The sequence below is a fragment of the Thalassophryne amazonica genome, chromosome 7, assembly GCF_902500255.1.
Source record: "Thalassophryne amazonica chromosome 7, fThaAma1.1, whole genome shotgun sequence".
Taxonomy (NCBI): Eukaryota; Metazoa; Chordata; class Actinopteri; order Batrachoidiformes; family Batrachoididae; genus Thalassophryne; species Thalassophryne amazonica.
The window spans coordinates 74159707-74283707 of NC_047109.1; the positions used below are offsets into that span (position 1 = coordinate 74159707).

The window sequence follows — 124001 nt, forward strand, 5'->3', positions numbered from 1 at the left end:
ATGCAATTTTAATTTATTTATTGAAGGGAGGGGGGGTTGTTTAGAGTAGGGTTATGAAAAAGCTAGCTGAGGATTTTAAAAGCAAAATAAAAACTACTACAGCTGAAGGAAGGAAGATAAATTACAACAATCACTACTCCGTTCAGCAAAGTGGGTGGCCTTTCTTGGGTCTTGGAGAAACCAGAGCATATTAAAGTTTGAACTTCTCAAAGATGCTCATTTGGGATAATTATCTTAAATGAAAACTTAAAAAAATCATTTAAGGGAAAAAAAAAAAAAAAAGCATTCATGACAGCATTTTTTTGGGGTTAGGGGGTTACAAGGTGGTGTTTTGGTGAAATCAGAATCAAATAGGACTTGTGTCATCATTTCCCTGCATTAAACCAAGATACACTTTGCTCTGTAAAGGCCCAAGCAGGGGGTCACCCCTTTGAGTCTGGTCTGCTTGAGGTTTCTTCCTCAGAGGGAGTTTTCCCTTACCACTGCTGCTCTGGGGGTTAGTAAGGTTAGACCTTACTTGTGTGAAGCGCCTATAAATGAAAAAAAAAATTGAAATGAAAAGACTCCTGAACATTTTAGCCATGCTACGGTGCAGACGTTTAATATATTTTCACAAAATAAATAAATAAATAAATGTTTGACCGATTCATTGAAAATGAGACCGCAGCACAAATATCCCAGTCAATGTAGAAGCCAATGACTGACAACTTTGCTGAGGTAGTCAATTTCTGAGTGTTGCACTGGCATTTCTACCACCTGGAGCTGCCTCTGACCAATACTTTCCATGTGGGGAAAATCAGCATGTTTGGGATTAACATGTAAACCATGAACTATAATGACTATGTGCAAGGTCAGGGCGGGATATCCCCAACCTACTTTTTTAAAGGACTGACTTTCACCTCTCATCAGAGCTGAGGTTAATTGAGCAGAATGGAGTGACTGAGTGAGGAGGTGAATGGCAGGAAACCACAAAATATAACATGAAAAAAGAGACCATACAAATCATTTAAAGATTCAAAGCTACAAAATTTTCAGGAGAGTTTTGAGGAAAGCTGATCACTATAAAAATCAAGTGTTTTATTACAGAAGAATTATGAAATCAAACTTAAGCCAAAAATGTACTGTATAAAACATTCATTAATACAAGGCCATTTAGAGTTGGTTTTTGAGTACAGTGTCTGATTTACAGTGTTTTGCATAACCACTGGCAGTCATTTTTAGACACTCTCTCCAATTGTTAAGTTCTGTCCATAGAACCAAATAGAAGTAGAGGGCTGACTGGTCATGTGACTGTGCATCACCAAGGAGTCAGCACTGGCATCACCAAATGGGGAGACTTGCAGAGAGTCAGCACAAGGTTATTGACAAACTCTGTTTACAGATATACTACTTTATCTGGTGCTATGGTGTTTGCAATCCTGTGTGCTGGCATGGAAAAGACCTATATTGGCCTTGGGCAAGAACCATCGTAAATGGGGAGTCACTACCAAGTAGGGTGGCAAACTTAGCACTTATTATGCATGATAGCCATCCTAGGGCGATAGCTGTAAGGGGCCTTAGGTGTCAATTAGGATTATTCATCTGACCACAAACATTCCAAAAAGGTAGTAGTCTGAACTATCTGTGACTGAATCTTATGGAGTTATGGGGGTAGAAACAGTAAAAATGGTGACAAAGGTCAATTACAGTATGTACACAGGTCAGTCATTAAAGCTGCTTCAATTTTGGTACCATCTGTCATGCTTAGTTATCACATTATGAGGTAACGTCATAGAGTCCAATAAATGGACGTTGACTTTGTTTGACCATTACTTTGTAGAAGAGTCAACACGATTCAATTTATGAATTCTATTAGTTCAAATAGTAATTTGCATCACTTTTTACTAAAATTGGATAAACTAACTTTTGACTCCTGTACAAACTGAAATTTAACTGTGCCATCATTTTTTGCCTTTGTACTAAGTAGTATTAATTTACTTTCATTATTTTGCCAAGATAAATGTATGTACTACTGCATTGTTTGCAAGCACTTCTAGCCCCACTCAGTGAACTGCACCCCAATGTGGGACAGTTGCAGTACAAGCGCAGTAAAGACGGTCAGCCTTCTAGTTCTATCTGTCTCTATGGTTCTGTCAGACCAGCAGAAAATGACACGTATGTCACTTCAGAGAACCATGTACATTTGCACTGTGCTTAAACGTCTCACGAGTCTTGTTGCTAAACTCTAACACGCTCGACATGAGGCAGAGAAATTAAAACTAAACACTTTGGAGCCAATGAGTGACTCTCAAACCATGACTGATGAGTGCAATTCTGAGCAGCCAACATAGAAGTTTCTCAGATTCAATGTCTCTCTCATCTTCAAAACGAGAGAGAGAGAAAACAAACAGGAAATAAACTGATTGGCTCACAATTACCCATGTGGCACGATGGTCATTTCCTGTAAACAATTTTTCCAGCCATTTATAAAACACCCCTCCCATTCTAAACACAAAAATATACATAAATTTATTTCCTTACATGGGCATATATTACTAAAGGCCTTAAAATATTTTCCATTCTGCTCCTTGAAAGTTGCAGTGTCCCTTCAGTATGCAGCCATTTGACAGACCTGGGAGGAAACGAGGAAAACACTTCAAATATTAAATACATCATTTTATATGCATGCGGACTGTCGCATGTGGACAGAAAATAAATACAACAGTCATGCTTGCTTACCATGTGGGCTTATTACCACATTTTAATCTTGCTTTTTCTGGCTCCGTTCTTTCTTAGGCACCAGCATTTTTCGGAGGTATGGCAAGATTAAGTAGACTACAAGGAAGAACACATGACCACAAAAATAGACAGAAAAAGACACCTGAAAAACAAAAGGCAGAGAACAGTCCGATTTAGATAGCCATTTAAAGTGAAGTTTTAATATTACGAAAAACATAAATGCTCCATGATAGCAACCATTTTATTTCATGACCAGAACATCATTTGAACCTGGGAGTTACCTTGAGCCATTTGTCATAAGTAAAGAGGCAGAATGGCACGAGGGAATAGCCCATGAAGAGCCAGTGGATAAACTGCTGGATGACATAGATGAGAGGGTAGAGTGCACTGTTGGACAATTTGGTCAGCAAGGGACTGTCCCGAACTAAAGCATGGGTCTGTGACACAAACATATATATGCACAACTTCATTATGCTTGTAGCAGTATTACAGAAAAAAACACATAATAAACTGACACCAAATTATGAATATCAATTAATTGTTAATGCACGTAAGGTATGTTTAGTAAACAGTAATATACCACTTAATATCAACACAAAACTCAGTAAAGGTATAAAAATTTATAGTATATACTGTCAGGAGATTACATTTTTAAATCTATTTAATTGCAAGCTTTGCAATCTAAATTAAATCAAATTGTATGTATAGGCTTTTTTCTCTGCATAGAGCATAAAAAATAATTTCTTAAAAATGCAAAAACAATGAACAAAAAAAACAATCTCTTAATTAAAAACAGTTACATAAATATTTTAATGTACAAACATCAAATTTGAAAGCTATGAGCTTTTCAAAAATTCTGCATCAGGAACACAGAGCATGATTTATTGCTGTACCACCAAGGGCATTTTCATACATTTTTTAATCACCACATTTAAGGTGGTGTGTGTGTGTTAGCAATTTTTACTTTCCACATCAATTATTTTCTGATTTTGGCTGTAATCCTGGAACACTGAGAAAGAGTGTGTGTGTGGATTTGAGGGAGAGTGTGTCATGAATAATCTGAGGTGAACATCTTTTAAAGCACTCATAGAATTGTGGGACTTGAGAATTTGAACATTAAATATATCAAACATGAAAATGCAAAAAAAGGAAGATAAAAAGTAATCTGGCACAATATGGCCCCATTAATAAGTATCTTATTGGATCTACGTAAGATCATTTCATTTTCTAATCTGCCCGCCCCCCAAGAGGAATGTAGCAGTTTTATTAATGATCGCTAAAGTTGATCCAACATTTCAACGCTAAACCTCTGTTACTATTTCTGCACAAACTCTGCCCACATTAGTTATTTTTGTAAGGAGAGAGAGAAATATTTAAAATATGTTTCATTGCACATTCCACAAGCGTTTGTTTATATTAAGGCAAGCTCAAACTTGAGACTTTTTTAAAAACAAAAATGAAAGTGGGAATACACATGGGTGAGGGTGAGGGGCAAATTCACCCAAATGTTTATTTTGTGAAATAATTTTTGTTTCTGTGTGCAAAGTAAAATATTGTAAGCATCCAAAATAAAATCAAGATGTTTAAAAATGCTGTATTGAAAACTCCTTGCTCTTTTAAAAAAGAACACTTAGGGAAAATTTTGAAGAAAACATTTAAATTTCATAGCAGGGCTGATAATTTTGCCCTCATCTGTATGAAGTGGAGGTAAAAAGTGTGGATTAAACAACAAATTTTCTGTCCTGCTGCACATGCAAGTCAAACAAATTTTTTTTTTTTTTTTATAGAAAAACCTGATTTAACAACTGTGATAGAAACATCTAAAATGTGTTTATTAGTGTGTTAAGTAGCAGACTGAGATTTGTGCTTAAATGCCCATTGGGCCTAAATGACAGTCATAGATCCCTCAAATCTACAAAAACATTTGTGTGAAAATGTTTGACTCATGTTAGGACAGACCAAGAGAAAACAGAGGAATGCAATTTGTCAGCATGAAAACAATAGAAAAATATTTTTTGCCCACCCACCCCTACTAATTTGGTATCACATTCTGGGTGAAGACGACGAAGAAGAGGAGGAAAACGTTGCCACGAACAGCGGGAGAAGAAGAAAACTAGAAGGGTGGAAATGAGAGTGGGGACTTTGAATGTTGGTAGTATGACTGGTAAAGGGAGAGAGCTGGCTGATATGATGGAGAGGAGAAAGGTAGACATACTGTGTGTGCAAGAGACCAAGTGGAAGGGAAGTAAGAGCAGGAGCATCGGCGGTGGGTACAAGTTGTTGTATCATGGTGAGGACAGGAAGAGAAATGGTGTTGGGGTCATTTTAAAGGAAGAGTATGTTAAAAGTGTGTTGGAGGTTAAGCGAGTGTCTGACAGGGTGATGAGTGTGAAGTTGGAAATTGAAGGGGTGATGATGAATATCATCAGTGCATATGCCCCACAGGTTGGTTGTGAGATGAAGGAGAAAGAAGATTTCTGGAGTGTGTTAGATGAGGTGGTGGAGAGTGTGCCCAGGCATGAAAGATTGGTGATAGGAGCAGACTTCAATGGGCATGTTGGTGAAGGGAACAGAGGTGATGAGGAAGTAATGGGTAGATATGGTATCAAGGATAGGAATGGGGAAGGACAGATGGTAGTTGATTTTGCAAAAAGGATGGAAATGGCTGTGGTGAATACCTACTTTAAGAAAAGGGAGGAACACAGGGTAACATAAGAGTGGAGGAAGGTGCACACAGGTGGACTACATTCTTTATAGGAGATGCAAGCTAAAAGAAATCACAGACTGTAAGGTGGTAGCAGGAGAGAGTGTCACTAGACAGCACAGGATGGTTGTTTGTAGGATGACTTTAGAGGTAAAGAAGAAGAAGAGTGAGAGCTCAACAAAGGATCAGATGGTGGAAGCTGAAGGAGGAAGACTGTTGTGTGAAATTTAGCGAGCAGGTGAGAGAAGCACTGGTTGGAGGGGAAGCAATTTTGGACAACTGGAAAAGTACTGCAGATGTGGTGAGGGAGACAGCTAGGACAGTACTGGGTATGACATCTGGACAGTGGAAGGAAGACAAGGAGACTTGGTGGTGGAATGAAGAAGTCCAGGAAAGCATAAGGAGAAAGAGGTTGGAGAAAAAGTTTTGGGATAGTCGGAGAGATGAAGAAAGTAGACAGGAGTACAAGGAGATGCGGTGTAAGGCGAAAAGAGAAGTGGCAAAAGCAAAGGAAAAGGCATATTGCGAGCTGTACAAGAAGTTGAATAGTAAGGAAGGAGAAAAGGACTTGTACCGATTGGCCAGACAAAGGGACAGAGCTGGAAAGGATGTGCAGCAGGTTATGGTGGTAAAAGATGCACATGGTAATGTGCTGACAAGTGAGGAGTGTGTGCTGAGAAGGTGAAGGGAATATTTTGAAGAGTTGATGAATAAAGAAAATGAGCGAGAGAAAAGGCTGGATGATGTGGTGAGAGTAAATCAGGAAGTACAAGAGATTAGCAAGGAAGAAGTGAGGGCTGCTATGAAGAGGATGAAGAGTGGAAAGGCAGTCGGTCCAGATGACATTCCAGTGGAGGCATGGAAATGTCTAGGAGAGATGGCAGTAGAGTTTCTAACCAGATTGTTTAATAAAATCTTGGAAAGTGAGAGCATGCCTGAGGAGTGGAGACGAAGTGTGCTGGTTCCTATTTTCAAGAACAAGGGTGATGTGCAGAGCTGCTGCAGTAACTACAGAGGCATAAAGCTGATCAGCCACAGCATGAAGTTATGGGAAAGAGTAGCAGAAGCTAGGCTTAGAAAACAGGTGAAGATCTGTGAGCAGCAATATGGTTTCATGCCGAGAAAGAGCACTACAGATGCAATGTTTGCTCTGAGAATACTGTTGGAAAAGTACAGAGAAGGACAGAAAGAGTTACATTGTGTGTTTGTGGACTTAGAAAAAGCTTATAATAGGGTGCCAAGAGAAGAGTTGTGGTATTGTATGAGGAAGTCTGGAGTGGCAGAGAAGTATGTTAGGGTAGTGCAGGACATGTACAAGAATAGTGTGACAGCGGTGAGATGCGCAGTCGGAATGACAGACTCATTCAAGGTGGAGGTGGGATTATACCAAGGATCAGCTCTGAGTCCTTTCTTGTTTGCAGTGGTGATGGACAGGTTGACGGATGAGATCAGACAGGAGTCCCCATGGACTATGATGTTTGCAGATGACATTGTGATCTGTAGTGAGAGTAGAGAGCAAGTTGAGTCTAGTCTGGAGAGGTGGAGATATGCTTTGGAGAGAAGGGGAATGAAAGTCAGTAGAAGCAAGACTGAGTACATGTGTGTGAATGAGAGGGAGCCCAGTGGAATAGTGCAGTTACAAGGAGTAGAAGTGGTGAAAGTAGATGAGTTTAAATATTTGGGGTCAACTGTTCAAAGTAATGGAGAGTGTGGTAGAGAGGTGAAGAAGAGAGTGCAGGCAGGGTGGAGTGGGTGGAGAAAGGTGGCAGGATTGATTTTTGACCGAAGAATATCAGCAAGGGTGAAGGGGAAAGTTTACAAAACAGTAGTGAGACCAGCTATGTTGTATGGTTTAGAGACAGTGGCACACCAGGCAGGAGGAGAAGAGGGAGACCAAAGAGGAGGTTCATGGATATGCTGAGAGAGGACATGCAGGTGGTTGGTGTGACAGAGGAAGATACAGAGGACAGGGTGAGATGAAACGATTGATCTGCTGTGGCGACCCCTCACGGGAACAGCCGAAAGACAAAGAAGAAGATTCATTAACACAAATTTTATACAGAGCCATATCTCGGTTTATCCTGAAATATTGTTTTGTGGCGCGATTGCGTGTTACAAGTTTTAGTCAAATTTCCAGATAAATTCTATGTACTTTTCACTGGAAGTTGAATTAAGTGAATGCAGGTTCACAGATGACTATGCATTATGTACCTGTCGCTCTACAGTAATGATGAAGAACTCCATGGAGAAGCACATGATGTATCCAGAGTGAAGGCCATGCCAAATCGTCAGAAAGAACAGTGTGGTTATGTGAGAGAAGTTTTTATTGCCCAGAAACTTCAATCGCTTAAAAACATGCCTAGAAGAATAAGAAGGGGGGGGGGGGGGGGGGGAGTAAAAATTGCTTTGAGAATCAGCCATCACCACGAGCATGACAAACACCTAACTGGTGTTGCATAGCAACTACAGTTACATCGTCAGCTTCAACAGGTTTATATTCTCTACAATGGTACCCCACAATTCAACAGTTACAAGAAGTACAACTTTATATCTTAGATGGTGCACGTTATTTATTTTTCTTGTTGTTGCCCTGAGGCCAGTTCCCCCCTTACAAACACACTGCTGGGTGGTAGCAGGAGAACCACACAGTACAGTTCAGATGTGCAGAGTAAAAAACAGGAAAATTATGTTTGGGGATAGAATCACAACAGGGATTATATGAGACCTAAACAGGTCCTTGTCATTTGATTGGTGGATCGTACGTCACAGGACATTCGTTACTTGTCCCACTGTATGACATATAATGGACTGTGCATGTTGGTTCCATTTCCCATGGATTTTTGTCTAAATGTGTTTTGCTCTAGTTAGCGACTCCATAACCTTTTCGTAAAAATGCATCCATGATATGAGCAAGCCAAATACAGCACACCGTGAAACAGTTATAAGTTCATGCCGTGTTAGTGGGGGACATCTTTAGTGGCCGTAGAAACTCGTTCATGTGAAGAATTGGACAAATTCCTGCGATTATTTTTCGGTGGACTAAAGAAAGTAGAGGTGTACTTCAACACAGTCCGCTTTGGTCGTCAGTACGTAAAGTCGTAAAGCGAAGTGAAGGTACCTCGTGATTTAGCCTGTGAAAGAAATGCAAATTAATGATGGCTTTAGTAATTGTGTGAAACGCATCACTGTTGCCTCTCTGTCCATTGTGAATGTGAATAATCCTCCCAGCCTGTTTAATGAATCCATGCTGTTGGGTGTCAGTAATGTGTCAAGACATCAGCGACGTTGTATTTTATATGTAGTGTTCCTCTACTTAACATCTCAGTTTTACATCTGATATGTTTTCTTTATTTTTCTCGTTCACTTTAAGGAAGTAAAGATTGAAGCAGTGTAAGAAATTGCCAAAAGGAGAATGCAACGCATGATTAACAGCTAAATTATGCTGACCAAAGCGCACTGTGATGTTTGTCCCTCAGTTTCTGTTATTTGTATTTTTCCCCTCCTCCGCTACAAACATCATTTTATTTTACTCTCATCTGTACATTGTTCAAGAATAAATGTGTTCTGTTAACTGCTCATAGGTACTGGGACAAGCTGTGAATTTCTAACATTTTTAACAAAGAGGATGCCCAACAGTAGAATCTATGCAAAAATGACTGTTGTAAATGAGAAGAAAACAAAATGAAACTGGAACAGTCCAAAGCATCGGTGAATTTGACTTCAAAGAGTTTTCAGTGCTGCACAAGTGCTTAAGCCGGAACGCTTCTCAGAGATTTGGCAGAAATGTAGTATAGTGGTGGTTCCCAACTGTTTTTTGTTTTGTTTTTTCCCTTGTGCCCCCCCCCCCAAAAAAAAATGGGGCAGAATTCTACGTTGGGAACTACACTCTAAATAAATAAATGTTATATTTACTTAACCTACAGTAGTTATGTCAACCAGTTCCACAAAACATGGTTGTTCAAACAGGAAAGCAAATTGTTAAATGAATGGAATATTACAGGAACTCAGAAACAGAAAATACAAACAAATACAGTGATCCTTAATTTTCCTTTGACTTGCATTACACTGCAGATAGTATGAAGCCAACATTTCATATTTTGTGTGGTAAATTAAAGTTCATTTAATGTACAGTTACCAGTCAAACGTTTGGACAGTTGCCAAACTCATGACTGGTTGTGTACCTCCATTCCTATATTTAAGGCCTACAACTAGTGAGGGAAAACAGTGCAACTTCTGTCTGTTGCATCGCCAGTTATATAGCTTTTTGATGAAGTGGTATGAAATAGAATTTTCTTTAAAAGACTGAGAAATTTAAACTCTAACTTGCTATGTGATGCATGTGAAACCTAGATTTGATACGCTTTCCAGTCCTGGATTTCAATCCAACATGAAGCCGTGAACGGCAATGCAACAGCCAAATTTTTCACCATTCCCAGCTTCTCTACTGACACCTACAGAAGCCCATTGGTCCTTCAGAGTTGTCTGCATGTCTTGGTGGCTTTCCTTACAAGTCTCCTTCCAGCATGGTCACTCAAATTTTGAGAATTGGTTACTTGACACAGATTTATCATGCTGTTTAGATTTCTTAATGGTTGCTGTAATTGAAGTCAGACATATTCAGTGACTTGGAAATGTTCATGTAGTGGGGAGGTGATGGGCTTGAGACCAGAAGATCCTCGGTTCAAATCCCAGCCGGACTGGGAAATCACTAAGGGCCCTTGGGCAAGGTCCTTAATCCCCTAGTTGCTCCCGGTGTGTAGTGAGCGTCTTGTATGGCAGCACCCTGAAATTGGGGTGAATTTTAGGCATAATTGTAAAGTGCTTTGAGCGTCTGATGCAGATGGAAAAGCGCTATATAAATGGAGTCCATTTGGAGTCCATTAGTACCGCTCGCTAGGGTCAGTGGTGTCAGCAGTTTGCGCGCGGGGCAGAGTCAACTTCTGTGCGGACACATAGAGCCGTCTCTGCTCCACTGCTGTCAGCGTCCTGCACCAAAAAGAAAACTGTCGTGGAGACTTCGGACAGAGTCCTTGATCACCAGATGAGAGCCTGAGTGTTTTAGCTGTGCTCAACTGTTATATATCTCCTTAAAGGTACCCAGAAAATTCAGAAAAAGATCAAAGTCTCAAAGCAACAGTTTTATATGCTGACAAAGGAAGCAAACTCCGAGTCATCAAGAACACCGGAACAGCTTCGATTTACACCGGTTTGTGATCATCTTCAATACTGTGAAGAGGGCAACATTTCACCCCAAAGGGTGGTCTTTTCTAAATATAGCAAGTCTTACACCAATAAAAAACACTTGTAGATGATATCTTTTGGGAAGTATCGAGGTTTGGTGAGATCACTTTTCTGAAAAGTAGCCAGGTTTTGTGAGTTTAACTCTGGAAATTCACCATTCAGGACTTTGAAGCTGCAGGTCTATCATAATTGTCCACCGGTATGTTTGATTTAATTCAATTTTCCTAAAAAAAAAAAATTAAGTTCCTTACTTAAAATTTCACCCTTAATTTCAGTGTTGTCTCATGGCATTTTTTTATTCATTTATTTTTTTTTAAACCGCATACATGTTTCATACAACATATGTTTTCGCATACAACATTTGAATATATCAGGTCTGTTTTTCTAAATGCTATTTACTAGTCTGTGCAAAAAAGTATACGCTTATCCTTCTAAACATCTGTTAAATGATAACTGCCATAAACAACACAATCATCTTCAGGCATTTGCATATCATATTGTTTGGTGTTAGCACATTGCTTGTATTTGGTAAAAATTACACCACAAAAAAAAATTTGTGTATTTTTAAGTAAAATTATCAAACAAGAATCTATTTAGGCATCATACATATCAAATTGATCCAAGGATACAGCTACCATTCATAGAGCTCTGTGCTGACATTATAGTTGAGATTAAAAGTATATCGCCTTTGGGGTTTTTTTTTTTTAAGATTTGTCATAAAAATAATTTTCTTTGGCACCACTATAAATTTGATTTATTAGCCTTCAAATAGAGGATTCATAATATGGCACTGCCAATATGATCAAAATGTGCATTGTCTAGGAAAAATTGTCTACTTACACCAGCGACCCATACAGTCTATGATAGTGACCATAGTGATGTCTTAGATCATGTTGGGGCATCCCCAGACTTCTGCAAGGGATGCTGGGAAGCACACTGTGACAGCCAACCAAAGTAGAAATGCACGGTGATGTCAGGTGGCTGCTCTCTCAAACAAAACAATCAACATGGCGGAAAACGCTGTGAAACAGCTTATTTCTGTATAAATATATGTTCCTCATATATTTTGTAAAGGTTAGCGAGACATAAAATGTTATTCTAAATCTAAAAAAAAACAAACACTGTTTTTGAAACCAGATAACACATCTGAAGTGATTTACAAAACAGCTTACGGATATTAGCGTCCACGCCCCGTGTACACGCATCACGCAAGGTCAAAGCCATCTTCCGGTAATTTGAAAACCTCACGCACGCACGCACGCACACTTCCCCCTGCAGACGGCATTAAAAGGAAAAAAGAATTTGTTATGGAATTCCCTTCAGATAAACATGTTCTCTTCATTAAAATAATATGTAATTTTGCAACACATTTAAAAAAATACGCCAACATTATAATGCTTGGATTTGTGTAGAAACTAAATTGTCAGTTTTGTGAATTTTGAAAGGCCGTACATTTTAAATAAACAGTGTGTGCCATTTTCAGAAGAACGTTGAACAACAAAAACAATTACTATTTAGTAGTTTATAAAGTATTAAGGGAATCAAAAGAGGTAATCTAAGAGCAACTGTAAATTACGAAATCTGTTGAACAAGTCACAAAAAGGCATTATAAGTGCCTTTTCATTAGTGTGTGCAATCGTACATACACGGTAAAGTGATGGCATCCTTTCAGCACATTAAAAAAAAAAAAATACACCTACATTATAAATGACGAAATCTTGGTATTACTACCTGATAAGTGAAATTCACATAGCTACACCTTAGAAATTTTCATTACTAATTTCACTCCCCCTCCGCCTCTATGTTAAGAAGAGAGCTAAAGCAAGCTTAAGTAATGAAGTCAGTTAACTGAAATGGACCATGTAATAAACTGGGACAATGTAATAAACTGGATATCACCAATAAATTACTTTGGACACTGTTCTCTGATGTCATATTTTCGAAGAATTTCATGCATGGAGCTCCTGCCGAAGAACTGTGTCTGATCTATCCTTAGGAGGACTGTGCCTTCTCCGTAATTATTCTCCTGAGGTTGAATTAGTGCGAGAAGATAGTTATGTGGCAGTAGACTACTCAGCTTTAAGTGAAGCACTGCATACCTGGTAAATTAGTCTTCTACTCCATTTTTGAATTATCAGTTAAGTCAATATTTAGTTTTTACTGCATTTTCTTTCATATATGCCAAAGAGCGTTAAAGATGATACTAACCTGGCAGCCCAGGCATTGGTATTTATGTTGAAAGAAGCAATGGTTCCTCCAAATAGGGGCGTGGTTTCAAAGAGCCACACCTTCATATTAGCACAGGCATCCCATTGGTGTTTTCCATCCTGACCTACACCATTGTAGCCCAGTCCAGATAATATACAGACACCCTCCTGTAACACACAAAACGTGTTGGTTTGCCCATGTTAAAGATCCCACAACCAAGCTCAAGAATCACAGGCTACTGGCCTGGAACTAGTGCATGCACGCACAGGGCATTATGGGACATTAGGAAAGACTATTTATCTGTAATGGTTATCGGGATGGAGGGTTAAACTACATATAGTAGATTACAAAATGGAACTGCAGTCCCTAGGGAGTTTTATAGTTGGGGAAAATGCAATCTGATTACAGACCATTTGTAAAAATGGGGATTAGTTTCTGGATTAAAATTCACGTAACCTTTCTTTAACCAGGTTAGTCCCATTGAGATCGAGACCTCTTTTGCAAGGGAGACCTTGACAATTATAAAGTTTCCAATTCACCTAACCTGCATGTGTTTAAATGTGGGAGGAAACCAGAGCACCTGGAGGAAACCCATGCAAACACAGGGAGAACATGCAAACTCCACACAGAAAGGCCACAGGTGGGAATCCATCCCATGACCTTCTTCCTGTGAGGAACAGCGCTAACCACTAAGTCACCATGCATTTCTCCCTATCGCATATGAGAGTAGATGCAGAATGTATTGCATGGTCAACATCTGGTATCATTTCCCGACCTCCGGCAGCCAAGCGTCCGGTCCCATTCATATAGTGCCTTGCAATTCCGTTTTATTTTTACATGTGTCTATGATAAAACCATGCAAGTTTACAAGTTTTTGTATGATTATGACCAGGAAGGGTTAGAAAGGGAGCAACGTCAGGTTAGTGATCTCAATGGGACAGCCGAGGTGTGGAAACAGGACTCTGAAGCAGTTAACATTACTGCTAGCTGTTATAGGGATGTCTATGCTTACTGGCTTAGACTGTGGTTGGACAAATGAAAGAGTCAAGAAACACAAATATGACAAAAGCAATCAGATGTTTAATGACTGTCATGTGGAATTCGTAGAACTTAGAAATACGTTTATGAAGCCATGTGAAGCAAGAAACAGTGTCGGAACAGCAGCTCGGTATTCTCTACGGCTGGTGAGGGCCACCTGAGAAGTAAAATCAGCGGGATGCAGCTGTGTTGCAAGGGATATGTATTTATTAATTAGTTTTGTCCAGTGTGGTTTACACTAATTGGTTGTATTTTGTAAACACTGCATCAATTACAATGCAACCAGATGTACAGCTGACTATAAAGCTAACCAAAATAAAGCAATAATAATAATAATAATAATAAGGCCCTCTACAGTGGCTCAGAGGGGACTATATGCGGAAGGGAGAAATATCGCAATACCAGAGGTCTGGAATCTAGAGAATGAGTACTCCTTTCTTTGCAGCTGTTTCATAGTAAGTTACACATTTAAATCGTCACAGCATTTCATTATTCAGGTCTGGGACGACCTGATCAGGTAAGCTGATCAGGAAGCAGCTGGCACTTTAAACGTTTAAAGAAACAGCACTCCATTCATTCACAGCAGCATTTTCCACAGCCAGTCCACTCATCAGCATTCTGTACACAATGAAAAAGGTCCACCAAGATAAAAAATTAAAATTACTCTGTTTCTGACAGGCACCACACCATGCAGTACCAACCCGAACCACTGGGTGGAAACTGGGCTGTTGGCAGATGCTGGATAATAGTCAAGGTGTGACAGCTGCATTCATTTATTAGACGTATGCCAGCATGTGCCAGAGTTTTTAAAACTGTCTGCATACGCATGCTAAATCGTCAAGGTGTGACAGGGCCTTTAGATTTCTGTATAGGATGTTAGTGCATGGAAGCTTATTAGTTTATCACAGTGCAATTTAACTCTTCATTTGCTTTGAGGACATGATTCTACATTAACCATGTTAGATATCTTACAGAATACATTGTAATTAATATCAGTGTGACATTTCTTTTCTGTTGTCTATGTTCATTTGGCACTGAAATGATCTAAACATAACTAGATGACATTACTTTAGTTTCCTGATACTGGGATTACAGTCCATCCAGAAAGTATTCACAGCACTTCACTTTTTCCACATTTTGTTATGTTACAGCCTTATTCCAAAATGGAGTAAATTCATTTTTCCTTCAAAATTCTACTCACAACACCCCATAGTGACAACTTGAAATAAGTTTTTTTTTTTTCATTTTTGCAAATTTAAATTCATTCTAAATAAAAACTAAGAAATCTCATGTACATAGGTATTCACAGTCTTTGCTCAGTACTTTGTTAATGCACCTTTGGCAGCAATTACAGCCTCAGGTCTACTGGAATATGATGCCACAAGCTTGGCGCACCTATCTCTAGCCAGTTTTACCTACTTCTCTTTGCAGCACCACTCAAGCTCCATCAGGCTGGATGGGGAGGGTCGGTGCACATGCTCATTTTCAGACCTCTTCAGAGATGTTCAATCGGATTCAGGTCTGGGCTCTGGAAGGCCACTCACAGACATTCACAGAGTTTTCCTGAAGTCACTCATTTGATATCTTGGCTGTGCACTTAGGGTCACTGTCCTGCTTAAAGATGACCTGTCTCTCTAGTCTGAGTTCAAAAGTGGTCTGGAGCAGATTTTCATCCAGGATGTCTCTGTACATTGCTGCATTCATCTTTCCCTCAATCCTGACTAGTGTCCCAGTTCATGCCACCAAAAAACATCCCCACAGCATGGTGCCTGGTTTCCTCCAAACATGACGCCTGGCATTCACACTAAAGAGTTCAATCTTTGTCTCTTCAGACCAGAGAATTTTGTTTGTCATGGTCTGAGAGTCCTACGGGTGCCTTTTGGAAAACTCCAGGTGGGCTGCCATGTGCCTGTCTGGCCAATCTACCATTCAGGCCTTCGCAGTGGTATATCTGCAAGACGTCATCTCCACTTCTCTGCCGAGATATCGCTCTACCAAGGAGGTAACGATCTCAGCTGACTGTGTTGATTCACTGACAGGAATATCTATTGCTTGTGTGTGTTGGACAGCAGATATTCTGTTTCTTTTTTCGACGAGAGGTGGAGGTGGCATTCCCACCATACGTGTTGCTGGGTGCACACGCACCCACATCTAACTGTTTTTGTTCCTCGCCAGCAGTACCAGATCCGACAAGCGGAGGCAGTGGCCACCTGGGTGTTCGGGACTTGGCGGCTCCAGTATTCCCGGGGTTCGGTGGCGGAGGAAATCGTGTGGTTCCGGTTCTGCTTTGGACGGACGTCTCTTATCTTCGAGCCTGCCCACACGTCACCCTTGTAATTGACTGTCTGTTAAATTTCACATTCGCCGTGTTGGTTGTGCTTCTTCACAACAGTAAAGTGTTGTTATTTGACTTCCTTCATTGTCCGTTCATTTGCGCCCCTGTTGTGGGTCCGTGTTCCTACACTTTCACAACAGGATATCTCGGCCAGCGTCATGGACCCAGAGGGGCGTCAACCGGCTGTTGAACGGCCAATGGAAGAACCGGGCGCACAGGCGTCTGCAGGAGGAATGATCGGTGAGTTGCAGCGAATCCTCACCGCCTTTACGGCTCGGTTGGCTCTAATGACAGAGCAGAACGTCCTCCTTAACCGCAGGGTGGAGGCTCTCGCCGCTCAGGTGGAAGCGCGCCCTCAGGGCGCTGCTGCGGCTCTCCCTCCTGTCGATCCTGTGCGCAACGTTGACATTCCACAGGTCGTTCAACGACCCCTCCCACCTTCCCCTGAAGCATACATAAGCCCTCCAGAGCCGTACGGGGGTTGAGTGGAGACGTGCGCGGACTTTCTTATGCAGTGTTCGCTCGTCTTCGCACAACGTCCCGTCATGTACGCGACTGATGCTAGTAAGGTAGCTTATGTGATTAATCTGCTTCGCGGTGAGGCACGCGCTTGGGCTACAGCGCTCTGGGAGCAAAATTCACGGCTCCTTCAGACATATGATGGGTTTGTGAGGGAGTTCAGAACAGTGTTCGATCACCCAAATAGAGGAGAGACCGCTTCAGCCGTGCTGCTGTCAATGAGACAGGGGCGCCGGAGCGCAGCTGCTTATGCAGTCGACTTCCGCATCGCGACGGCGAGGTCCGGCTGGAATAGCACTGCCCTCCGTGCCGCCTTCGTAAACGGACTGTCGTTGGTCCTGAAGAAGCTCCTGGTGGCTAAGGACGAACCGCAGGATTTAGACGGGCTTATTGATCTGGTTACACGATTAGACAATCGGTTAGAAGAACGCCGTCGGGAACGAGACGAAGGGCGTGGCCGGGCACGCGCCGTCCCTCTCCCTTCCGGTTCCAACCGAGCTCCGCCCTCCCCACGCTCCACGGCCTCTACGCTCCGTGTGGTTACAGCTCCCCCTGCTGATGAAGCTATGGACACGAGCAGGCCCACATTTAAACCACCGGATAGACAGAGGAGGCTGGTCCGCGGAGCGTGCTTTGTTTGTGGCTCGATAGAGCATCAAGTGAGGGACTGCCCCGAGCGGTTAAACAACCAACGCCCGCCCCTAGAAACTGGGCTAGGGGTGGGCCAAGACATTCACGTGGGACACACCCATATTGCCACACGACTCCCGGTTACAATCCTTTATGAGGATTTAACCCTTCAGGCCCCAGCACTGGTGGACACGGGCTCAGAAGGGAATTTGCTAGACAGCAAATGGGCCAGGGAGGCAGGGCTCCCTCTGGTGGCACTTACTTCACCTGTGCAAGTACGGGCACTAGATGGCTCCCTACTCCCTTTAATCACACATAAGACACCTCCAGTAACTCTGGTGGTGTCAGGGAACCACCGGGAGGAGATCGAGTTTTTTGTGACTCCTGCCACCTCCCGCGTGATTCTAGGGTTCCCCTGGATGTTAAAACACAATCCCCGGATCGATTGGCCGTCCGGGGTAGTGGTTCAGTGGAGCGAGACCTGCCATCGGGTATGTTTAGGTTCCTCGGTTCCTCCCGGTTCCCAGGCTAAGGAGGAGGTCAGAGTCCCGCCCAATCTCGGGACAGTGCCGGTGGAGTACCATGACCTTGTGGACGTGTTCAGCAAGGATCTGGCGCTCACCCTTCCCCCGCACCGCCCGTACGATTGTGCCATGGATTTGGTTCCAGGCGTTGAGTTCCCGTCCAGCAGGCTGTACAACCTCTCACGACCTGAGCGCGAATCAATGGAGACCTACATCCGGGACTCTCTAGCTGCCGGGTTGATCTGGAATTCCACCTCCCCGATGGATGCAGGTTTCTTTTTTGTGGGGAAAAAGGATGGCGGACTACGTCCATGCATTGATTACAGGGGGCTCAACGAAATCACGGTTCGTAACCGATACCCATTGCCCTTGTTGGATTCAGTATTCACGCCCCTGCATGGAGCCCAAATGTTCACTAAGCTAGATCTTAGAAATGCGTATCACCTGGTTCGGATCCGGAAGGGAGACGAGTGGAAGACGGCATTTAACACCCCCTTAGGTCATTTTGAGTACCTGGTCATGCCGTTCGGTCTTACAAACGCCCCCGCGACGTTCCAAGCATTGGTTAATGATGTCTTGCGGGATTTCCTGCACCGATTCGTCTTCGTATATCTGGACGATATACTCATCTTTTCTCCGGATCCTGAGACTCATGTCCGGTATGTACGTCAGGTCCTGCAGCGGTTGTTGGAGAACCGGCTGTTTGTGAAGGGCGAGAAGTGCAAGTTCCACCGCACTTCTTTGTCCTTCCTGGGGTTTATCATCTCCCCTAACTCCGTCGCTCCTGATCCGGCCAAGGTCGCGGCGGTGAGAGACTGGCCCCAACCCACCAGCCGTAGGAAGCTGCAACAGTTCCTCGGCTTTGCTAATTTCTACAGGAGGTTCATTAAGGGCTACAGTCAGGTAGTTAGCCCCCTGACAGCCCTGACCTCACCAAAAGTCCCCTTCACCTGGTCGGATCGTTGCGATGCCGCGTTCAAGGAGTTGAAACGGCGCTTCTCGTCTGCACCCGTTCTGGTGCAGCCCGATCCTAGTCGCCAGTTAGTGGTTGAAGTGGACGCCTCGGACTCAGGGATAGGAGCTGTGCTTTCCCAGAGCGGGAAGACCGATAAGGTCCTTCACCCGTGTGCCTATTTTTCCCGCAGGTTGACCCCGGCCGAACGGAACTATGACGTCGGCAATCGAGAACTCCTTGCGGTGAAAGAGGCTCTTGAAGAGTGGAGACATCTGTTGGAGGGAACGTCCGTGCCATTCACGGTTTTCACTGACCACCGGAACCTGGAGTATATCAGGACCGCCAAGCGGCTGAACCCCAGGCAAGCCCGCTGGTCACTGTTCTTCGGCCGTTTTGACTTCCGGATCACCTACCGTCCCGGGACCAAAAACCAGAGATTGGATGCCTTGTCCCGGGTACATGAAGATGAAGTCAAAGCGGAGTTGTCGGATCCACCGGAACCCATCATCCCGGAGTCCACTATCGTGGCCACCCTCACCTGGGATGTAGAGAGAACCGTCCGGGAGGCCCTGGCACAAAGCCCGGACCCCGGAACTGGGCCGAAGAACAGACTCTACGTCCCACCAGAGGCTAGGGCTGCAGTCCTGGACTTCTGTCACGGCTCCAAGCTCTCCTGTCATCCAGGGGTGCGAAGAACCGTGGCAGTTGTCCGGCAGCGCTTCTGGTGGGCGTCCCTAGAGGCCGACGTCCGGGATTATATCCAGGCCTGCACCACCTGCGCCAGGGGCAAGGCTTCGGGACTGCTCCAGCCGCTGCCCGTGCCTCATCGCCCCTGGTCCCACATCGGCCTGGATTTTGTCACGGGCCTCCCGCCATCCCAGGGCAACACCACCATCCTCACGATAGTGGACCGATTCTCCAAGGCGGGCCACTTCGTGGCCCTCCCGAAGCTCCCGACGGCCCAGGAGACAGCGGACCTCCTGGTCCACCACGTCGTCCGGCTGCATGGGATTCCAACAGACATTGTCTCCGATCGCGGTCCCCAGTTCTCCTCGCAAGTCTGGAGGAGCTTCTGCCGGGAAATGGGGGCCACGGTGAGTCTCTCATCCGGGTATCATCCCCAGACCAACGGGCAAGCAGAACGGGCCAATCAGGAGGTGGAACAGGCCCTGCGTTGCGTGACGGCCGCGCACCCGGCGGCCTGGAGTACTCATTTGGCCTGGATCGAGTATGCCCATAACAGCCAGGTGTCGTCAGCCACCGGCCTCTCCCCTTTCGAGGTGTGTCTGGGGTACCAGCCTCCTTTGTTTCCGGTGGTTGAGGGAGAGGTCGGTGTACCCTCGGTCCAGGCCCACCTGCGGAAGTGCCGTCGGGTGTGGCGTGCCGCCCGTTCTGCTTTGCTGAGGGCCCGGATGAGGACGAAGGCCCATGCAGACCATCGGCGGACCCCGGCCCCTACGTATCGGCCAGGGCAGGAAGTGTGGTTGTCAACTAAGGACATTCCCCTCCAAGTGGTCTCCCCTAAATTGCAGGATCGGTATATCGGTCCGTTTAAGATCCTCAAGGTCATCAGTCCAGCCGAGGCTTCAGCTTCCGGCCTCACTGCGGATCCATCCCGTTTTCCATGTGTCCCGACTTAAGCCACATCACACTTCACCCCTCTGTACTCCGGGTCCAGCACCACCTCCTGCCCGGATCATCGATGGCGAGCCGGCTTGGACTGTGCGCCGGCTTTTGGATGTCCGAAGGATGGGCCGGGGCTTCCAGTTTTTGGTGGACTGGGAGGGGTACGGCCCCGAAGAACGCTCCTGGGTGAAGAGGAGCTTCATCCTGGACCCGGCCCTCCTGGCCGATTTCTACCGCCGCCACCCGGACAAGCCTGGTCGGGCGCCAGGAGGCGCCCGTTGAGGGGGGGGTCCTGTTGTGTGGGCCGCTGAAGAGGAGGTACTGCTGGCCCACCACCACCAGAGGGCACCCTGCCTGGAGTGCGGGCTCCAGGCACCAGAGGGCGCTGCCATCTCACAGGAGCAGCCGGGGTGACAGCTGTCACCTACGACAGCTGTTACCAATCATCTGATCCGCAGTGGTATATCTGCAAGACGTCATCTCCACTTCTCTGCCGAGATATCGCTCTACCAACGAGGTAACGATCTCAGCTGACTGTGTTGATTCACTGACAGGAATATCTATTGCTTGTGTGTGTTGGACAGCAGATATTCTGTTTCTTTTTTCGACGAGAGGTGGAGGTGGCATTCCCACCATACGTGTTGCTGGGTGCACACGCACCCACATCTAACTGTTTTTGTTCCTCGCCAGCAGTACCAGATCCGACAAGCGGAGGCAGTGGCCACCTGGGTGTTCGGGACTTGGCGGCTCCAGTATTCCCAGGGTTCGGTGGCGGAGGAAATCGTGTGGTTCCGGTTCTGCTTTGGACGGACGTCTCTTATCTTCGAGCCTGCCCACACGTCACCCTTGTAATTGACTGACTGTTAAATTTCACATTCGCCGTGTTGGTTGTGCTTCTTCACAACAGTAAAGTGTTGTTATTTGACTTTCTTCATTGTCCGTTCATTTGCGCCCCTGTTGTGGGTCCGTGTTCCTACACTTTCACAACACAGCCCTAGTGATCATGTTGTTGTTTTCCATTCGGCTGCTCCCGTTTTTTTTTTTGTTCGGGGTCGCCACAGCAGATACAGCCAGAACCGCATTGGTATTTGGCACAAGTTTTACACCGGATGGCCTTCCTGACGCAACTCCAGTGTAACCTGGAGAAACACATACAGCCGCTGGTGTTCTAAAGACATCTCTCATCCAAGTACTAACCAGGTCCCGCACTGCTTAGCTTCTGAGATCTGACAGGATCAGACTGACAGAGCAGATCGGCTGGTAGCCCTAATGATGATGTAATTTCATGTAAATGACACATGGTTTAAGAACTGGAAGAGCAAGCTGTCAGTTATGTCCCTTCAAGGCACAACTCCACTTAAACATTTTCAAACTTGTCAACCAACCACATACACACCTATCCATACATACTACTTACCGCTATGAGCCAACAGCTGACATATTTGTACAAACTGATTTTAGCCCAAAGCAAAATAAACACACAGCGATACCAGAAAGGGTGAGCCTGGGGGAGAAAAAAGTTTTACATTTTAGAAATTGAAAACATTATCCTAACCCTAAAAGTGTATTGTATTTAAATATATAATTAACAATAATGATCTGCAATCACTTGCTCATTCTCACCTCATACTCATCTGTTAAGTAGTAGCTGTCTGGGTAATAGGGACTAAATATTGTATATATCAGCAGGGACAGAAACCCCACAGCAAATCGCTTTACAGCTGGAATAACACTGTTGGAGATGAAAAAGAGATGAGAGTGAAAGCAGAAGGTAAAGGTATTAAGTGCATGGCCATGACACCACAGAGCACAACAGCCAGGAGGCTATGTTTACATATCCTACTCAAGACCACAAGTAGGTCTTGAGTAGGATTAGTCAAAAGCTAATAATTTTCCACACACAAAAAGAGAAACTGATGGGTCCGACATGGAACACAAACCATGTTATTTTGAAATGCCTCTGAATCAAGTAGCAGAGGCAGGAAATGTATTGTGTGTGTTTAACTCTTCACATGAGACTGCCAGTTAATGAAAACAATTGTTAAGACACTTAAAACACTATACAATTGTAGACTTTTGATGAGGTGTACCCGTGATTATGCGGACCTGGTCAGGATGGGGTCCTGACCAGGTCCGCATAATCACGGGTACACCTCATCAAAAGTCTACAACTGCTTTATTATATGGTAAACAAGAAAACTGGGAGTTTGTCAAACATACTAAAACTGAAAAATCAATCTCAAGTTTCAACTCTTTATTATTACTGTCATACTGCACCAACTGACATCCCATCGATCGACTGGAGATGCCTGTTAAGTCCGTGACGAAGAGTCATCAGGCTTGTTTTCTTATAAAGTTCGCCATTCGCCTGTCTAGCTTCCGTGTAAAATCAACTGAGTACTCCGTCAAGCATCCGTCTGTCATAAGTTTCAAAGTTGGGTGGATGTCCCTTTTTAGTGACGTACTTGCAAAACAGGTTGGCCGATGACTGTGTATTTCTGCAGGTGTTCTTCGCATCTTTTTCGTGTAAAATTCGTTTTAAGTCAGCGTCACTAACAGACGCAAACCTGTCTTCTGCCATCTTGTCAACAAACTGACAGCCAAAGTAGGCATTGTATCGCGTTATCTGACTGGTCGTTATCGATAGAAGGCGTCACTCAATTAGCTAGCGCTACGCTGCACGCGAGGTATACTTGTTTTGCACGCGCGGTCTACTCGGCTCCACCAGCGGTCGACTCGGCATGTGATACAGCTCAGAAAGTGGCGAATGGGCCAATCAGAAGTTGGTAAAATCCCATACCATATTAATAATGTTGGAAATATCCCTGAACAGTTGTGCAGCAGAAACAACACACAGATAACGCAACAGTTTCACACACACACACACACACACACACACACACACACACATATATATATATATATATGAATGAATTAATGAAAGTGTAGATTCTGTAATGCTGCATGATGGTGAATTTTGGATGCTGGCTGAGGATTAGGTTCAAAATGAGTGCCCTAAAATTTACTGTATTGTCCAAAGTATAAATTGCAAAAGATGCCCCTTGAAGAAGAAGGAAAAAAAAAAAACACATTCAGTTGTGCTCATAAGTTTAAATACCCTGGCAGATTTTTTGGCCATTTTTCAGAGAATATGAATGATAATACAAAACTTATGGTTAGTGGTTGTGGTTGCCATTTATTGTCAAAAAACTGTATTTACTCTTTGTAAATCATAATGACAACAGAAACTAACCAAATGACTCTGATCAAAAGTTAACATACCCTGGTGATTTTGGACTGATAACATGCACACAAGTTGACACAAACAGGTTTGAATGGCTACTAAAGGTAACCATACTGACCTGTGAGTTGTTTGCTTGTAATCCGTGTGTGTGGTCAGTGAGTTTCTGGGCTCCTGACAGACTCTTGCATCTTTCATCCAGTGCTGTTTCAGGTTATTGAGTCATGGGGAAAGCAAAATAATCTGTGTGAAAAGGTAATTGAACTGTATAAAACAGGAATGGGATATAAAAAGATATCCAAGGACCTAAGAATGCCAATCAGCAGTGTTCACACTTGAATCAAAAAGTGGAAAATGAGGGAAACCAAACCACGGTCAGGTAAGCCAAGAGAAATTTCAGCAACAACTGCCAGAAAAATTGTTCATGATGCAAAGAAAAACCCACAAATAACTTCAGCTGAAATACAGGTCTCTCTGAAACAAAGTGGAGTGGCTGTTTCAAGATGCAAAATAGGGAGGCACTTGAAGAAAAATGGGCCGGATGGTCGAGTTGCCAGAAGAAAGCCATTACTATCCAAATGCCACAAAGTATCCTGTTTACAATATGCCAAACAGCACAAAGAACAAAGTCATTTGGAGAGATAAGACCAAAACTGAACTATTTGGCCACAACCATAAACGTTGTATTTGGAGAGGAATCAACAAAGCCTATGATGAAAGGTACATTCCTACTGTGAAACACAGAGGTGGATCACTGATGTTTTGAGATGTCTGAGCTACAAATGGGGCAGCACGCTGGCTTAGTGGTTAGGACTGTTGACTCACAGCGAGAAGGCCATGGGTTCGACTCCCACCTGTGGCCTTTCTGTGTGGAGTTTGCGTGTACTCCCCGTGTTTGCGTGAGTTCTATCCGGGTGCTCCGGCTTCTTTCCACATCCAAAGACACGCAGGTTAGGTGGATTGGATATTTTAAATTGTCCGTAGGTGTGCGTGCAAATGTGAATGTGTTTATTTGTCTATGTGTGGCCCTGCGACAGACTGGAGTCCTGTCCAGGGTGTACTCTGCCTCACACTCTGACTGCTGGGATAGGCTCCAGCCCCCCGCAGTCCTTAAATGGAGTAAGCGGTTGAAGATGATTGAGTTAGCTACAAAGGCACAGGGAACTTGGTCAAAATTGATGGCAGGATGAATGTAGCATGTTATCAGAAAATACTGGAAGAAAATTTGCACTCATGAGCCCGAAAGCTGCACATGGGACATACTTCCATCATGACAAGGATCCAAAACACAAGGCCAAGTCAATCTGTCTGGCAACAGCAGAATAAAGTGAAGATTCTGGAGTGGCCATCTCAGTCTCCTGACCTCAATATCATTGAGCCACTCTGGGAGATCTCAGTAGTGCAATTCATGCAAGACAGCCCAGGAATTTACAGGAATTGGAGGCTTTTTGCCAAGAAGAATGGGCAGCTTTACCATCAGAGAACATAAAGATCATCCTCATCCACAGCTACCACAAAAGACTCCAAGCTGTCGCTGATGTTAAAGGGGGCAGTACACAGTATTAAGAACTGGGGTATGTAAACTTTTAATCAGGGTCATTTGAGTAATTTCTGTTATCATTATGATTTAAAAAGAGTAAACACAGTTGTTTGACAATGAATGGTTTCACACAACCACTAATCATGAGTGAGAAAAAAAAGTTTTTGTGTTATTCATATTCTCTGAAAAATGGCCAAAAAATAAATAAATAAAAAATTTTAAAATAAAAAATCTGCCAGGGTATGTAAACTTATGAGCACAACTGTATGTAAGTCACACCAGAGTAAAAGTTGCACCTTTTTCTGTTATGAGTTCTTTAATTTGGGATTTTTGTGCATTGATGTAGTGTATTTTATATTACTGCCGTGTATTTTATATTACATTTATTCTTTTACTACTGGAGGTTATTTGTTTAATGCTTGATTCTTGGGAAATTTCTATACAGTCATTATACTTACCATTATTAATAATAAACTTGTGAATTTTCAGTATACAACCCCTGGCAAAAATTATGGAATCATCGGCCTCGGAGGATGTTCATTCAGTTGTTTAATTTTGTAGAAAAAAAGCTGATCACAGACATGACACAAAACTAAAGTCATTTCAAATGGCAACTTTCTGGCTTAAGAAACACTATAAGAAATTAGGAAAAAAAAATTGTGTGGTTACTTTTTTAGACCAAGCAGAAGGAAAAAAAAAAATGGAATCACTCAATTCTGAGGAAAAAATTATGGAATCATGAAAAACAAAAGAACGCTCCAACACATCACTAGTATTTTGTTGCACCACCTCTGGCTTTTATAACAGCTTGCAGTCTGAGGCAGGGACTGAATGAGTGACAAACAGTACTCGTCATCAATCTGGCGCCAACTTTCTCTGATTGCTGTTGCCAGATCAGCTTTGCAGGTTGGAGCCTTTGTCATTGGACCATTTTCTTCAACTTCCACCAAGATGTTCAATTGGATTAAGAGCCGGACTATTTGCAGGTCATGACATTGACCCTATGTGTCTTTTTGCAAGGAATGTTTTCACAGTTTTTGCTCTATGGCAAGATGCATTATCATCTTGAAAAATGATTTCATCATCCCCAAACATCCTTTCAATTGATGGGATAAGAAAAGTGTCCAAAATATCAACATAAACTTGTGCATTTATTGATGATGTAATGCAGCCATCGCCCCAGTGCCTTTACCTGACATGCAGGCCCCATATCATCAATGCCACCAAACAAAAGTTCCAGCATCATCACCTTGCCCAATGCAGATTCGAGATTCATCACTGAATATGACTTTCATCCAGTCATCCACAGTCCATGATTGCTTTTCCTTAACCCATTGTAAACCTTGTTTTTTCTGTTTAGGTGTTAATGATGGCTTTCATTTAGCTTTTCTGTATGTAAATCCATTTTCTTTACGTGGTTTCTTACAGTTGGTCACAGACGTTGACTCCAGTTTCCTCCCATTCGTTCCTCATTTGTTTTGTTGTGCATTTTCGATTTTGAGACATATTGCTTTAAGTTTTCTGTCTTGACGCTTTGATGTCTTCCTTGGTCTACCAGTATGTTTGCCTTTAACAACCTTCCCATGTTGTTTGTATTTGGTCCAGAGTTTAGACACAGCTGACTGTGAACAACCAACATCTTTTGCAACATTGCGTGATGATTTACCCTCTTTTAAGAGTTTGATAATCCTCTCCTTTGTTTCAATTGACATCTCTCATGTTGGAGCCATGATTCATGTCAGTCCACTTGGTGCAACAGCTCTCTAAGGTGTGATCACTCCTTTTTAGATGCAGACTAATGAGCAGATCTGATTTGATGCAGGTGTTAGTTTTGGGGATGAAAATTTACAGGGTGATTCCATAATTTATTCCTCAGAATTGAGTGAGTCCATATTTTTTTCCCCTCTGCTTGGTCTAAAAAAGTAACCGTTACTGACTGCCACAATTTTTTTTCTTGTTTCTTAAAGCCAGAAAGTTGCCATTTGAAATGACTTTAGTTTTGTGTCATGTCTGTGATCTGCTTTTTTCTACAAAATTAAACAACTGAATGAACATCCTCCGAGGCCGGTGATTCCATAATTTTTGCCAGGGGTTGTATATGTGCAATTTATACTCCAGAAAATACGGCATACTAGAAGTGAGTTCTCAATCATTACTCCTTTCACATTCTTAGTTGTACCTTTACCTGTTGGGTGGCTTTCCAGGGCAGTCAGTGAGCTCTCCCAACACCAGCATCTGGTAGCTACGCAATGTAAATTGGGGCCCTACAAGAAAACCTCCATAGAAATAGGAAAACCCGTACACCTCCAACAAAGAGGGTGTAGACAGCAGGGCTGCTTTCTTCTGCTCTAAACTCAGTTGAGGCTGGGATGAAAGGATAAGATGATAAAGAAGAATAAGACAGAACAGAAAGAAGAAATAAGGTCTGAGGGGAGCAAACAAGGTGTGATAAGGCCCACATGTAATCAGGAAGAATCTTGTGACCAAGCCATCTTGAGCAACTCCAATATTATTGCACTAAAGAGAAGTTAAGCAGTATTTAACTTCTGGTTGGAAGATGGGTTATTTCCATCTGCTCAAGAACAAGCATTTGTATTTATTTTCCGGAGAGAGTTACCTGCCCAACAAGATCAGGTCTTTCAGGTTTACAAATGTTAAACTAACCATAAGAGAGTACTGCAATTAAAAAAGAATGAAAAAAACAAACAAACCACCGTGCAATTCCAAAGTGCTTGTAAACAAGATAGATTAAAAACTCACTTGTTCCTTCCCACCATCATAGTAATCAATGATAAACCTGCAAAAAAACAAAAAAAAAACAAAAAAAAACCAAACACACAACAACATTAGAATCAGAAACTATGGCTGCTGTGGTATTTAGAGTGAACACCTTAAGGCATTGTGAACGACAGTGGAAATATGAATTACCAATGCTGCAAGCTTTGGTCTGAGACGTTTCTAAGCACATCTCAATATTTCTCTGTGCCACTGGCGGAAAACAAACCTTGTTGTAGCTGAGCTGACCATATACAGTGAGGAAAATAAGTATTTGAACACCCTGCGATTTTTGCAAGTTCTCCCACTTAGAAATTCATGGAGGGGTCTGAAATTTTCATCTTAGGTGCATGTCCCTGTGAGAGACATAATCTAAAAAAAAAATCCCAGAAATCACAATGTATGATTTTTTTAAATAATTTATTTGTATGCTACTGCTGCAAATAAGTATTTGAACACCTGTGAAACTCAATGTTAATATTTGGTACAGTAGCCTTTGTTTGCAATTACAGAGGTCAAACATTTCCTGTAGTTTTTCACCAGGTTTGCACACACTGCAGCAGGGATTTGATCCACTCCTCCATACAGATCTTCTCCAAATCTTTCATGTTTGGAGTTTCAGCTCCCTCCAAGATTTTCTTTGAGTCAGGTGTGGAGACTGGCTAGGCCACTCCAGACCTTGAAATGCTTTCTTACGGAGCCCCTCCTTAGTTGCCCTGGCTGCGTGTTTGGGGTCATTGTCATGCTGGAAAACCCAGCCATGACCCATCTTCAATGCTCTTACCTGAGGTGCAGTCGTCCTGTCCCCTTTGCAGAAGAGCACCCAGAGTATGATGTTTCCACCCCCAGGCTTCACGGTGGGATGGTTTTCTGGGGTTGTTCTCATCCTCTAAACATGGTACGTGGAGTTGATTCCAAAAAGCTCTATTCTGGTCTCATCTGACCACATGACCTTCTCCCATGCCTCCTCTGGATCATCCAGATGGTCACTGGTGACCTTCCAAATGGGCCTGGACATGTGTTGGCTTGAGCAGGGGGGACCTTGCTGCCCTGCAGGATTTTAAACCATGACAGCATCATGTGTTATGGCCCAGTCACACGGCACACGACGATTCCTGAACGAAGGGAAAAAGTAAAAAAGTCACTATTCGTTGAGAAAAGGTGGACGAAAGAGCTTTTATCACCGAACAGTCCTGCGAAGCAAGAGCGCAAAAGGACGAACGATGAACTTACAAAACCGAAGCTCACGATCTCGATGCTTTAATGAAACGCGCCTGGAGCCACAGCTGAGCGGCTGTGTGTCTGCATCTCTGAGTTCCAGGACTTGGCGCTGGGACGTGAGCTCATAGCGTCTGAGTCCTGGAGAAACTGCAAACAGAAGCTGTGGAGATCTGTGTGCACGTCAGTGGACCACCTGCTCTGGTTCCTCGTCAAGGACAAAAGAGGGATCGTCTCCATCATCATCAGAATCCACACTGTCTGTCGACACGCTACGTGCTCCGTCCTCCTCCAATTAAAAAAAAGTGTGCCGTGGTCACTGCTGTATCATTGCATTATGTTCTAAGCCATATATATTGATTTATAACAGAAAACTGTCAAAAGGGAGAATAAATATAAGTGTAAAGATGATTGAATATATCAGAGCAGTAAATTAATCAGTGCGTGTGAACGCGCACACTGACACACACGTGCGGTTATTTCCACCAGCTGATCACTGATCCAGCTGGTGGATCCAGAACAGCTCTTTATATCATCATTTTGATTCATCTACCTGTTGCCACATGTACAGAAGGACTGGATTATCATTCCTACACTCATATTGTTATATAAATTACACAACTTTGTTGTTTCAAATTCAACAGTTGCTTGTGGCAAAATAATTAAATATATCCACAAAAAAGATTAATTCTGGCCTATGTAAGGTGCCTGAGCCCACTGAAACTGACCCCCACACAGATAAATAAATTAAAAAATCCAAGCAAACAGGCTGAGGTTGCCCTGTAATTTCCAACGGAACATGAAGCAGCAGCAGCCTCAGCGCTCACAAACCAGCTTCTGCACTGTGTGAAAACACTCGCTGCTCCAACGAAGTCAAATTAAACAATAACGGTACAAAAACTACACACACGATTAAAACACATCAAGAACGACAGCAAAACGAAACAACAGACGAATTGAGGTTTTTGTTGTCCTTAGTTCAAATTTTTCAACAGTTTAAAAATCCTGAACGTAGTGCCAGCTGCAGGAACGAGCTGCGCGAAGGTTAAACGTTGCCAATGACAGTCAACGAAAGTCCAGATTTCTTGTTTCGTCAGGGCTTTGTCACCCTTCATTAATGCCGCGTGACTGGGCCATTACTAATGTAATCTTTGTGACTGTGGTCCCAGCTCTCTTCAGGTCATTGACCAGGTCCTCCTGTGTAGTTCTGAGCTTTCTCAGAATCATCCTTACCTCACAAAGTGAGATCTTGCATGGCATCCCAGACCAAGGGAGATTGACAGTCACCTTGTGTTTCTTCCACTTTCTAATAAATAATCATAACAGTTGTTGTCTTCTACCAAGCTGCTTGCCTGTTGTCCTGTAGTCCATCCCAGCTTGTGCAGGTCTACAGTTTGTCCCTGGTGTCCTAAGACAGCTCTTTGCTCTTGGCTATGGTGGACAGGTTGGAGGTGATTGACTGAGTGTGTGAACAGGTGTCAAGTTCAAACAGGTGCAATTAATACAGGTAAAGAGTGCAGAATAAGAGGGCTTCTTAAAGAAAAATTACAGGTCTGTGAGAGCCAGAATTCTTGCTGGTTGGTAGGTGTTCAAATACTTATTTGCAGCAGTAACATGCAAATAAATTCTTAAAAAAAAAAAACAAAAACATACAATGTGATTTCCGGATTTTTTTTTTTTTTTAGATTATGTTTCTCACAGTGGACATGCACCTAAGAAGAAAATTTTAGACCCCTCCATGATTTCTAAGTGGGAGAACTTGCAAAATCGCAGGGTGTTCAAATACTTATTTTCCTCACTGTATGCTACCCACAACATGATTTCTATCAGATAACGACCTAAATAAATCTAAAATAATTTTATAAACATATTCTTCAGCAAACCTAGTGCAGCAGATAAACTGAAACAATCATGCAAAAAAGCATCAAATTTGGCAGATATACTCCGTAGAGACTCCTCTTTTGAAAGAAAAAAAAAAAAGGATTGGCCACTTGACTTTTCAATCGGTGGTCAGGTAGGGGTCAATTGAAGAATTACACAGAGGTCAAAATTAAAAGATGCTCCAATTATATTGAAAAATATTCCACATTATTTGCCTGATCATAAACATTCCAAAAAGGTATAGTTTGGACTATCTGTGACTGAATTCTATGGAGTTACGGGATAAAAACAGCAAGAATGGTGACAAAGGTTAGTGTCATTTTGTACGGGGTCAAAAGTTAAAGTTGCTCCAATTTTGATAAAAAGTGGTGCAAATTACTGGTTGAGCTAATAGGATTAATAAATGGAATAGTGTTGACAGTGTTGAATGCTTCGTCTCCAAAATAAAGGTCAAACAAGGTCTACGTCTATTGGATTCTATGACATGTGACATATGCTACCCTGTAACATGATAACTAAGCATAATACATGATGCAAACTATTCCTTTTTAAAACCATATTCACTCAACTAATAATTTGCATCACTTTTTACCAAAATTGGAGCAACTTTAACTTTTGACCCTGTACAAAATGAAATTGACCTTTGTCACCATTCTTGCTGTTTTTATCCTGTAATGCCATCAAATTCAGTCACAGTTAGTCCAAACTATACCTTTTTGGAATCTTTATGATCAGGCAAATAATGTGGAATATTTTTCAATATGATTGGAGCATCTTTTAATTTTGACCTCTGTGTAATTCTTCAACTGACCCCAACCTGACCACCGATTGAAAATTCAAGTGGCCAATCGTTTTTTGTTTTTTTTTCAAAAGAGGATTGTCTGAGGAGTATTTCTAACGAATGTGATGCTTTTATCACCATTTGCAGGATTCCCCTCTAAATATTCTCTTATCTGTTGCACTAAACCAGACTTAACTGGTATTCAGTGTTATGCAACTGATTAGAAAGCTTGCCTCCCATCAAAGCCACCCACACCCCATGCTCCTTCTACCTCTGGACTTTCATCCAAAAGTGCAACCACTATAAAATTATACAACCCCTGGCAATAATTATGGAATCACCGGCCTCGGAGGATGTTCATTCAGTTGTTTAATTTTGTAGGAAAAAGAAAGATCACAGACATGACACAAAACTAAAGTCATTTCAAATGGCAACTTTCTGGCTTTAAGAAACACTGTAAGAAATCAAGAAAAAAAAATTGTGGCAGTCAGTAACAGTTACTTTTTTAGACCAAGCAGAGGGAAAAAAAAATATGGACTCACCCAATTCTGAGGAAAAAATTATGGAATCACCCTGTAAATTTTCATCCCCAAAACTAACACCTGCATCAAATCAGATCTGCTCGTTAGTCTGCATCTAAAAAGGAGTGATCACACCTTGGAGAGCTGTTGCACCAAGTGGACTGACATGAATCATGGCTCTAACACGAGAGATGTCAATTGAACAAAGGAGAGGATTATCAAACTCTTAAAAGAGGGTAAATATCACGCAATGTTGCAAAGATGTTGGTTGTTCACAGTCAGCTGTGTCTAAACTCTGGCCAAATACAAACACATGGGAGGTTGTTAAAGGCAAATATACTGGTATACCAAGGAAGACAGCAAAGTGTCAAGACAGAAAACTTAAAGCAATACGTCTCAAAAATCAAAAATGCACAACAAAACAAATGAGGAACAAATGGGAGGAAACTGGAGTCAACGTCTGTGACCGAACTGTAAGAAACCGCCTAAAGGAAATTGGATTTACATACAGAAAAGCTAAACGAAAGCCATCATTAACACCTAAACTATTTTTTACTACTATAAATTTACAGGGTGATTCCATAATTTATTCCTCAGAATTGAGTGAGTCCATATTTTTTTCCCTCTGCTTGGTCTAAAAAAGTAACCGTTACTGACTGCCACAATTTTTTTTCCTGATTTCTTATAGTGTTTCTTAAAGCCAGAAAGTTGCCATTTGAAATGACTTTAGTTTTGTGTTATGTATGTGATCAGCTTTTTTTCTACAAAATTAAACAACTGAATGAACATCCTCCGAGGCCGGTGATTCCATAATTTTTGCCAGGGGTGGTATGTCAATCTGAGCAAAAATGGGAGAATCCAGAAGAAATGAGTTAATTCATTGCATAAACAATCTTTAGAATAGTCCAGAATAGCTAATAAAATAATAGATGAAATCTTTGTCCCCAAATATACTCAAGAATAGGGACTTTCAAGCTTGTAAGACTCAAGAATTGTTGACAAATATTTTCCCAAAGCCAGATAGGACATGCAACAGGCTGCAAAATGCAAGACAGCAACAAAGTTCCAAAGATGCGTCGGTGTGGTTCATTATAAATATTGATAAGCAGAAAAGTGCAAAGTGAACCAAATCGACTTACCAATAAGTTTGAGTGTAAGGACACAATGAGGCATAGTCCATTTGATGTCATACTCCTCTGTCGCTGTGCAGTAATACCCTGCCAGCAGGTATCCCTAAAGACACAGAAAGAAAAGGGAACAGAAGATTTGACAGAGACATTTGGTATAAGCATACCTCCTTATTATCAAATATCTCCAGGCACTTATGTTAGATGTGTGATAGAGAGGTGCAAACAAAACACACACAAAAAAACCCTCCAAATATATTTGGATTTTCACATAAGCAAAAAAATTCAAAGTATTTAGAAATAAATGCAAATTCAACACTTTTGTATAGTCAGAACATTTTATAAAATGTCCAAACTTCGTGAATATTTTTTTTGGGGGGGGGGGGGGGGGGGGGGCACAAAACATGCATAATAGTGAAATATTACAGCAAAAAAAAAAAAACACACACACACACACACACACACACACACACACACACACACACATACACACACACACACACACACACACACACACACACACACACACACACCACAACAACAAAGAAGCATACTGGATAGTTACTGGCATTCACTGGTTGGCTTCGGGAACAATAACAGCCTAATCATTTCTTGTTGCAATTTACAGTATTCACAGCGCTTCACTTTTTCTACATTTTGTTATGTTACAGCCTTATTTAAAAATGGAGTAAATAAATTCATTCCCCTCAAAATTCTACTCACAACACCCCGTAATAACAAGTTTTTTTTTTTGCAAATTTATTAAAAATAAAAACTAAGAAATCACATGTACGTAAGTATTCACAATCTTTGCTCAATACTTTGTTGCCGTACCTGTGGCAGCAATTACAGCCTCAAGTCTTCTTGAATATGATCCCACAAGCTTGGTGCACCTATCTCTGGGCAGTTTTGCTCATTCCTATTTACAGCACAAGCTCCATCAGGTTGGATGGAGAGTGTTGGTGCACAGCCATTTTCAGATCCCTCCAGAGATGTTCAATCGGATTCAGGTCTGGGCTCTGACTGGACCACTCAAGGACATTCAGAGTTGATGGACATTCACCATCGCCCCAGTCGGAGGTCAAGAGCACTCTGGAGCAGGTTTTCATCCAGGATGCCTCTGTACATTGTTGCATTCATCTTTTCTTCAATCCTGACTAGTCTCCCAGTTCCTGTTGTAGAAAAAACATCCCATTCACAGAGCTGTCATGTGCCTTTTACTAAGGAGTAGTTTCCGTCTGGCCACTCTACCATACAGGTCTGATTGGTGCAGAGATGGTTGTCCTTCTGGAAGGTTCTCCTCTCTCCTCTCTCCACAGAGGAATGCTGGAGCTCTGACAGAGTGACCATCGGGTTCTTGGCCACCTCCCTGACTAAGGCCCTTCTCCTCCGATTGCTCGATATAGACGGTTGGCCAGCTCGAGGAAGAGTCCTCATGGATCTGACCTTCTTTCATCATTGGGACCTTCAAACAGTAGAAATGTTTCTGTACCCTTCCTCAGATTTGTGCTTTGAGACAATCCTGTCTCAGAGGTGTACAGACAATTCCTTTGACTTCATGCTTGGTTTGTGCTCCGACATGCACTGTCAACTGTAGGACCTTATATGTAGACAGGAGTGTGCCTTTCCAAATCATGTCCAACCAACTGAATTTACCCTGGGTGGACTCCAATTAAGCTGTAGAAACAGCTCAAGGATGATCAGTGGAAACAGGATGAACCTGAGCTCAATGTTGAGCTTCATGGCAAAGGCTGTGAATCCTATGTACTTCTTATTTTGCTTTATTTTTATAAAATTTGCAACAATCTAAAAAAAAAAAAAAAAACCCTTCACATTGTCATTATGGGGTATTAGTGTAGCATTTGAGGGGAAAAAATAATATTAAATCCATTCTGGAATAAGGCAGCAAACATAAAAAATGTGGAAAAAGTGCAGCCCTGTGAACACTTTATGGATGCACTGTAGACTGAAGAATCTTGCACATTCTTATCTTCTTCCACTCTTCCAGTGTCACACATTCAAGCTCTTAAGAGTCATTTTACAATGGCAGATTTCAGACCTCTCCAAGGCTGTAATGGGAATTTCAGGTCACTGTGTTGCTGAAAGATCCAAGAACTTCACCTGTTATGTCACAGTGCAAAACACTGATGCACTCCATTCCCAAAAAGCTCTACTTTGGTTCCATTGGTCTATACAACATTAATCCAAAAAGACAGGCTAATCTAGCAGCTTTTTGCAGACTTGTTTGTCTCCGCCAACAAACACTCATTTGTTTATTGGGGCGGCAATAGCTCAGTTGGTAGAGCAAGCCGTCTTATGACTGAAGGGTTGGCAGTTTGAATCTGGCTCTCAACCAGTCAAAAATCTGCAAAGTGCCATTGTGTCCTTGGGCAAGACAATGTGTATGAATGAGGTGGTGGTCTGAGGGGCTGTAGGAGCAAAATGGCAGCCACGCCTCCATCGGTTTGCCCCAGGGCAGCTGTGACTACACTAGTAGCTTACCATCACCAATGTGTGAGTGAATGAATAATGCAACTTTTAAAGTGCTCTGGGTGTCTTTAAAAGCCCTCTATAAATCCAAGTCATTATTATTATTATTATTGTTAATTCAAGTCACGCAAACACAGACAATTAAGCACAGGTGTCTTTTTTGAAGAACAAATTTAAATACATTAATGGGTGCCAGTGTTTGTTTCTCTATATGTGGCCCTGTGATGGACTGGGATCCTGTCCAGGGCGACTGCTATTATAGGCTCCAGCCCCCATGACCCTTAAGAGGAAGTGGGTATAGAAAATGAATGAATAATGGGTGCCAATAACTGTGTTTCATGTCTATTTTTAAAATTTCATACAAAAAGGCTTTTTTTAATATTGGGTTGAAAAATTTGTTCATTTGCATTAATTTCTTATCTTCTGAATAATGTATTTGAAACTCAGGGATGACAGCAATTTTGACCAGGATTGTATTTCTGTTTCTTAAAAAAAACAAACAAACAAAAAAAAAAACTGAATTGCAGTATTGTGCAAAGCTTGACAATTAAATGCAAGTGCATGCAACATAAAGGCTATGACAGAACTACAAGAAGCATGTGGCTAATCAATAAGATTGTCCACCTTTCGTTAAAGAGAAAGTTTATAAACAGATGGAATAATCAGTATTACTGTTAGCAAGACATGTAAAGGAAAAGATGACCATGGATGGGTGGAGGAAGAAAGATAAAAACACCGGGAAACCTCACCATTTGAAAAATAAAGCTGCTCAGGACAGTTGATACCGTCCTTCCCATGAGCCTCAGTATCAGGAATTGGACAAGGATGCATACTGCTGAGTGACAGAGCTGAGAGCCTGGGAAGAAAGATGGACATAGGGTGGATGAAGATGATGGTGAGTGCAGTCAAGCACAACCTGCAGGACTGAACATGACAACAGCATCACCCCCCCCCCCCCAAACAAAATTCAGTATTGGCAGAGAGTGAGAAAGAATGACAACACAAAGACATCGCATACATATACTGTGATGTGAGCTTCCAAGAGGAATGAAAGAAAAGGTTATCCACAGGGAGAAAAAGAAAGCAACAGACCTGCTGTAAAATCCAAGTGCAGCCATAAAACAGAAAAGAATACAGAAAAAAAAGGGGGGTGGGGGGGGTGGGTGAAGGTTAGTTTGTGCTAACTCGAGTGTACCACTCATCCACATATCAATACAATCCATTCATCATGTACACAGTTGAACCTCTTACTGCTGGACATCTTGGTGGCAAATTAGAAATGTACTTTTCTGTGGATGTCTTCAAAAGGTCAGATTTTCATCAACTGCAGCATTTCTGCAGTTCAGTCAGAATGCAGTATTCATTTCCTCACAAAAACTAAATAATACGTAACAATTCACAGGCATGCATTTGAGAGTGAGCTAAAGTCAGTTTCTCCATCTCTATCATTGTTTCTGCTGTACAATGATGAGAAACAAGCAGTGTGTTAATACCTTCTCATTAACTGCACTGTCATGGAAAAATGGCATTTTTTCCCCCTCCTTCATTTTTATATTCAATATGAAGGGCATCTGTGCTAAAATAAAAGGACAAACTGTGCCTTGCATTAATGCAGACAATTGGCCTGCATGTGGTTGTGGCAGCATCATGCTGTGGGGACTATCTTTGCACCAATCCACCGATCAGGCCTGAATGGTACAATGGCCAGACAGGCACATGGCAGCCCACCTGGAGTTTATCAAAAGGCACCTGAAGGACTCTCAGATCATGAGAAACAAAATACTCTGGTCTGAAGAGACGAAGATTGGACTCTCTGGTGTGAATGCCAGGTGTCATGTTTGGAGGAAGCAGGCATCATGCTGCGAGGATGTTTTTTGGTGGCAGGAACTGGGAAACTAGTCAGAATTGAGGGAAAGATGAATACAGTAATGTACAGAGACATCCTGGATGAAAACCTGTTCCAGAGCGCTCTTGACCTCAGGCTTGGGTGACGGTTCACCTTTCAGCAGGACAATGACCCTGAGAACACAGCCAAGATATCAAAGGAGTGGCTTCAAAACAACTCTGTGAATGTCCTTGAGGGGCCCAGCCAGAGCCCAGACCTGAATCCGACTGAACATCTCTGGAGAGATCTGATAATGGCTGTGCACCGATGCTCCCCATCCAACCTGATGGAGCTTGAGAGGTGCTGCAAAGAGGAATGGACAAAACTGCCCAAAGATAGGGGCACCAACCTTGTGGCATCATATTCAAGAAGACCTGAGGCTGTAATTGCTGAAAAAAGGGCATCAACAAAGTACTGAGCAAAGGGTGTGAATACTTATTTATGTACATTTGATTTTAGTTTTTTACTCTTAATAAATTTGCAAAAATTTAATTTAATTATCTTATAATGCGCCAAATCACAGCAAAAGCCGTCTCAAGGCGCCTTATATAAAACAAGTCAACATAAAATTGAATAAATAATTAAAAATGAATTTTAAAAAAATTCAAATACATAAATAAAAACAGAAGTAAAAGAATAAAACAAATAAAAATAAAAACTATCCATAAGAAAGAGAATAAAATAGGTTTTGAGTCTTGACTTAAAAATGTCCACAGACTCAGACTGCCTCACAGTCGCAGGAAGATAGTTCCACAGGGTGGGTGTACGATACGAAAAGGCTCTTTGACCTGCTGACTTCTTCTTCACCCTGGGAACACAGACAAGTCCCGCATCCTGCGACCGCAAAGCCTGGGCTGGCATGTAGAGTTCCACCAGATCAGCCAGATAAGATGGCGCCAGTCCATGAACAACCCTATAAGTCAATAGCAAAACCTTAAAATCTGCTCTCACAGAGACAGGGTGCCAGTGCAAAGATGCCAAAATGGGTGTGATATGTTCAGACCTTCTGCTACGTGTCAGAAGTCTGGCGGCAGTGTTCTGAAAAGTTATTAAAAAATAACTTTTTTCATGTTGTCATTATGGGGTGTTGTGAAATAAAATTAATTTATTCCATTTTGGAATAAGGCGGTAATATAACAAAAGGTGGAAAAAGTGAAGCGCTGTGAATACTTCGAGATGTAGACAGGTGTGTGTCTTTCCAAGTAATGCCCAATGAACAGAATTTACCCCAGGTGGACTCCAATTAAGCTGTAGAAACGTCAAGGATGATCAGTGGAAACAGGATGCACCTGAGCTCAATTTTGAGCTTCATGGCAAAGGCTGCGAATACTTACGTACATGTGATTTCTTATTTTTTTTATTTTTAACAAATTTGTAAAAACCTAAACACCTTTTTTCACATTGTCATTAAGGGATACTATGTGTAGAACTGGGGGAGGGGGGGGGGGGGTGAATTTCATCCATTTTGGAATAAGGCTGTAACAAAAAAAAAAAAAAAAAAAGGAAAAAGTGCAGCACTGTGAATACTTTCTGGATGCACTGTACAGAGAGAGAGCGAGAGCAAGAGACAGACAGAGATCTTCTTTCCTGATGTTCAACTCACCAAAATTGAATGCAGCTAGAGCCAGACCAGAAAAGGTGTGGAACAAGTTAACAACTGTGGGAGAAGAGTGGAAAAAAACCTGCCGGTACACCAAAGCACAAGGATATCCTGCAGGGGAAAAGGAGACAAATACACTGATAAAAGCATTAGTGGAGCCACTGTACATAAATTCATATCAGGCAAAAGGGCCTCAACCTTGAGGTGGATGCTCCTTGTGGCAAGAGCAATCACCAACCACCCTCTTTTTCAAACACATACTGAAAACCTGGCATCTTAAGAAGGATGATAACGAGTCATCACAGCAGTCCAGCTAGTGGCACAGCCAATAAATTAAAGGGAAGAAGAGGAAAAGAAGATAATAGAAGATGAAGACAACAGGATAAACAAAAGTCTACATGGAGTGAAGCAGCATCTCTCAAAAAATAGGCTTGGTGCCTGTTTGAAGTGAAGCGGAATGCAGATATGCTTTTGATGCACTTGTGGAATGCACCACTGGTGAGTTAGAAATCACTGAATAGAGTCATTACCATCACGTCACTTCTGAAATGAACCAGACAGATTGGTGTGAGACTAATTTTTAATAAAGCCAAATCTAATGACTTAAAAACAGAATCTGAATTTTTGAAATCAGACCAGGACATTCCTACTGCTTCTTCCCTCTTGGTCGCCATCACTCTCCAACAGGTGCATGAGCGTACTGAACTGTTTAAAACACTCGCACAATTTGTGCGACCAGCTAACAGATACATGGGTCTCATAATCAGTCTTGATAAACTCTCACGTCTCAACTTGATCCTATGGGTCGTAATAGACTCTCAAATGACTCTGCATGGGGTTGCATCAATGGTCGCAGATATTAGCATATTTTTCACTTGTGCAATTCAGTCGCAACGCAAGCTTGGTGTAAACACAAATAACTGATCACAATATAGACCAGCCAAGACTTGTCAGAGTTGACAAAATGTCATGATCTTGTATGTCTTACATAGGTCTCAGTCCGGTGTAAACAGGGCATAAGCCGTACAACATAGCTGGTCTCACTACTGTCTTGAAAACTTTCCCCTTCACTCTTGCAGATATTCGTCTATCATAAATCACTCCTGCCAACTTTCTCCACCCACTCCACTCTGCCTGCACTCTCAAGTTCAGAAGCCAGCATCTGTGATGGTATGGGGGTGTGTTAGTGCTCATGGCATGGGCAACTTACACATCTGTGATGGTACCATCAATACTGAAAGGTACATCCAGGTTTTGGAGCAACACATGCTGAAAGATTTCAAGGATTTTTATATATATATATATATATATTTTTTTTTTTTTTTTTTTTACCGTTTTTTTTACCGGTTCTGTTCATTATTTTTATGGACAGAATTTCTAGGCACAGCCAGGGTGTAGAGGGGTCTGGTTTGGGAACCACAGAATCTCGTCTCTGCTGTTTGCGGACGATGTGGTTCTGTTGGCTTCGTCAAATCAGGACCTTCAGCGTGCACTGGGGTGGTTCGCAGCCAAGTGTGAAGCGTCCGGGATGAAGATCAGCACCTCCAAATCCGAGGCCATGGTTCTCAACCGGAAAAAGGTGCTTTGCCCTCTTCAGGTCGGTGGAGTGTCCTTGCCTCAAGTGGAGAAGTTTAAGTATCTCGGGGTCTTGTTCACGAGTGAGGGACGGACGGAGCGTGAGATCAAGAGACGGATCGGTGCAGGGTCTGCAGTGACGCGGTCGCTGTATCGGACTGTCGTGGTGAAGAGAGAGCTGAGTAGGGGGGCAAAGCTCTCGATTTACCGATCGATCTACGTTCTGATCCTCACCTATGGTCATGAGATTTGGCTCATGACCGAAAGAACGAGATCGAGAGTACAAGCGGCCGAGATGAGTTTCCTCCGCACGGTGGCTGGGTGCTCCCTTAGAGATAGGGTGAGGAGCTCGGTCACTCGGGAGGAGCTCGGAGTCGAGCCGCTGCTCCTCCACATTGAAAGGAGTCAGTTGAGGTGGCTCGGGCATCTCTTCCAGATGCCCCCTGGACGCCTCGCTGGAGAGGTGTTCCGGGCATGTCCCATTGGGAGGAGGCCCTGGGGAAGACACAGGACACGCTGGAGGGACTACATCTCTCAGCTGGCTTGGGAACGCCTTGGGGTTCCCCCGGAGGAGCTGGGGGAGGTGTGTGTGGATCGGGAGGTCTGGGCGGCTTTGCTTGAGCTGTTGCCCCCGCGACCCGACTCCGGATAAAGCGGAAGAAAATGGATGGATGGATGGAAAAATATTTGTAAGGATTTTCTTTACAAAAAGAAACATATAAATTAGGACTTCTGTGACACATTTCTGCACTGTAGTCTTCCATGTTTTGGCCTGATGCTTCGGTTCTATTGAACAGCGCAAAGCTACGTCACAGTGCCGAAAGTTGTACTGGGTTGAAGTTTGACCATGGCAGCTTGACGATAAGCAGGAGCAATGCGTGCTCCTGGCAGATCATCGCGTCAGCTGGGCTTTTGCCGCGACACGAAGCGTAGGCGTTCCACAGCAGAAACTCTGTAATTTCCGACAGTATAAACAGTGGAATTAAGAGACCCACTAAAGCCGGGTAATGGGTAAAAATAATGGTGCGCTGTCCATGACATGTCACCTGAAAGTTCTACAATGACTGATGAAAAAAAATAAATGGGATATGGCTGCGTAGTGCTTTTCTATCTGAATCAGAAGCTCAAAATGCTTTACAAGTTTGCACTCATTCACCATTTACACACACACACACACACAATTTTTGGATTAAGGACCTTGCCCAAGGAGACTTGGTGTTTTTTTCCGGTCTGACGGGGATCTGACCAGAGGATCCTCTAGTCTCAAACTCAACACTGTAACCAATACCACATCAAATCCTTGAAAGAATTCAAAATGGCTTTAAACAAAAAATGTCCAACCATATCATGACGATTAACGATGGCAAATGGGGGAGGGTCAAGAACAAGTTTCCCTCCCAGAGATAGACAAAAGAACACATGCTGTAAGTTTGACATGCTCATATTGATTTTGTACAGTTATACAATTGCATTGAAAAAAGAATATAAATTAATAATATTGCAAAGTATTCGTGATTGTAAGTCTAAGTGTGCATGCGGTCACACGGTTGCAAATGTACTTTATTGCAAATTTTATTTAATTATTTAATTGTATTTTTTATTAGCAAATTTCGTTGTGCTGATTGCTGTGCAATGACAATAAAGGTGATTCTTAAACCCTCTCGCTCAGCAGGTCAGCAGGTGTATTTCCAGAAAACGTTTCACTCTGCATTTTTTGGTGGGCAACTTCAGTCTGAGCAAATGGGGAAACAGCACAACAGTGAACAGAGAGAGTGAAAGGAACGCTACAACATCAGATCATGAAACTAGTCATACAAAAGTGATGACTCAGGTTTCAGTCAGATCAGTGGACCGACGAGCAGACGCTTGGAAAAAGTCAGGAATACGTTATTTTCAAGCACTTCAGGACGTTCTGCCAGCTCACAATTGTGCACAAGCACTACTCGCCACCCAGGTCATCCGTACAGAGAGGACACCACACACACTTCACCCCAAAACTCTTCTAATTTTTTTTGAGAGAATCTGTCAGATTTTGGATACAGATGTGTGCCGAGTCTGTGTGGAGCAGGATGCTATTTTAACCCCGTTATAATTGCAGCCGTGAATGCGCACATGGAAAGTCTCCACGATGCTCTGTTCAACCTGGCTGTGTGTACATGTGTCTAAAACTCTACCACAACGCTGTTTTTTTACAGACTGCCTGAAGATGCAGCTGCATTTCTTACATTTGAAAAAGTTGGAATAATGAGATAATGGACTTTCTATCTTACGTGTGAGAATCGTGAGGGTCTGACAATGAAGCTGGCGTGGGAGCACACCAAAATAGCGGAGATGATAGGAGAGAGATGGTGCTTCTGGAAGTGGCTGAGGGAGTCCAGCAGCCACGGCTCATGGTCACTGGGCTGGAACACCTGTCTGCGGCAGATGGGATTATCCTTTTTCCCTCCCTCCAAATCAGGACAATAATGGGAAAACGTCTCATGCTGGTGGCCGTGAGCCACATGCATGCATGGTCAACCCACACACACAGAGGTGGGCTACAGGGTAGTAAAACATCTGTCCATGTGCACGCAACTGTGTTAGCTGGTACCCCTTTGACGATGTGGCCTGCAGGACATTATTTCATGATCCAGGTGGTGATTGCGCATGATGACCTCTGATGGCGTGGACCTGGATATTACATATTTAATCCTGTGGAAATCATTCTACAAGTGGGTGAGTGCCCTGTTCAGTTTTCTTCCTTTTGTACTTTGTTCTCCTCAGTGGAGCTGGCAGGTTTTATTTTTATTTTGCTGAGATGGTGTCAGATTGTGGCTCTCGATGTGTGTAGAGTCTGCCATTTGTACTGGAGCAGGACGCTGTTTTAATCATGTTATAGCTGCCGCGTGAATGTGCATGCGGAACTCTGAAGTTTTTACAGGTTGCCTGATCACACAGATGTACTTCTTAGATTTTTCAGTGTTACATCGATGACGACACTTAGGAGCGTGTACAAAGCTGTGCGTCTAACAGAGACTGTTTTTAACAGGTTGCGTTCATGACTAATGGGCGTGCACACGCAGTACATCTTCTCACAGCAGAGAGCTGGCTGCTACTTTTACTGTGACTGCATTGAACAGTTGTCAATTTAAAAAATAATCATCATAACAGCGTCACACTTAAACCCTTCTAAGCCTGTATATCCAACTGATGGGAAATTTCACTTTTTATTTGTGAGATACTGACAAGCCAAAATGAGGCTGGTGGTAGGGGGTTAATGTAAATTCTGCAATTAATCTGAGGCTCTGTTCTTAATGTTAGCAGCAGTTTGTCTATATTCCATTCTATGGGGGGCTGGAATGTTTGCCCAGAGTGACGTAAGCGCTGTCGGAAACATGAGTACTTTGTTTTCGTGAGTCTCCGTAGCTGCTTGTTTTGACTGACATTTGCCTACAGTCTTTTCAGAGCAGTGTACAAATTAATACACATATATCATTACATGACCTCTAACAGCCAAACTCTGGGTTGTTCTGAATTCTGTGCAACATGACCGTTAAAATTTTAAGCAGGATGCTGTCAACATAATTCTGAAATCTTATTTATGTAAGTTGTAGTCTAAAACCGCTTTGGACAATAGCAGACTATATTACATGACTCTTATGACAGGTCTGGACCACATGTAAAATTTGGTCATATCTACAAAAAGTCAAAACAAGACAGTTCCCTTAAATCCCTTGTGCAATCCAGTTATGAACAAATCTATTTGCAGAAGTAGTTATTGAACGAGGTTCATTATTTCTGCTAATTTCATGTTTTCTCCTTATAATTTTGTAGCTTTATTTCTTGAATAAAGACAATAAGAGTTTCACTGCTGAGACTTGAACATTAATTTACAGTCCAAGGTAGTCTGTGACTGACCAACTAGTTGGGCACCATTAAATGTAGAATAATTTTCTCATGAGAATTAGTACTTCCAGCTCTATTGGAAATATAACCACAGTGTATAAATAGGGCATGGACACTGACAAAAACGTGTTTGTAGGGTGAGACTCCATAGCCGTGTTGCTTTCAGTAGCTGATAATCAATGTACAGCTACAGAAAGCAATGCTTTCCACTAACCCTAACCCTATATATTATTATTATTATTATCACTAGTGCAGTGCCCATAGGACGTTGGTATTCCTATAGAAAATTGGGAGCTAAAATTTTTAAAAAGACCATCACCAGATCAATACCACATAATAATACCACCACCAGACCGACTGAATTTTATATAAGGTGTTGTGAAATGCCATCACCAGAATGCAGCACTTTCAAATGCCACCAGTTGTAACAGAAATAATAACTGAGGCCTAGTTCAAATGACAAATATTCGCCCAAGTTAGACGAGGGCAAATATCTGTCATTTTGGGCGACTGGGCATGAACGTCGGGCCTCTGAAAATGCATACCACCCTCCAAAAGCATGTTATTGTATTATTATTATCACTTTACCCGGGCATTGCTAGGCCGGTATCGTAGATTTACATCGACGCAATCTGGCTATACCTGCCCGCTGTGCGTAAACAAATGACGTCATAGCGCGCGCAGCCCAAGAACTGTCCGTAGAGGAAAAGATGAAAAGGCCAGAAGTGTGTTTTGGACCCAATATGGATATTCCGGATGATTTTCTCATGGATAGTACGACAATGACAGCAACTAAAGCAGCCAGCTTGATGAGGGCGCACTGCCGAATTTGGAGAGCAGCACGCGCGCCAGGCCAGCCAACTTTTTATGTATGCGTGGACTGGGCGTGGATGTCGGGCCTCTTGAAAATGCATACCACCCTCCAAAAGCATGTTATTGTATTTTTATATATTATATATATATATATATATATATATATATATATATATATAAATAAAATGATGGTTTCACTGTTACGGAATCAGTTCCTTGTATTTATGAGTTTGTGTGTACAGCAACACTGTTTCTATAGATGAGTGCAGTGTTGTGCAACTTAGATTAGAAACACTACAGACTGAGATAAGTCATTTGTGCAGCTAAAGTATTTCCTCAGTGATCATATCACAGATGCGTCCATGTGTCAAGACAAAGTTCAGAGGACAGCATGGAGGACACCCTCCCCTACTCTGTCCAACAGCCTGCAAACTGAAGGTTAATTACAACACAAAAATACAAAACATTCAAACATTTCACCCGCGGATCTGCTGTGTGGATAATCAACAGTACACGTCTTGAAAGTGAAGCCAGTTCAGTGAAAAGGGGCTCAGATTCATACGGGTCACACGCACACACACACACACACACCAGGAAACAAATAGCTTCCTACAGGTGGACAGCTTTCACATGAAACTGACATTTACTGCAAAGCTTTTTGGAAATGGGTTAGCCCGATAAGCTGATTTATCCAGACACTTAAAAAAAATTAAATCTCTTCAGCCAAAGTTATCTTGTACAAACGGCTGTATTGTTTTGCAGACGGCTTTGTGCTGTCAGTTAGTCCGTTATAACGGTCACAACACAGCTCGGTCCGGCCAACTGTCACCGCCACAGTCCGCGTCGCTTCCGCTAAAACACCGACGATCCACGGAGCGAAACTTACCTATTAAAAGAGACAAAATGAGCCGAACCGCCGCTCCGGGGGAACCTAAAGACTCGGACAGTGTCTCCAGCAAGGGAGCCGCCATCTTCTTGTGGGCGGAACCGTTGACTGTTGCTCACTGGCTCACGGCAGACATTCGATCACAAATGGCACCTCCTTTTTAAAGGCCTCCTTTACGCTCTTTCACCATCCTCCTATCCGTTCCTCTTTGCTATACTTCTCTGTTGTTAATTTTTAACAAACTGGACGTTAGACCTGTGGTCTGACCCGACAGGTGAGGCAACGCAGCCGATGGCACAACTGGATAAAATGGCAAAGTGCACAAACGTGCGTTTAAACGAACATAAAGCGAAGCAAGTCCTCCCCCATGCGACGTGTTGAGGAACAACATCTTACAGAGACAAGTTGCTTTGAAGGATCTATGGGAATCCCCAGCACCAATTAGGTTCAATTAAAAGCCTAACCTCGAATTGGGACCTGCCTCATTTAATGGCCGGGTCAAACTTTGTCTTAAAAAAATCAACGCTTGCCTTAAATAAGTGCCGGACATTATGTGCATTAAAAAGGTTACATTTGGTCGAGTCACTCATTTTTGTAAGTCCACTGTGGAGTGGTACCTTAAAATTCTAAAGCCTGATTTTTGCTTCAACTCTATAACTCTGTGGCTATGTAATGACATTGACATGCGTGTCACCCCTTTAAAGTTCTCTGTCATGTCTTTATGCAATTTACAGCAGGAACCGTGGCTTTTTCTGGATTAATTTGTCCCTCAATGAGCTCCTCGTCTTTGTACAATCATCAACCTTCAACCCAATCATTACGGTGGTACGTACTATTTCCTCCATGAATTGCGGGTCATTTGAGCATCTTTTTCCAACATTGTGTTGTAAAGTTGGTCATATTTGTGGACTTTTCTGCCAAACGTATTTGATCCATGATCAAAATGTAATCAGCATGCTCACTGCAAAAACCTTTATAATATCAATCAATCAATCAACTTTTTTTTATATAGCGCCAAATCACAACAAACAGTTGCCCCAAGGCGCTTTATATTGCAAGGCAAGGCCATACAATAATTATGAAAAACCCCAACGGTCAAAACAACCCCCTGTGAGCAAGCACTTGGCTACAGTGGGAAGGAAAAACTCCCTTTTAACAGGAAGAAACCTCCAGCAGAACCAGGCTCAGGGAGGGGCAGGCTTCTGCTGAGACTGGTTGGGGCTGAGGGAAAGAACCAGGAAAAAGACATGCTGTGGAGGGGAGCAGAGATCGATCACTAATGATTAAATGCAGAGTGATGCATACAGAGCAAAAAGAGAAGAAACAGTGCATCATGGGAACCCCCCCACAGTCTACGTCTAAAGCAGCATAACCAAGGGATGGTCCAGGGTCACCTGATCCAGCCCTAACTATAAGCCTTAGCGAAAAGTGATAATATGACGGGAGAGGAAGGAGTGAAAATGTAAAAGTGACAAATCACAGCCTTTTGCGGTATCGTCATTTAGCAGGTGCGCAGGTTCGCAGCCCCGCAGAGGGCTCTGATCTAAAGTGGATCAGTTCACCACACCGAGGGATATGCAGTGCAGACAACAAGTAGCCTTGAATTACACCCTGCCTTATTAGGTGCCGGGTCTGAGCACGGTTTTAAAAGAATAAACAGCTGGTCTTTCATCAGGAAATACTTTGCTCGAATCAGTGAGTGTCAGTGGTGAACTTCATTTCGTACATGTCCAGACTGCTCTGTCCGGTATATGCATAATGGGAATACATTACGATGAGGAGGGACTGTCTGTCTGATGTGTGCGAAAATCCATTATACAAAATCTGGTATATACGGTGTTTATGATATGGAAAACCATACAAAAGCATTGGGACTTTTGCTTTTATCCAGTGAGTGCAAATATCCGGTTTATATGATGACGGTTTTGGAGAGTTTTACTGTATATAGAATTTTAGAATCTGTTATACATGCAGCAACACTTGGAGGTGAAGTTCATATCCACAAATTTGCTGTCACAAATTGTAGATAATGCTAAAAATGCTGCTTGCCTTTTTAGATTAGATTACACAGAACTTTACTGATCCCTTGGGAAGACTCCCTCAGGGAAATTGAGGTTCCAGCAGCATTGTATACCAGCACACAGGGTAAGAAGCACACAGAGTATCAAAGTGAAAGTAAAAACTTTGCAAATGCAAAAACACAAATATCCAGGTCACTGTTAACTCCCCATCCTCGGTGGAGCACATATAATACCTTTCAGACAATGTCTCGTTATTGCTACTTGGTAGTTTGCCCTTTTGCAGTGTTGGTGTAGAGCATAACATGTTGGAGGCATAGATAGTTCTGGCAAAGCTGAAGATGCCATGGAGAATGCTTTGTATCTTGCATCGTTCACATTTTCAGCAGATGACTGGCCATACAGGTGGCACACATATTTGCAAAGTACTTCAAATGTGGACTGCTCCATGTTAAAACTTCTACCCAGATTTGTAACCCCTGCCCCAAGTTGCCATGAAAGGCATTTGTGGAGTTTCAGCCTGAGAAGGTATGAATCCCAATAAGTGCTGAACACAACACACAGGTGCCAAGAGCTGAGGTCACCTTGGCTAAGTCAATGATACTTGTTCTGTTGGCAACTCCTGTGTGAAAGTACAACCTACATGGTAGATCTTTCTCCAAACTTAAAGCAATGACTGCAACATCAGTATCAGGGCTCTTAATAACCACAGCATGATGTTCTTGTGCAGCATATTATGCATGTAAAAACATCCTGGTGTATGATCACATGTTACATCTTCAACAGCATTAATAGTCTGTAAACCCTCTCTTCCAGTCACACAGTGACACTTTTCTTCACAAGCAATGTATAAGCTCAAGTTGTTGCCCACAACAGTAAGATCGCCATCTCGCTGTGCACCACAGCATCTGCCAGTGCTGCTTTGTTTGACTTCTTCCATTGTGTTGCTGTCTTCTGATCTCCTCCATAAATTTGCATCTGTTGTGTACCTCCAACAGCTCTTCATGACTGGATTTTTTTAATGCTCATCTCTGGATACTGATCAATCACAAAGTCTATCCATGAACATTTGTGATACAGAGCAAGCTTGACTATGTACTGTAGTATGGTCTCAGCGAGCTCTCCAAAGGTATTTGCTGTGGACCATATGGCTTGAATGACCGCCATGCCATCGAAGAGAATAGTTCCATCTGCCAGAACTTTGTCAACCAAGCAGTCTCCACCTTTGGTCTCTAATAAGTCAATAAGAGCTGATTTATCTGTTTTTGCAAGAGAACCATCAGTACTGACTAAAGGATATGAAACTGTTCCCAAGGAGTAGGACAGGATTTCTCTCAGGTCTGTTTTTCTACTTTGACCTATAATGAGTAGCCTGGAGAATAGCTTCTTGTCCACACGTAGAATAACATCCTTGCCTGTTGCATATTCTTTCTTTGCCTTTGCCTGGTCACTGAAGGTCTTTCATTTTTGTGCCTCGATGGGGGAGAATATGTCAACTGATTGCAAGCAAATTCTGGAGTTCATGTTGGCATCTTTTAACATGAGCTTCTTGTGAAATCTTGTTGATATCCTCCTGACTACCTTCCTGGTCGTCAGGAGGATAATTACAGGGTCCTGGTGACCATGGGAGGCCACTGTTGCTTGAGTGAGTCCTCTATATTGCCTGACACATAATATGTGATGAGGGTCTATTTCTTGCTGCATTCTGCCATCCACAGGTCTTCAGCATTTGCAAAACTGGGACTGGGTGCAAGTCTAAGTAACTTCAACCCCAGTGTAAAAATACCCTGTATGATCCAAGACTGAGTGAGAGAGTAAGTCCAATACAGGCCCCGAGGCCTGTGGAGCCAGTGTTTATCCCCAGAGACTGCAGCATGATTTATGTCAAGAATCATACAAGAACTGCACATCACATGGATTTGAACAAGGAGCCTTCTGCACTGAAACCAAGCACACAAACCACTTGGTCACCACCCCTGCACAGATAGAAAATATGAATAAATGAATATAAAAGAAAGAATATCAATTTATCTTTCCACATTTATTTTTCTTTCACAAAAAACCTTCTTAAAATAGCAAATATTTTAAAGCAGGCAAAATATTGCATATCATTAATTTATTTATGCTCTGCTCCCCTCCACAGCATGTCTTTTTCCTGGTTCTCTCCCTCAGCCCCAACCAGTCCCAGCAGAAGACTGCCCCTCCCTGAGCCTGGTTCTGCTGGAGGTTTCTTCCTGTTAAAAGGGAGTTTTTCCTTCCCACTGTCGCCAAGTGCTTGCTCACAGGGGGTCGTTTTGACCGTTGGGGTTTTTACGTAATTATTGTATGGCCTTGCCTTACAATATAAAGCGCCTTGGGGCAACTGTTTGTTGTGATTTGGCGCTATATAAATAAAATTGATTTGATTTATTAATTTAGTTATTGCTGCTGTGGTTTTGTTTCCTGTCAGCTTTCTTGTTATAGTAATTGGCAATACATGTACCAAACAGTAAATTAAAAGAAAAAAAGTATTAAAAATTAAGACCTGTAGCCCAATAGAACCTACATTATTTCAGGTACAAAACTGAATATATAAAAATGCAAACTAATGCAAATATTTCAGCAACATGTTACAACTGAAACGCAGTTACTTGTAAAACACACTTCACAAGTGAAGCCTTCAGAAGAATAATTTTTATGATTTAACAACATATATTTTTTTAAAACAGAGAGAGTGGGCTCCGTTTTTACTAGAAGCCTTCTTGAGAAATAACAAAAGAGCAAAATTCCATACTTAATAAATGTACATCACTGTATTAGAACATGAGCCTCTTTACGTTTTATAATGGTGTTGATATATTTTAATTTTGTCAGTTTACTGAAAAGCGATAAAGAATTATCTGGAGACTTATAATTGCTTAAAGTCAACTAACCGAATTGAGTTGTTTGTGGTTTTAACAACACAATAACGTAAGGTAATATTGAACGCTTCAGCCGCAGTGCACTATGGGTACAACATATAATCCAATAAAAAGTGCCGAGAAAAAGGCAAAGGGGCGGTACTTCCGCTGTCTGAGCCAATCAAACTCCAGAATATACATGTGATTACAAGTTGTGTGTTACTCTTATTGCTTTACTAGCGTGTTGCCTGTGGGGATCCACAGGCTCTAGAAACCGTTTAGCTGATATTTTTCAAGGGTGGTAATAAATTGTGCAAAGTTTCTATAAATGAGTGTGAACACAGAATGTTTTTAGAACCTTCAACCTTAACAGTTTTTAGAAGAATAACTCAACCCTTTTATTTCCTGTTAGTAATTACGTCATTTAGTTATTGTTGCTGTAGTTTTGTTTCTCAGTGTCCGCTTCCATGTATCATAAATGGCAATACATGTACAAAACAATTAAAAGAAAAATAAGTGTTAAAAACAAGACCTGTAGCCCAGTGGAACCAATACAAAACTGAGTCTGTAAAAACAGAGACTAATGTAAATGTGTAAATGTTTCAATAATAAAATGTTATTACAGCTGAAACACAGTTGCTTGTAGAGCGCACGTCAGAAGAATAAATCCTAAAACCAAACAACTGTTATTATTTTTTTATATACTAAAGAGCCTTCTTGAGAGCAAAATTCCTTAATCACTAAACCTACATAACTGTATTTAGTACCTGAGCCTCATTACATTTTATGATGGTGTAATGATGCAAATGTGTAAATGTTTCAGTAAAATGTTGTTACTGCTAAAGTGCACTTACTTGTAAAATACACTTTACCAAAGAATAAACTTTATGACTTAAGAACAGAAATATGACAAAATAAATGACAAATAAATTCCTTACTCAAGGAATGTACATCACTGTATTAGTACCTGAGCCTCATTACGCTCTATAATGGTGCTGATATATTTTATTCTTGTCAGTTTACTGAAAAGTGATAACAAAGGATTATCTGGAGACTATAATTGTTTAAAAATAAAACGAAATGAGTCTTTTATGGTTTAACAACACAATAATGTAATTATGAGACGCTTCTGCCGCAGTGCATTATGGGTAAGACATATTATCCAATAAAAAATGTCGGTTAAAGACAAAGGGGCGGTACTTCCGCCGTCTGAGCCAATCGAAGTGTAGAATATAGGAACATGATTGAATTGGGTTGTAATTTTTTATAAACCAACTTTATTGATAATTCAAGAATAACAAAATAACGTTATTTTTCATTAGAACATCTTCAAAGTGCACCGTGGAGAGCAGTTAATAACTCAGTGAAAACGTGACAATAAATTATGCAAGAAAAAAATTAAGAAAACATCTTTAAATATCATAATTTGCAGTTAATCTCTTAGTTTAAAAAGAATAAACTTGTCTTTAAACTCTTTGAAGCCTTGTTGGAGGGCCCAAGTGGTCACAAAAGACACTGTTCCTGGTTGTCAAAACCATTTTCATTATTGCGCATAAAAGAATCCCTCTGCAAGTTTAGACATTGAAAATACCAGTCATTAAAAAAACAAACAAAAAAAACTGTACAACAGGCAAAATCTTGTATATCATTAATTAATTAATTTAGTTGTTGGCGCTGTGGTTTTGTTTCTCAGTGTCAGCTTTCTTGTTATCGTAAATGGCAATACATGTACAAAACAGTTAATTAAAAGAAAAACAAGTGTTAAAAAATAAGACCTGTAACCCAACAGAAGCAACATAACTTCAGCTACAAAACTGAATATATAAAAATGCAAACTAATGCAGATGTGCAAATGTTTCAGCAAAGTATTGTTAGAAATTAAAATGCAATTACACGTAAAACACACTTCATAAGTGTAGCCTCCAGAAAACTAAACTTCGCAACGTAACTGTTTTTTTAACAAAGATAACGGGCTTCTTTTTTACTAAAAGCCTTCTTGAGAAATAACAAAAGTGCAAAATTCCTTACTTACTAAATGTGCATCACTATATTAGTACATGGGCCTCATTACGCTCTATAATGGTACTGATATATTTTATTTTGTCAGTTTACTGAAAAGCAATAACAAAGGATTATCTGGAGACTTATAATTGCTTAAAGTTAAACTAAACTGAAATTAGTCTTTTATGGTTTAACAACACAATAATGTAATAATGAGACGCTTCTGCCGCAGTGCACTATGGGTAAGAAATATTATCCAATAAAAAGTGCCGGGTAAAGACAAAGGGGCGGTACTTCCGCCGTCTGAGCCAATCGAAGTGCAGAATATAGGAACATGAATGAATTGGGTTGTAATTTTTTTATAAGCCAACTTTATTGACAATTCAAGAATAGCAAAATAATGCTGTTATTTTTCATTAGAACATCTTCAAAGTGCACCGTGGAGAGCAGTTAATAACTCAGTGAAAACGTGACAATAAATTATGCAAGAAATAACTTAAGAAAACATCTTTAAATATCATAATTTGCAGTTAATCTCTTAGTTTAAAAAAGAATAAACTTGTCTTTGAACTCTTTGAAGCCTTGGAGGGCCCAAGTGGTCACAAAAGATACTGTTCCTGGTTGTCAAAACCATTTTCATTATTGCTTATAAAAGAATCCCTCTGCAATTTAGACATTGAAAATACCTGTCATTAAAAAAACTCTACAACAGGCAAAATATTGTATATCATTGTTGTTGTTTATTCGGCTGCTCCCGGTATGTTCGGGGTTGCTACAGCGGATATAACCAGATCCGCGTTGGTACTTGGCACAAGTTTTACGCCGGATGTCCTTCCTGACGCAACTCCAGTTTTACCTGGGGAAACACACACAGCTGCTGGTGTTCCAAAGAGGTCTCCCATCCAAGTACTAACCAGATGCTGCTCTGCTTAGCTTCTGAGGTGTGACGGGATCAGGCTGACACAGAGCAGACTGGCTGCTAAAATATTGTATATCATTAATTTATTTATTAATTTAGTTGTTGATGCTGTGGTTTTGTTTCCCAGTATCAGCTTTCTTGTTATTGTAAATGGCAATACATTTACAAAACAGTTAATTAAAAGAAAAACAAGTGTTAAAAAAATAAGACCTGTAACCCAACAGAAGCAACATAACTTCAGCTACAAAAACTGAATACAGTATATAACTAGAAGCACTCAGAGTGCAAACCTCCGCCAAGGCCATGGGGTCACTGACGCCATAACATCTACACGCCGTGGAATCATTGAACCTAAAAAAGTCTAACAATGATGTTTGCTCAGTAGTAAAAAAAAGTTTCATCTGCTGTGACTGGATAGCATGTATCCTTAGCGCTTGGCATCACAGTTTATTGCAACTTGCACCTTTCCCAGAAGCTACTGTCATCTGAGCACTGATATTGATATTGCATGTGCTTATAGACAAAAACAAATAAGAGACAAAATTCAATATTATTCAACTAAACTGCAAATATATGAATTTTTTAACATTTATGAAACACTTCTCTAAACAAGGCCATAGGGTCACTGACCCTAAAGAGATTCCCTCCTTGGCACAGTCATCTATTTCTTTTTGTCTCTTTCTCTAAAATTGTATATAATAATCATTAGATTATTAATATATAAATAAAAATAAATTTAAGAAATATTACAATTTGAAAACAAATGCACCCAAACGTGATGACAGCTGCAACTGCTTAATGCTAACTTTTAACATTGAAAATGCCATAGACATGCTAACACGTTAGCATCGGGATCTGGATCGTGATCCGGATCACCACTAAAATTTTATCACTTGTTCCTCTTGTCATTTCCAACCAGTCCACAAAATTTCATCAAAATCCGTTCAAAAGTTTTTGAGTTATCCTACTGACAAACAGACAAACACGACCGAAAACATAACCTCCTTTGCAGAAGTAAAAATGTAAGCTAATGCAAATGTCCACGTTTCAACAAAATATTGTTAGAAATTAAAATGCAGTTAGTCGTAAAACACACTTCATAAGTGTAGCCTTCAGAAAAATAAACTTCGCAACATAACTTTTTTTTTTTTTTAAACAGATTTAATGGGCTCCTTTTTTACTAGAAGCCTTCTTGAGAAATAACAAAAGAGCAAAATCCCTTATTAACTAAACGTGCATCACTGTATTAGTACATGGGCCTCATTACGCTCTATAATGGTACTGACATATTTTATTTTTGTCAGTTTACTGAAAAGCAATAACAAAGGATTATCTGGAGACTTATAATTGCTTAAAGTTAAACTAAAACGAAATGAGTCTTTTATGGTTTAATAACACAATAATGTAATAATGAGACGCTTCTGCCGCAGTGCACTATGGGTAAGACTATTATCCAATAAAAAGTGCCGGGTGAAGACAAAGGGGCGGTACTTCCGCCGTCTGACCCAATCGAAGTGCAGAATATAGGAACATGAATGAATTGGGTTGTAATTTTTTTGATAAAAAAACTTTATTGACAATTCAAGAATAACAAAATAGCACTGTTATTTTTCATTAGATCTTCAAAGTGCACCGTGGAGAGCAGTTAATAACCCAGTGAAAACGTGACAATAAATTATGCAAGAAATAACTTAAGAAAACATCTTTAAATATCATAATTTGCAGTTAATCTCTTAGTTTAAAAAAGAATAAACTTGTCTTTGAACTCTTTGAAGCCTTGTTGGAGGGCCTGAGTGGTCACAAAAGACACTGTTCCTGGTTGTCCAAACATTTTTCATTATTGCGCATAGAATCCCTCTGCACTTTAGATACTGAAAATACCCGTCATTAAAAAAATTCTCATTTTTAAATGATGTCTATTTTATTTATATCAAACAGTCAGACTGACAGCCTGTCCAGGGCGTAACCTGCATCTCGTCCAGTGACTCCCATGACCCTTAACTGGAAAGAATGAGCAACGCTCCTTTGACAGTTATAAAAAATATATATTGGGTATAATAGATATAGTAATGCACATTAGAAAAGACTAATGTAATTTAGAAAAAAATCTGTGAACATTTACTTTTAAATGTTTTATTGTACTATTTTAACTTCCTTTTCTTATCTGTTTTGTGTTATTGTCTGTTTTGTGTTATTGCTTTGGTCTTATTAATATGTTTTATATTCTTTACTGTTTTAACTGGGCTCTTAATCTTTTTGTTTAAATAGTAAAGGGGACAGGGGTTGCAAATTAGCCATAGGTAGAAACCTGCATGCTTGACATGTGTTTTTATATTTTATAAGAAACAATGCTTAATGCATTTTCCCCTTGTTCAATAATAATAATAATAATAATAATAATGTTGAGATATAATATTTTAATTAATCATACAAATATAAATGTGGAACAATGCGTGATTTGGGTATACCGGTTGGAAACTTTCTCAAATAATTATCGTTTTAAGCGACATTTAAGTTTTGTTTCGACTCTTTCCATCAATATCCATATTTTCCTGTTGATATTTTTTTGTATACTTTTCCAAAACAAACACTGTGAACACTGTGAAAGAACAAGTGAAAATGAATTAATAATAACCAATTAAAGGATAATGTTTTATTTTTATGTTCAATAATTCAGTCATCCCAAGAGTAACAATGATTACAAAAAGGAAGGTGATGTAATTTATAGCACTTTAATATGTTTGTCCCTAAAATTTTTATTTCTAACTTATTTGGCTTCTGTACTGCAGAATCTGTAAAAACGTTCATCTGCTGAAATTCCGACAGTTTTTTTTTTTACTCAGAAACAATAACGTACCTACTCTCCATTTTAATATCTCATAATTACTTATTTTCTCATATGTATGACTTATTTTCTCAAAATAAATACTTAGCAACACGTAATTAGAATTCAACATATCACAGTTGTGAGAAAGCGCAAGTTAATAATGCACTGGTGTACTAAAACTACATATTTTGTGACGTATTAAATGTATGATAAGAAAAAAAAATTACATCCTGAGCACATGTTGAGTTTAATGATGTACTGAATCGTTTGTGGAAGACGTCGAACATCAGCGGTGCTAATTTACAGACTGCACTATAACGCAGCATGACATTTTCTTCTTCCTGAAATGGGGAAATGCGTTTGTGGGCGTGGTATCAGTAGGCCAATAGGCTCCCAAAGGAGGAGGAGCTAGATCGTGTGTATAAATACTCAGAGCTGCGCTCCGATATCCGCTTTCTTGTCTCACGTAAGGTCATCTTTGGTGCATCTCTGGCCTTGGTCAACATCGGTCTCTCAAACTCCCGAAAAAAATGAGTCGGAAATTCTTCGTTGGTGGAAACTGGAAGATGAACGGCAACAAAGAAAGCCTGGGGGAGCTCATCGACACCATGAACGCGGCCAAGGTGGACCCCAACGTCGGTATGCGAGTTCTGATGTTTGTAGGTTGCCAGATTCGCTGTGAACACGGAGGTTTTTTCCTTCTCTCCTTGCACTCATATTTACGCCGATGCTTTTTGCGTGAACAACCTGTTATTAAAAAGCGACAGAGCGTTTTGTGTGTGTGTGTGTGTGTGTGTGTGTGTGTGTGTGTGTGTGTGTGTGTGTGTGTGTGTGTGTGTGTGTGTGTGTGTGTGTGTGTGTGTGTGTGTGTGTGTGTGTGTGTGTGTGTGAGACCCAGCAGGGTCGCTCTCCTGCGGGGTTTTCAGTATGCCGGTGGTGGTGCGTTCAGAGCAGCACGTAGTCGGTCTCTGCTGTCCTCCTCACGTGGTGCGTTCGCGTGCATTAGGCTGCTTCTCACAGGCAGAAAAATGGAGGGACAACCGTACCAGTCGTCCAGAACGGATGCGTTCATTCTTTATTTTAGCCCTCCACGGAGGTTGACAAACTCTTTCAGAATTATAAATTATTGTTAAACAGATTTATTTAACTTGGAATGTTAATTTTTCTAAAAAAATGTATGTAATTTGCACATCATTACTTTTTGGCACGTGGTCCTTAATCCAGCCCTTAATTTGGGTGCTTCTGTCTTGGATTATTTTAGGACTGTGTATTTTTTTCTTTCCCTTCTTATCACCATATTGCTCAACGGGTCAAACTTTTTTTTTTTTTTTAATGGAACATTTAACATGTTCTGAAAGTAAAATATTGATGTGAAAAAAGTGTGTGTGTTATTTTGCACAGCACATAAACGGTCAGTATCCCAGAAATGCTGAAGTCATCAATGGATAGAAATTTATTTTATTTATCCTTTATTTAATGAGGTTAGTCCCATTGAGATCAAGATGTCTTTTGCAAGGGAGACCTTGACAATTATAACGTTTCCAATCCACCTAATCTGCATGTCTTTAAATGTGGGAGGAAACCGGAACACCCAGAGGAAACCCACGCAACCACGGGGAGGACATACAAACTCCACACAAAGGCCACAGGTAGAAATTGAACCCATGACATTCTTGCTGTGAGGTAGCAGTGCTAACCACCATGCTGCCCGATCTGTGTTGTTGTTTCCCAAATCAGTGTTCCTGAGAACTAAGTGATATTGTTAACTTAATGAACAGTAAGTGGAGCTTCACTTGTATCAGTTTTTATTTTTGTTCATGTTTAGACACCATCAGTTGTTATAAAAGCACAAATTGTTGAAGTCAGATGTTTAGATAAATGTAGAGAGAAAACTGTAACAATCCAATGCAAATATGTGACTTTTTTAATGGAATGGTAACACTGTATTTTAAACCATGTGACAGACTGTATTATAGTTCTGTCATCTTGCCTGTATGAGAAAATATGGTTTTTATGACTAAAATGAGCAAGAAAATGGGACTGAGAAATATTTATAAATATTTAGGACATTTATCTTATTAATTGTACCAGATTGTTCCAAATTGCATGTGCTATTTCCCCCAGACCCCCTGTTAGCTGTGGCAGCCCCAGCATCATGAAAAGAAATCATTTTTTTTTTCTTTTTTCCCGAGGGCCAGTGAGTGAGACTTGCATGTTAAATGCTTTTCATACCAAAGTAACTTGCTTTAATGATTCATTGTTTTATCACAAATGTGGAGTTTGTGCATTTACTGACGTTAAAAGTAAGTCCTTTCAGCTGCTCCCTTGTTTGCCCTCAGGGTTGTCACAGCAAATCCAAGGTGGATCTCCTGACACAACTCCACATTACATGGAGAAATGTGGTAGGGGTGGGATTTGAACCGGGAACCTTCCGCACTGAAACTAAGCGCATTAACCACTTGGCCACCACCCCTACTGGCCACCACCAATGTTAATTCACAAAAAACTGGTTCAGCTTTAACACATGTTAAACGGCCTCACGGAGCTCCGACAGGCTGAAAACCGTATTAAAGCCATTTGATTCATGATGGGTTTTTTTGTTTGTTTATTTTTTTTTTCCCTGTTAGTCTAAAATGGTTTAATTCCTGTTCTCACAATGTGGGCTGTCCCGTTGTCCACCTTGTGACAACGCAGCTTATGGATGAGCGAACACAGCTGCTGTTGCTTTTACCATCCAGTATGCCAGTATACTGCTGGCTTCCAGGTTTGACAATGTCACGTGCATACCTTCTGTAACTAGTATCTCACTGGGCTGCAACAAATGAACGGCATTCGCAAGGGATTATTCACATTGTCTCAATGATTGCTGGGTTCTCAGTTTCATTGCAGAACCTCGCAGGGCCTCAAACTTGTGTTGCTGGAATTTTGAACATGTTCAAAAAAAATTGTGACAGATTTTCTCTCAAAGTAGTCAATACAGGCGTCTCAAACCAGTCTCGAACCCTTCTCAATTTAGTTCCCGTGAGTCAGAAAAGTACATGAAATATGATACAGCTTTATGAGGGTTGGTGACCTGTGAAACTAAATTGTGACTGAAGACAAAAGCAAGAATCTGACATTCCAGGTGCAAGACATGCGCAAACTGCCCAGGGACTCCTGGGAGTGTGACAAAATTATGAATACAGGTCAGTGTGACTCAAAATGAAAATTGCTGCTATTTTGCTTATTTTCTCACAAACTTGTCTTCAACGACTCACCAAGAGTTGCAGCTCAGTGAGATACTAGTTTCAGCACATGCTCATAGTCAAAATGGGAGCATTTTGGCCTCAGTTTTTGACCTCTGCAGAATGCACCCATGATGATGACCTTTTGCAGAGTGAACTCTGACCTTTCTGCGGAGAGGGCTGACTGTGGCTGTGGGGAAATGGCCTTTGCCAAACTTGTGATTAATATAGACCCTTGTAACCCCAAGATATAGTTACACTGTGAATGTCAGTGTCCTGACTTACTGTACACTGCTTGAATTGTACAGACTAATAGACTGATATTGACTTAAGCAAAATTACAGTTTGCACATATACACATAGTGAGACCCTGATGGCAAACACTTTATATTTGCATGAGCTTCAGAAACCTCGGCTAGATAGTTTATACTCTGTTAAGGATTATTCAGAATGTCCTCTGACAGATCTATTATCAAGCCCACATTTTTTAAATGACTTTCAGCAAGGCCTGGGTTCCCTCTTGCAATTTTCTGCTTATGTGGTGTTTCTTCTTTTCATAAAGGCTATCATACTGATGGGTGATGTGATTTTTCTGGGATTAGTTGGAATGCCTCAAATGGTTCTGCTAAACAGATAGATGGATACTTTATTGATCCCAGAGGGGAAATTCAAGATCCCAGAGGGAAATTCAACATCACTAATATCTGAGAAATATATCATCAGGGGTGTTCACATGCCCAGTACATGGTCAAAACTCTTGCTTGTTTTTTGTCATTAACACTGTTTCTGTGTAGGCTCTCAGTTGTCCAGGTGGTTTCCATAGTAGAGAAGCTTGAATCTTCGACTGGACTGGGTTGCTTGACGCAAGGACGTTTCGCTTCAAATCGCAGAAGCTTTCTCAGCTAAAATTCTTGCTCTCAAAGTCTTTTGAATACATACCATAGGTTTTGAATACATACGAACGTCTGAAGAGAGACCCCACGAGCGACTATAAGAAGAAAATCATTAGCTACCTCCAAACCTGGAGAAAGAGGGACTCATCGACAGGCAGACATACTACAGACTGTACCCTGGGGACGCCACGCCATGCATCTATGGACTGCCCAAAATCCACAAATAGGACGTGCCACTCAGGTCTATTGTATGTAGCACAGATTCCATCACGTACAATTTGGCCAGGCACCTCAAGTGGATTTTGGCTCCTCTAGTGGGTAACTCAGACCACCATGTGGAGAACACACAAGATTTTGTGAACAAGATCAAGGACCTGCAGCTGGAGGCAGATGAAACAATCGTGTCATTTGATGTGACTTCGTTATTCACCTGCATCCCCACCGCTGAGGCCATCTCAGCTGTGAGGCAGAGACTGCTGGAGGATGTGTCTCTACTTGAAAGGACCAAACTCACACCAGACCACATCTGCCAACTCTTGGAGTTCTATCTCAATACCACGTATTTCCTGTTTGGGGGAATTATTACAGGCAGATTCATGGTTGTGCGATGGGGTCTCTGTACATGGAGCGAGTGGAGAAGACAGCCTTGACGTCTTTCACGGGCATCTCTCCCAGTCACTGGTTCAGATATGTTGATGACACATGGGTTAAAATCAAGCAACAGGAAGTTGAGGACTTTACAGAACACATCAACTCGGTGGACGCCAGTATCAAGTTCACACGTGTGGATGCCAGAAACAACCATTTAGCCTTCTTGGACTGTGATGTTACGATTGGAGAGAACAGGCAGCTCCAGACAGGGGTTTACAGAAAACCAACTCACACTGACCAATATCTGCTCTTTGGCTCAAACCACCCCCTTGAACACAAGCTCTGGGTGATCAGGACGCTTCAACACAGAGCCCTACAGGTGCCCACAACTGCAGAGGGAAGGGCTAAAGAACAACATGTCTGGAAAGCCCTCACAGTATGTGGGTACCCACGATGGTCCCTGGACAAAGTGCAGAAGTCCCAGAGAACAAAGAGACCAGATAGACAGGAGACGGAGACAAGAAGAGTGTCTCTCGCTTATTTAGCAGGAGTAGGGGAAAAACTACAGAGGATCTTCAGACAGCACAAAATCCCAGTTTACTTTAAACCGGTTAACACCTTGAGACAGAAATTAGTTCACCCTAAGGACATGATCCCTAGTTACAAACAGAGCGATGTAGTGTATTCTATCAGATGTCAGGAAAACTGCAACGAACACTGTAACGAACACTACATAGGTGAGACTAAGCAACCTTTACACAAAAGGCTATACCAGCACCGCAGAGAGGGCGCCAGTGGACCTCAGTCTGCAGTTCATCTCCACCTTAAAGACACTAACCACACGTTTGAGGACAAGGAAGTTAAAATATTAGCCAGAGAGAAGAAATGGTTTGAGAGAGGGGTCAAGGAGGCATTCTTTGTGAAACGTTTGAAACCCAGCCTTAACCGGGGAGGGGGTCTGAGACACGCTTTATCCCCTGTTTACAATGGGGTACTCAGGTCAAAGGAGTTTCAGTCTTTTGTTCATGGTAATGAGTCTTTCACGTCATCAGGAGAGTCATCAAGGGAGGAATCAGGAAAGGCATCCATCCCATCATTAGGAGGGACAGCTGCCCTGTCATTAGGAGAGTGCTAACTAGAGCACAATAGTTGCTAATTAGAGCTATTGTTTAGTCACTAGCCTATAGTAGTCTACCTCTCAGTAGGAGGGGTCTGGTTAGGTTTAAAACTCCAGCTTTTGTTGGCTTCTGTTTATTTGTGTCTACAAGAGTCAGACAGAAGTCAGACTTCGAGAGCAAGAATTTTAGCTGAGGAAGCTTCTGCGATTTGAAGCGAAACGTCCTCGCGTCAAGCAACCCAGTCCAGTCAAAGATTCAAGCTTCTCTACTACGTCAGTAACACTGTATTAAAACATTCTTGTGTGTTTGTAGAGGTGGTGTGTGGTGCTCCGTCTATCTACCTGGACTTTGCCAGGTCCAAGCTGGATGCAAAGTTTGGCGTGGCTGCTCAGAATTGCTATAAAGTCACCAAGGGTGCCTTCACTGGGGAGATCAGGTATTTAAGGGGTTCATATTTCAGTAAAATGCATATTTGCAACTTTTTAGTAGAAACAATAAGAATGTCGCAGGTGAACCTGCATTATTTGAGCTACTTTATAAGATCGTGTAGCGAAAGTCTAAGCAGATGTTGGTTACGGTTTCATACCAACATGAAATTCAGTTTCTAATCTGAGTTCGTTATTTTATTAATCTGTTTTCAGCCCTGCGATGATCAAGGACTGTGGTGTGGCCTGGGTGATCTTGGGACACTCTGAAAGGCGTCATGTCTTTGGAGAAAATGACGAGGTAATTGGCTAAATGTGCACCGTGCGATGTTGTGTTCATCCCTGTGTATCTATCCTCTATTGTTAGACTAAATTAACGGTCTGAATTAAAAAATATATATTTAATATCTGCTTGGTGGAGCTTCCTTTTAGCATTTTATGAACTGATAAAAACTTGCATGGCTCAGAGTGAAATCCATTAAAATATATAGTTTGGAGGGGTTAATGTGTTTTTTTTTTTTTGTTTTTTTTTTGTGGCGTAGCTCATCGGGCAGAAGACAGCTCACGCTCTGGAGAGCGGCCTTGGCGTAATCGCCTGTATTGGTGAGAAGCTGGACGAGAGAGAGGCTGGCATCACCGAGAAAGTTGTCTTTGATCAGACTAAAGTCATCGCAGGTACCCAGGGCACGTTCTACCCTAGATCCAATAATAAAATTCAGAAACATGTGAAAGACAGACTGAAAGCATGTCACATCTCTTTCACAGACAATGTAAAGGACTGGAGCAAGGTTGTGCTTGCTTATGAACCTGTGTGGGCCATCGGCACAGGAAAGACCGCTTCACCACAACAGGTCAGTCATGGAATATATGGAAGGCTTCTCCTGAGAACATTATGAATATTTACAGTAACCCCTGTCTCTGGATTTCTCAGGCTCAGGAGGTCCATCAAAAAGTGAGAGATTGGTTAAAGAAAGACGTGTCTGAGGCTGTGGCGAATTCAGTCAGGATCATCTATGGCGGTCAGTCGCGGTGAAGTTGTTTACTAAATGCTGCATATGTAAAGTGGGAGAATCGTTTGAATTATTCTTGGTGCTCCTCAGGCTCTGTGACCGGTGCCACCTGTAAAGAACTTGCTTCCCAAACAGATGTGGATGGTTTCCTTGTGGGCGGTGCCTCTCTGAAGCCAGAGTTTATTGACATCATCAACGCCAAGGCATAAAACACAACAAGACATTGCCCAGATGAGATGCCAGCTCTGTTCAGTTTAATCAGCCTTCTTCCCCCCCACTTTTTTTTTTTAATTCAAAGAATTTGTGTAACAATGGTGTTCCCTCATTTTCCTTTTGTGTATTTTTTTTTTCTTCCCCCACATAGAAAAGGGACAGATTGACAAACTGCTGCACTGAAACGGTTAAGTCTACTGAGATGGTCTCTTGTGCGTCCACACAAAGGCTGGAGATGTAAAATATTAAGAACACACACTGAGGTGGGCAAGATGTCCCTGCTTTACTAAAACTTATGAGCATTTGTGCGAACGGCTCTTATTGATGTACATTTATTTGTCTCATGTAATTGGTGCCTCTCACATCCCTGTAAACATGTACAATCTTATGTGGTACATTAGCCAACCATGTATCCATTGGTATAAATGTGGGAAAGCTGCAAGGAACAATAAACACTTAAGAATCTGACTCTGGATCTTGTCATACCCCCCCCCCCCCCCCCCCCCCCCCCACACACACACACACGTGCACACACACTGAATTTTTATTTTTGCATCTACTTTAACAAGATGGGCATGAAGGTGAGCTGGTATTTGATGTCACTGACCTTGAGCTTTACCCAAATGATTGACCTTGAGCTGACATTTCACAGCAATTCTGTAATCTACCAAGTGCATCACACTTGGTCCAATTCTGGTCAATAATTAAATTTCTTTACTTCTCTCTTGTGAAAAGCCCTTCAGAGCAATTATTGGAACAACTTTATTCACTTACTAAGTTGGTTAGAAATCAGTAAAAGACGCTAGGATGAGTCAGAATTCCTCAATATGCACTTCCTCCAATTAAGGCATGTGGCGGGGGAGATGGTACCTTTCCCAGCAATCATTGGGTGTGAGGCAGCGTACACCTTGGACAGGATGCCACTCTATTGCAAAGCCACATGTAGACAGACATTCAGACCTATGGTAGATTTAAAGTTTCCAGTTTGCCTAACCTTCACATCTTTAGAAGTGGGAGGTAGTCAGCATTTGGAGGGAACCAACGTTCACTCTACACAAAAGACCAGATCAGAAACAAACACGGCAACAGTGCTAACCACTAAACCTCTGTGCTGCCCTCCAATTTTATAAATATTTAACGGTCTTGTGTCACAGGGTTCTGAGCACCCCTTTTATAGCTGCCATTTCTGTTAGAAATGGTGCAAGGTGATTATTTGGATTGGAACTGGACAAGCAAGTTTGGTGTTTTATTAGGTTCCTGTCAACATTTAATTTGGGCTTTTCTTTCTTTCACAATCTGCAAGTTTCTTTGGGAATTTAAATATTTGCTTACCCTCATGCACTTGTTAACTTTATCATAATGTTGACATAGCAAAAGGACTGAATAGTTTCCTGTGACCAAATGTTGGAAGTGTGGATAAAATAGTAACAGGAATGTGTGTGGACTGTTATGCATTTTCACATAAGTGCCTTTTCATAGATGATGAAGCTTTTATTGTTCAAGTGTTATTCTGGTGATGAACTAACATTTTAAAGGGTTATATTGTATAAATTCAGTTTTTTAACTTTTAGTTACTCATAGTTGGGGTTTGAGTTTAAACATCTTAAAAGTCCCACAGTTCTGACTATACATTTTATAATGATGCATTGTCCTATAAGCAAAATCTAGAGTTGAACTGGCTTGTTGTTTGAGACTTCTGTGTCATATGTTACGGAAGTCCATAATTGGACTTCTGCAGTTCTGTGGGACATGTCCACATACTTCAGAGAAAAATGGAGATGCCATGTGGCAAAAGTAGATCTTTTCCATTTAAAGGTACAGGCACAAAAACCCCCGCAATTGTTTCATAGAGACTAAGCATGTTTTTTTGTACCCCCCCCCCCCCCTTTTTTTTTTTTTTGTTCCTATCACCTCTGGGTTTTTGGTGTAGTTTTGGCTCTAAATGTTATGTTTTTAAAAACCTCAGTGATCTGCATCAGCTTGCTGAAAAGGTGTGTAATATGACCCCTTAAAATAACTTCTCTGTAGAGATAAAATTACTTTCACCTAGAAACCTAAACTGTGGTCACATAGAGGATAATTTCTGAATTGTGACATAACCTGCAAAAACCTGCTGTCACTGATTAAAATGTAAACAGAAAATACTTTTGTGCACGTTTGAAGGCGTTCCGTTTATGTTTTCACTCCAGTCCGTTAGGGGGCGCTGTGGCAACAGGTGACGCTGTTCCGTCCTTGTTTACTGGCGGAGCGTGACGTTCACGGACGGACGAGAAAACGTCGCCAAACGTAAGAAAAAGCTGCTGGTTTTTATCGAGACGTTTCTAAAATGCAGTCGCTCAAAGTGTTTCTCACCGAGCGGCTGGCGGCTGCGGCGGAAGAGATTTTTGCTGCTGTGGAAAAGACAATTACCGAATACAAAGAGGAGATTTGTCTTGCAAAGGATTTAGAAATCAGCCGTCTTCGAATGCAGTTGAAGATTCTCAGATCAGGTGGGACTGAAACGTAGACTGTATTTGAAGACATTAATATATATATATATATATATATATATAGTGTATGTATGTGTAAATGGACTGCTTTTACATAGCGCTTTTCCATCTAAAACAAGTTCGGTGCGCTTTACAATGATGCCTCATATTCACAGACACACACCAATGTCAGGCTGCTGCCATACAAGGTGCTCACTACACACTAGGAGTGACTCGGAATATGCCTACGGGTCTTTAATGATTTTCAAGCCTGATGGGGGTTTGAACTGAGGATCCTCTGGTCTCAAGCCCACCGCTTAACCAACACACACACACACACACACATACATATGTAAATATATTGTACATATTTTGCTATCCTCCCCTCTGGTAAGAGGATGTCCATCAGGACCAAAACCCAGAGACATAAAAACTCCTTTTTTCTATCTGCAGCTAGACTAATAAATAATGCCAGACACACACACACACACACACACCCTTCACAATATGTAGTATACTATAGTAGTATATATATGTAGTCACTCTTCACATTACTTATGTAGAAATTAATCTGTGGTGATTGTTTAACCTTTAAGAAACAAATTCTAAAATATAAATTATCAATTATGTTATCGGTTTCCTATTTACATACTCTATAAATAATTTATTATTGTTCTGCAAGACGTCATTATTTCTTTCATGTGGTATTTGACTTTTCATAGTGTTACAATACTCCTTTAAAATAAACAATAGGATTCGATACAGACCCCATGATATGATTATCAGGATACACGATGTATCATTCTACCTCTAATATACACAAATACATACAGTAGTGTTCAGAATAATAGTAGTGCTATGTGACTAAAATTATTAATCCGGGTTTTGAGTATATTTCTTATTGTTACATGGGAAACAAGGTACCAGTAGATTCAGTAGAGTCTCACAAATCCAACAAGACCAAGCATTCATGATATGCACACTCTTAAGCCTATGAAATTGGGCTATTAGTAAAAAAAAAAGTAGAAAAGGGGGTGTTCACAATAATAGTAGCATCTGCTGTTGACACTACAAACTCAAAACTATTATGTTCAAACTGCTTTTTTTTTAGCAATCCTGTGAATCACTAAACTAGTATTTAGCTGTATAACCACAGTTTTTCATGATTTCTTCACATCTGCGAGGCATGGAGTCAACCAACTTGTGGCACCTTTCAGCTGTTATTCCACTCCAAGATTCTTTAACAACATTCCACAATTCATTCACATTTCTTGGCTTTGCTTCAGAAACAGCTTTTTTGATGTCACCCACAAGTTCTCAATTGGATTTAGGTCCGGGGATTGGGCAGGCCACTCCAAAACATTAATTTTGTTGGTTTGGAACCAAGATTTTGCTCATTTACTAGTGTGCTTGGGGTCATTGTCTTGTTGAAACACCCATTTCAAGGGCATGTCCTCTTCAGCATAAGGCAACATGACCTCTTCAAGTATTTTGACATATCCAAACTCATCCATGCGATATGTAGGGCCCAACGCCATAGTAGGAGAAACATGCCCATATCATGATGCTTGCACCACCATGCTTCACTGTCTTCACTGTGAACTGTGGCTTGAATTCAGAGTTTGAGGGTCCACTCACAAACTGTCTGTGGCCCTTGGACCCAAAAAGAACAATTTTACTCTCATCAGTCCACAAAGTATTCTTCCATTTCTCTTTAGGCCAGTTGATGTGTTCTTTGGTAAATTGTAACCTCTTCTGCACGTCTTTTATTTAACAGAGGGACTTTGCGGGGGATTCTTGCAAATAAATTAGCTTCAGACAGGCGTCTTCTAACTGTCACAGCACTTACAGGTAACTCCAGACTGTCTTTGGTCATCCTGGAGCTGAGCCTTTGCCATTCTGGTTATTCTTCTATCCATTTTGATGGCTGTTTTCCGTTTTCTTCCACGCGTCTCTGGTTTTTTGTCCATTTTAAAGCATTGGAGATCATTGTAGATGAACAGCCTATAATTTTTTGCACCTGCGTATAAGTTTTTCCCTCTCCAATCAACTTTTTAATCAAACTACACTGTTCTTCTGAACAATGTCTTGAACGTCCCATTTTTCTCAGGCTTTCAAAGAGAAAAGCATGTTCAACAGGTGCTGGCTTCATCCTTACATAGGGGACACCTGATTCACACCTGTTTGTTCCACAAAATTGACGAACTCACTGACTGAATGCCACACTACTATTATTGTGAACACCCCCTTTTCTACTTTATTTTTTACTAATAGCCCAATTTCATAGCCTTAAGAGTGTGCATATCATGAATGCTTGGTCTTGTTGGATTTGTGAGAATCTACTGAATCTACTGGTACCTTGTTTCCCATGTAACAATAACAAATATACTCAAAACCTGGATTAATCTTTTTAGTCACATAGCACTACTATTATTCTGAACACTACTGTACATACATACGTGTGTGTGTAAAATGCATATGGCTCTTTTTGATTATGTCAATGTGTCTTTGTCCTCAGACACCCGGGTGGACAGATGTTCTCCTGCAGTCCATCTTCAGCAGCATCAGTCAGCAGCTGCCATGCCTGCTGTGGAGGCTCCTGAGCCAGAGCACTGTGATGAGGACGGAGGCCCCAGTTTGGAGCCAGAGCACCCAGAGGCCTCTCAGGTCAAGAAGGAGCAGCAGAGAGGCCACAGGGACTTCTGGATGTCTCACGAGGAGGAGCAGCTCGATTCTCTTGAGCCAGACATAAAAGACTTCATCTCACCTCCTTCCCGTCTGAAAAGCAGCTTTCATGACCCGGCCTCCTTAGTGTTTCATCACTATCATGGTAACAGTGAGGAGAGCAGGGAGAAACCTTACAGCTGCTCCGTGTGTGAGAAGCGTTTCAGTAACTGTTCGCACCTTGCAGCTCACATTAGGACTCACACAGGTGAACGGCCATACAGATGTGAAATATGCAGAAAGACTTTCATCACCACCAGTGCTCTGAACAGACACCAGACCATCCACACTGAAGGCAAACACTATGTGTGCAATTATTGTGGTAAATCCTTCAAATGGATGGAGTCTCTGGGCAGGCATGTAAGAAGTGTGCATAAGAGGGACAATATGTCGGTATGACTAAACCGTGTGATATGATTTCAGGATGAAAAATTATATACACATATAACAAGTACAAATAAACTTTATAGTCTGTTTTGATTTGGCCATATTGTGTATTTTGTTAGTAAATGTGCATTGAACCATGTTTAACTCTTAGTGTGTGCTCATAAACACTATTTTCACATTATGTGCAAATAAATTGTAGAAATACACTCACTGAACCGATCTTTTTTTAAAACATAATGACAGTCTCTGCTGAAGAATTAAATGAATGTTTATGTAGTCTTCTGCTCCAATTGCATAAAAAATGAAATTGCATTAGTCTCCAGTAGGTGGCAGCAATGGCAGCACAATTTGACATATAACATTGTCTCTGTTCTGACTCCATGTGTCATGACTTTGACATACTCATTGAGTAGCTTTATTATTTTGTTTATTATACTATTTTCAAAAAGTACTTGGGACCTGTCAGTTTTACATTTTTTTTCAAATCTATACACATAAAGGGCTATGTCTGTCTGTCTGTCCGGGATAAACCCCCAAACTATAATACGTAGCCCTAAAAACTATATATATTCTGAATCCTCATGACATGGGGAACGAACTGGTACCTTTTTTTTTTTAAAGTTGAACTGAAAATTACCCCCCAAATTGCCGTTTATGTAAGACCATACAGTGTTGTACCATGTGCGATAAATTCCCAAACTATAATATGTAGCCCTAAAAACTATATACAGTATATTCTGAATCCTCATGACATGGGGAACAAACTGGTACCATTTTTTTTAAAAGTTGAACTGAAAATTACCCTCAAAATAGCCAGCTGTGGGTATGACCAGGCAGATTAAAATTTTCAGCCCTGTATTTGTGTTGGCCATCTCTGTTTATTTAATCCCTTTCTACAGCACACTCAGCCACAGCACACTCAGCAAAACAACAACATTCTTAGGCTAAGGCTGTGGGTATGACCAGGCAGATTCAAATTTCCAGCCCTGTATATGTGTTGGCCATCTCTATTTATTCCCTTCCTTCAGCTACTTTATGTTCTCAATTGTTAAGCACCTGACTGTCCTGTACAACCCAGTTTGCCTTCCTGTCTGAATACATTCATTTTATGTTTGTAAAATTGCAATGTAAAAACAGTGAAATACACCACTACCTCAATTTTGATTCATTGATATTTACATTTACTGTTACCTACCCTCTTTGTGTAATTTCGTTATAAATTTGATTGCAAAACAAAGTCTGCATGAAGGACTTCAAATGTGTTTCTCTTTTAAACAAGTATTTCCACTTAGTTTGGGGAGTCCACCTCTTATAGTTCTGCTGGTCCATTAACTATTATATTTATAAGACATCAGCATTACAAAAACAAATGTTGGGCAATTGTTTTGATTAAAATGACTGGCATTTGGCTTATGTCAAAAACAGCTTAACCCAGGCAGCGCCGGGTACCCCAGCTAGTTATATATTTTTTTTTTCAGTCTTCATGCAAACACACAAACAAAACCTGTTCTTCACTCTGAAGCAGAGTTGTAGTCTTACACACCTCTCTGCAGCTTCTCTCCCCCTGCCATCCCCTCATTACCCCATCCCCGTAGAGACGGTGCCTGCTCCCAGACCACCAATAACCAGCAAAAATCTATTTAAGCATAAAAATTCAAAAAGAAAAATAATATAGCACCTTCAACTTCACCACAGACTAAAACAGTTAAATGTGGTCTATTAAACATTAGATCTCTCTCTTCTAAGTCCCTGTTAGTAAATGATCAACATATTGATTTATTCTGCCTTACAGAAACCTGGTTACAGCAGGATGAATATGTTAGTTTAAATGAGTCAACACCCCCGAGTCACACTAACTGCCAGAACGCTTGTAGCTCGGCCGAGGCGGAGGATTAGCAGCAATCTTCCACTCTAGCTTATTAATTAATCAAAAACCCAGACAGAGCTTTAATTCATTTGAAAGCTTGTCTCTTAGTCTTGTCCATCCAAATTGGAAGTCCCAAAAACCAGTTTTATTTGTTATTATCTATCGTCCACCTGGTCGTTACTGTGAGTTTCTCTGTGAATTTTCAGACCTTTTGTCTGACTTAGTGCTTAGCTCAGATAAGATAATTATAGTGGGCGATTTTAACATCCACACAGATGCTGAGAATGACAGCCTCAACACTGCATTTAATCTATTATTAGACTCATTTGGCTTTGCTCAAAATGTAAATGAGTCCACCCACCACTTTAATCATACCGTAGATCTTGTTCTGACTTATGGTATGGAAATTGAAGACTTAACAGTATTCCCTGAAAACCCCCTTCTGTCTGATCATTTCTTAATAACATTTACATTTACTCTGATGGACGACCCAGCAGTGGGGAATAAGTTTCATTACAGTAGAAGTCTTTCAGAAAGCGCTGTAACTGGGTTTAAGGATATGATTCCTTCTTTATGTTCTCCAATGCCATATACCAACACAGGGCAGAGTAGCTACCTAAACTCTGTGAGTGAGATAGATTATCTCGTCAATAGTTTTATATCCTCATTGAGGACAACTTTGGATGCTGTAGCTCCTCTGAAAAAGAGAGCCTTAAATCAGAAGTGCCTGAATCTGTGGTATAACTCACAAACTCGCAGCTTAAAGCAGATAACCCATAAGTTGGAGAGGAAATAGCGTCTCACTAATTTAGAAGATCTTCACTTAGCCTGGAAAAAGAGTCTGTTGCTCTATAAAAAAGCCCTCCGTAATGCTAGGACATCTTACTACTCATCACTAATTGAAGAAAATAAGAACAACCCCAGGTTTCTTTTCAGCACTGTAGCCAGGCTGACAAAGAGTCAGGGCTCTATTGAGCCGAGTATTCCTTTAACTTTAACTAGTAATGACTTCATGACTTTCTTTGCTAATAAAATTTTAACTATTAGAGAAAAAATTACTCATAACCATCCCAAAGACATATCGTTCTCTTTGGCTGCTTTCAGTGATGCCGGTATTTGGTTAGACTCTTTCTCTCCGATTGTTCTGTCTGAGTTATTTTCGTTAGTTACTTCCTCCAAACCATCAACATGTCTATTAGACCCCATTCCTACCAGGCTGCTCAAGGAAGCCCTACCATTAATTAATGCTTCAATCTTAAATATGATCAATCTGTCTTTATTAGTTGGCTATGTACCACAGGCTTTTAAGGTGGCAGTAATTAAACCATTACTTAAAAAGCCATCACTTGACCCAGCTATCTTAGCTAATTATAGGCAAATGTTCAACCTTCCTTTTCTCTCAAAAATTCTTGAAAGGGTAGTTGTAAAACAGCTAACTGATCATCTGCAGAGGAATGGTCTATTTGAAGAGTTTCAGTCAGGGTTTAGAATTCATCATAGTACAGTAACAGCATTAGTGAAGGTTACAAATGATCTTATTATGGCCTCAGACAGTGGACTCATCTCTGTGCTTGTTCTGTTAGACCTCAGTGCTGCTTTTGATACTGTTGACCATAAAATTTTATTACAGAGATTAGAGCATGCTATCGGTATTAAAGGCACTGCGCTGCAATGGTTTGAATCATATTTATCTAATAGATTACATTTTGTTCATGTAAATGGGGAATCTTCTTCACAGACTAAGGTTAATTATGGAGTTCCACAAGGTTCTGTGCTAGGACCAATTTTATTCACTTTATACATGCTTCCCTTAGGCAGTATTATTAGACAGCATTGCTTAAATTTTCATTGTTACGCAGATGATACCCAGCTTTATCTATCCATGAAGCCAGAGGACACACACCAATTAGCTAAACTGCAGGATTGTCTTACAGACATAAAGACATGGATGACCTCTAATTTCCTGCTTTTAAACTCAGATAAAACCAAAGTTATTGTACTTGGCCCCACAAATCTTAGAAACATGGTGTCTAACCAGATCCTTACTCTGGATGGCATTACCCTGACCTCTAGTAATACTGTGAGAAATCTTGGAGTCATTTATGATCAGGATATGTAATTCAATGCGCATATTAAACAAATATGTAGGACTGCTTTTTTATATTTGCGCAATATCTCTAAAATTAGAAAGGTCTTGTCTCAGAGTGATGCTGAAAAACTAATTCATGCATTTATTTCCTCTAGGCTGGACTATTGTAATTCATTATTATCAGGTTGTCCTAAAAGTTCCCTGAAAAGCCTTCAGTTAATTCAAAATGCTGCAGCTAGAGTACTGACAGGGACTAGAAGGTGAGAGCATATCTCACCCATATTGGCCTCTCTTCATTGGCTTCCTGTTAATTCTAGAATAGAATTTAAAATTCTTCTTCTTACTTATAAGGTTTTGAATAATCAGGTCCCATCTTATCTTAGGGACCTCATAGTACCATATCACCCCAATAGAGCGCTTCGCTCTCAGACTGCAGGCTTACTTGTAGTTCCTAGGGTTTGTAAGAGTAGAATGGGAGGCAGAGCCTTCAGCTTTCAGGCTCCTCTCCTCTGGAACCAGCTCCCAATTCGGATCAGGGAGACAGACACCCTCTCTACTTTTAAGATTAGGCTTAAAACTTTCCTTTTTGCTAAAGCCTATAGTTAGGGCTGGATCAGGTGACCCTGAACCATCCCTTAGTTATGCTGCTATAGACTTAGACTGCTGGGGGGTTCCCATGATGCACTGAGTGTTTCTTTCTCTTTTTTCTCTGTATGCACCACTCTGCATTTAATCATTAGTGATTGTTCTCTGCTCCCCTCCACAGCATGTCTTTTTCCTGGTTCTCTCCCTCAGCCCCAACCAGTCCCAGCAGAAGACTGCCCCTCCCTGAGCCTGGTTCTGCTGGAGGTTTCTTCCTGTTAAAAGGGAGTTTTTCCTTCCCACTGTCGCCAAGCCCTTGCTCACAGGGGGTCGTTTTGACCGTTGGGGTTTTTCCGTAATTATTGTATGGCTTTGCCTTACAATATAAAGCGCCTTGGGGCAACTGTTTGTTGTGATTTGGCGCTATATAAATAAAATTGATTTGATTTGATTTGATTTGAATGTAAAACAAATCTCAACAGCATGATTTAAATAAAAAGATGAAACAAAATATTGTATTGCATATGTATTTTGCACAACTCCATTTTTACAGTTTTTTGAGGCTTTGCAAGTCACATAATTAATGAAATAAAATCAGTTTTTTTGTTTAAAAAGCTGCACACAAGCTTGTGAACAGACAGCCTGTGCTGATTGGCCTGTATGAAATTCACAATTTGATATAGATACACATTCCTGATTTATCCTGCAGGTGGGAGTGTTCAGCAGGCAGGTCTGGTATTTTACTTAAGCAAAACTGGTGCATCAAAGTTAACCATTGCCTAATTAGTTAACCATATTTATCTGCCCTTTTAATGCCAAAATCAAATCAGTCAGCAGTACAGACTTTCAAAGGTTAACCAACAAGGAACCCATAAATTACACAGCTTACACTTATTTTTTTATTGTTACTTATTCATTGCTTATGAGTCAAAACACTGATCCCAGTCCATTAATTTGTATTTAATTATGTTTTGACACCAAAGAGGTCAAATCAACTGAAGCATATTTCGAAAGACAACGAACCTCCATTTAGTACAACATGTAGGATCTTCGTTTTAATACAGACTACAGATCAATGTTCTGAAAGGATTTAAGACTCAAAGAATGGTTTTAGTTTCCCATCAGTAATTTCCAGTACTGACAAAGATCTTTGATATTGTCCCCAGCCACACATTCTATCTATTCTTTAATTCTGGTTTTACTTTCTTGTTCTGTTCTATATTTCATTCTTGAATTCGCCCATGTGGTATGCATCATGTTTCTACTCACAGTTGCTGTTCAACTTGTTAACTGATGCAAAGTCATCAAGCACATGCTTAGCACTTAGCTGATGACAGAAAAAGTAAACGTATCACAACTACTGCTTCTTATCTGGTACATCAAAGTTAACCACTGTCAAAGCATGTCATCCTCATTATTTGTTCTTTTAATATGTTGAATTCCAAGATAATAACATTATTGTTTTTGGGTTACTGCTTACACACAGTGGCTGGCATGGACTAGCCCACCTACCCAGGAAATTTGAATTTGGTGTAGTAATTACTCACGTTTGCATTGTTCAACTTGTGATGAATCAAACCTAAACTGTGAAGAAGGAACATTCCAGAGATCTTGATATAAAGGTAAGGTAACTGAAAAGTCCAAGACAGGAGCTGGTTTTGAGAATATTCCTAAGTGACTGAATATCTCCTGCAGTTTAGCTAAATCAATTTACATGAAATGTAAATATTGTTAAAGTTCCCAGACCAGGGTGGCCTGGACTCAGCGGGCTTGGGCTTGAGATGGACTTTGCACCATGACATACTTTCTTTTGTAACTGTTAGAATGGCCCAAGCAGTGGGTCACTCCTCTGAGTCTGGTCTGCTTGAGGTTTCTTCCTCAAAAACACCAGAGGGAGTTTTTTTTTTTTTTTTCTCCATTACCACTGTCACCTATGTGCTTGCTCAGGGGTGTTGGTAAGATTAGACCTTACCCATATGAAGCTCCTTGCGACCCTCAGACCACTGTTTGGGTTTTCAAAGCTTTACACTTCTTTGTTTGTGTATGTAGGAGCTACTTGGCTTTCAGAAAAATTTTGGCTTGTAATGCCTCAGTTCATGCTGTAAGACACGCCCACATGCTTTATGTAACTTTATGGATGGAGAAAGAAACGGAAAACTCAGCCTGATTATCCATCTTGTTGAAGGCAGAGTGGGTCTAGGAAATGCTCGAAACTGTGTTCATCTGCCTGTTTCCATATGGTCCATGTGTACATGATATGTTGAAGAAGACCTCATCTGTCAAGGTGAAACCTTCTACACAAGACCTTGGGCACATTTTGATTCTTATTGTCGCCACCGGGGGCAGAGTCTCTGCACAACTTCAAAAAGACTACACCAAGGTGAGATTTGGCACAAGGTCACCTCACTCAGACTCAGTTGTGGCCACCAGGGGGCTGAGTCTTTTAAAACTAGTCTACACCATAACTCCCATAACTCCAGAAGGACTTCACAACCTGCCCAACACCCCTCTTTGCCAGGAAGAACAATTCTTTTCATTTTGAAGAAACGGGCACAAAAAACAGGGTTTTCTCAGAGACCTACTTTTTAAACCCATTTCCTCAGTAGGTTTTGGGTAATGCAGGCTACAAGTACTTAGGTATTTTAAGACATTTGTGACCTCTATTAGATGGATTGAATTTGTTTAGTAATATAATGTATCAAATATAAAAAGATATTATAGCACAGGATAAAATACTTACAATGAAGTGGATCATAAACAATGTTGCTGATTGCATTTTACATATTGCTGATATTGCATATCTCAAAACATTTAGATTTTTAAATTGTGCATCATTATCCTGATAGGCACACAGCTGCCTAATAATTGCATATATGCAGTTATTTGCATATACGATATATATATATTCATATGTTCGAAAGAAGTTCTGCACAATCCTGTAATGTACAGTAGTGTTCAGAATAATAGTAGTGCTATGTGACTAAAAAGATTAATCCAGATTTTGAGTATATTATTGTTACATGGGAAACGAGGTACCAGTAGATTTAGATTCTTACAAATCCAACAAGACCAAGCAGTCATGATATGCACACTCTTAAGGCTATGAAATTGGACTATTAGTAAAAAAAAGTAGAAAAGGGGGTGTTCACAATAATAGTAGTGTGGCATTCAGTCAGTGAGTTCATCAATTTTGTGAAACAAACAGGTGCGAATCAGGTGTCCCCTATTTAAGGATGACGCCAGCACCTGTTGAACATGCTTTTTTCTTTTTCGCTTTTCTTTGAAAGCCTGAGTAAAATGGGACATTCAAGACATTGTTCAGAAGAACAGCGTAGTTTTATTAAAAAGTTGATTGGAGAGGGGAAAACTTATACGCAAGGGCAAAAAAAATTATAGGCCGTTCATCTACAATGATCTCCAATGCTTTAAAATGGACAAAAAAAACAGAGACTTGTGGAAGAAAACAGAAAACAACCGTCAATGGATAGAATGGACAACCGTCAAAATGGATAGAATAATAACCAGAATGGCAAAGGCTCACCCATTGATCAGCTCCAGAATGATCAAAGACAGTCTGGAGTTACGTGTAAGTGCTGTGACAGTTAGAAGACGCCTGTGTGAAGCTAATTTATTTGCAAGAATCCCCCGCAAAGTCCCTCTGTTAAATAAAAGACGTGCAGAAGAGGTTACAATTTGCCAAAGAACACATCAACTGGCCTAAAGAGAAATGGAGGAATATTTTGTGGACTGATGAGAGTAAAATTGTTGTTTTTGGGTCCAAGGGCCGCAGACAGTTTGTGAGAAGACCCCCAAACTCTGAATTCAAGCCACAGTTCACACTGAAGACAGTGAAGCATGGTGGTGCAAGCATCATGATATGGGCATGTTTCTCCTACTATGGTGTTGGGCCTATACGAGGTCTGTCAATAAAGTATAGGTCCTTTTTATTTTTTTCAAAAACTATATGGATTTCATTCATATGTTTTTACGTCAGACATGCTTGAACCCTCGTGCGCATGCGTGAGTTTTTCCACGCCTGTCGGTGACGTCATTCGCCTGTGAGCACTCCTTGTGGGAGGAGTCGTCCAGCCCGTCATCGGAATTCCTTTGTCTGAGAAGTTGCTGACAGACTGGCACTTTGTTTGATCAAAATTTTTTCTAAACCTGTGAGACACATCGAAGTGGACACGGTTCGAAAAATTAAGCTGGTTTTCGGTGAAAATTTTAACGGCTGATGAGAGATTTTGAGGTGATACTGTCGCTTTAAGGACTTCCCACGGTGCGAGACGTCGTGCAGCGCTCTCAGGCGCCGTCATCAGCCTGTTTTAAGCTGAAAACCTCCACATTTCAGGCTCTATTGATCCAGGACATTGTGAGAGAACAGAGAAGTTTCAGAAGAAGTCGGTTTCAGCATTTTATCTGGATATTCCACTGTTAAAGGAGATTTTTTTTAATGAAAGACGTGCGGACGGATTGCAGCGTCGGCTCGCAGCCGCCGCGACGCTCCGCCACAGGAAAAACACCTCTGTTGGAAGCCTTAAGGACAAGTTGGAACATGTCCAGCTGTTAAACAATTTCTCATATACTCACTCCACTGAAAGCCATCAAAAGCCGCCTGGATTTTACAAATGGTTATCAACATGGAGGTGTTTTTCCTGTGCCGCCGCACCGCGCCGGCTGCATCCCGACACGCGGACCCGTCCGCACGTCTTTCATTAAAAAAATCTCCTTTAACAGTGGAATATCCGGATAAAATGCTGAAACCGACTTCTTCTGAAACTTCTCTGTTCTCTCACGACGTCCTGGATCAATAGAGCCTGAAATGTGGAGGTTTTCAGCTTGAAACAGGCTGACGACAGCCCCTGAGAGCGCTGCGCGACGTCTCGCACTGTGGGAAGTCCTTAAAGCGACAGTATCACCTCAAAATCTCTCATCAGCCGTTAAAATTTTCACCGAAAACCAGCTTAATTTTTCGAACCGTGTCCACTTCGATGTGTCTCACAGGTTTAGAAAAAATTTTGATCAAACAAAGCGCCAGTCTCTCAGCAACTTCTCAAAGGAATTCCGACGAGGGGCTGGACGACTCCTCCCACAAGGAGTGCTCACAGGCGAATGACGTCACCGACAGGCGTGGAAAAACTCACGCATGCGCACGAGGGTTCAAGCATGTCTGACGTAAAAACATATGAATGAAATCCATATAGTTTTTGAAAAAAATAAAAAGGACCTATACTTTATTGACAGACCTCGTATATCGCATACCAGGTATCATGGATCTGTTTGGATATGTCAAAATACTTGAAGAGGTCATGTTGCCTTATGCTGAAGAGGACATGCCCTTGAAATGGGTGTTTCAACAAGACAATGACCCCAAGCACATTAGTAAATGAGCAAAATCTTGGTTCCAAACCAACAAAATTAATGCCTCGCAGATGTGAAGAAATCATGAAAAACTGTGGTTATACAACTAAATACTAGTTCAGTGATTCACAGGATTGCTAAAAAAAAGCAGTTTGAACATAAGTTTTGAGTTTGTAGCGTCAACAGCAGATGCTACTATTATTGTGAACAGCCCCTTTTCTACTTTTTTTTTTTAACTAATAGCCCATTTTCATAGCCTTAAGAGTGTGCATATCATGAATGCTTGGTCTTGTTGGATTTTGTGAGAATCTACTGAATCTACTGGTACCTTGTTTCCCATGTAACAATAAGAAATATACTCAAAACCTGGATTAATCTTTTTAGTCACATAGCACTACTGTTATTCTGAACATTACTGTACATGCAAAACATTAAAGCCAGAAAAAAAGCTGAGAAAATTATATAGCCTACATAAGGTCTTTCCTTTTTCCTCCACACCTTTCAAAACCTTCATATCCACACTGCCACAGGACTGATGAATTGCTAAGAATATCCTCCAGATGTGATGTCACCAGAGGAAAATGTGGGTTGTCCTGATAGAAGATTCTTTACATTACACTGGCACACTTATTCAAGGTGACTTTTACCAAGAGCCGACATACTAAAGCGGAAATCTAACATATCCCGACAGCACAAAAGCCATCAGTCAGTGTCACGCCAACAAGGTGTTTTAAATATAGAAACATAAAAAAGGGACAGAGCCTGCAGGCTTCTTTGTGAGACAATTCACAGAGACAACGCACACTGCTGTAACACGTTTCTGCCAGCAGTGATTCTGTCTTGGAATGTGAAGGCCGCTTTCACTGATTTCCAGCTGAAAGAGAATTCTCCAGGCAGGCGCAGCGACAACACACGGGCCTCAGCAGCATCCGTAAATTGTCTTTTTTATTTTGTTCTTACAGTAAAGCGTGGAATGCGCTCTCCACAGGATGGCTGATGTGCACCGGAGCGACCCTGCTCCCATGTCTCGCACTTATCCCATGTGTCTCCTATTAGCTCCACACACCAGGAGAGGGAGGGAGAGACCGATGGAGAGTCAGAAATAGAGGGGGAGGGGGAAAAGAGAGAGAGGAATTTGATATGCTTTGTGCATGAGTGACTTGAATAAAACAAAGACGGGGCAAATAGTCTAAAATGCACGTAAGAGGGGAAAACAGCATGCACAAGAGGATAGCAAAAAAGATTATAATTTATTTCCAGGTTGTTGTTTTTTTGCCTTCATTTGCATCTTGTTTCACAAGGTAAAATAATAATAATAATAATAATAATAATAATAATAATAATAATAATAAAAAGTGACAGCATACCATGACAATGTAAAAAAATAATACAAATAATATGTACTGTATATATAATTATATCATTATCAACAAACAGACAACAATAATCATAATAACAATACTATTGATCGGGAACGAAACACTAATTTTGCTGGTCTCATGCATACAGAACACCCCTCGGGTACAAAAGAGGGGGAGAGTTACTAAAAATAGAACCAAAAGTTCCACCAGTTCAGAAGAAGTGCTTAGCTACATGCAATGACATGAAAGAGACTCATGTACACGTTTCTTGTGGCATCAATTTTACACGTGCTGTACTTCACTTCAGCCGCCTCCAACAAATATACTGTACAGGGCACAATACAAAAACAAGAACAGAGTGAAAGAACTGATTCAGGGAAGCACTGGAGGCTGGATTTATCACCACGGTGCAGTTAACAGGGACTGTGTGCAACATTTTCGTACCCTCCCTCCTCCGCCTCGGTAATTTGTCACAATCTTCTCGTGTCCTTGCGGTAATTCCTTGTCCATTAGCTTTTGCTCAGAGTCTTTGTGCCCTCGTTATTCTCAGTGCTTTTAATTTGCTACTTTGCACACTTAAGTTTTCTCCGTGCTGCTCTTCATATTGCCCCTCCCTCACAGGGTCTTGTCGCTCTCCTTCTTCAAGTGACTGAAAAGGTCAAAAGACAGGTCACGTGAGAGTGCAATCCAACGTGTTTTTCAGAGGACTGAAGCGCGTTGTCCTCCTACCTGTAGTACTCGTCCTGGGTGAGGGAGTGGTGGTGATGGTGGTGGATCCACTGCTGTTCCAGGGCCAGTCTCTGGATCTGCAGCTCTGCACTTTGGGCCTGCTGCATGGCCTGGAGCTGGTGAGCTGCTGACATTGGGCCGGTGAGGGAGGATGGCTGGGGCAGGTCACGGAAAGGAGCACCTGTCAACAAAACGAGGAAAGAAAAGGCGCTAAAGCCAATTACTGTCATCGTGGTCAAAATGACACAAACTTTTATCACTATAGAGATTTTATGAGAAAAAAACTGAACGAGTACATGGATGAGGAGTCTTCTCCTCACCGAAGAGCTGCTGGCGGAGAACCTCGCTGTCAGTGAGGGGGTGTGCCAGGATGGGAGTGCCGAGTGTGGCCCCTGGATATGGAAGGCGTGCCAAAGGAGACCCCGATGCCAACGGGTCCATCAGGGGGTGAACCCCGCCCGCCGCTGGATGCCAGTGATGTAATAGAAAATACAGGAAATATTTAATAAGAGTCAAAGCACCAACATGAAGTTCAAACAAAACATGATGCACAGTCCTTAGAAAGGCATTTGTTCCTGTATCAGAGAAACATCCATGTACTTTAAATCCAATTAGAGAAATCAAGATTCTACAGTTGTGTTAAAATAATATCAGCATGTTTAACGAAGTGAATAAAGCTCAAAATCCTTATAATAGCTTTTATTTCCATACACGCAAATGCATTGGGAACATTGCACATTCTATTCAAATCAAAACATAAAGAAAAATGTATAAAAATGTCTTATTACTTCACAGAAAGTGAAGAAAAAGGAATAGCAGGCTGGTCAGAAAATAGCAATCTCTGCATTTTTCACGTGGCCCCTTATTTAAGGACGAAGACAGCAAATATTGTACATGATGGTTGTTGTGTGTTTCTCTCTGAAAATCTCAGTAAAATGGGTTGTTCCAGACATTGTTCTGAAGAACACCGTACTCTGATTAAACAGTTGATTGGAGAGGAGAAAACATAAAGAAGTGCAGAAAAGTATAGGCTGCTGAGCTAAAATGATGTCAAATGCTTTTAAATGACAACCAAAACCAAAAAGATGTGGAAGAAAATGGAAAACCGCCATTCAAATGGAAGAATAGCCAGAATGGCAAAGATTCAGCCAATGATCAGCTCTAGGGTGATCAAAGAAGGTCTAAAGTTACCTGTGAGCACTGTAATAATCAGAAGATGCCTCTATAAAGCCAAGCTATGGGCAAGTCCCATTGTTGAAAAAAAAAAAATCATGTGGCAAAGAGGTTACAATCCGCCAAACAATATACTGACTGGCCTAAAGAGAAATGGACCAACATTTTGTGGACTGATGAAAACAAGATTGTTCTTTTTGGGTCCAGGGGCTGCAGACTTGTAAAAACTGAATTCATGCCACAGTACACTGTGAGGACAGTGAAACATGGTGGTGCAAGCATCATGATATGGAGATGTTTCTCATACTATGGTGTCGGGCCTATTTATCGCATACCAGGGATCATGGATCAGTTTGAATACATCAGAATACTTGAAGAGGTCATCTTGCCTCATGCCAAGATGGAAATGTCCTTGAAATGGGTGTTTCAACAAGACAACAACCCCAAATTCACCAACAAGAGAGCAGCATCTTGGTTCCAGACCAAGATTAACATTATGGAGTTGCCAGCCCAATCCCGGGACCTTAATCCAGTAGAAAACGTGTGTAGTGACATCAGAAATGCTCTTTCTGAGGCAAAACCAAGAAATGCAGAGGAATAGTGGAATGCAGTCCAGTTGTCCGGAATACCTATTCATAACCTAACCCTATTCCTCCCCCCAACCCTAACCATAACCCCCCCTTTACTTTTAATTTTGTGCAGCCATCATGGAATGAATTAAAATGAATATGTGGTGCTGTGACAAAAACAAGGCGCTTTTTTGTGACAATATCACAAACCAATAGATGAATGTATATTTCGTGCTGCTGAATCACGACTTGCCATGAGACCAGGTTTGACAGACATATCTCTGGGATATTACATACGCAAAACAAAGTTGGCTTTTAGATTGTTTTGGTGCATCAACATTCACCAGATGCAAGATGGTGTGTCTTCATTATACTGTATGTTCTTTTAATTTGGTGAGCGACAAGATAGCATTTATTGTCTTTGAGTTACTGCATACACAAGCTGGCTGGGATGCATTAACTCACTCCCTCACTCAGCTACATATTTTCTGTCCAACTCCTGTGCTGGTAACAGCACAGGGAATATTGAAATTGTGTTTGATTCAACTACATCAGAAAATACATATGTTACCAATGTTTGGATGCTGACAGAATATATGAAAAAAAAATCACAGATTTCAGAAATGTCTACAAATTATGATTTGGATGTAGTTCCTGGTATGGCTGAAGCTTGGACTATCAGCTTTGGCAGAGGTACTGTTTGTACAGACTGGGGGCCCTATATTTTTTATAATACACATCAGAACAGCTTGAAATCTTAATGACAAAGACTCAATATGTTGTGAAATATTCCTAATAGATTCTGACTCCACATAGTTCCTGCAGATTTATCAGCTGTACATTCATGCTGCAAAACTCACAGTTCACCTAACACAGTTCAAGAAGCACCTTTGAAAAGCTTATAGTCAATCAATCAATCAATCAATTTTTTTATATAGCGCCAAATCACAACAAACAGTTGCCCCAAGGCGCTTTATATTGTAAGGCAAGGCCATACAATAATTATGTAAAACCCCAACGGTCAAAACAACCCCCTGTGAGCAAGCACTTGGCTACAGTGGGAAGGAAAAACTCCCTTTTAACAGGAAGAAACCTCCAGCAGAACCAGGCTCAGGGAGGGGCAGTCTTCTGCTGGGACTGGTTGGGGCTGAGGGAGAGAACCAGGAAAAAGACATGCTGTGGAGGGGAGCAGAGATCGATCACTAATGATTAAATGCAGAGTGGTGCATACAGAGCAAAAAGAGAAAGAAACAGTGCATCATGGGAACCCCCCAGCAGTCTACGTCTATAGCAGCATAACTAAGGGATGGTTCAGGGTCACCTGATCCAGCCCTAACTATAAGCTTTAGCAAAAAGGAAAGTTTTAAGCCTAATCTTAAAAGTAGAGAGGGTGTCTGTCTCCCTGATCTGAATTGGGAGCTGGTTCCACAGGAGAGGAGCCTGAAAGCTGAAGGCTCTGCCTCCCATTCTACTCTTACAAACCCTAGGAACTACAAGTAAGCCTGCAGTCTGAGAGCGAAGCGCTCTATTGGGGTGATATGGTACTACGAGGTCCCTAAGATAAGATGGGACCTGATTATTCAAAACCTTATAAGTAAGAAGAAGAATTTTAAATTCTATTCTAGAATTAACAGGAAGCCAATGAAGAGAGGCCAATATGGGTGAGATATGCTCTCTCCTTCTAGTCCCCGTCAGTATTCTAGCTGCAGCATTTTGAATTAACTGAAGGCTTTTTAGGGAACTTTTAGGACAACCTGATAATAATGAATTACAATAGTCCAGCCTAGAGGAAATAAATGCATGAATTAGTTTTTCAGCATCACTCTGAGACAAGACCTTTCTGATTTTAGAGATATTGCGTAAATGCAAAAAAGCAGTCCTACATATTTGTTTAATATGCGCTTTGAATGACATATCCTGATCAAAAATGACTCCAAGATTTCTCACAGTATTACTAGAGGTCAGGGTAATGCCATCCAGAGTAAGGATCTGGTTAGACACCATGTTTCTAAGATTTGTGGGGCCAAGTACAATAACTTCAGTTTTATCTGAGTTTAAAAGCAGGAAATTAGAGGTCATCCATGTCTTTATGTCTGTAAGACAATCCTGCAGTTTAGCTAATTGGTGTGTGTCCTCTGGCTTCATGGATAGATAAAGCTGGGTATCATCTGCGTAACAATGAAAATTTAAGCAATACCGTCTAATAATACTGCCTAAGGGAAGCATGTATAAAGTGAATAAAATTGGTCCTAGCACAAAACCTTGTGGAACTCCATAATTAACTTTAGTCTGTGAAGAAGATTCCCCATTTACATGAACAAATTGTAATCTATTAGACAAATATGATTCAAACCACCGCAGTGCAGTGCCTTTAATACCTATGGCATGCTCTAATCTCTGTAATAAAATTTTATGGTCAACAGTATCAAAAGCAGCACTGAGGTCTAACAGAACAAGCACAGAGATGAGTCCACTGTCCGAGGCCATAAGAAGATTATTTGTAACCTTCACTAATGCTGTTTCTGTACTATGATGAATTCTAAAACCTGACTGAAACTCTTCAAATAGACCATTCCTCTGCAGATGATCAGTTAGCTGTTTTACAACTACCCTTTCAAGAATTTTTGAGAGAAAAGGAAGGTTGGAGATTGGCCTATAATTAGCTAAGATAGCTGGGTCAAGTGATGGCTTTTTAAGTAATGGTTTAATTACTGCCACCTTAAAAGCCTGTGGTACATAGCCAACTAACAAAGATAGATTGATCATATTTAAGATCGAAGCATTAAATAATGGTAGGGCTTCCTTGAGCAGCCTGGTAGGAATGGGGTCTAATAAACATGTTGATGGTTTGGATGAAGTAACTAATGAAAATAACTCAGACAGAACAATTGGAGAGAAAGAGTCTAACCAAATACCGGCATCACTGAAAGCAGCCAAAGATAACGATACGTCTTTGGGATGGTTATGAGTAATTTTTTCTCTAATAGTTAAAATTTTGTTAGCAAAGAAAGTCATGAAGTCATTACTAGTTAAAGTTAATGGAATACTCAGCTCAATAGAGCTCTGACTCTTTGTCAGCCTGGCTACAGTGCTGAAAAGAAACCTGGGGTTGTTCTTATTTTCTTCAATTAGTGATGAGTAGAAAGATGTCCTAGCTTTACGGAGGGCTTTTTTATAGAGCAACAGACTCTTTTTCCAGGCTAAGTGAAGATCTTCTAAATTAGTGAGACGCCATTTCCTCTCCAACTTACGGGTTATCTGCTTTAAGCTACGAGTTTGTGAGTTATACCACGGAGTCAGACACTTCTGATTTAAAGCTCCCTTTTTCAGAGGAGCTACAGCATCCAAAGTTGTCTTCAATGAGGATGTAAAACTATTGACGAGATACTCTATCTCCCTTACAGAGTTTAGGTAGATACTCTGCACTGTGTTGGTATATGGCATTAGAGAACATAAAGAAGGAATCATATCCTTAAACCTAGTTACAGCGCTTTCTGAAAGACTTCTAGTGTAATGAAACTTATTCCCCACTGCTGGGTAGTCCATCAGAGTAAATGTAAATGTTATTAAGAAATGATCAGACAGAAGGGAGTTTTCAGGGAATACTGTTAAGTCTTCTATTTCCATACCATAAGTCAGAACAAGATCTAAGATATGATTAAAGTGGTGGGTGGACTCATTTACTTTTTGAGCAAAGCCAATAGAGTCTAATAATAGATTAAATGCAGTGTTGAGGCTGTCATTCTCAGCATCTGTGTGGATGTTAAAATCGCCCACTATAATTATCTTATCTGAGCTAAGCACTAAGTCAGACAAAAGGTCTGAAAATTCACAGAGAAACTCACAGTAACGACCAGGTGGACGATAGATAATAACAAATAAAACTGTTTTTTGGGACTTCCAATTTGGATGGACAAGACTAAGAGACAAGCTTTCAAATGAATTAAAGCTCTGTCTGGGTTTTTGATTAATTAATAAGCTGGAATGGAAGATTGCTGTTAATCCTCCGCCCCGGCCCGTGCTACGAGCATTCTGACAGTTAGTGTGACTCGGGGGTGTTGACTCATTTAAACTAACATATTCATCCTGCTGTAACCAGGTTTCTGTTAGGCAGAATAAATCAATATGTTGATCAATTATTATATCATTTACCAACAGGGACTTAGAAGAGAGAGACCTAATGTTTAATAGACCACATTTAACTGTTTTAGTCTGTGGTGCAGTTGAAGGTGCTATATTATTTTTTCTTTTTGAATTTTTATGCTTAAATAGATTTTTGCTGGTTATTGGTAGTCTGGGAGCAGGCACCGTCTCTACGGGGATGGGGTAATGAGGGGATGGCAGGGGGAGAGAAGCTGCAGAGAGGTGTGTAAGACTACAACTCTGCTTCCTGGTCCCAACCCTGGATAGTCACGGTTTGGAGGATTTAAGAAAATTGGCCAGATTTCTAGAAATGAGAGCTGCTCCATCCAAAGTGGGATGGATGCCGTCTCTCCTAACAAGACCAGGTTTTCCCCAGAAGCTTTGCCAATTATCTATGAAGCCCACCTCATTTTTTGGACACCACTCAGACAGACAGCAATTCAAGGAGAACATGCGGCTAAACATGTCACTCCCGGTCCGATTGGGGAGGGGCCCAGAGAAAACTACAGAGTCCGACATTGTTTTTGCAAAGTTACACACCAATTTAATGTTAATTTTAGTGACCTCCGATTGGCGTAACCGGGTGTCATTACTGCCGACGTGAATTACAATCTTACCAAATTTACGCTTAGCCTTAGCCAGCAGTTTCAAATTTCCTTCAATGTCGCCTGCTCTGGCCCCCGGAAGACAATTGACTATGGTTGCTGGTGTCGCTAACTTCACATTTCTCAAAACAGAGTCGCCAATAACCAGAGTTTGATCCTCGGCGGGTGTGTCGTCGTAGTCATGAAGTCTCTTATGTGTTTAGCAATGCTGATGTCTTTGCAAGAGAAAGAAGATCCAAGTCTTAAGGGTCCTGGTGTTTCGTGTCTCCTGTATGGTTTTGATACCCGGACTCAAACCATTGTTCTAAGGTGTCAGCTAGATGTCTGAGGTACTTGGTTTGCCCTGAAGTATCAGTGGATAACACTGGAATGACTGTGTCAAACAAAAGGCTCCTTAGGGAGACTTAGATGATGTGTAATTCTATGAAATGTGGTGGAACGTTAGCTGTGACATTTTGGTCATGTGGTGCCATTTGTTATGTGTCGACGCGGGTTGAGGAGCGGACCTGCGTCAGACAGAACCCAGCACTACAAATAACCAGAAAAGCGGCTCCAAAAACAATATATTTATTTCACCCGCTGTGTTTAAAAGGTGTAAAAACAAAAATAGCGTCCTTCTGGTGGAGTGACTGTTGGTACGCTCTCCAGCGCCTGCAAGGATCAAAGCCCGGCGCTCCTGGACCCACTACCACCACCAAACACTCCCCAGGTGGACACGACAAACTGACTCTCTGTGAAGCAAAGAAGAGGTGAGGTAAGTCAGCAGTTACAACAATAACTTTCAAAAGACACACGCTATCAGCAACACATTCAGGTCTGTATCTTTTTAACTTTATGCAAATGAGCAGCTTCTCACAACAGCTGGAGGATCACTTATCCGCATGCCACAGCAGTGAGAAGCAAGCTGCACAATTCTCATCACAATTCAAGTATACTGTGTAACAAAACACCAAGTTACTATCAACAATTAGTCAAACACTTAATCACCTTTGATGTGTGCTGACAGCATGTGTCCTCACCCTTCCTTGCTTCACGGGCTCGATGTGTCAAACCCAGGCGCGGTCCTCAGCGTCTCACAAACGAACATCACAAGGTCGAGTTCCCGGCAGTTCTGCTTGAATCACACATGCCTTAAATGCAGAACGCCATCCAATTATCTGCTTCAGCTGAAAGTCTTTAAGGTTGCATGTGAGCACCAGTCACAGGTGCTTCACATGATGTTGAAGAGGGTGAGGACTCTTCAGCCAGCACCTTCTCCACAGAAGAATCAGTTTCCATGCCACCTGAAGAGCAAAGAAAAGAAAAGAACACCAAAACATCCAGCCACACCCCCCAACACACAACACCATTCTGAGCATGATCTAGCATGCAGGTGCCTAAGTGCTGAGGACTCCAGCAACTGGAAAAGGCCAAGTGGACACCCATGTTTCACCTGGCTGTGGCATACTACTGGGTACTTTCGGGAGGTGGGGATGGACTGATGGCTATTTGGGCTGCCAACCAGGACCCAAGTTGGTTCTGTAGTGTGGTGGATGATGGATAAACTGACATAATCTGTGCCAACAATGCGATAAACTTGATCAACAACAATACTCCGGGAGGCTATGGCATTGCATGGGGACCATACATGTGTGGTATTAATGGACCTAATGTGGCAACATCAACATGTGCTGAAACTGTTGACACAAGCCAGGATAAAGACATGGATTCATGTGTTGTGGCATCTACTTTCTGCTTAGCTGATATTAGTGAAACGTGCGATGTGTTTGTGTGTATGTGTGTTTCCTAACATAGTGGAAAGCAGGCCTAATATTCTTGTAACATTCTAAAATACTCAAATCATTCCCATCTGGCACAAACAATTATTTCATGACCTGAGTCACTTATACATTTCTTCCACATGTTTACTTGAACAATTTCATCATATGTGCACATTTTCAAGAATCAAATTAAATCCACATTGTTAGCTCATTGGATTAAACAGCAGATGTACCTTATAAAGTGGCCACTGAGCATGATAGGGCTCACCAGTGTGCACAAATCAAAGTACAGGGTTGTCTGTGAGCAGCAAAAGTTTTCAAAATACTATACGACAATGAGTAGTGAATCAAAAATACATATGAGCAATGGTACCTGTAAATATAAAAGTCAAATTATGCAACAAATTACACTCAAAAAAGTGAATAAGGTGGGCTGTATAATTTACATTAACTTTTTATTTACAGTTTATTTATGCATGTCTTGAAGTTAAAATATTTTTTTTCTATTAATACAAGTTAATTTAGCTTAATGAACTTCATATCTGTTTTTAATTCACCTAATACAATTGTGGGAAACCTGTTGACAAAATAAATTTATTTAAAGTCAATGTATCAGTTTTTTGACTGTGTGTGTATATTTTGTCATTATTACCCATAATGCAATGCAGAACAGACTATGGAAATTATTGCAAGAGTTCCACTTTGTGTTTCTCTCTACATGGATTCACATGACAGTAACTTTTGCTCAGAACATTTTTGCTCGAAGACTGAAGGAAAATAACTTATAGTAAAGTGTACCTCAAAGATCTGATCAGTCCCTACAACCCATCACGCCACCTCCGCTCTGCTGACAGCCACCAACTCCAGCTCCCGAAGGCCAAACTCCGCATTATGGGAGATAGGACTTTCCAGACAGCTGCACCCCAACTGTGGAATGCTCTTCCTAACCACCTAACAGCGCCACAGTCAGCTGAAACTTTTAAAAAACACTTAAAGGCTTATCTGTTTTTAAAAGCTTTTTCTTAAATATGTTTTATTCTTGCACTGTGTTCTATTCCTTGTACTTTTATGGTAGCACTTTGAGATTTGCTTGTCAAAACATGTAAAGCGCTTTATAAATAAAACTTATTAAAGAGCGCAGTGCCAAACCAGAACTCTTCCAACAATTTCACTCACATGCAGCTTTGTGTAGCAATATGTTGCCTTATGGATAACACCGAATTACAATCTGTGAGTTCGTAGCTCGATACTTACTGTCCAGCTAATCAGTAACTTACTACCGTCTATGCTATGCTAGCTAGCTGATATTGGTCACAATAGTGAGCTAGCTCTTTAGCTTTGTTGCAAATAGGATAAATAAAGTAAATGATCAACACAGATAATTTAATTAAATTAGTTGGACCATAGTGTCACCCTCTTCTATCTACTGAACAGAATTTGGTCACTTTTTTCCACCTGGTCTTGGAATTTGGACTCAAAATATAAAATAATTTTTTTTAAGATAGTGGTCTCTGTTAGCTTAATTTTGGCTTCATTTTGTACTAGTGGTAGTTAAGAAAGGGTGTCATTCATATTTTGTCAAAGGTGTTACCAACCTGTAGCCTGAGTAAATCAGCTGTTTAATGGACATTAGCACAAAACGTCAAAGTGAGCAAGTTGGCTCACCAGCTCAAAGACATTACCTGAATACCTTTAAAGCTTGGTGACACTCACGCACATGGGATTCATGTTGATGCTAAACTTTTAGAATAGAAAACGTTGGGCCCAGAAAATCTTAAACCGCAGTACAAATAATGTCCATATGTAACTTTTACATATCTGCATAATGTGGAAGGAGGTTACAGTGACAGCATTGTTAGTAGCAGTGGGTACCTGTGTCTTGCTGGTGCAGGTGAAGATGTGAATGGATATGTGAGTGCTGGTGATGATGAGGCGTCACATTCAGCATCTGAAGACGCCCCAGATTCTCTCCTCCACCTCCTCCACTTGTTCCTCCTCCACTGCCTGCTCCGCTTCCACTGCTTCCTCCCCGCTCTCTCTCCCTCTCCCTTTCTCGGTCTCTCTCCCCAAATGCTGGCAGACCTGCTCTTTCTCTCTCCCGTTCTCGCTCCCTCTCCCTTTCTCCATTCCTTTCTCTCTCATAGGAGGCTGGAGAGCGAGAAGGAGTGGGGTAGGTCTCAGGTGGTGCGGCTACAGCAGGAGCTGGTGGTAGATGAGAGGATAGGGAATTTGGGAATGAAGAATGGGGGACTGGGTGATGAAGTGAGGCAGCGTTGGATGTTGGTGGAGCAGCTTGACTTGCTGCTGGAGGAGCAGTAGGTCCTGCTGGGGTTGTGGAAACAGCCACTGGTGTAGATGTGGGATGGGAGGAGAGTGAGGAAGGCAGGAGAGATGAAGAGGATGGATTCGACAGAGACTGAGGGCCGGAAGGGTTGGGGGGTCGAGTTACAGGCACCAGAGTTGGATTGTGGAGGTGTGGGGGACCACCGGGTGCTGGTGGAGGAGGAGTGCCATAAAGTGCCACCTCACTAGCTCCACCTCCACCTCCGCCAAGGAGGAGTGAGTGTGCATGAGCATTGGCATGTGCATGGGAATGAGAGTGAGCAAGAGCAAGGGCTGCAGGATCAGGAATTGATCCTGGAGGATATACCCTCTCATCACTCTTAAATTCAAATCCTGGCTTGATTCGGTCCCGGTGTGCAGCCACTGCATGAGGAAAGCCTACTCCTCCTAATCCTGCACCCCCAATGCCTCCAGGTATTGGTCCCCCGGCCATCCCAGGGTGGCCTCCAACACCTGGACCTCCTTCGAGGCTGCCACCATACAGAAAGCCCAAAATAGCGGCTGCTGTAGCAGCATCAGCGGGGAGGTGATGAGGGTGAGCCAAAGCATGATTTTGGAACTGAGAAAAGAAGAATGAAGGGTGTACATGAGGATGTCCATGGTGAACTTGGGGGTGATGTGCCTGTGCCCTGCTTGCTGCCCCAAGTGGAGACATAGCATGAGGACGAGCGTACTCGCTTAGGGTTCTTAGTGCCGGGGTATCAGGGCCCAGGTAAGGACTTCCTAAACCTATTCCTAGTGCACCTTGATGGCCTCCAACCACTGATGATGCCCCTCCCATTGATGGAAGGAGAAGGGAGTGTGGAATAGAATGAGCAAGAGTGGGGTGGAGATGATGCGTTGGAGGAAGGTGAGCATGTGGATGTGAGGCATGATGTTGGGGGTGAGGAGGAGGGTGGGAGGTAGGAACCACTGATGAAGAGGAGGAAGAAGAAGATGAAGGATCAAGGATTATAGAAGATGATGAGGGGAAAAAGAGAGAGGAGCCCTGGCGACCGCCTCCAGCAATGCTGACGTCCTTCTGCTGCTGCAGAGAAAACAAGACAAGACAGTAAATCACATCTATCCTGATCTCCTTTATTGTTCAGCCATTAAACTGATCAATTTAATCTACATCAAATCCATTAAATCTGCCGCCCTTTACAATGATCACGCTCATGTTGTCACCTGCAGATGTCGATCCAGTTCTCTCTCGCGCTCCTTTTCCCTCTCTCGTTCCCTCTCTTTCTCTTTCAAGTCTCTGGCCCTCTGCTCAACCTCCCTACGGGCTCTTTCAATCATCTCGTTCCTCTTCTTCCACAGTTTGGAACCATCCAGCGGGACAAAGAGGACATCGCTACGGGCACAGGAATTCCCACTGCCACGGTCAAGTACCTTGTGGAACCTGGAAACAAATGACACATTATTATTTTGACTATTAGCAGTCAGCACCAACTTTATATAAAAAATATCATTCCTGTTAATTAGAAATTATATCATAAAAAGATTGAACGAAGTGCTACATTAACATACTCAACTAAGATGACATTTTAATTTTACCGTGCTGACTGGCTGGCATGGATGGGAATGTCTACAGGCTTCGGCTCAGGGGAGGGGCTTCTCAAAACTGGGGGTGGGCTTTCATTCTCCTCTCTCTCTTCCACTGGTTCTTCCTTTATGACAGGTGCAGGAGGTGGACCTGTGGATGGATCCAAATGCCCCTCTCCACTGAGAATTGATGAACTGGAGGCAGGAGTTGAATTGCCGTTGTTGTTGGCAGGATTATTAAGAGGTGGTGGTCCTTTGGAGACACTTTGAGGTGAGAGAGACTGTGAGTTGCTATTGCTGCTATTTGGTGCGCTATTGCTACTATTGCTGTTTGCCAGGTTGTTGCCGCCATTGTTCCCATTGGAGTGGAATGGTCCACTGAAGGAGCTGTGGCTGTTCAAACTGCTATGGAAAGGTGAAGGGCGACATCCAGGTGAACAGGTGGATGACCCACCTGGACCAGGAAGTGACATGTTAGGACCAGCAGAGGAGCTGGGTGGAAAAGATGAGAAGTTTCCCATTTGATTGGAGGAAGGACTAGGTAAAGGAGACAGAGGTATTGGAGGAGTCTGGGTGGAGGACTGGTAGTGTACATTAGGTGCCATTCCTGATGGGGGTGGCTGGGAGTGGGAGGGCTGAGATGGAGGTAGAGGGGGCTGAGTTGGGTATGGAGTATTTTGCGAGTGTCCGTGATGGGTTGTAGAGGAAGGAGAGAGTGCAGAAGGTTGACTGGGGCCTCCACGATTTTGGAACAGAGTCGACTCTCGTAGGTTTGAATCCCTATCTCTATCCCTGGGCCCAGCCTGGTAGTGTGAGTGAGGTGGGTGAGAGTGTTGTGTTCCTCCAGTGGCTACATACTCTCGTCCCACATTTGGAGTCATACCAGGGGGGCTGAGGTACTCTCTATTTGTGCCTGTGGAAGGGGTTGCACCACCTGGAAAATCTTTTCCTCCACCTTGAGCATAATCTCTGTGGAACTGGTCTGTTCCAGAGGGCGTTTGTGCCTGCTCCATAGGAGGAACAAAGTCTCGGTTAGATGAGTTTGAGGGATGCTGGTGGGAATGTGGGGTCAGAGAGGAATGTGAAGGGTGGTTAGGGTTGTTTTGGGGTGAGGCAGGTGGGTCTCTGTTCATTATGGGGGTGACAGGAAGCCCGCCAGAGGAACTTGGTGGGTTCCCCTGGGGAACCGAGTTGTTACTACTGTTACTTATCACTTCTCTTGTTTGGTTCCCAAACTCACCCCATCTGCTTGCATCTTTGTCTCTGAAATGCCCTGTTCCAGGGCCACTGGAAGCAAAGTCTCTATTTTGGTTTTGGTTTGGCAAAGGAAATTCCCTCCCTCCATCCCTCTCCCTTTCTCTGTCCCTGTCTCTGAAAGCAGGACCAAAATCTCTTCTTTCAGGGGCCATATTTGGTCCATCTCTCCCAGGTCCTTGGAACTCTCTGTTCTGACCCACTGGCATACCCGCAAACTCCCTACTTTGGCTACTGGTGGGGCCACCCATCCCACTGCAAACACTATTAGTATTAGCTCCACTAGTACTATTGTTGTTATTGCCGATAGGAGCAGAGAACTCCCTGATCTCTCTCCCCCCACACTCCCCTCTCATTCCCCTCTCCCTCTCTGCTGCAGGTGTCCTGTCTCTGTCCCCTCCCCCTCCAGTGTACCTGGGTAGGTACTCCCTGTGGGGATGGGAGTGAGGATGGGGAAGGTAAGGGGGGTGTGATGAGGAGTGGCGAGAAACTGGGTCATTATAAACCGATGGGAGTTGCTGTTGTTGCACTGGGGGCTGGTGCTGCTGTTGGTGTGGGTGATGGCTGCCAGGGTAACGGGTGTAGCCCCAGCTCCCCTGACAACCAGGTGCTGTGGTACCCTGCCAGCTGGTGGGGCTGTAGTGATGTGGGTGGGTAGAAGGTTGCGACTGGGACTGGGAGAGGGGTTGGGGGCCAGATTGTGGTAAAAGAGAAGGAGGACCAGACTGAGTCTTGTCCAGGTGTTTGTCAGTCTTGTCCATTTTGTCTCTCTCTGTCTTGACATCAGTGGGCATGTTTTGTCCCCCCAGCTCCAAGGGTTTTAGGGCAGGTGGAGGAGGAAGAGGAGGGGGTAATGAATGAGAAATGTTGGGACTGTGTTGGGATAAGTCTCCCCCGGAGATGTTTGTCTTGTTCACACATTGTGTGCTGGCTTTGGAATTCATTCTGCTGCCATTATGTGCACCATCAACACCTGTTGGTCCGCCATATTCAACTTTACACAGGAGTTTGGAGTCCAGGGAGAAATAGGACTTCCTCCCGCTATTGCTATCATTTGATGAATCCCCCCCTGTGCGGAGAGAGGGAGTCAGAGCAGAGGAAGGGCAAGGGGTGGAGGGGGGCTTAACAGTAGGACAGTCTTCAATTCTTCCATCCACATCCCTCTTTTCTCCATCTCCACAGGACTCCTCCCCTCTCCCCTCTCCTCTTGTTCTCCTCTCCTCTCCTGCCACCTTCCCTGCTCCTCCCTCTTTGCCTTTCTCTCTTTCCCTCTCTCCTTGCTTTGGTGAGTCGGGGCCATCAGAATCAGAATCCAGGCTACCCAGAGGAGAAGCGGAGAGACTCGGGGAAGAGGAACGATTGTCCTGGTCGATATCCCGCCCGCTGCTCAGACTACTGCTGCTATTGGCAAGGCTCCCGACGACTGAACTCCTGCTGCCTTGGGATTGGCCATCTTCGTTGTCACTCTCACGAGATTGGCTAGCAACCGAAGTTGGAGGCGGGACAGTGGGAGGAGCTGAGTTGTCAGTCGATTGTGTTGATGTTGGAGGATTTGGGGTAGAGGCCGATTCCTAAGAGGAAAAACATAACTTGTGGACGAGGTATTAAAAAAGCATCTGGAGATCATACTAATATGTTAAAACCAGCAATGTAGATGTTTGTGGAGACAAGAAAAAAAAAAACCTCAGCAGCTAAGCCACTGCCTTCTTGACAATTTAGCTGAATCAAAGATTAATAATCGGTCTTTATGTAACAGTTTGATGTAACACAAACCTGAACTTTCTGCCTCTTTGGAGGAGACACAAGTTCATCCCCCTCGCTCTCAGATGAATCATGCCCTTGTGACCTGCGTCTGAAGCGATTTCCAGCCAGTTCCTCGGCTGCACCTCTTTGCTAAAACAACACATGTCTTTTAATTCTGCAGTGATGCTTTTGAATCCCCTAATAGGCCCATGTCTGTTTTTAGAACAAATGCAGACTAACATGAAACGCACATACACGCACAACACGTCAGCGCCAGACACGAAACATCAAAGAATTCAAACACATTTTCACCAAACAACTCTGCCACAGCAAGGGTATATTTGTGGCAATCACACTGATGACTCATACACTGACAGCACAGACACCATACTCACTGACAGTTCTTTATTGTTTCTGATGCTCATACTTGCATGCATGCATGCAAATTCTGGACAAGATAAACAACAGGAAACACAAAGAGGAAAAACACATAGACTCTAACCGTCTGTCTATCGTTACGTTCAGGCAGAGTGGGGCTGGGGTGCGGGCGTCGACCTCTTCTCTCCTCACTCGCCCCCCGCCGTCGCCCACTCCGCATGGGCATCTGCAAGGCCCGAAAAGTACAGAGGAAGACGAGGTTATGGAGGGTTGGAGAAAGGCATTTTGAAACAAGGCATGGCTGGAAAACTAATGAGATATACCCTGAGAAATAACAAGACTGTCGATTGCAGTAAAACAGTGTTAATAACAAACAAAACACACGTTTGTTCACTTCAATGTGGATTATAGTGAGGACAACACAAGAAGTGAAGAATAAAATGAGGGGAACTAATCAAACAAAGAACACGACACAACACAGGATCGACAAGCGGAAATTCAAGCATAATGGATAAAGCACATAGAACCAAACACATTCTGAACCAACAGTCAAATAATTATTATCAGGTTCTTCTAAATGTATGACATAAAACAATCACACAGGGACACAGTAGAGTGCAGACCTCTGCCAAGGTACAACATGTTCCAGCCTATCAACTATGTGTGGGTTTTTTTTATTAATAAAAACTACATTAAATTTTGGTGTAGATCTGAATTCACAATCCTGTTCACTTTCATATAGATAGATAGATAGATAGATAGATAGATAGATAGATAGGGCAGTTTGTCATTAAGTTTGTCATTACGTTATGAAAAAAATAACAGCTCAGCCTGAGGAGCATGGAATCAGTTGAATGGTCTAGACTGCATTTCTACAGCAAGTAGTTCCGTGGATAAGAAGTTGGCCTGCCTATATGTAGACCTGAGTTTGAATCCTGCTCATGTCCTTGAACAAGACACTTAATCTGTATTGTCTCAATCCACCAAGGTGTAAATGGGTACCACCCTCGGCTGAGGAGGTGACCTGAGCTGGACTAACATCCCATCCAGAGGGTGTTGTAGACTCTCGTATGCTTCACTCTATGGAATCTGGAAATAAGCACTGACTCCAACAGACCTCAGAGCATATATAGGACTTACTTCTTGTACAGTACTTTTCCATCTGATGCTAAAACTCAAAGGGCACTAAAATGATACTTCACATCCATACACCGATGTCAGTGTACTGCCATGTGACTGCATATCAGTAGCGATGGGGGGATTATGATGGATTTCCCTCAAGGGAACCTTAATATCTGATTAGGGAATTGAGTCCGTGACTTTGAGGTCACAACCCTGTTTGTCTAACCTTTAGGCCACTCAGGTGCATGTTACACCATCCCTACATGAATGACACTAACTGATGTTGAGAGATTGAACCAATTATGTGTGCTGATTGTGAGAGAAACCAGAGTGCTGAAAGAAAACCATACAGACATGGGAATAACATGAAACCACCACACAATGAAAGACATCAGAGGGCTGATGCCTATGCTGTGTGCTCTACACACTACGATATAAATGTACAAGTAAATATACATATGTCTATAATGGTGTTTTTGACTTTATGACTTCATTAGTGACTTCCAGCCATTGGGGTCCTCGACACTCATGCACTTGCATGCTGGATCACGAACAGAGAAACGGGCCACAAGACCAAAATGTTGAAGCAAACACTCCCACATAATGCAAGTGATACTCCTTATCTTAGTGTCTGTAAGTAACAGCTTGATTGATACAAAGTCATACAAAGTATCCAAGGATCCTCCTAAGAGACATAGTGCCAAAGACATCCCGTCATTGCTTTAGGTCATAGGTTAGCATCCAAGTCTCACAACCATGCAGCAAGACAGGCAGCACCAGGACCCTGAAGACTTGGAGCTTTGTTCTCCTGCAAAGATATTGGCATCTTCAAACACCTCTGTCCAGTGACTTCACGACTCCACAAGCTCTTCCCAGGTGCCTCTCAATCTCAAAGGCTGAGGACCCAGAGACATGTATGTGTCACTGCCGAGATAAGTGAAGAGCTCTAAAAGTTCAACTCTTTCACCACATACAGATACATTTCTGATGGCTGACTCCAGGAAGTCATTAAAGCCTGAATCTTAGTCTTGATCCAGGACAATCTCTAACCCAGACACTCTCCTCACTCAGCTTCTAAAGTGCTGCAATAAAAAAAAAACATTGATTGCGCAAATATCACAGCATCATCTGCGAAGTCAAGGTCAGTAAACCTTTCCTCACCAACAATAGCTCTCAGGTCACTGGGTCACACCCCACTTTTTTCAGTGCAGGAAAGTAAAATAAAGCTCAATGAAAATGTAACTGGTATAAATCTAATCAAATGTAAAGCTAATAGAAACTAAGTGAATCTAACAATAGCTGAATATAAAGCCAACTGAAACTTAACCAGGCCAGCATGGTGACTTGCTGCTTAGCATTGCTGCCTCACAGTAAGATCATTGCTTCCCACCTGATCCTTTCTGTGTGGAGTTTGCATGTTTTCCCCATGTTTGCATGGATTCCCTTGGGGTATTCCAGCTTCCTCCCACTTCTAAAGTCCTGCAGGTTGGGTGAAATGGAAACTTAATTGGTCAGTGTGAATGCATTTGTCTGTCCATACGCAATAGACTGGCATCCTGTCCAGGGTGTAACCCGCATCTCACACAATGACTGCTGGGATAGGCTCCAGCTTCCTCCTGATGCTTAGTTTGAATAAGCAGGCATAGGAAATGAATACTTGGTTGGGGCTCCTTTTGCATGAATTAATGCATCAGTGTGGTGTTGTATGGAGGAGATCAGCCTGTGGCACTGCTGAGGTGTTATGGAAGCCCAGGTTGCTTTGATAGCAGCCTTCAGCTCATCTGTATTGTTGGGTCTGGTGTCTCTCATCTTCCTCAATACAATACCCCTTAGATTCTCTATGAAGTTCAAGTCATGCCAGTTGGCTGGCCAATCAAATACAGTAACACCAGGGTCAGCAAACCTACTACTTACTAGTAGTTTTAGCACTGTAGGCAGGTATCCTGCTCGAAAAGAAAATCAGCCATCTCCTTAAAGGTTGTCAGCAGATAGGAGCATAAATGTGCTACTGGTAGATGGCTATGTTGACTTTGGCCTTGATAAAACATTGTGAAATAACACCAGCAGATGACATGACACCGCAAATCATCACTGACTGTGGAAACTTCACACTGGACTTCAAGGAAATTGGATTATGTGCCTATTCACTCTTCGTCCAGTGGCTTACCCTTGTCAATTAGTGTTTACTAAACCAGACTGGGATATTCATGGTATTTTTACTGCATAAATACTGAGTTACTCAAACCTGACATTAAATATATTCATATTTTTAAAAATGTTTTTTTCTATTTTTTCAGCACTGTAGTCTGTAATTATCAAAACAAAAATATAAAAAAATATTCAAAACATTGCAGTTTAAATTGAATGACTAGACTTTAGAATATATATAATTTTCACTTTCTGAAGTAACTGACAAAAATATTGAACCTTTTCATGATTATTCAAATTTTTTGACATGCACTTGTAAAGCTAAAGGAAAGTTAACCGAAGCTACAACTAAGTAAATGAGAAAAATAGTGCAAAGTCAATGTAAAACTATATACTGTTATAAAGTTATCTGATTTAAATGTAACAGAACACAAAATTAACCAAACATAAACCTAACACAATCTAAAAATATAACACAATGCTAAAATACCCTCAGCTGTAACATTGTCTTCTTTATAATTTGCAGTTGTTTAACTGGTATCCCAGATCCTATTGTCTTATGTACAGTTTTTACATGTTCAATCAAGCCCCTCTATTTATGCTTTATTGTGTTATCTGTATATCACATTCACCTCTGTATGTTTATACTGATGTTGCAGAATAAACTCAATCAATCAATCAATCATAAACAATATTTTATTTGCTTTTTAACAGTGTCTGCAGGAGAACATGCGTACATAAGCTTTTGACAAGAGGGGAAGTTAGCTCTGAGTTAGCAGAAGTTAGCATGCACGCTGACATCCAGGAGATGTCTTGTAAATCACTCCAGAGGAGTTATCAGGTTACAAAAATAGCGTTTTCAGTTTTAGAAGTGTTTATTTATTGCGAGCTTTGACATATATCAGATTTAGAAGTGTTTATTTCTTGCGAGCTTTTACATATATATGAGAAACGTGTTATATTTACATATAAATGAAGCAGTTTTGGAGCGCCATAGAGACACCAGCCAGTAATGTCATGGTGCCGCTCTACTCTGATTGGCTGTCACCCCCGCCCCTCAAAAAATATGAAAGCAAATGTGACCTTTTAGTCTCTTAAAATACATCTTAAAATTGGTCAAGGTTAGTCATCTTTGAACTTGTGCAAGGTGAATTTGAATCTGAATTTGAAGACTCTGGCAGTAATAGGACTGGATTTATACTAAGCAGACAGACGAATGGACGCAAAGCCTTCGCAATAACCGATGGCCATATTTGATGGCCTCGGGTAATGAGTTTGAAGCAAATACTACATAAAACAAAAGAAAAATAAATTTTATTGAACGCCGTCTGAGTCATAAACTGAATCTGCTTATAATGTGGACCTCAATTTTTAAAAAGCTCATATTTCTATAAACACACCCATGTGGATCTGTGGAAAATTAGTTAAAATCAGGTGAATATGGGTCACTTTTCTTTATAAAGGCTGACGGGTTTGAAAATGGGTTGAGAGTATATGTTTGAAGGACTTGTTACACCTTGGTAAAACTACACTGAGTGTCTTTCTAGTATAATGACAGACAATAATGCTGAAAACTTCCCAATCTGGAAATATCATCAACAGATCATTGTGTGTGTGTGTGTGTGTGTATTTTTTTATTGTTTTGTCTTAAATTATACCAGCCGAGAATATCGGTGTTCAAATCTGCACCATAATTTGAGTTCTTGTTTTGGCTCTTGGCCCTCCATCAAATACTATGGAAATCTGTAAACAGGTTTTTGAGTAATCCTGGTGACAAACAAACTGACCACCATGGATGAAAATCTAACCACCTTGGCAGAGGTAATTAGGTGAAAAAACTTTGATATTCGCCCTATTGAGATATCGCATAATCCCTTGCATGCCAGAGAGTAGCTGCAGTAAGTAACTGCAGTTTAAACAACATAGAGAATCCACATGACAACAATTGCACATGAACATTATACTACCAAAATGTAATTTTTTAATGCTTTTCAGCACATTAATAAGAGACTGCATGCATGAGACCCCGAAAATTTGCTAAAACAAATATTCCAAATATTCCTTGTCTGCTACATTTAAGCTGTGTGGAATTTAATAAACACAAACCGAACTTCAGACATCTTATATATATTACTGTGGAACAAACAGAACAAACAGTGTTGTAAAGGACAATAAGCAGGACGCTAAAGAGCAAAATTCACTTTCGCCCAAAACGACACGAACAGGAAGCGATCACAGCTCACGGCAATTCCCACTGAAAATAACAGAGGAACAACCTGAGCTTCTGGCATGTTTACATAAAACAAACACAATAACAACATCTAAAAAAAACCCAGATAATATATTCACGAGAGCTTTAGGCACAATATACAAAGAGTTATATGTTGCATTGTTAATGCTGTTGTCCATGTGCAGTGGTTAAATTGCAGCCTGATCAGAGCGTCTTAATGCAGTTCTCAATGTTAATGACATCTTGCAGAGCGGAGAACTATCTGAAGTTTTGCGAGATTTTGCAGGATTTGAAATCTCAATAGGGCGAATTACTCCAAAAAACAAACAAACGTGGCGTTGTTCATACCGATTCTTTATGTGTCCGCGTTTTCATTATTTCTTCTTTATAACAGCCATTTTACAACACATGCCATGGTAGGAACTGAACTGGCTCTCGTTCCTTAGTGAGGAGACCATGTGCTACATCACACCATGTGGAGTTACCAAAACCTGCATAGAAAAATAAGACAAGGTGTTGTGTAACCTTAGTCTGCATGGATATCTTAAAGACAACCCCGTGCTTTGCCATTTTAAGGATGAATGAGAAGTTTTGCTGGCTGCATAAACAAGCAGCCCAAAGAGAGAAACTGTATTCTGTATTTTTGACATGATCAAAACATCCGAATTTAGCAAACCCATTATTATATGCAAATTATGTATGTTTCAAGTTGCCTGAGACAGTGTTCCCATTTTTACGACACTCAAAAGTGTCCTTCCTGCTTCATTGACCACAGAAGCTCCAATCCCACAATGCACCGGTTTGGGATTCCTTGTGCACTGCAGCACTGAATCACAGGTAATACATGTGGACCAGACGAGCTATGATTCATTTCTATGATTGCATTCTGCTGAAGACAGTCAAACGTCTTAGAGGCCACACACCCTCCTCAACCTTCACCACAACAACCCAAATCCACAGCCACTTGTGGTTAACCCAAATGCCCCAGTTACGACCAGCAGAATCACATGCTTATTTGTGCAGCCGACCATTAGGGAAATGTCCAACGTAAAGATCCTTTATCCAGACAACCGCAGGCAGCGCTGCCCTGGAGTTATACCACTCCTGAAATATTCCACACATGGTGATAGCAGAAATTACACACCACCATACTTTGAATCTAATGATTCACTCACATCCATTTTTTGAAGCACTTAGAAAAAAATACATGAAACAAATTCTTCAGAAAATAAGTCACTGCTTTGAAACTTTACAGTAAACGGACAATGATTCAGTGTTTTAAAACACTCAAACACAGAGAAAGAAATGCTTTAGAAAGTAATTAATTTACAAAATGCTCAAAACAAAGAATAAATTTATTGCTTCAGTACATGGTTCTGTGTTAACACTGAATTAAACAATTTTTAAAATGATGTAGTATTTCTTGTTTTGAAATACTCAAACCAGTAAATGAATTGATTTGCTTTAAAAAAGTTTCAATATTTTAAATACTAAGAAGGTGACATCAAGTGGAAAGTGACCCTGAAAAGTATTTATGCAAAGTAATGTATTTGGAAATGTTCTGTTTTAAAAAGCTACAAAAACTAAATGAAACAGTTGTTTCAGAAATACGTGAAAGACTAATCAACAATTAGATCAGATATTCGTCATTTCAAAACACTTGAATACTGAATAGCCAATTAACACTCCCAACGCCAAAATTGTTTCATAGTTTCAAAATACTTGAAAAACTAAAAACGAATCAGTTGTCTCAGAAAATGCTCAGTTTTAAAATGTGAAAAATCAAACTCTATTGATCTATTTTCTTTGGAAGATATTCTGTGCCAAAACACTTTAAAATTGCATGAATCAAAATGGCTACAGGAACTGTTCCATTTTGAAATGCATGAAACTTGAAATGAAACAATTGCTTCTGAAAAAGCTCAGCTTTGAAAGAAGGAAAATTACAGTTGTAGCTACATTTGAAAAGGTTCTCTCTTGAATTGCTTAAAAATTGAAATACATTATGTATTGTGAAACACATGAAACACTAAAAATGTTCCATTTCTAAATCTGTGGGGAAAACTGCAATGTAACAGTGCCTTTAGAAATATTCAATTTTCAAACATTTTAAATTTAAAAGAACCGCTTCAGAAAAAGTTCTGTCTTGAACAGTTTGAAAAACTAAATTGGTTGTTTTGAAACACACAAAACAGCTGGATGCTTCGGAAAAAGATTCAGAATTTCACAGCATATTAAACACCATAATTTAGAGGACAATGGGACAATCAATAGTCTCCCTACTCCCCCCCCCCCAAAAAAAAAACCCAACAACAAAAACCTTCAGATGAGTCACAATTTTAAACTTAAAATTAATCAATTTCTTCAGTAAATATTTACACTTTTAAAACTTGAATGAATTAATATGAATTTATTTTTATTCGACACACAGACTCAAAAATAACAAAAGAGCTCATAAAGAGATCAATTTAACCACATACTCATGTGGCCGAAAGTGTGTATATAGAAGCAAAAGCTTATAAATGCCCCCTTACCATAATAAATAAATAAATAAATTATATATATATATATATATATATATATATATATATATATATATATATATATATATATATATATATATATATATATATATATATACATACTCATGACAACAAATACAAAGTATAAATTAATTACTGAACTAGAATTTCAAAACACAACAGTGCACAATGCTTCAAAACACAACTAAGCAAATAACAGTGCACAATTTCTGAAAACCCAAATTGAACCAATGTTCACACTTGCAAAACTCTTCATATATTAAAATAAACATCTGGTTCAGAAAACAGATTTAGCATTTCAAAACGCTGGAAACACTGTGATGCTAGTAGACAGTGGGCACCCCCCACCCTAAAATAAAGCCTGCTACGCCCCTGTACAGCACTAATTTGCAGAAGCCTCCCCTAATACGCCCATTCATGTGACCCTACGAATAAAAAAATGTGTAGTCTGTGTTGAATGAGGATAAAAATAGCGCAGGATGAAAACAAGATATATTTGGCTGAGCAGCAGAAAACAGCGTGCAGAAAGAGAGCAGCATCCTGTGGAAGCTCCACCGCACATGGCTTTGCATTAAATATTAGCGCACGCTGCAGTGCCCGACTCAATCAATGTTCGGAGCGAAACGTTAAAAACTGCATGACGCGCGTGCACATACATACACACACACACACACACACACACAAAATGCACGTACACCGTGAAGTTCATCACACAGCAGGATTCAGCACCAGCGGGTTTACGGACGTATCAGTTACAGGTGGCCAGGCCCGGATCCGACAGGAACAGCACGACGACCACGCACGCACGCCCGTGTGCGGTCCTGATCAACACACAACTGCATTTGTGATGATGCAAAGCAGCGCGCAATTTCTTACATCACTGGCGCCGCAGCGGCTCTCCTCTTTTTTTTCGTCCTGATCTTCTATGCCGCGAATGTTATTGATAGACGCGCAGAGGAAGCAGCGGGGTCGCGGTCCGATCTTCTCAGACGTGCAGAAGAGCGCAGAATGGATGCCTGTGCAGCCGATCGGAGCCGCTGCACATCTTTACAAAAAAAAAAAAAAAAAAAAAAGACACTGGGTCTGTTTTTGTTTTCGGTGGAATGTGGACGCACACGACGTGTGTTGACATGCACACACCGGGACGTTATTTCGCCGTAACGCATGCGTGTGTTTGTAATCACAGAAAAAAAAGGGAGGCAAAAAAAAAAAAAAAAAAAAACGCGAGGGAGAACGCAGACGTGGCTAGAATAGAGTACGCGCACCCATTTTTGTCTCCTCCTTACCTAGAACATCCAGCGATGCGTGCTACCCACTCTCCCTTTCTCCTCCTCTGTTTGGTCGCTTTATGGTGCGCGCTAACACGCACGCGCGTCTGTCAACACAGGCTCGCGCTGGCTCATATTGCAGCCGACAGGAGGAACGCAGGAGAAATCAGTCCGAAAACACACACACGCGCGCGCGCGCGGGGTGCCAACTGAAGACTGTACAAATTGATGCGTACCCTCTCTCCTCTTCCCCCACCCCCTTTTTTTTCCTTGCTCCTTTTTGCCCCCTTCTCCCACCCTGCTGACTCCCCCTCTTCCTCTACGGCGACTTGCACTTTTTTAGACCCTCTGCTTCGGCCCACAGTCACACATTTTAGCAGAGAGAGAGAGAGAGAGAGAGAGAGAGAGAGAGAGAGAGAGAGAGAGATGCAGGAGAGAAAGGAAAAGAGGAGAGGGCGTGATTTGCATAAGGAGAGAGGGGGAGCTGGAGGAGAAGGAGGAAGAGAGGCGCAGAGAGAGAAAGAGAGCCAAAACTCTGAAGAGGGAGGGTACCGACGGGGAGCGACGGAGGGTCTCCTCTCTCTCTCTCGTTCAGTCCAAACTCTCTATAAGGTTTTCTCGCGATGACTCCGGAACAATATTTAAGTCTCCTTTGTTCTTCCAGGCCTCCGGAGCCGCGCGCTCACTGCGCTCTAACGGCACGTGGCCTCCTTAATTAAACTATTAACAAATTAACTCTTAATTCTGCTCCGTGTTTGTGTTGTGTGGAGAAAAGCTTGCAGCGGTGTGTCCAGTCAAGCGGCTCCGCAGACCTCCTCCTCCTCCTCTGCTCCCGTCGCTCTCTCCCCTTCACGCAGGCCCCTGTCCCGTCTCCTATTGTGTGGTAACCATGCCAACACGCCCGGAGACTGTGCGCGGTGCGCTTGCGCGGCTCCAGTCGAATCACAACCGCGCTCGTTTCACCCGCGTCCCGCTTCACGTCGCCATCTGCTGGTCCGTTTGTGTAATGACAGCGTGCTGGGGCGACGAGCTGTGGCCATGTGCGGTTACCATGGAGACAGCCGGCAACAGGACAAGCTGCAAGATTTTGAACTACACCCCAGAAATAATTTAAAATATTCATTAATTTTCACTCTCTCGACTTCAACTTCAACTTATTTTCATTTATATAGCGCCAAATCACAACAGAGTTGCCTCAAAGCGCTTCACACAGGTAAGGTCTAACCTTACCAACCCCCAGAGCAACAGTGGTAAGGAAAAAAACTCCCTCTAAGGAAGAAACCTCAAGCAGACCAGACTCAAAGGGGTGACCCTCTGCTTGGGCCATGCTACAAACATAAATTACAGAACAATTCACAGACCAATTCACGGACAAATATACAAGAAATGCTATTGGTGCACAGGACAGGAGGCTCGCCAACACGAATACAACTCTCATCTCTGGATGGAGCTGCACCTTAAACAGAGAGAAAAACAGAATCAGGCATCAAAAGGACAAAAAAATACTGTATAATTTGTCAGCATTAAACAATAAGAAAAACAGAGAAATACTAAGGTGTTCGCCGGCCACTAGCCCTAAACTTCACTAAAAGTCCCAGAATTTAGGTAAAGTTGAGGCCGCAGCCCGCTCCAATTACTAATAAATGAATTAAAAGAGTAAAAAGCATAAAACAAAACTGTACCAGTCTGCTAGCCATATGAAACATAAAATAAGTGCGTCTTAAGTCTGGACTTGAAAATCTCCACAGAATCTGACTGTTTTATTGATGCAGGGAGATCATTCCACAGAACAGGGGCACGATAAGAGAAAGCTCTGTGACCCGCAGACTTCTTATTCACCTTAGGGACACAAAGTAGTCCTGCATCCTGAGAACGTAAAGCCCGGGCCGGTACGTAAGGTTTAATTAGGTCAGCTAGGTAGGGAGGTGCCAGTCCATGAATAATTTTATAGGTTAGTAGCAGAACCTTAAAATCTGATCTCACTGGGACAGGAAGCCAGTGAAGGGATGCCAAAATGGGTGTAATGTGGTTGTACTTTCTGCTTCGTGTCTAAAGTCTGGCTGCAGCATTTTGAACCAATTGGAGACCCCTAATGCTAGACTGCGGTAAACCAGAAAATAGAACATTGCAGTAGTCCAATCTAGAAGTGATAAATGCATGGATCAAGGTCTCAGCAGCAGCCATAGACAGGATAGGATGAATCTTCGCTATATTTCGCAGGTGGAAGAAAGCAGTCCTAGTAATATTTCTAATGTGGAGGCCAAAGGAGAACAAAGGATCAAAAATTACCCCAAGGTTCCTCACTTTGTCAGTGTGATGTATGATATACGAGCCGAGGCTGAGCGTTAACTGGTCAAATTGATGCCAATGTCTCACTGGACAAAGACCCATCATTTCAGTTTTATCAGTGTTTAAAAGTAGGAAGTTTGTAGACATTCATCTTCTCACTGCTGCAAGGCAATCTTCTAAGGATTTTATGTGAACGAGAGTACCAGCAGTTATCGGCATGTATAACTGAGTATCATCTGCATAGCAGTAAAAGGTAATCCCAAAACGCCACAATATGTGCCCAAGGAGTGCTATATAAAGGGAGAATAGCAGGGGGCCTAAGACAGACCCCTGTGGAACCCCAAATTTCATGTCACTAAGGTTAGAGGTAGTGTTACTGTACAAAACACAGTGAGAACGACTGGTCAAGCATGATGTCAGCCATGCAAGGGCACTCCCAGTAATCCCAAAATGATTTTCCAGCCTATCAAGTAGAATATGATGATCCACTGTATCAAATGCAGCACTGAAATCTAACAGCAACAGAACCGTAGTGGTGTCCGAATCCATTGTAAGCAGAAGATCATTCACCACTTTAGTGAGAGCCGTCTGTGTGGAATGATATTTTCTAAAAGCAGACTGCAGTGGCTCAAAGAGATTATTCTCAGTAAGAGTCTACAGATGCCGTGACACCACTTTTTCCAGAATTTTAGAGAAAAATGATAGATTTGGTATTGGCCGATAGTTTTTCAATACACTAGGGTCAAGATTAGGTTTCTTAAGTAATGGTTTAATCACTGCAGATTTGAAACATTTAGGAACAGATCCAGAAGTTAAGGAAAGATTAATAATTTCCAGCACAGTCGGCTCAAGAGTGGGCCACAGGTCCTTAAACAGTTTTGTTGGTATAGGATCAAATAAACAGGTTGTGCTTTTTGTTGACATTACGAGTTTTGTCAGCATGCCTATTTAGATAATATCAAATTCTTTAAATCTAGGTAATACCTCAGTAGTGGCGCCCACCTCAATAGCAGGGTGTAGTGGCTGGGTTAAGGCACGCCAGGATATGTTTAACCTGATGTTTTCTATTTTCTTCCCAAAGTAATCCAAGAAATCTTGTGCTGTAAAAGGAGAGCGAACTACAGGTGGTTGTCCATGCATAAGTGTTGCCAGCGTGTTGAACAAGAAGTTTGAGTTATGCTTGTTTTTGTTGATCAAATCAGAGTAGTACTGTTATGTGTCGGACGCAGCCCGGAGAACCGACCAGCGTTTGAAGGACCCAGTATGAAATAAGCAGAGCACGGTACAAAGGATAACAGAGTTTAATAAATATAACAGTGATGTGATAAATATAAAAGTGCGCGGTCTGGCGTGGTGGATTGCGGTGCGCTCCCAGCAGCGCCAACGGTCCGGAGCCAGAACCAGTTCGGACCCAAGGACCCCACCGACACCCCCCATGTGGCCGCGACAAACCGAGTCTGTGAATGAAGAAATCATCATGTGAGTCCACACTCAACACACAGAGAGACCGCTCAAAGGTGTACAAACAGCAAACACTTCCTGGCTTAATTACTAATCAGCTTCCCACCCTGCAGGCATGGAACATCCTGTTCACAAACTCACTGCAGTGGAAGCTGATTAAAATGACTAACATAACAGCTCAATATAATAAGGTGTGAGGGACACCACATTTACTGACTGTACAAATGTTAGTCACAAAACCTAACGTACCTCAGGAAGTGTGCTGACGAGCATGAGACCTCACCCTCTCCTCTTTCACAGACCATGCATCAAACCTGGACGTTCTCTGCATCCACTGATGATGAGATGGCTCTCGAGACGACGATCTCACCCGTCTGGTCACAAGGTCGAGTCTCTGGCAAATACACACTGTGTACTCCAGACTTAAATGCCACCATGTTCCAATCCATGTAGATGCACCACAGCTGTGAGTCCTGATGAGCTGCACCTGATCAGCCTCAGGTGATCAGGGTGAGGTCCTGGTAACTCAGCCACACAGCCACTCAGTCCCAAATGCGCACCACCTGGAAGGAAAACCAAAAGACAGAAACAGAAGACAAACAAAAGCCAGCCAGGCACGCCAGCCACAACAGCACCCCACCCTCACGGGAAGCCTCCCGGCGACCACACAAACCTGGCCCAGGAGAAACACCCCCCTCCAGGGACCATGGCTGGAAACCGTATCTGCATTCATCTTCCAACAGAATCTTCATCCAACAGAACGGTTGACGTCTTCTCCTCTGGCTGCATCTTTGCCCTTGTTTCTGTCAGTCAATTAGCACAGGTGTGGCCAGGAGTTCTTAAACCTGTGCGGTCAGCCTTTGTCCAACCATGTTTACAGTCTGATTAGTCATAAAACAGAAAAGACAAACACAAACAACCAAACCACCCCCCCCCCCCTCCCCAGAGGACTGTCCCATCAAACCCCGGGAAGGGGAGAAAAGAAAAACAACCCAAACTTAAGCTTGCAAATAAAAACGCTAACACCACCCCCCCCCCCCCCTCCCCAGAGGACCGTTCCATCAAACCCCGGGAAGGGGAGAAAAGAAAAACAACCCAAACTTAAGCTTGCAAATAAAAACGCTAACACCCCCCCCCCGACGACATGTAGGGACCAACACCCCCCAGAGGACATCCCACCAGCTCCAGGAGTAATAACCACAGCCGAGGTCCCCCTGGGATCCAAAGTCACCCACGGGGGCTCCCAGCGCCTCCCAGAGGACCGTTCCATCAACCCCAGGAGACGCCCCCCCTCATGACCAACGGAACCAGCCCCGGCCGTCTATGGCTAGATGGACCCACAGCCCTTTCCCCCCCAGAGGACACCACAGTCACACCCTGAGGGCGGAAACTGGGGGGAAAAACAAAAGGAAAGAAAAAAAACAACCCCAACCCCACCCCCTCGGCGCAGTGGAAACTGGAAGCACATCCAGTGTCACCAACCATGACTATACCCCAGAAGTCAACCGGGAGGAGTGGAACAGCGGTTATGGCAGACGGCACAAAACGGCACCACCCCTCCGACTCTCAAACCAGCCACCAGCTGCGGGTATATTCCACTGCCCCAAACCTCAGCCACGCCGATGGCAGATGGCTCAAAGGCACGCTGAAGCCGGAGGTGGAACAGGGAATCAACAAAAAAAAAAAACACAACCCCCCCCCCCCTCCCAGGTGCAGAGGTTACCTGGGAAACGCCCAGCATAACCAAACTGCACCACTCCAGCAACGCCGACAACCTACGGCTCACACGGCTAGGGCCAGAGGAGAAGAGAGGGAATAAAAAGAAAATACCCCAAACCCCCCCCCCCCTCCCGGGTGCAGAGGTTACCTGGGAAACGCCCAGCATAACCAAACTGCACCACTCCAGCAACGCCGACACATACGGCTCACGCGGCTGGAGTCAGAGGAGAAGAGAGGGCATAACAAAAAAAAAAAAAGAAAAAAGAAAAAACAACCCAATTACCCCCCCATCACCCCCCAGGGGACCGTCCCATCAAACCCTGGGGAGGTGAAACTAAAAGAAATAAAAAGAAAGACTAACAGACTAACATACAGTTATTTGGGTCCTTTTCATGCTCCAGATAGACTGCAGGGTCACGACCCCAGACACTAATAGTGTAAAAAAAATAAAATCCCACACAAAAACCAACTCAAACACCCACAAAAAATGAACTAACACAAAACTAATAAGTGATTTATATCGTCAAGCTCAAACAAATGGAACACACCTGTTCCAACTTAAGAGCTTAACGGTAATGTGACTCAGTCACCAAAAGAGGGAGCCAGAGTGCTAAAAATAAAAACCCCTTTGGTGACAGAGAAAACAAACTCAAGCTGCTTTTCTGTGCGCAGCTGTGTGTAACACACAACCAAAAATGTGCCTCAACTAAATTACGCCGGAGCTGATACAACAGACGCAGTAGTTATCTTCACCCGGGGAAACGGGGCTACAACTGTAACACGGGAAGCTCAGCGACCCGTGCCACAGAGCTCCGCCGTGCGCATTCACCCATTACAGACACACTCTTGCAGCTCCCGTTTAAACCTCTTATCCGGCCGGAGCGTGACGCAAAGCCGTCGCCAGTCACACTCCACCACGACCCACGGATAAGGCACAAACACAGGAAACACGGCTGAGAGCACGAATCAGTATTCAGTAATGGGTTCTCAAACACGCACCATCCAGGCGGAGAGCACCCGCAACTGATCCGGATAACTTCTGAACGTCTGCTGCCGCCTTCCCGGCGCGTTACCGTCTCTGCTACCGCTGGGTCCGTGATGTTTGGCCAGAGACTACTGTTACGTGTCGGACGCAGCCCGGAGAACCGACCAGCATTTGAAGGACCCAGTATGAAATAAGCAGAGCACGGTACAAAGGATAACAGAGTTTAATAAACATAACAGTGATGTGATAAATATAAAAGTGCGTGGTCTGGCATGGTGGATTGCGGTGCGCTCCCAGCAGCGCCAACGGTCCGGAGCCAGAACCAGTTTGGACCCAAGGACCCCACCGACACCCCCCAGGTGGCCGTGACACACCGAGTCTGTGAATGAAGAAATCATCATGTGAGTCCACACTCAACACACAGAGAGACCACTCAAAGGTGTACAAACAGCAAACACTTCCTGGCTTAATTACTAATCAGCTTCCCACCCTGCAGGCATGGAACATCCTGTTCACAAACTCACTGCAGTGGAAGCTGATTAAAAGGACTAACATAACAGCTCAATATAATAAGGTGTGAGGGACACCACATTTACTGACTGTACAAATGTTAGTCACAAAACCTAACGTACCTCAGGAAGTGTGCTGACGAGCGTGAGACCTCACCCTCTCCTCTTTCACAGACCATGCATCAAACCTGGATGTTCTCTGCATCCACTGATGATGAGATGGCTCTCGAGACGACGATCTCACCCGTCTGGTCACAAGGTCGAGTCTCTGGCAAATACACACTGTGTACTCCAGACTTAAATGCCACCATGTTCCAATCCATGTAGATGCACCACAGCTGTGAGTCCTGACGAGCTGCACCTGATCAGCCTCAGGTGATCAGGGTGAGGTCCTGGTAACTCAGCCACACAGCCACTCAGTCCCAAATGCGCACCACCTGGAAGGAAAACCAAAAGACAGAAACAGAAGACAAACAAAAGCCAGCCAGGCACGCCAGCCACAACAAGTACATTCGCTTTGTAGCCAATAATGCATGCTTATAGTCTAAGACAGCATCATGCCACGCAAGGTGAAATACTTTTAATTTTGAACAACGCCATTTCTGTTCTAGACTTCTTGCTTTATGCTTGAGGTCACGCAGATAATCATTGAACCAAGGTGACTGTGATTTGGGGGAGCATGGTTTTAACACAGGTGGTGCAGTCATGTCAAGTGTAGTTTTGAGCACTGAGTTTAAACTATCCACAAGTCTGTCTACTGACTGGGTATTTGTCAAATGTGAAGCTAAGACATCAGGCAGTCTAGCTTCTAGTTCAGTCTTAGTTGAGGAGTTGATGCATTGCCATAATGATATATAAGGTTGTTGTTAATAAGTGAGTGATCAGACACCACTGATGTAAGAGGCATGATGTCAATATTCGTGACAGCAATACCACGTGCGAGAACCAGAGCCAGGGTATTTCCACTAATGTGCGTCGAATCCCGAATGCATTGCCGAAATCCTAATGCATCAACAATTTCCATAAATGATTTGCAGAGGGGATCAGAAGGCTTATTTATATGAATGTTAAAGTCACCAATGATCAGAATGTTATCTACAATAGTTGACAAGTTAGAGGTGAACGCACCAAATTCATCTAAGAATTCAGAATATGGGCCAGGAGGCCTATATACAGTGACAAAGTAATACGACTGATTTTTATTCTTCTGACCTTGGTAATGTGTAATATCCTGAGCAGAGCGGAGAATCAGATGCTCAAACGAGTTATATTTGTGACCTCCAACAGCTAATAAGCTAAACCTATATTTATAAATAAGAGCAACACCCCCGCCTTGCTTCGCATCACAAGGGACGTGACTAAATGTATATGCTGGTGGGCAGGCCTCATTTAAGGGGAGGACAGCTGTAGGTTTAAGCCAGGTTTCACATAGCCCAATCATATCTAAGTGATGATCAATAATTAGATCATTGATCAACAATGATTTTGAGGACAGTGATCTTATGTTAATGAGACCCAGTCTAAGGACCTCAGTGGGGTTGACAGTTGAACTGTTTGGGTTTAGGGGTGGTTCCAGAGTAGCATATATAAGATGTCTAGAAGTAGGTTTAGGTTTGAGACATTCCACGCGTGTTGCAGGTAGCAGACACGAAATCTTTGCTATTGCTGGAACAACCACTGGGCCATCCTCAATTTCAACATCATCCAATATAGTAATGGGTATTAAGTTTGGAAAGCATATCCCTCTATGATTTTTATGGGCATAACTATGGAAGCAGGCCACAGTCTCAACTTGTTGAAATTCCCTCCCTGGCAAATAAACTGCACTATCACCATAGTGGATTTTCTGCACTAAATTCCATACTAAGCTAATGGATTCCACATCCACATTTGTCATAAGCCTTGCAGGGTCTCTAATCACCTGCTCTGTCTCCTGCTGTAGATTCCTGATGTTACCCTCCCTGTAGAGCTCTATCTATGTTCGCAGACAAGATGGCGGCACCTTCCCCAGTAGGGTGGAGGCCATCTGGCATCAGCAAGCCACGGCAGCCCCAGAACAAAGACCAGTTATCAATAAAGCTAAAGCCTTGCTGTCTACAAAACTGCGCCAGCCACCTATTTAATGATGTCAGCCTGCTAAACGCCTCATCAGTACCCCGGGAGGGGAGGGGGCCAGAGACTATTAATCGATGCCGACACATCTTTCTGGCAAGGTCACAAGTCCTCTCTATGTCCATTTTTGTGACCTCTGAGTGCTTCATCCTGATATCATTGGTGCCAACATGAATAACTATGTGACTATATCTCACGTCATGTTCCTTTGTCTGTCTTCGCTTCTGCAGCGTCAGCACCCTAAGATGAGATGCAATGTCAGGAGCTCTGGCCCCAGGAATACATTTAACATCACCCAGCATCTGTAGCCTGACTTTGCGGGTGATAGAATCCCCTATCACTAAAGTCCGGTGTTTCGGCCTGGAGACAGGAGTGGAAGTCACTTGTGGGCTCAGAGAATTCACATCAGGCAAATCCAAGGGGGAGAACCGATTCACAGTTCGCACTGGCGAGTGTGATCGGGGTGCCACAACCGGGCACCTACGGGGCTTCCTCCGCCTAGCCACAGTCCGAAAGCCGTCCTCCACAGCTGGTGTTTCACAGCTCTCGAAACATTTACTATTTTAAGATAAATGGCTATTATTCAAATAACAGTGGTAAAAGTGCTGCATTTAAATCTTTTGTTTACTTCCATTCCAAAAAAGTTATCAGTTTCAATCAATCAATCAGAATCAATCATAGCATAATAACAATATGTACCATGGATAAGTGTATCACCAGTTATCCATCTTCATGATGAAGTGGTATAGAGGAGGATTTTCTTAAAAAGTAGACCTGAAAGTTTAGCTACAAATTGCCAGAAGGTACATCTGAGATGCAAGCCTGGATTTGATCTGTTTTGGTGAAAGAAAATCCTTCTCTGCTCCACTCCACTATGAAGCTAAGAGTAGTGATACAAAATGCAAAGCTTGCACTGTGCACCATTTCTCCAATCACAGCCTATAAGCCTATAACTTCTCCTGGGTTGTCTGGGTGTCTTGGTGGTTTTTCTCACTCTTCTATACTTCTTGCACAGTCACTCAGTTTTTCAGAACTGTCTACTCCATGCAGATTTACCACAGAGTGCCATATTGTTTGTATTTCTTTGTAATTGATGTAAATAAAGTCCGAAACATATTCAGTGGCAGTTTTACCATCAGAGAGCCTCATACACAACTACCACAAAAGACTCCAAGCTGTCATTGATGTTAAAGGGGGCAACACATGGTATTAAGAACAGAGGTATGTAAACTTTGGATCAGGTTCATTTGGGTAGTTCTCTTGTCATTTTGATTTAAAATGAGGAAACACAGTTGTTTGACAATAAATGGCTTCACCCAACCACTAACCATCAGTGAAAAAAAAAGCTTTTGTGTTGTCATTCATATTCTCTTAAAAATGGCTAAAAAAGCAAAAATTCTGCCAGGGTATGTAAACTTTTGAGCACAACTGTATATATGAAATTGACCACTGCTACTGACTGAAAACATGCTGGCTGAATATGAGGACCCTTCTTATAACACAATGACAACAAATAAATTATGTTGCAATTCTTACAGATAAGCAAAGGAAGATGACCATAAAGAGTATTTGGTGATTTAGGCAGATATAAATTGTATATGATGTGATTTGTCATCTGTCCCACATGGTCAAACATGCCATGAAAAATCAAAGCTATGGGTGAACACTATCTTTGCTCAAAGAGGACACCACGGGAAATGCAGCTGTATGCAGGTCCAGGGGTTTCAACATATTACGAATGGCACCTGTGATGTTGATGTACCTCAGAGATGAGAAATGTGAACAGCAGTCAGAGTGTCCAGGGTCACAAGTCTAAAAATATTTATTCAAATTAATTCTGGGTATGCATCTGGGTCAGCATTTTTGGCCCAAGACTTTCTTCTTTACCAAATGTCATTGAGATGTGTGTTTGTCTGAGATCATCTGGATCTGTTCAAAAAATTTAAAGGGATTTTTTTTTTCCCTCAGGTCATGCCCTACACCTCCACCAAGTTTCATGGAAATTGGTTCAGGAGCAAAGTGCTAATCAACACATAGACAAGCACAGAAACGGAGCTGAAAATATTCCCTCCTTCGTGGCAGTCATAAGTAAGAAGTGGTAGCCTTGGTGGCAACCAGACCTCAGCACTGGAAATGAAAGAAAGTGACAGAAGGTCATTTTGAGCTACAAAACCACACGTTGAGTGAGAGATAAGGAAGAAGGTTCTGCTTTGGCTGCACTCATACAAATTCCTTTCTGCAGGGTTATGTGAATTTCTGACCACATTATTTGCATTTAAAAACATACTTGCTGTTAAAAATTCAGAAGATAATGTTTTATTTCTCTGAATTATTAAATTTCTGTGTGAAAATGCTCTCATTTTCTCTTTCTATCACAGATCTCATTCTCGACCAGCTCCCTAGCTGCATTTTCTTTTTGTAGTTAAATTGATACAAAGATTTTTTTTTTCTGTTCTGTTGTGGAGATGTGACTGTGTCTTCTGATTTACCATATAAATGCTGTAAAATAGTCAAAAAATAATAATGACTTGTATCTCTTTATTATATTAGGTCATGGTATCTGTGCATGAAGACAGTCATGGCTACGGTAAGGTGACATTTGACCCCAATGACCTTGGCTTCCACCCAAATGACTGGCTGACCTTCACTAGGGCAATTCTGGAATCCACTGAAGTCTTTGGCCACATTTGGTCCAGAACTGGTTGAAAATTAAATTCCTTGACTTTGACCAAAATGATTTTTTAAAATGGCAATTTAACACCAAGTTTGGTGGAAATCAGCAAAAACACCTGGGAAGAGTAGGCCCACAAACATGACTTTGACCCCAGTGATTTACCTTTGGCAAATTTGATTGCTGAGCAATTCTGGATCTCATCCCCATACGCATGGCATGTTCAGTGTCAATTAGAGTGATTAAATTTGACAATTGACTCAATAATCTTGAGACCAATGATTTACTTTTGGCAAGTTTGACCTCACCAGGGCAATTCCAGAACCCACCTTCATATGTGTGCCAAGTTTGGTACAAATCAGAACGAAAACCGTAAACTGTGGCATTTAATCCCAATGGCATTGACCTTTGCCAAAACAAATCCTTCAAGGTAAATTCTGGGGTTGGCTGTCATTCAGATATCGAGTTTGGTGGAAAATGCCCAAAGGACCTCTGAGGGATAGAGGAACTAACAAAGAGATCAGCCAAAATTTATTTTGACCTTTGAACCTCATCACCTTCACTGTTGTCAAAACAAATTCCCTTTTGGGAAATTCTGTGGTCAACCTACATGCATACAGTAAGGTTGTTGGAAAGTGGAAGAAACACCTTGGAGGAGCAGTGGAACAAACACACAAAACATTTCTCAAATTATAGTATGATTACTGTATAGAAATGGTCTGTTTCTCTCTCTGACCACCAGACCTGCAACTAGTCCAGCAACCATTAACCATCCAGCAGGTGGTAGACAGTGGTGATGGCAAAATCAAGTTTCCTGAAAAATTTGGAAACCTGTCCAATACTTGTGTTTATTAATATAATAAAGGAAGAAGTTCTATAGAATTACATAAAAGATCAAAGAGAAGGTTGTAATTTCACCATTTATGAATTGGCAAATGACACATGCATTTGGCCACTAGATGTCACTGTGGAGAGATATACTGAAGGTTCCCCAAGATATTTTTTTTTTCTTGAATCAATTAGTGATGGGAAGCTGAAGCCTCATTGACACACTGAGACTTTCCAGTCAATTGCTTCACTAAATGATACATTACTGGAAGCCTCATTTAACAGCTCAGTAGTCACTACTGACATCTATTGGTCATATGATGTCTAGCACCTCTAGTATGACATAAGTTGACTACACAGCAAAAATCAATGATCTCTTTTAGGTCTTGATTGGCTGAGCACAACTAAATGAGGCAATCAACTTTAAGCAGACAACGGACAGACGGAAAATGTGTAGGATAGGGTAGGATAGAGTGGGGAACTACTTCAACGTGACGAGTAGAATGTTCACCTTAAACAATAAAAGAGATTGTTAGCCTGCAGAGGAAGTGTTTATATAGTGTCCACGAGAACAGAGTTATATTTAATATGTTTGATTGATTTATTTGGCCTTTAAAACTCGAAACTGTATAATATCAATTAGAAAAATAATAAAACACTGGCACATGAAGTAAGCACAGAGAATAATACAAGGAAGTCAAAAGACTTATTTACATTGCGGTTCCCTTAATAATTATATATATATGTGTGTGTGTGTGTGTGTGTGTGTGTTAATATTCCTCATTTATGAAAACAAAAAATTATTATTATTTATTAGACACCCATGCATAACAGAAATTCACTCATATGACCAAACTCATAACAGAAAAGTCAAAGACGGAAAGAAATATAAGAAAATAAACCAAATACATGGTGCCTAAAGGTGTAGGCAGAAGCAACGCTTATCCACGCCTACCCTCCTGTATAAAATCAATCAGGCATATATGCCTGTTCATAAACATTTATATCCAACACAATCTGAACACAGCAGCACATAGTTACAGATAAAAGAAGTCAAATATTTCTCCAGACAACTCACAAAAAAAACAAACAAAAAAAAGGTTCCAGTACAACAGCCTCTACATATAACACAACTCAACCCTATTAATCTAATACATATCTAGAAAATACCATTTGTTTGTATAAATGTTTGAACCAGTTAATATCTGGACATTGCTTAAGTTTCTCTGGTAAATTATTCCATTTTTTTGGACCACAAATGGAAACACAATAGCACCTCCTAGTCGTCCTAGCGCCCGCAATTTTAAAATAAAACGTACCCCTTAAATTATACATTCCTTCTCTCAGCGTAAAATATTCTTGAATTCTGAGGGGTAATTGTTTATTTCTTGCTTTATGCATCAACTGAACAGTCTTAAATGAAATCATATCATAAAGTTTTAATATCTTTGATTTAATAAACAACGGATTGGTATGATCCCAAAACCCTGAATTATGAATTATTCTTAATGCTCTTTTTTGAAGGATGAACAATGATTGTAGTTTTATAGTTATTACCCCAAACTTCAGCACAGTATGTCAAATAAGGTGCAATCAATGCACAATACAAAGTATGTAGTGATTTACCATCTAGAATATACTTTGCCTTATTCAATATTGCAATACTTTTAGAAACTTTCTTTTGAATATGGTGAACATGAGCTTTCCAGTTAATTTTATCATCAATAATCACACCTAACAACTTATTTTCCTTGACACAATCTATATTTACCAAAAGTATATTTAACTGTATTTGTACATCCAATTTATAATTTCCAAATAACATCATTTTAGTTTTTGACCAATCTAATGACAATTTGTTCATGTCAAACCAACTCTTCAGCTTTATCATTTCAACTCTCAAATCAAACAATAATTGTTGTAAATTCTCTCCAGAACAAAACAGGTTTGTGTCATCAGCAAAGAGAACTGCTTTAAACACATTGGAAACTTTACATAAATCATTAACATATAAAATAAATAATTTTGGTCCCAGTACAGAGCCCTGGGGAACCCCACAAACAATGTCCAGATATGTAGAACCGCACTCCCTGATTTTAACAAACTGCTTCCGGTTTTGCAAATAACTTTTAATCCAATTCAGCGCCACTCCTCTAATCCCATAAAGTTCCAACTTTTTAAATAATATGCTATGATTGATTGTATCAAAAGCCTTTTTTAAGTCAACAAATAGACCTATTAAACCTCTTCTGCACATCTTTTATTTAACAGAGGGACTTTTTGGGGGATTCTTGCAAATAAATTAGCTTCACACAGGTGTCTTCTAACTGTCACAGCACTTACAGGTAACTCCAGACTGTCTTTGATCATTCTGGAGCTGATCAGTGGGGGAGCCTTTGCCATTCTGCTTATTCTTCTATCCATTTTGATGGTTGTTTTCCATTTTCTTTCACACTTCTCTGTTTTGTTTTGTTTTTTGTCCATTTTAAAGCATTGGAGATCATTGTAGATGAACAGCCTATAATTTTTTGCACCTGCGTATAAGTTTTCCCCCCTCTCCAATCAACTTTTTAATCAAACTACACTGTTCTTCTGAACAATGTCTTGAATGTCCCATTTTCCTCAGGCTTTCAAAGAGAAAAGCATGTTCAACAGGTGCTGGCTTCATTCTTACATAGGGGACAACTGATTCACACCTGTTTGTTCCACAAAATTGACAAACTCACTGACTGAATGCCACACTACTATTATTGTGAACACCCCCTTTTCTATTTTTTTTTTTACCAATAGCCCAATTTCATAGCCTTAAGAGTGTGCATATCATGAATGCTTGGTCTTGTTGGATTTGTGAGAATCTACTGAATCTACTGGTACCTTGTTTCCCATGTAACAATAAGAAAAATACTCAAAACCTGGATTAATCTTTTTAGTCACTTAGCACTACTATTATTCTGAACACTACTGTATAGGGTTTTACAAAACATAGGAAGACCTGTTGCACTGCTCAATCTTTCAGAGTGTTCCACTCATATTTACTCAATGCCATCACAGCAGGGGTTTTGCATTTGCCATCCAACGGAAAGAACCTGTTGTGTGATAGCTAACCGATATCCGGCAGGATGTCTCTAACGTCTTGAGCCAGACCCCATAGTCCAGAGGGGATTTTCCAACCTTAACACATTTAACAATATAGGCATTGTCTCACAGCAGATATTTTGATTTGGCATAGTTGGAAGAGAAGCAGAGATGGAATTAATGAAGACTCTGTGCCATTGTGCACACTTGCATGGCTCTGAAACTGGGCGAGGTTAATGGTATGTACCCATTAATAATGTTATCTAACAAATCAAAATATCTGAAATGAAAAAGAAAAACATGTATCATCATCATATTACAATTTGAGAAATGTCTGATTGCTCCACTACTTTCCCTAAGGTGCATTTGCCAATTTACACCAATGCATGTAGGTCGACCCAAGAATTGCCCTTAAGGAGATTGTATTTTCAAACATCAAGGTCACTGGGATCAAACATCAAAATACTGTTTATCTGTGTGATGGCTCCCCTACTCCTCCCAGGTCCTTTGGCTGATCCACCAAACAATATTTGGATGACAACCCTATAACTGATTTTAAAGGGTTTGTATTTTTGATTTTAAAAGGTCATTGGAATCAAAGGTCATACACAGGCAACATAAGATTTGCCAAACCGGGCATTTTTATCAAAGTCATTTGAGTCAAAGTTTAAAATTGATGTTTTCCCCACCAATTTGCACCAAACATGGCACATATATGGAGGTGTGTTCTGGATTTGCCCAGCAAAATCAAATTTGCCAAAGGTCAGTCTTTGGGGTTAAGAGCATTGGGGTCGAAGATCAAAATTTGGGCGATGGCAAATGTGGGAGTGGGTTCCTGAATTGTTCAGGAAGGACAAATTGGCCAAAGGTCAATCATTGGGACCAAGGACATTTGTTTTAAAGGCTCAAAACTGAAGGCTTTCACTCCGATTTACACAAAATCTGGCACACATATAGAAATGGGATCTAGAAGAGCTAGAAGAGACGTTAATCATTGCTGTCAGTCACATCTGCCTGTCTGTTTGTTGGCGTGCTCCTCCCAGGTCCTTTGGCTGATTGACCAAAATTAGTCTGTCAATGAAGTTTAGAAAATTCATTTTGGAAAAATGTCTAGGAATTTGATTTTCAGCTCTATTTGGACCAA

General features: G+C 41.7%; 4 protein-coding genes across 13 annotated transcripts; 2 read left to right on the forward strand and 2 right to left on the reverse strand.

The window, feature by feature from the left end:
* Positions 1-1985: 1985 nt before the first annotated feature.
* On the reverse strand, positions 1986-47003 carry lpcat3 (lysophosphatidylcholine acyltransferase 3). The gene is made up of 13 exons (XM_034174477.1): positions 46717-47003; positions 39561-39668; positions 36822-36928; positions 33582-33688; positions 28040-28076; positions 27465-27643; positions 22122-22230; positions 21916-22002; positions 12872-13038; positions 7634-7781; positions 3000-3155; positions 2719-2860; positions 1986-2611 (listed from the first exon to the last, which is right to left on the reverse strand). Exons 1-12 carry the CDS (start codon positions 46799-46801, stop codon positions 2741-2743), a joined length of 1410 nt encoding a protein of 469 aa, XP_034030368.1. The 5' UTR covers positions 46802-47003; the 3' UTR covers positions 1986-2611; positions 2719-2740.
* Positions 47004-57794: 10791 nt separating this feature from the next.
* On the forward strand, positions 57795-65080 carry tpi1b (triosephosphate isomerase 1b). Its single transcript, XM_034174478.1, has 7 exons — positions 57795-57999; positions 63499-63622; positions 63828-63912; positions 64154-64286; positions 64377-64462; positions 64543-64630; positions 64712-65080. The coding sequence occupies exons 1-7, from the start codon at positions 57891-57893 to the stop codon at positions 64828-64830; spliced, it is 744 nt and encodes a 247-aa protein (XP_034030369.1). The 5' UTR covers positions 57795-57890; the 3' UTR covers positions 64831-65080.
* Positions 65081-67088: 2008 nt separating this feature from the next.
* LOC117514166 (zinc finger and BTB domain-containing protein 49-like) lies at positions 67089-70771 on the forward strand. The gene is made up of 2 exons (XM_034174481.1): positions 67089-67323; positions 69821-70771. The coding sequence occupies exons 1-2, from the start codon at positions 67161-67163 to the stop codon at positions 70423-70425; spliced, it is 768 nt and encodes a 255-aa protein (XP_034030372.1). The 5' UTR covers positions 67089-67160; the 3' UTR covers positions 70426-70771.
* Positions 70772-81543: 10772 nt separating this feature from the next.
* Positions 81544-107457, reverse strand: atn1 (atrophin 1). 10 transcript variants are annotated; one of them, XM_034174483.1, is made up of 11 exons: positions 107227-107457; positions 106817-106956; positions 103746-103888; positions 98022-98123; positions 97550-97669; positions 94535-97347; positions 94163-94379; positions 92525-94022; positions 82699-82866; positions 82403-82583; positions 81544-82322 (listed from the first exon to the last, which is right to left on the reverse strand). In XM_034174483.1, the coding sequence occupies exons 3-11, from the start codon at positions 103770-103772 to the stop codon at positions 82289-82291; spliced, it is 5160 nt and encodes a 1719-aa protein (XP_034030374.1). In that variant the 5' UTR covers positions 103773-103888; positions 106817-106956; positions 107227-107457; the 3' UTR covers positions 81544-82288. The 10 variants fall into 10 exon arrangements, 9 of the variants coding, with proteins under 9 accessions (XP_034030374.1, XP_034030378.1, XP_034030375.1 ...); XM_034174487.1 differs by lacking the exon at positions 106817-106956 and having other exon boundaries at positions 82723-82866; positions 92525-94019; XM_034174484.1 differs by lacking the exon at positions 106817-106956 and having other exon boundaries at positions 92525-94019.
* Positions 107458-124001: the final 16544 nt, after the last annotated feature.

Bases quoted from the DNA above. Each gene is read 5' to 3' on its own strand.
- LOC117514166 (XM_034174481.1), top strand. From the start codon at position 67,161: ATGCAGTCGCTCAAAGTGTTTCTCACCGAGCGGCTGGCGGCTGCGGCG. The intron at 67,324-69,820 runs GTGGGACTGAAA...CTTTGTCCTCAG, and splicing joins GTTGAAGATTCTCAGATCAG to ACACCCGGGTGGACAGATGT.
- atn1 (XM_034174482.1), bottom strand. From the start codon at position 103,772: ATGAAAACGCGGACACATAAAGAATCG. The intron at 97,348-97,549 runs GTTTGTGTTACA...TTTTCCTCTTAG, and splicing joins CAAAGAGGCAGAAAGTTCAG to GAATCGGCCTCTACCCCAAA. The intron at 82,867-92,524 runs GTACCCACTGCT...ACTGGCATCCAG, and splicing joins CCTGCACCAGCAAGACACAG to CGGCGGGCGGGGTTCACCCC.
- tpi1b (XM_034174478.1), top strand. From the start codon at position 57,891: ATGAGTCGGAAATTCTTCGTTGGTGGAAACTGGAAGATGAACGGCAAC. The intron at 64,287-64,376 runs GTACCCAGGGCA...TCTCTTTCACAG, and splicing joins TCAGACTAAAGTCATCGCAG to ACAATGTAAAGGACTGGAGC. The intron at 64,631-64,711 runs GTCAGTCGCGGT...GGTGCTCCTCAG, and splicing joins AGTCAGGATCATCTATGGCG to GCTCTGTGACCGGTGCCACC.
- lpcat3 (XM_034174477.1), bottom strand. From the start codon at position 46,801: ATGGCGGCTCCCTTGCTGGAGACACTGTCCGAGTCTTTAGGTTCCCCC. The intron at 3,156-7,633 runs GTACATAATGCA...TTTGTGTCACAG, and splicing joins TCATTACTGTAGAGCGACAG to ACCCATGCTTTAGTTCGGGA. The intron at 2,861-2,999 runs GTAACTCCCAGG...TTTGTTTTTCAG, and splicing joins CTTATGACAAATGGCTCAAG to GTGTCTTTTTCTGTCTATTT.